The sequence below is a fragment of the Lissotriton helveticus genome, chromosome 7, assembly GCF_964261635.1.
Source record: "Lissotriton helveticus chromosome 7, aLisHel1.1, whole genome shotgun sequence".
Lineage (NCBI taxonomy): Eukaryota > Metazoa > Chordata > Amphibia > Caudata > Salamandridae > Lissotriton > Lissotriton helveticus.
The window spans coordinates 1,806,089,680-1,806,233,858 of record NC_136068.1 but is presented as its reverse complement, the minus strand read 5'-3'; the positions used below and the strand labels follow the sequence as shown (position 1 = coordinate 1,806,233,858).

Below are 144,179 nucleotides of genomic sequence, written 5' to 3'. Positions count from 1 at the left end.
CCTTTGGTTTTCGTCCTTGTAGCTATTGGTTTAGATTTCTGATTTATTTTCTCTTTGGATAGAGCTGAGAAACTGAATGGGATAGGCGTGTTTAAAGGCTCGCTCAAGGCAGGGATGGAAGGCGGGGCAGAAGCAGAAACAGAGGGCTCAATTACAGACACTGAGTCTAGAACAGGGGGTTCTGGTAGATGTAGTAGTGACTGGCTAACCTTTTTTTTATCTCTTTTAGGTTTTTAATTACACACTTAAGGTTACTTGCCTCCCCTAATGAAATTCCCTTGCCTCTCTCCAGGCTCGCTTTGCTCAAACCCTCTGAGAGCAAAAAGACACCCCCCACCGAAGGCTCCTTACTGTCGTTATTGCTGCTTGCCAAGCATCCAGCTCCTGTTTGCGCCTGGCTAATACTGTTGGGTTCAGACTGCTTCTGTAGCAGCTGAACCTCCGCACCTCCAGAGCCCGCGCAGCCAAACCTGCCTCTGAGCAGACCTCGCGCTGAGCGACCCCGGCGAAGCTCCACGGCTGCTCTGCTCCACGGACACTGAGGGGGCGGAGGGCTGCTGGAGGGCAGGGCGAGACACATCCGAGGTGGAGCCGGTCTGGTGAGGGAGAGTGAAGCCAGCAGTCTGTCCTCGCGCCGGTATTTCCAATCGGATGTAGTGAAGCCGGAGGGCAGGACGAAACACACCCGAGGCGGAGCCGGCCGAGCGAGGGGGAATCACGCCGGCAGTCCTGACCTCGCGCCGCCACTTCAACTTCAACTCCGGCGGCCTCAATTCACCTCGCTGATTCAGGTAGGGGGGGCGAACAGAAAAGCGGACCCGCCGCGAGTAGCCGGTCTCAGATTAGGTGTCAGTTTAGGGGCTGGAAGGAGCGGTCCTCCGTGCTACGGGAGCTCAGGCATCCAGCGCGCGCACCGCACTAGCCTGCGGCCGCCATGTTCTCCAGCAAAACAGTAAATGATGTTTTGAAGAAAAAAGGAAGGGTGCTTATTGGCAAACGAATACTGTGCTAAGCCATTCAACATTAGACCACATCAAATTGAATCTTTGTAAGTTCTTACCCGAGAAACACAAGGAATACCAAATGTTATAGGCGGTAGAGTCCATTATATATGGTACCAGATATTACAGCAATGCCGAAGCTGTAATATGTGGCATCCCCATAGTACAATTATATGGAAAACAGAGGGAAGGATGACATTTGGCAGGAGAAAACTTTGTTCACCCAGACAACAGAATGTCATGTCCAATTGAATTCTGGTAAGGTCTATCCCGAGAAACATAGGGGATACCAAATATTATATAGCCCTTATGAGACATTATATTTGGTATCCTCCAAAGGAACCAGATGTGAAAGCTTGCACAATGAAATCAAAAATGTGAAAAGATGTAGCAGTCTGCTAGCAAATAAAGAGCAACTTAAGTTAATATGTGGCTAACAGGTAATGGTTGAAAAGTTGGGGATTCTAGATATTACAGCACTGCAGAAGATGTAATATGCGGTATCCCCACGGTAAAATATTATGGAAAACACAGGGAATGGTGCTATTTGGCAGGAAAATACTTTGTCCACAGAATGCCATGTCAAATGCAATCCTGGTAAGCTCTACCCCAAGAAATATAAGGGATACCAAATATTATAGCCCAAACAAGGCATTATATTTGGTATTCCCGAAAGGAACCAGATGTGAAAGCTTGTGGAATCAAATGAAAAATGCAAAGAATTAGCGTAATCTACTATCATATAAAAGGTAGCTTGAATTGGTCAGTGGCTAAAAGCTAACCTGTTGAAAAGTAGGGAATATCAGAAATTACAGCAATGCAGGAGCAGTAATATGTGATATCCACAGAGTAAAAGATGTTGGAAAACACAGTAAAGGGTGCTATTTGGCAGCAATATACTGTGTTCTTCTAGCCCAAAATATGCCATGTCAAATTGAGTCCTGGTAAGCTCTAACCCGAGAAACAGAGGGAACACCAAATATTACAGCCCTTGTAAAGCATTATATTTAATATCCCCAGAAGAACCCTGATGTGAAAGCTTACGGTATGAAAAGACAAATTATGAAAAGGTACTTCAGTCTGCTATCAAATAAAAGGCAACTTGAGTTGAAAAGTAGGGGAAATAAATTTTACAGAAATGCATGAGCTGTAATATGTGGTATCACTTCCGGAAAAGATATTGGAAAACTCAAGCAAAGATTCTATCTGGTAGAAAAAGTAATGTGTTCGTGGAGCCTACATAAGGCTATGTCAAATTGTATCCTGGCAAGTTCAATCTTCATAAAAATAGGGGCTACCAAATATTTTAGGCTGTACAGGCCATTATATTTGGTATAATCCAATAGAACCAGATGTGAAAGCTGTGAAATTATATCAAGACTGTAGGCATCTAACAAATAAAAGGTCACTGGTCAGTGTCTAAAAAGAAACCTTTGAAAAGTGGGGACAAAGATATACTAATGCATGAGCAATTTTGTTTGCTACCCCCATACAAAACGATATTGGAGAACACAAAGATTGGTACGCATTGTTAGAAAAAAATATTGTGTTCACTTAACCAATATGGAACTGTCTAGTTACTTACCCATTTCAAATGTTTTCTAAATGTGAAATACAAAATGCTATAGAGCAAAGGGAGAGTGTGCTGTAACCAGTAGCACCCAAGATTGGCTGCTAGTCACTAACCAGACTAAGTATAGGGAGTATCCACCACCTAAAACCAAATAACATATTAAGGCTAAGGATATTTTATAGCTTTCATTTTTTTTTTAAATTTGCAATATTTCCCCTTGAAATTGGCCTGCCCTTCCCTTTGCACCTGAAGCAACACACTTATAAACTCTGACTGTAACTTTTATGTGTTAAACTGAAGCTTGCACTGCAGGTATTTGAACGTCTGGATTCTCTTTGGGTTGTTGACCATAACACTATTCATTGCCACAAAGCACTTTTAGTGTTCCCAAGCCAGTCAGTCTTCTCTTTTAAACTACAAAAGCACTTTGTATGCTGAAATTTTTCAGCCATACTGTCAATCTTAAAAGAGAAACTAAAAGGCCCAGAATGTCTATGTAGATTAAAAAGAGAAAATTGACATCTCTCATAATAAAGAGAGACTTGACACTGGGGCTGCACCTGAAACAAAGATCATTTGGTTATGTTTACTATTCCGAAACAGTGTTTACACATTAATAGGTATTTGTGTAAAATGCCCTATATTCATTTGTAACAATTACGCTTCCTTTTAATAATCATTGTAGAAAATGACCATATTTTGTGTGGCGTCCCTCCAGATTTTCCCTATATCTGCTTTGCTGGCTTTACAACTCTGTGGAATTTACCCCTTCTAGTAGAGTGCCTGTGTCCCCTCTTAGATATGGTTAATTTGGCTTATTCCTCATTGGCTGTCCCTACTATATGATGTAGAAAGTGAACACAGGATCCAGAAATGTAATGGCATTAGAGGACTGCAGTGCCTATGGTGCCATCAACTACAGCGGCAGGGCAAATATGGCTTCAGGCCTACCCTGTGTATTCCTGACTGCTTCACTGTAAAAATCTACTGTGCATTCATTCAACAAAACGTTTTTTGTTAGGTAAAATCATTTTGTTTAAATATCAAAAAGTCACTCCTGTGTAGGCCGTATAGCCCACAAGGCAGTGTGCATGGTCTAGGAAAGTAGAACAGTAGAAATATACCTCCTAAATACAGTTTCTTTCTGCTTGCATTCTTCATCTGTTGTTGGGGAGAACTATTCTTTCTTATTCTTGCAGCGCAGCACGCCATGCTTTATCACTGTGCAACAAATGTAAAGCCCAGCTCGTATGTACAGACGCCCACCCCTGCATTTCTCTCATTCCCAGCCCACAACCCCCCATTTCTCTCAACAGTCAGTGGTGAGAATAAAATAGTGGAGGCTCACCTGGATGCTTTGAACTTAAGTGCATGAAGTCTGCCCTCTGTGTGAAAGTTCCTCTGCTAAGAGCTGTCTCGCTTCTTTCGCTAGTACTTGTTTTGTGTTGCTGCCGCTGCATTAGATTTGCAACCCCTCAACCATGATTACGCAGTTTGCGATCCCTTAATAAAGATGCTGCATCCTAACCTGATTATCTTCAGCTTTGATAGTATCTTAACTAATATGGCGCCCTAGGGGGACAATGTTCGGGTGCTGCTCTGGTCAAAATAAGCCAGTTTTTGCCTTCCTTCTGTCTCCCGTGCTTGCTGAGCTGCTGAAGGCCCCTGAAGGCAGCAAAGAGCCCATGGGGTCCACGCTGCTGCAGCAGCAGCAGGTGAAACTGGACCTGGTGAAGCTGGAGCAGGCAACGTGCATGGCCTTGGAGCTGCATTTGTTCAGGTAGGGCAGGGGTGGTGGGCTGTCCGGGCAGGTACAGTATCACAAGTTTGGTAGGAGTGTTTTTTAATACAATACATGCTGAACACCTGAAACTGTTATCTGCATCTTTGCAAGGCATACAAAATGTTTCTGGAGCGTGCTTTGGGTATAGTTATACTTCTGATTTAAGAGGCTAGACTATTGTTTTTTCAGAGCGCAGTGCAGCCTTATTTCTTCTTCGTAGTGCTTCAGTGAATGTATGGGTCAGGCTTTTGATGAGAGAATAAGGACTTTCACCTAGCCCATCAACAATAGCAGTACATTAAACATTCTGGGACTGTACTACAGATGAGTGCGCCAGCGGTCGCTGTGCGCCAGAGTATGTCTGTGCATTTGCGTCTGTGCGCTAATACAATATGCGCACAGACGCAAACACTTATAAACACAGAGTTCAAAGTCTTCAACAACATCATGGTGCATTATACACGGATCCTCTGTTTTTTTGTTTTTTTAAACACACTTCATTGCCATTTATTATCAGTCTGGTTATCCACATATCCTGATACAAAAATATTATGGCCATAGTTGTTGGCAATATATCCCCCACCCCATCCTGCATTCCACTGCAGTTTGTAATGGATGTGTCCTTGTCTACTCTCATTTTCTGTGGGAATAATGTTGCGGTGGCCCTGTGGTCCCCCCCACACCCAACCAATCAAACACAGTGAACTAGATGCCCCGCACTGCTGTCTCCCCATTGTATCCCTAGAGCTCTGAAGGTTACCTCTCTCGTGTCTGACCGTCTGTGGAAGCCCTTCGCGGGTGCCCCCTGTTCTGTATGTACCCTCCCCTGTGATGGAAATTTATATATCCCTCAATGTCTGGGATCCCCCTGTGCCCTCTCATCCTACCTTGGTCACTAGGGATGCTCCTATTGTGGTGGTCTCTCAGGGGTAGAAGCGTCAGACTCCCGTCCGTCTCACTGCATGTCGCCAATCATCGTCTCCCAAGCCCTGGCTCTCTCCTCCTTGCCTATCCCTTGCCTCGCATTTCTCAAGAGGACCCTGCTCTCGCATCATGCCCACGTTACTAGCTCCCGTTTCCAACCTTGCACACTGGGGCCTCTCGGGTCATTCCAGTTACCAGTGATTTCCCCCTGCACCAGGACAAAGGCGAGGCCTTGGAACCCGTCTGTGGTCCTAGTTTTGGCTGTGTGTGAAAACAAACTCAACAGTACATGTGTAGGTGTGCATGGGATTACCCTCTCCGTGATCCTAGCCGTATCCTGTGTCACTTCCTGCCAATAATGTGTTAAAGAAGTACAGCTCCACATCATGTGGATGTAGGTCGCTCCCACTGTAGTACATCTCGGGCATCGGGTGTCCTCCCTTGCAAAATATCTGTTAATACGTTCTGGGGTTAGATATTTATTTAGTTATTTATGAGACTTATAAAGCGCGCAAAGACCCGTGAGTGTCTCGGTGCTGAGGACAGCAGCATCTACCAGAGCGGAGGGGATTATTGATTAAACAGCCAGGTTTTTGTCATTTTCCTGAATGCTAGTAAAGACTGTCATGATCTGATATTTAACGGAAGGAAGTTCCAGAGTTTTGCAGTGGCGACGATGAAGCGTTTGTCGCCCCATGAGGCAGTTTTGGTACGTGGCACCCTAAGCAGAAATGCATTAGAGGAGTGAAGGGCCCTATTAGGAATATAAGTAGCTAGCTTCTCAATTAAAAACTGAGGTCCAATGTTACGTATAGCCTTGTACGCAATGCACAAGGCCTTGAACTTTATGCGATTTTTCACAGGGAGCCAATGATACTTCTGAATGACTTGGGAGATGGGCTTATATTTGTGGGTTCCTGAGAGCATTCTGGCCGCTGCGTTCTGGACAGATTGTAGTTTGTGAATGACCTTGTTTTGAGCATTCACAAGTAGCCCATTACAGTAATTGATGGTGGACATAACAAGTGTACTGACCAAAGTTTAACCCTCGGTAAAGGGTGAAAATTGTAGAATCTTTTTGATCATTCACAGTTTATGGAATGAGGCTGAGACCACCGAATTAGCATGAGGAGCAAATGTCAGCCTGTCATCAAATATGACGCCTAGATTCCTGACCTTGGTGACTGGAAGAGGAGGGGATCCTGTGAGGACGGCCACCAGGCAGAGGACCAGATGGGGAACAACTTGCCGAAAGTCATAACCTCTGTTTTATCAGAGTTCAACTTAAGGCAATTGCTGGACATCCAACTGCTAATGGCCAGCATGCCCTGTTGAAAGTTGGCTGCTACCTTACCTTACCACCATCATTGTATATAGACAGCACCAGTTGCGCATCATCAGCATACGATGTTAGGCCCATCCCGTGTGCCTTGATGACTCTGACTAAGTCAGACACATGTATGTTGAAAAATGTCAGGCTTAGGGATGATCCTTGAGGCACCCCACACGGGAGGGACAATTGGGCAGAGTAAAAAGTGCCAAGGTTTACCGACTGGGTGCAGTTGATGAGGAAAGAAGTCAGTCGGGCTCTTGCATTATGTTGGATACCCATTTTGGTGACACGGTCGATCAGGATGGTGTGATAGACCGTGTCAAATGCTGCTGAGAGGTCCAGTAGCATGAGAACGGCCGCACCTCCCTCATCAAGAGTGATTCTGATATCTTCAGACGCTTTGATAAGTGCAGTCTCGGTTCCGTGGTCCCTACGGAAACCGAATTGAGTGTCGTCTAGCAGATGATGATCTTCAATGTACTTAGAGAGTTGAGTATTCATCACCTTTTCAAAGATTTTGGCTGGGAAAGGCAGGCTGGCTATTGGCCTGTAATTCTTAGTGTCAGATGGATCTAGGTTAGTTTTTTTTAGCAACAGATTTATAATGATTTTCTTCTAGGTTGCGGGGTATATACCTGAAATAAACATAGCATTACAGATGCTAGATAGAACAGGTGCAACCTGTTCAATGTCTGGTAAAAGTACAGCTGGAGGACAAGGGTCGGTGAAGGAGCCCGATTTAACGGAGATAAGCATGGTGGAATGTATAAAAGCTAATCAGGTCATAGCGGGCATTTCTGGAGACTTTGGCTGCATGTTCGAGTAATTTCTCCCAATCCTTATCCAGTGGACTGGCGATGCACGACTCCCAATTGTCTTCGCCCACTGATTCTCGCTGCTCCACCTCACGTATGTATTTTGTGACTCTCCCCATACCTGGAACAGTGTGGAGCAGGCCGATCAGTAAAGGCACCAGCGGGTACCCACTTCGGGTTTATATAGTCCTCTCCTGCGGCAAGGGCAGTCGAGTCCAAGCACGTGGCGTGTGGAGCCCAAATGCGATGCACGGGGGCAGCGCAGAAGCGATGCCGCAAGGAGTTCCCGTAAAGGGAACAATCTAACCCGGCACCTGTTCCCCACTCTCCACACAAGTGGCATTCGATCAATGTGGCCGGAGGTCATGTGGCTGCTCAGTATGTCGGTACGGGCAAAGCCCCCAACCCCGGTCCCTGTCTCTCTTGGGCCTACTCCCCTCACTCAGCCCGCATCGGTGTGGGTGTTAGCTCGTCACCTGCTGCAGTCGTAGAGCACCTCCACCAGAAGTTCAAAGTCACAGTGTCCTGGCCCTCCTCGCCACTCCAATATCCTCTAGACCTCCCGCTGCCACCTCTCCTCACAGCTCCATGCGCAGCAGCCCCCTGCTCTCCATCTGTCAAGTCGCTTGAATGGTGGGGGTTGTGATCTCAGCTGAGGCGGTCCGACCCACCTCTCAGTCCCAGGCTTAGGAGGTGTGCTCCCTCCACTAGCGACACTGCCGGCTCCCAGATATGCAGCCAGTTCCACCAGCTCCACTGAGTATCCCGGGCACCTAGACCCTGGTAGGTGGGCCCCCGCTCTCAGTCAGCTGCCCCGCAGTACTCCACACACGGACCCTCAATGGCTCAGGGCACCTCTGCCTCCCCTCCTTGCTTCTTCACTGTCCGGAGCCCCCAGCACGTGCATTAGTCCCAGCGGCCCCCGCTCCAAACTGGCGCCGGTTATCCGTTCGGTACCTGGCTTCGCAACGGAGGTCACCCCCAGGTCCTCGGTGTCATTTTCTCTGACCGCTTCTCCCTCTCCACCTAAGCCCAGCTCCCGCCTCTTCATTCTGGAGACCGCGAAGTCCTGCTCATCCAGCGCTCCACCAGCTCAGATCGCCCCTCGAATCTCCATTGTGCGGGAGACGGTCACCCATTGCTCCCTCAGAGTTGTAGCTCGAAGAGCGAGCGCCAACTGGGCTATCCCGCGTCACCTCCTTTCAGCTCATTTCACAGTGAAGGTGAGCTGTTGCGCCCCGATTTTCGATTCCTGCCTGCTCCCCCGATCTTCCCTTGTCCGGGGATAACTTTGTTAGGTGAAGGGCCCCTCTATATCGGGCAGGAAGGGCTGTGATGGGGGATCACTCGCAGGAGCTCCGGTTCAGGCTCCCCGCTCCATCGGCGTCCAGCCACACCCCCCACAGACTGATCCTCTGTAAGGCCGTTGGGAGCATAATCTGGCGCACAGTGACAATTAGTGCTGGCGCAGTCATCTGTAATGCGGCCCCGGAATATGATATCTTTTGTTTGGTCTTACAATCGAGTAAGCAACAGAGATACTGGGAAGCTGCTGCTGTGAAGGCTCACTCGGAAATGTTGCAGTCCTCAGAACAAAAAGACTGTAATGCTGCCCCTGCTGTGCCAGTCATGCCATCCCTTCTTTGGCCTCACACGGGTACAAGTTGCAAGGCTCCGGAAACATGTAGCATGCCTTTTGTGTGTATGACATGCACCTGAGAGTTTACATATAGGCCTATATTTAGCAGTCTCAATGCCACAGAGTGGCATAATTGTGTTCATCAACAGGGCATTGTCAATGTGTCCTTGCAACTTGCAGAACACCACATGCAAGTTCTATCAATGGGACCAGTCATCAGACTTTTACTTCATCAGTCATAATTAGTAACTGTCTCTTGTAAGGTTTGATGGAACACAGCATTTAAGATTTGAATGGGTTAAACCAGCGTCCAAATGTAATACTGTGTTGGAAGACTGCAGATTAAGCAGGCATCCAAGAAGCTGACAATGAAGCATAGTTTCGGCGTCACGGCACCAAACCACCACCAACTTCTGAATTGTAAATGGGATTTTATGTTTAATGAGATCTTGGCCACAATGTAGCCTGATATATCATACAGTCTTGACCAAAGGTCCAATAATGTACAAAACTTTCCTTTTTATAAATATTTTCTATATGTATCCATCTTTTTCTTTCCATACCAACCATCTTTAACTTTCCTACCCATGCATCACCTACCATCTTTTCATTCAACTGATCACCCAGACATCCATGCATGTACTCATACAGCTGTCCATCCATCCAAGCATTTATACAAATAGCCATCATTCCACCAACCCATCTATCCTAACTGCACCTCTGCTTCGTAAATGCTCACATTACCTGGATGGTAGCTACATAATTCCACTACAAACCACATACACTGACTTTACTCTATAACACATACATATTTACATTTACAATGCCAATAGCTCTAACTCTCTTTTTCCAAGTGATCACTCCACTGCAAACCAAAACAAGCATTTGCAATGCCATAGGTCTCGCATTTGCGAGAGTTTAAGCTATCGGCATTGTAAATGAAAATGCCTTTTCTTTAACTGTTTTGTAATTAACACATAAATAAAAAATATTGTAATTTACAATGCTAATAGCTCAAACTCTTGTAAATACGAGACCTATTCCCTTGCAAAGAATCAGCCGCCATTGTCCCGTGCTGCTTGGAAAGTGAAAGCACCCATTGCGCGCTGAATGTTGCAGGAAAGCCTGTTCTGTCTGCGGTAGGAGAAACTCATTTGAAAACCAGCATTAGATTGTGCTGTGCAGCATGAGGCATAAGCGCGCACCAGGTTCCATGCATGAAAAAAAGCCATGTGGGAAACCAGCATTAAGGTGTGCACAAGGACCTGTGCCTTAAAACAGCATTATGGAAAACCAACATTAGAGTGTGCTGTGCCGCATGAGACACGAGCGTGCACCAGGGTCCATGTATGAAAACTTTCATTAGTGTGTGCTTTGTAGCGTGAGGCATGAGAGTGCACAAGGATCCATGTGCGAAAACCAGCCATGTGGGAAACTAGCATTAGAGTGTGCTGTGCAGCGTGAGGCATGAGCGTGCACCAGGATCTGTGCACGAAAACCAGCTGTGTGGGAAACCAGCATTAGAGTGTGCTATGCAGCGTGAGGCATGAGCATGCGCCAGTCTCCGTATGCAAAACCCAGCCATGTGGGAAACTATTATTAGAGTTTGCTGTGCAGCACTAGACATGAGCGTTCACCAGGACCCTTGCATTAAAACTGGCCGTGTGAAAAACCAGCATTAGTGTGTGCTGTGCAACGTGAGATACGAGCGTGCACCAGGATCCGTGCGCGAAAGCCAGCCATGTGAGAAACCTGCATTAGAATGTGCTGTGATGCGCGAGACACAAGCATGCACCAGGATCCGTGTATGAAAGCCAGCATCAAAATATGTGCAGTGCTACATGAGACACGAGCATGCACCATAATAAGTGCATGCAAAAATACCCCTGTGGAAAACCAGCATTAGTGTGTACTGTGCAGCATGAGACATGAGCGTGCACCAGAATCTGTGCATAAAAACCAGACATGTGGAAAAGTAGCATTAGAGTGTGCTGTGCAGCATGCAACACAAGCGCGCACATGGATTTGTGTAGGAAAACCTGCCGTGCTATGTGGAAAACCAGCATTAGAATGTGCTGTGCAGTGAGTGACATGCGCGTGAACCAGAATTCCTGTACAAAAACCTGCCACGTAGGTAGCTGGCACCAGAATTGATGCTGTGAGCCCCCAGCATGCACCAGGATCCATGTACAAACAAAGACAGTAGGGGAACTAGTCCCAGAATATGTGCTGTGTAGCCTGAGACACGAGCGTACGCCAGTATCTGGGTTAGAAAACCAGCAAGGTGAGAAACGAACATCAGAATGTGTGCCACCAGTGTGCACCAGGAACCATGTATGACAAGCATTTGCAATGCAGTAGGTGTCGCATTTGCCAGAGTTTAAGCTGATGGCATTGTAAATGAAAATAACTTTTATCTATCTGTTTTGCTAATTAACACATAAATAAAAGGCATCGTCATTTACAATGCCAATAGTTCAAACTCTTGTAAATGCAAGACCTATTCAAAGAAGCGGTCCCCATTATCCCTGGCTGCTCGGAAAGTGAAAACATGCATGGCGCACTGAATGTAGCAGGAAAGCGTGTTGTGCCTGACGTAGGGGAAACTCATTAAAGAAAATAGAGCTTCAAGACTAAAAAAGACGTAGCGTGTAACAACTGAAGTAAAAGGGCCAGTCCTCATGGGAGTTTACAAATGAAGACACGGCGGTGCTAAGGAGGGACTTACAAGCCTAATAACGAATCAGAAGCCACCATTTACGAAGGACAATGACACAAGCCAATACGAAGGACAATGACAAAAGCTAATGGCAAATACGAGAGGAGAGTGGGCGCGGCTTCTATTCCATGCTCCAATACATCATGCCACAGAGTAGCGCATGCGCTGCTGCTCATGCTCAACCTAAAAAATAAGTAAAAAACATTGCCATTTACAATGCCATTAGCTCTAACTTTCACAAAAGTAGGAGACCGATTGTGTTGCCAATGCTTGTTTAATTAGCATGGACACAAAAAGATAGAGCAGCTGGTAAAATGCCAACTATGTTGTATGAGTCAAACTAAACATGCACTGTTATTTAACTTATTGTGCACGTTATGTTTGTCATTAACACCTTCTGACATATTCATTATATGAAAATCAAAACACTTTTTTCAGAGCGCTTTACACAGCACAAGTTACGTTTTTTTTTTTACATTAGGACACACACTTTCATTTTTAGGCACGGGGAGATCAAGGGATTTGCCCAAAATCACAGGAGGTTTTGGCGTCTTAACCGAGACTCGAACCCTGATCCCCAGGTCCGAGGTCGAGCGCCCTAGCCGTTAGGCTAAACCGTTTTCTTTTCCATATTTTAATACTTTGCTTTTTTCATTGCCTTTTTTTTACCTTTACCCTTTAATCTTTCGCTGGTTTTAATATTATTTTCCCCTTATTTGAACCTCTGCCAGTTTTTATTCTCTTCCTCTCATGTTATTTCGTTACAATTCGATGTGCTTCAGCAATAGTTTCTTTGCGTTCACATTTATTAACTTAATTGCCATTTCCATTACGGTTCATTCTATTTATTTCTGTCTGTCTCTCTTCGTGTAAAAGTTTCTGATTATTTATTGCCAGAGCCGAGTTTGGCTTCCTGTTGAATCGTGTATCCCTGCACTCAGCCCGAGCAGTGATCAACTGCTTCTGTCTGAACATGCCCGGGCTGAGTTTCATTTCCGAAAAGTGCCGAAGAGCAGGGGATACAGGCTATCGTGGGGATACCACATATTACACAACACCGGCATGCTTCTGTTCACACTTGTGTCTCACTGTATTTTTAAACAGCTTGCTTTTGTTCGAGTGCTTGTTTTTTTTTAATGCAGATTTATATAGTGCAGGTCACCGGGAGATTAAGTGATTTGCACAGAAACACAAGATGTGGACGCGACCCGAGGCTCGAACCTTGGTTTCCAGCACCACAGGCGGCAGCTCTAGCCATCAGACCACATTCTCTCACTTAGCCTAACAGGAGTGAAAAAGAAGATAGCCAAAAGAAACATAAAAGAAAGCATCACTGAATCATTTATTTGTTCCCCAGGGCGCCCTCATCACGGTTGTTACTGGCTGTCGAGAACCACAAGTGTGTGAGTGAACCAGCCTCCCATTGGCTGCTTCCTCTACTGTTAGTATAAACTCCCCCACCCTACAACCTCTCCAGGGGCCATCTGTGTCTTCTGTCTAGCCGATTACATGCCATGGCCTTAGAATACACCGCACACACACTGGGGTGGACCATTCCTTGCACACATGCTCATATGTTAGGCGTGTTTCCAGTGATTTGTCTGCCCGCCTCACCACCACTCTGAAATCGCTGTTTTTTTTCTCTTCCCAGCGCCACACAGAGGGCTGGGGGACAGTGTGGGTGATTGGTTACACTGCGCTACCCCTCCTCTGGTGTTGGTCTGCCCAGTGAAGCAGACTGATGCCCCCTCACTACAGGTCAGGCAAGTCTCTAGGCGTCTGTTGTGTTGCCTCCGTCCCATGGCAGGACTTTCAGAGTTGGCGTTGAGTTGCTGTCTGAACCCTGCCCCTCCTGCATGCGCCTTGCAGAGGGACGGGCCCAGGGTGCCGGCAGCATAGAAGTGTGGGACCAGGAGGGCAGGTAATGTAATGTAATGTAAAAACTATTTATAAAGCGCGCGGACACCAAACGGTTTCATGGTGCTAAAAAAACGGATGTGCAAAAGTGGGAGACGGAGTGCAGGTGTTAATCGTAGGCTTGGCGGAACAAGTGAGTTTTTAACATTTTCCTGAAAGATGAAGTTGAAGTTTAAAATATTTATAGAGCGCTCTGTGGACACGCGGCTTCCTGGCGCTGGGAGATTAAAAACAGTTACCATAAGACCGAGAACCAGGAGGTGATTAAGACGGGAAGGCTTGGGAGAATAGGTGTGTTTTAAGTGCCTTGCGAAAGTGCAAGTAGACAGGAATGGATCTGATGGTCAAAGGAAGACTGTTCCAGAATCGGGGAGCAAGGATGGAAAATCTAGTGCCGCCTACTCTGGACTTACGAAAGCGGGGGATAGTTAAGAGTGCCTGGTTGGAGGAGCGGAGGTTGCGAGAGGGAAGGTAGTGGGTGATCATGGAATTGATGAAGATAGGAGCTGTGCGAGCACGGGCCATGAAGATAATGCAACCCATCTTGAAAAGGGTCCTCTGCAGGATGGGGAGCCAGTGAAGGGATCTAAGTAGGGGAGTGACATGGTGGAATTTAGGAAGCCTGTGAATAAGGCGGGCGGCCTGATTCTGGATGGACTGGAGACGCCGCAGCTCGTAGGCGGGAATTCCCATGTAGAGGCAGTTTCCGTAGTCCACCCGTGAGAGAATCATGGCCAAAACAATAATTTTCAGGGCATCAGGGGAGAAAAAACGGGAAATCTTTCTGATAATCCTAAGGGACAGAAAGCAAGATGAGACGACAGAGCTGACCTGGGGACGAAGGGAGAGGTCCTGACTGATTTTAATTCCCAGGGTTCTAACTGAAGCAGAGGGAACCAGGGGAGGGCCAAAGATGGAAGGCCAAAAGGCAGAGGTCCAGGGGCTAGAAGCGCCACCAGTCAGGACCAACTCCGTCTTGTCCGGATTGAGCTTTAGATGATTTTGATTCATCCAGTCAGCAATGAAATTGAGTGTGGTGTGGAGTTTAAGGATGGAGTCAGAGTCATGAGAAAGATCAAAAACTAACTGAAGGTCGTCGGCGTAATTGTATACGGAGACCCCCATGTTTAACAGAGAAACAATAAGTTGGTAAATATAGAGGTTAAAAAGAAGAGGGGAAAGGGAGGAACCTTGGGGTACTCCACAGGGCACCGGGCGAGGGGGGGCAGAGAGTAACAGGAGATAGACCTGAGTTCATGTGGAAGAGAATTCCATAGTTTGGGTGCCAGAAATGAAAACCTGAGGCCACCATGTTTTTTCCGTTTAAAGGAGGGAACGGAAAGAAGGTTGTGGTGTAAGGAACGGAGGTTAAGAGATGGAACGTAACGGTGAATCCTAGATGCGATAAAAGCAGGACCATGGCCAGTTAATGACTTAAAGGTGGTGCAGCCGAGTTTAAAAATACAGCGTTTTGCCACCGGAAGCCAATGGAGCCTCTTCAGCAAAGGGGAGACGTGTTGGTGTTTAGGTTGATGAAAAATAAGTCTCGCCGCTTGATTCTGAACCAGTTGTAGTTGGCGAAGCTGGTAGGCTGGAATGCCAACGCAAAGAACGTTGGCGTAGTCAAGGTGGGAGGTTACCAATGACTAATATGAGGGCCTCAGTGGTCAGGAACCTGCAAATTTTTCGGATTCTCCGAAGGTGGAAGAAACATGATGAGGTGACCGCATTAATCTGAGGTTTTAAAGAAAGATCCTTGCTGATGATAACCCCTAGACTGTTCACAGAGTCAGCAGGGGAGGGAGCGGAGCCCCAGGAGGGTGGCCAGAAGTTGGAGTTCCATGGATTAAGAGACCCTCCAGTTAAAACAAGCTCCGTTTTGTCGGGGTTAAGTTTCAATTGGCTTTGACGCATCCATTCACCAATAAAAGTCATAGTAGACTGAAAGTCGGCGATGGATTTGAGGGAAGAATCAAGATTAAAAACCATTTGAATATCATCAGCGTAAATGAGGATAGTGGCTGAGCTATTACATAGGGATTGAATTAAGGGTTGCATATACAAGTTAAATAAGAGTGGCGATAAGGCAGACCCTTGTGGGACCCCACATGTTAATTTCCTAGGAGTGGCTGAGAAGGTGGATAGATGAACAGCCTGGTAGCGGTGAAGTTAGAAGGATCTGATCCACTCCAGAGCCACGCCCCGGATGCCGGCGCTGTTGACACGGTCGATCAAAAGATCGTGAACGACCATGTCAAAAGCAGCCGACAGATCCAGAAGCACAAGCGCCTGGGTGATATTATTATCGGCTCCCCTCCTGAGCTCGTCCATCACAGCCACAATAACAGCCTCAGTGGAATGCGCCGGCCTGAAACCCGCCTGCTGGGGGTCTAAGAATTGGGAAGACTCAATAAATGAACTAAGACAGTTGGTCACATGAGCCTCTAAAATTTTACTAGGGAACGGGAGCAGGGAGATAGGGCGGAAATTGCTCAACACCAGGGGATCGGCATTGGTTTTTTTTTAGAAAGGGTACCACTGCGGCGCATTTGAAGGTATCAGGGGCAATACCTGTAATCAAGGAGTTGTTAAGAAATAAAAGTGGGGGATCGGGACAAGCCCGGAAAGCTTCTTTTAAAATCTGGGGAGGACAGCAATCATTTGGGGAGCCTGAGCTTACTCTGTTCAAGAGGGTCAAAAACTCTGCCTTAGAGATCAGAGGAATATGATCTAACAACAATGGATTCTTACAGATGGTTATGGGGACCGAGGATGGAATAGAAGGAAGGATATTGTTTTTAATAGTGATCATTTTATCAATGAAAAAAGCGTTCAATGAGTCGCACAAAGTCTGTGAGGGGACCGGTTTGGACAGCACCCGGTCTGGTTGAGTGAGCTCATTAACGATAGAGAAGACATCTTTGAATTTGGACGAAGAATTAATGATTTTTTGAGAGAAATATGTAGTTTTAGTTTGTAAGATAGAATTTTTATAATGTTTTAACAGGGTAATATAGGTAGGTTTCTCCTCGGGGGTATATTGACGCCGCCAGCGGCGTTCAGCCTGCCGAAGGGCCAGTTTTTCCTTCTTCAATTCATCCGAAAACCATCGCTGAGCATCATGAGGGCGCTTGGTTTTAATACTTTTCAAGGGAGCGACTTTATCGCTGACTGATTCCAACCAGCTAGCTATACTTGACGCTTGGTCGGAGATGGAAGCCAGTTCTTTAGGAGCAGAGGAGACCAGGAGACTATGAAATTCGTTCTGGTCAGCCCGCTTCCAGTTTCAGACTAAAAGGTTATTAACAGGGATTGGAGGAACATAAGGGTTCTGAGTAATGATGAAGAAAATAAAGGAATGATCAGACCAGGGACAAGGGGAAATGATGGGGGGGTGATTGCAATGTTAGCAGTCCAAACTTGATCCAGGATGTGCCCCTTGATGTGGGTAGCTTTATTAATATATTAGGAAAAATTCAAGCCAGTCAAAAGATCCGAGAATTCAACCGACAGGTTACTTTCACGTGGATCTAGAGGCCAATAGTTGAAATCCCCAATGACGATGATTCTGGCATGATTGATATTGAGTTGAGAGATCAATTCTCCAAAAAGCTGAGGGAATAGAGGCATATGATCAGGGGGTCGATAGAAAAGGGCACAAATAAAGGAAAACTTAGGGGAGGTGAATTTCAAAATAAGACTGACGACACGAGGGAGGCTGACCCTTTCTAAGATGGTAAATTTATGCTTTTGATGGATGATAGCTGCAACTCCGCCGCCTGTTTTACCCTGGGTTCGATTGGATTGAAGTATATAATACCCAGTAGGTATTGCGGCTAAGATATCGGATGCAGAGTCATCCGTTAACCAAGTTTCTGACAAAAGAAGAATGTGAATAGTATTGGCGTCAAGTAATTGGAAGATCTCCAGTTGATGTTTCACCATCGAGCGTGTGTTTAGATAGGTGATGGTCAATGGGGCAAAGACTGGGGATGTCGGTCTAGAGGGGCAATGGGGGATCTCAGGGAGCATAACAGATGGTAGTCGCGTGTGTTGGCCAGGGCAAGTAGGTCTTGAGACATAGATACCGGAGTTAAGTGCTGCCCGTCTAGCCTCAAAGTTCATAGATCCCTCATGATGCAAGTTCTGGGGATCAGACGAGGTATAGGTAGTATAATGGGCATTATAACTGGCCCCTGGTCCCGGCCTGGCGTCGACGGGCGCAGACGGGCTTGCCTTTGGTGCGCCGCCGGCACGCCCGCTGCGCACGTCCGCTGCGCATCCTTCTAAGCTCCATGTTAAATAGCCCGCGAGGGGGAAAGGGAGGAGAGCAAACCCCCGGAAGTGAAAGAGGAGGCCGGAAGTGGTGTTGCTCGTGAAGCGACCCTCTGCTCAATCGGCACTTTGCCGCGGTGGACCGGGGTCTGGAGCAAACAGGAAACAGTTACAGGTACGTTTTTAAAAACAGAATTAACACACAAGTTTTAAAATGTCACTGGTTCCTTTTTAATATAAAAATGATAACAAGGGCGCAATGCGCATCTAGCGGCCACAATCGCCGTGTCCGTTTGCAGAGCTCCTACCGGAGCTTCTAAATATAGCCTAGGCTCTAAGTAATGTAGAGCGCTAACCCCCGGAAGTGAGGGAGGAGGCCGGAAGTGGTGTTGCTCGTGAAGCGTCCCTCCACTCAATCAGCACTTTGCCGCGGTGGACCGGGGTCTGGAGCAAACAGGAAACAGTTACAGGTAAGTTTTTAAAAACAGAATTAACACACAAGTTTTAAAATGTCACTGGTTCCTTTTCAATACAAAAACGATAAGAAGAGCGCAATGCGCGTCTAGCGGCCACAAGGTGTTAAGTTCAAATGAATCCAAATAAAATATATTTTAAAAATTGTAGTTTAATTGAAGAGATCCAGGAACCAGGTAAAGAGCTACAGCAAATCTGGCCTACAATACAGAATGCTTAACATACCAAAACAATCCAAAGCTAATACGGTGTTCTGAAAGCATTTAAAGACATGGCATACAGAATATAAAAAGAATGTGACACATCCCTCCCCTTAACAATTTAAACATAATCCTTCATTCTAGTGTGAGGGCTGATATTCCTGCAATCAGTTTTAATACTGGAAGCAATAGAGTCAGACTCCTTGGAGATGCTGGGTTCACAAAGAATGGAGCGATGAAGAGGGAAACGACATTTAGCAATTCTTCAAACATTCCCAATCCTTCCATCGTGTGTCCTTACACTATTGAAATTAACTTTAACAACTCAAATAGGAGGTCCAAACTTGGAGGATTCTTTGTCGTTGAATCGTGATTTACGTACTCATACCCAGTCACCAACCACGAATGAATGTTCCTTCACTTTCATTTTTGTTTCATAAAATTTTCATTGTTTCTTGATTTTGTTGAACCTTAAACACTACTTGCTTCAAATCACTGCTAACAAAATCTTTTGACATTTTATTTTTTATCCACCAAGGACACAGCTTAGAAGCTGGTTCTCTACCTATAAGGAGACGGAACGGGCTCAGGTTAGTCGTAGAGTGTGGAGTAATGCGATACGCCCACAATTTCTCCCTTAGGACGATTTTCCACTCCCTGCCTAATTTCCTGGCTGTCTCAAAACCATCTTTAAGCACACAGTTGAACCTTTCAACCTGATCATTTCCCTGGGGTTCATAAAGGGTTGTGGTATGATACTTAATGTTATGCAATTTTAAAAACTTTCATGAGACTTAAGTTGTACTCCATTGTCGGTCACAAGAACCTAGCAAAGATTTCCCTGAAAAACTAATTGATGGCTGAAGTGATGGCATGATGAATACACTTAACTTCTGGCCATTTAGAATGATAATCAACGATTACCAATGCAAAGCGAGAGTCTTGAGGCAATGAGTGAAATGCCTCAGAAACATCAAAAGCAACCTTCTGCCATGGGCATTCTGGCCAAGGTACGGGTTTAAGAGGAGCAGGAAAAGCTCTTAGCATCTTATCACTATTAGCACATTCAAAACATTCCCTTACAGTCCTATTTACAGTTTTGTCTAAACCCGGCCACCAAAAACTAGATCTTATTAATATCTTCATGGACAACATCCCAGGATGCTCCTCATGTGCCCCTCAAGTTTAAGAATGGCATCCTGCATTGACTCGGGAGGTACACACTTTCCATTTTTGAAAAGTAAAACATTTTCTACAGTAAGTTCGGAAGAAACATGCAAACATGATTGGAGTTCAACAGGAATACTTCCATTGTTAGGCCATCCTTTAAGAATGAAATCCTTAAGTACACCCCAAGTCTTGTCAGAAATTATATTCTGATTCCACTCCTCCTCAGAAATCATAGAGAATTCCTGGGAAATGAGATCAGACACAGAGGCAATCATTTCAATGTCACGAGAAACTTCAACTTCTCCCATCTGAGAATTGGGCAGCTGGGAAAGACAATCTGCAGTAGCAGTATGTCTTCCCGGAACATATTCTATAGAAAAATTATACTCCTTCAGCCTGGACCAAAGTCTACTAATTCTCACAGTGGCATTCCATCCACGCCCAGGAGATAAAATAGAAACAAGGGGTTTGTGATCAGTTCTGAGTTTAAATCTGTTTCCCCAGATAAAATTCCAAAAATGCTCACTGCCCCAAACTCATCCTAGTAGCTCTCTCTCAATCACAGAATATCTCCTTTCTGTTTTGTTGAGAGTGAGGGAGGCAAACGCTACACACCACTCATCCTTCCCAGCTTTTTGTGAAGGAACTCGCCCCTAATCCATCATGCTGGCATCTACTGTGAAAATACAAGTCTTACTGATACAAAACGGTTTTAAGGCGGGAACCCCAACAATTTCATTCCTAAACAGTTGAAAAGCACTTTCCTGTCTCTGTGTCCAGAAAAATTCCACTTTATGCCTAGTAAGCTCTATTAAAGGCTCCATTTTGGTAGTAAAGTCTTTGATAAACTTACTGTAATATTCACAAAGTCCTGCAAAGGACAACAGTTTCTCTTTGTTATCAGGAGCTGGGGCATTTACAATTGCTTCTACCAAAGCCTTCTTTGGAACCACACCATTGCCAGATAGTGTATGTCCCAAATACTCAAAACTCTCATGAAACATTTTGCACTTGTTTCAAAGTCAAACCATTTTGTTCTAAATGTTTACATCCTTCTTTTATGTGCTCAGCATGTTTTCAAGGGTTAGGAGAGAACACAAGGATATCATCTTGGAAACATCTCACAAATCCATCCAAGTCGGGCGTGGCCAGCAGCATGGCCGAGTAGGATGTGTGCCTGCACAGCTCCGCCGAGCTGAATTGATCAGACTCTCATTTTAGGTGGTCTAAGGTCCCGAAAACGACGTAATTATTACCCAGGGGGTCCAATATCCCCCTCCAACAGCAGAGGGTGACGAGTGAAGGCCACGGCAATCCCGTAATCCGCACCAGTGAAGATTGATCCGGAGGCCCAAGATTGTGCCGCTGGAAACCTGAGAGTGGAGGCGGAGCGGCTGGAACCACCGGAGACCAACGGGAACTGTGGGTGTGCTAAGGTGCGTTCCAGCATGATCGCTGACGTCCCGGAAATAAGCGGGGGCTCCTGTGACGTTCTGCATTGGCCTCGGGAGGCAGCGAGACAGAGGGCGGAGAAGCTGCCACCAGGAGTGGGACCCGCTGCCTAGATGGACAACGCTGATCTCCGAGGTGGTCTTGGTGGGAGCGGCACCCAGAGTGAGCTGTGGCAAGGGCGCTGGGCCACGGAGATCTGAGGAGTGGAGCGGCTGTCTTCCAGCCCGGTCTTGACATGAAGAGACTGCGGGGAGCCCTCAAGCGGTCCATCACGGGGAAGTCCCGAGGCCCCGGCGGACTGAAGGACTGGCCCCCACCCTTCCCCGTAAGGGGGCGCATGACAAGGGGTGCACGGTTGAAAGGAGGATCACAGATATTTAAAGGCGAGGGCACAGGGTGCTCAGCTCTGGCCTTGGGCGAGGACGGAGCCTTCAGGCGACCTGTGGCACAGCTGTGAGAGGAGACGGGGCAGCAAAACATAGCGAGGTACAGCGAAGTGGGCACTCATAATTCGGCCAAGTCAACCAATGACTTGATCCTCCTGGGTTGCATAGGCCGCAAGGGACTTGGCAGTTCAGAGTGGAGTTGGAGTGGCAAGCCTTATCCCTGACACCTGTGGACTTGTTCGATTGAGGGTCCGGAACTGCCTGCCTGTTCCCCCCCTGCAGAGGACGCAGAGGTGAGTACTCACTGGAGACAAGGGCGAGTGTTTTCCTGAGAAGTGGGATCTGAGAGATTGCCTGGAGAGAGACCTGGAGGTGGGGGGACGGAGCGTGGAGCCTGAATGTGCCAAGACAGAGTAGTCCTTGCGGGTGTGTGACACATCGCGACGCAGCATGGGCAGGGCGAAGGACAAAGACCCTAAACCTCCTAGGCAGGGAACACTAAACTGATATACCAAGTCGGAGCCCCCGGCGGATGAGGACTCTACGGCTACTCGTTTGGACACGGCCCTGCTGATAAATGCAATCCAGGCCTCCCACGAGGCCCTAGAGAATAAGATTGGAGCGATGGGCACTGAAGTAACGCTCCTACGGCAAGATCTTCGAAATCTGGCGGACAGAGTAGCGGAATCTGAAACGAGATTGGGGGAGGCGGAGGACACTATACAAAATTTGAGAAAAGGTATGGCGGAGCTTCAGTCGTCTCATAAGCAGTTGTTATGGAAGGTGGACGATGCAGAAAACAGGGCAAGACGCATCAACCTCCGATTTGTGGGTTTTAGGGAAGGAATCGAAGGTACAAACATGGCGGAGTTCCTGCACTCTTAGCTATTGCGCACCCTCCCAAAGGAGAAGTTTTCTACCTGTTTCATCACAGAAAGGACTCATCGAGCGCTGTTGGCTAAACCACCAGCGGGAGCGAAGCCTTGGCCAGTAATTGCCCGTTTTTTTAATTTTTCAGACGGAGACATGATTCTCAGGGAAGCTAGAAAACTTGGGGAGATCCGCCTGGACAATGCCAAAATAATGATTTTCCCTAAATACAGCCAGGAAGTGCAGAGGCAGAGATGCTCATACGATTCGATAAAAGCTAAATTGAGAGACCTCCAAATCCAATACATGCTACTGTTCCCGGCCAAGCTAAAAGTGATATATAAGGATAAGACACAGTTTTTTCAAAATCCGGAAGAGGCATGGCAGTGGCTGGAGGAGCGACCTTCTTTGACGTGACCCGTGAATGAGGCTCAAAAGACAAATGTTGCAGAGAGGCCCATGGGAGGCCCCAGAGGGGCGCCAAAACCCCAGAGGATGCGACAGAGACGTGGAGAGCAACTTCCAGGAGCGATCCCGTACCTGAACGGCGCAGACGTCGAAGTGATGGTTCCCTTTACTCTGGCAGGCCGACGGGGTCTCGGTTCCTTTACCTTGCAGAGAAATCGCGCTCAGATGTGGAGGGAGATCCTCAGTGTTCCTCATCCGAGGGGGAGGAGTCGGACAGGCAATCACTGCATCCTTTGGTAGTTGAAATAAACGAGATGGAACATGAGACTACACCAGAAACTGTGGCGACTCAGGGGGACCCCCTGAACTCTAACTCGTGAAGCTGGGACCGCAATGTCTGACCAAGTATTGGTAGTGCTCGCGTGGAGCACTCAAGTTGGACACCCCTCCTTGTTTGTTTTGTTCATTTGGTCTTTATCCCTTTTTAGGTTTTGCCTGGCGCCCCCGAATCTGGTCCGGCCGGGCCGTGCTTGCTGCTGTCCTGCCTTACTCTGTGTCCCTCCTCCCGCCGTCCCCCTCCCGCTCTCCGTGAGCCTGTCTTTCCCTGTCTGTAAAGTGTATATTGACAAACGAAATCGGACCCGGAAAGACGCTCCTCTGAATACCGCCGCAATCACGCCTCTTCTCGAGGAGATTCAAAAACGGCAGCGCATCTCAATGCCCATAGGCGGTCCCGGGATAAGAGAGCGGCCCCCCAGCACTGCTTGTGCCGCACTCCGGTAAGCGCCGCTCAGCCCTGCTGGTCACTGGTGTACGCGCCAGAAGTCTCCTCACCCCTGCCGCTCCCGACACCCTGACCGCTCTCACTCCTGCCGCGTCCGATGCCCCACGCAACCGGCAGTTCAAAAACTTGATGGGGGGCCTACGGACTCCTTGTTGCACACACGACCTTACCGCTTACTGTGTAGTCGCGCTCAGGGTTCCCACCGGCTCCATGCGAGTCTCTCTGCGCCCACACACCGAGCCGCAGCCTCCTCAGCCGGGACCAGCATCTGCCCTGAATTGCATGCGTTTCTTCGGCACCATAGGGGGAGCCCACCGGCCCGAACCGCTACTTTCCTCCACCTTGCGTGACTTGCGTCACGGCAGCAGCGCTCACCACCGCCCGCGGCTACAGTTTCGGTTTCGCCAGCCAGGGCCCCCGGACGCCTGTGTTCTCCGAGCGGCCGCAGACGGTGTCCAGAGCAGAACTCCTCACAAGTTGGACTCCCTATGCCAGCTCGAGTCGTCTCACCACATTTCTTGACGGTCAGCACCAGTTACTTGTAGGATTATGTATAATTGTGGGCACTGAGGTTGTGATGTTTTCTGTGCTGTCTCCCACAATTCTGCCCATCACTGTTGCAAAGTGATTTAAACTTGCTAAAAGGGCTGCTAGCCTCCTTAAATATGTGTTTTAGGCACAGGAAGGTGTGAGCGTGTCCGCTTTGTAACCAGTTTAGAAAATAATCGTTTCTTTCGTCACCAAAGCCGGGTCAAATGTTCCTGTGACGTGGTTTGTGCTTCCCTTGTCATGGGTTTTTTGTGTGTTGCTTTACATCCTCCCCTGGCCAGGTTGTTATTGATGTACTGCCGGAAAACATCTGGAGAGGACCGGGTTCCTTTCATACCTCATTAAACGGAAATGGACTCTGAGACCGGACTGGTTTTCAACCTATGGTTTTACTAGGGTGTGTTTTTCTGGTTGTCAACGTTGGCCTTCAGCACGGTTGACGTGGCCCTCCCCCCCCCCTCGCTGTCCTGTGCCCCGTTCCCGCCCTCCCCCCCCTCGCTGTCCTGTGCCCCGTTTCCGCCCCCTCCCGCTGTCCGTTCCGCCCCCCCTCCCCTTTCACTCTCCGTTGCTTGTTTGTTTTTGGTGCCCAGGGGGTTGCATTCAGACTTGTATCGCCCAAGCACGTGGTTGCCATACTATTTAGAGCAAGTTTAGGCTTACTATTTGACTGCAGTTAACAAGAAATCATCTGGAATGCACTCGGTTTACATTGCCACTGAAAACGCAAAGGTTTAAATGGTTTCTTCTGTATGGCTTTTATCTAATTGGGAGCAGGGCATGGTGCTATTAGGAGGATTAGCAAACTTTTGATTAAATGCACTATGCCTTGAATTTCTTATGTTGAAGTGGACTCTTTTGGCAGTAATCACATCGCCAGGAGAATAATTGAACACCGTGTGCTGTTCCCGCCCCCCCCCTCGCTGTCCTGTGCCCCGTTCCCGCCCTCCCCCCCTCGCTGTCCTGTGCCCCGTTCCCGCCCTCCCCCCTCGCTGTCCTGTGCCCCGTTCCCGCCCTCCCCCCCCCTCGCTGTCCTGTACCAGGAGGTGAGTGACCAATACTCCTCTGACTGGATCCAAAGCCCACTGTGTACATCATTTTATTTTTATTATGTCTCACCTCTGTCTGTTGCCAGACGTTTTGGTACTTTACAGTGGACTTAGCGCCCGCCCATTTCTACTTCGGTTCATTGTCACTCTCCTTTGCTTGCTTGGAATTCTTAGCTTCGGTAGGTTTTCCTCCCTCTACTTTATTTCTTTTTTTTTTTTCTTCTTTAGCGTTATGGACGCACTGCTGTCCATCCACGGCTCACTATTTCAGGTGGTACTTTTTTCTTTTAATTTAAGCACCACTTTATGAGAGTGCGTGTTTCCTCCAGCTGGCTCCCTTGTGTACTTCTCCCCCTCTGTGTTTCTCACTCATTCTGTTCCTGCCTTTCATCCTTTGTCATTTTGCTTGACCCAGCATCTCCTACCCATCCTTCGTTGTCAGTGTGCTCTCCCTACCCTCTCCTGCCCACCCTCCATTGTCCATGTGCTCTCCATACCCTCTCCTGCCTACCCTTTGTTGACGTGTGCTCTGCCCACCCTCTATTGCCCGTGTGCTTTCTTTACCCTCTCCTGCCCACCCTCCGATGTCCGTGTGCTCTCCCCACCCTCTCCTGCCCACCCTCTATTGCCCGTGTGCTTTCTTTACCCTCTCCTGCCCACCCTCCGATGTCCGTGTGCTCTCCCCACCCTCTCCTGCCCACCCTCTGTTGACGTGTGCTTTTTTTACCCTCTCCTGCCCACCCTCCGATGTCCGTGTGCTCTCCCCACTCTCTCCTGACCACCCTCTATTGCCCGTGTGCTTTCTTTACCCTCTCCTGCCCACCCTCCATTGTCCATGTGCTCTCCATACCCTCTCCTGCCCACCCTCTGTTGACCTGTGCTCTCCCTACCCTCTCCTGCCCACCCTCCATTTTCCGTGTGCTCTCCCCGCCCTCTCATGCCAACCCTCTGTTGCCCGTGTGCTTTCTTTACCCTCTCCTGCCCACCCTCCGTTGTCCATGTGCTCTCCCTACCCTCTCATGCCAACCCTCTGTTGCCAGTGTGCTTTCTTTACCCTCTCCTGCCCACCCTTCGTTGTCCATGTGCTCTCCTTACCCTCTCCTGCCCACCCTCTGTTGCCAGTGTGCTTTATTTACCCTCCCCTGCCCACCCCCCGTTGTCCTTGTGCTCTCCCTGCCCTCTTCTGCCCACCCTGTTGCCAGTGTGCTTTCTTTACCCTCTCCTGCCCACTCTTCATTTTCCATGTGCTCTCCTCACCCTCTCCTGCCCACCCTTCGTTGTCGATGTGCTCTCCTTACCCTCTCCTGCCCACCCTCTGTTGCCAGTGTGCTTTCTTTACCCTCCCCACCCTCCGTTGTCCTTGTGCTCTCCCTGCCCTCTTCTGCCCACCCTGTTGCCAGTGTGCTTTCTTTACCCTCTCCTGCCCACCCTTCGTTGTCCATGTGCTCTCCCCTCCATCTCCTGCCCACCCTCCGTTGTCCATGTGCTCTCCTTACCCTCTGTTGCCAGTGTGCTTTCTTTACCCTCCCCTGCCCACCCTCCGTTGTCCTTGTGCTCTCCCTGCCCTCTTCTGCCCACCCTGTTGCCAGTGTGCTTTCTTTACCCTCTCCTGCCCACCCTTCGTTGTCCATGTGCTCTCCCCTCCATCTCCTGCCCACCCTCCGTTGTCCACGTGCTCTCCCTACCCTCTTCTGCCCACCCTCTGTTGCCCGTGTGCTTTCTTTACCCTCTCCTGCCCACTCTCCCTCTCTCTCCTCCTCTAGCCCTCCTTCTCCTTTCCGCCCTCCCTCTCTTACCTGCCGCCCTCTCCTTTCTGCCTTTCTCACACTTTCCTACCTTCCCTCATGCCCTCACACTCCTTTATGCCCTCCCTCTCTCCTGCGTCTATTCGTTCCCTCCTGCCCTCCCTCTCTATCCTGCACTCGCTTCCTTTTGAGCTTTCTTACTCCTGGCCTCTTTCATCCCTTCCCTCTCTCTGCAAATAATTGCATTATAAATGCACTCCAGATTTCTGTGTAAAGTAAAACACATCAACGTTTTACACATAATTCAATGAAGATACAAAACACCATTTATCAAAAGCTCAAACTTTAACAAAGGGAGTGCAGAGTAGGGAGTGCATAGAGCAGGGGGAGTGCAGAGTGCATAGAGTGCAGAGTGCGTGCAGAGTGCGTGCAGAGTGCATAGAGGGTGCAAAGTGCATAGGCAGTGCAGAGTACATAGGGAATGCAGAGTCCAGAGAGAGTGCATAAAGAGTGCATACAAAGTGCATAGGGAATGTATACAAAGTGCAGAGTGCATAGGGAATGCAGAGTGCATAGGGAGTGCATACACAGTGCAGAGTGCATAAGGAGTGCAGAGTGCATAGAGAGTGCAGAGAGAGAGTGCATAAAAAGTGCAGAATGTATAAAGAGTGCAGAGAGAGTGCAGAGTGCATAAGGAGTGCAAAGTGCATAGAGAGTGCATAGGTAATGCAGAGTGCATAGGGAGTGCATAGACAGTGCAAAGTGCAGAGAGAGTACATAGGGAGTGCAGAGTGTATAGAGAGTGCAGAGTGCATAGGAAGTGCAGAGTGCATAAGGAATGCAGAGAGTGCATAGGGAGTGCAGAGTGCATAAGAAGTGCAGAGTGCATAAGAAGTGCAGAGTGCACAGTGCATAGACAGTGCACAGTGCATAGGTAATGCAGAATGCATACAGAGTGCATAGGGAGTGCAGAGTGCATAGGGAGTGCAGAGTGCATAGGGAGTGCATAGGGAGTGCAGAGTGCATAGACAGTGCAGAGTGCATAGGGAGTGCACTCTGCACTCTTTAGGCACTCTGCACTCTCTATGCAAAGTGCTGCATAGGGAGTGCAGAGTGCACAGGGAGTGCATAGGGAGTGCATGATAAGTGCAGAGTGCATAGGGAGTGCAGAGTGCATAGGAAGTGTGGAGTGCATACAAAGTGCACAGTGCATACAGAGTGCTGCATAAAAAGTGCAGAGTGCATAGGGAGTGCATAGGAAGTGGAGCGTGCAGGGTGCATATAGAGTACAGAGTGCATACAGAGTGCTGCATAGGGAGTGCAGAGTGCACAGGGAGTGCATATGAAATGCAGAGTGCATAAAGAGTACTAGGGAGTGCTAGAGAGTGCCAAGTGACTGCAAAAAAAGGTAATGGCAATGTAAATGACAATGCCATTTACTTATCTGTTTTCGAACCAAAAACATAAATACAAATTTTGGCATATACAATGCCAATAACTCTAACTTTTCCAAAGGCGAAACCATTGCATTGTAAATGCTTGTTATTATTGCATGCCCTTGCGCAAACCTTTACATGATGTAACTTTAAAATGTTAGAGCGGGCTTTTTATTCGGGGAGTTTGGGCCTCGGTGGGCGACAGACCTCCATCACCCAAACAGTTTAATCTCTACCATCTGGCTGGAGATTTGACAGCAGGGGAGAGGGAGGTTGGTAGGGGGAGATTTATGGAGGGACACAATTGTTTTCTGGGAGGGGGGGAGGGAATGGTTACGTGTTGGGAAGGGTGTACAGTTCAGTTTTAAAGGCATGTCAAAGTTGGGATCACTCCATACACCTGTACACTAACCATCCTACACCTGCCAACACACAAGTATTTCACAACTGATGTCTCCTACAATGGTGGGTAGCCCCCAGGTGGCTTTGCAAGTCACTGGCTTTGTCAAAATCCTTACATGGAACGTGAATGGCCTGGGCAACAAAATAAAGAGGGGACTTGTCCTATCCTATGTGAAGAGGGTAGGCCCAGATATTGGCTTGTTACAGGAGATCCACCTTCAGGGTAGGCGGTGAGGGTTCCTGGCAAGAGGACCGTAGAAAGTAACCTGGGGGCGCCAGAAGATCATGATAATCTCAATATATGCACCACCGAAACTTCAGGCTAGAACACTATCTGGTCTAGCTGATATCCTCCTGAACACACCAGATACATTACACGTGGTGGGCGGGGACTTTAATGATTTAATTTCCTCCCTGCTAGATAGGTCAAGGGATCGGCCTGAGGACTCAACAATGACCCCCTAGCTAGGACCATCACCACACTCAGACTAACAGATGCTTGGCGGTGGTTACACCCATACGCCAAAACATACTCATACTTTTCAGGGGCCCCCAAGGTGTATTCCAGGCGAGACTATGTCTTCCTTCCCCGGCATGCCCTTAGCATTGAGGCTGTGGCGGAGTATCAAGCACGAGGCATCTCGGATCACTCACCCCTTCTGGTGACACTAGGGGGGAGACACAGGGCAGAGGGCAGGGGTTGGCGTCTGTCGGAATGGGACATGCAGAACAAGGACTTGCGCGAGGACTCAGGGCAGATACGAAGGTATACTTCGCAGAAAATATAGGATCGGTACAATCAGATGTAGTTCTCTGGGAAGCTTTTAAAACTGTTCTGCGGGATAGGGCCCAAAATAGGATAGAATGGGAAAGAAGGAAAGTGCAAGACGAGCTGCACGATCTGGAAACGCATATCCTGGGACTAGAACGTAGGCATGTGGTAAATCGAGACCCACAGACACTTAGATATCTAGTGGACAAACAGCAACAGTACAAGGCCCTAGTGACAGATGAAGCCAAAACGCAGGCACAGGCGACCCTTCATAGGCTATATGATGTGGGGGATAAGTCTGGAAAGCTCCTGGCATGGTTGAGCCGTAGAGAGCAGGATGCCCACTGGGTGGAACAGGTGATTGACGAGCAGGGGCAAATTAGGCGGAACAATGCCCAAATAGTTCAGGCATTTGCCGCTTACTACGAGGATTTATACAAGGCTAGAAACCTGGGAGCACTAGCAGATGTATTGCCGTACATGGACAGCATTGAGACCCCCATTTTAACTGAAGAGGATCAGTTGAGTCTTGAAGAGGAGATAACGATCACTGAGATCAAAGAGGCACTAGCCAGACTCCGTTCCGGGAAATCCCCGAATCTGAACGGGTTTCCCGCTGAATTAAAAAAAAAAACGCAGATCTACTCAGTGGCCACCTGTTGGCCCTGTTCTTAGAAGCAGTTCAGGAAGGCATACTGCCACCAGACCTTTGTTTGGCCACAATTATTCCTATTTGTAAACAGGGTAAAAGTGGAGGTCAAACTCCTGGCGACAATGCTGGCTCTTCGACTGAGACGGGTAATTCCTGTCCTGGTCCATTTGGATCAGACGAGCTTCCTGCCGGACAGGGCGACTAGGTTAAATCTTTGCAGAACTCATAACTGGCTGATGGAGGTGAGAGACCGGCAGGATCCACACATGTTTCTGTCCTTGGATGCTGAAAAAGCGTTTGATGTAGTACATTGGCCCTTCCTTGAGGGAGTGTCACTCAAGTTCAGTTTTGGTCCCAAGTCTAGGAATTGGGTGAGACTCCTCTATACAGACCCGCGAGCTAGGGTAAAAGTCAATGGGATGCTATCAGAAGACTTCCCCATATGGAGAGGGACCCGGCAGGGCTGTCCCCTATCACCTTACTATAGAGAGAGTGGCATGTGAAATTCGCCAGGAGAAAGAGATAACAGGGTTTAAAATTGAGCAGACGGGTACGTTTTAGGAGAAAATATCACTCCATGCTGATGATGTCCTCTTGTATGTCACCCACCCAGTTACTACGATCCCAGTGTTGTTTACCCTGCTGGGCCGCTATGGCTCCTATTCAGGATACATGATAAATTGGCACTAGTCGATCTTATATAGCCCCAGACAGGGAGTGGTCTGGCCTCTCTTGCCCAGTGCTCTTCGGGTCACGGAAGAAGGGTTTACATATCTGGGGATATATGTAACCATGGATAGAAAACTCTCATACCAGAGAAACATTCAATGAGTGCTCACAAACTTTGTCAATGATGCTACTAGATGGAAGACGCCCCCTCATGATTTTATTTACAACAAGGGGTGGTGATGGACAGAGTCTCTGAATGAAGCAGAGTACTCTCACCCAGTCAAGAGATCAGGGCTAGATCCAACACCGTTTTTTAGCTCATTGCACCATCCCAGTTTCAGAACCTGGCTGTATGCAAATTAGTCTGTCCTTGGCCCAGTGCATCATGGGAACAGGGCAGACCAGACTACAAAAGCCAATTCTTACACTGGGAAGGAAACAAGCTTCCGGGGACCGGTTTCTGCCATTTTAGGCATCTTCGGCCCGGCTTGCTTGAATCCTGATGGTGCAATGAGCAAGGGACTCACATCTGAGTATACCCTTCCACGCTTAGGGTGGACAAACTTATTTACAACAAGGGGTGGTGATGGACAGAGTCTCTGAATGAAGCAGAGTACTCTCACCCAGTCAAGAGATCAGGGCTAGATCCAACACCGTTTTTTAGCTCATTGCACCATCCCAGTTTCAGAACCTGGCTGTATGCAAATTAGTCTGTCCCTGGCCCAGTGCATCATGGGAACAGGGCAGACCAGACTACAAAAGCCAATTCTTACACTGGGAAGGAAACAAGCTTCCGGGGACTGGTTTCTGCCATTTCAGGCGTCTTCGGCCCGGCTTGCTTGAATCCTGATGGTGCAATGAGCAAGGGACTCACATCTGAGTATACCCTTCCACGCTTAGGGTGGACAAAATTATTTACAACAAGGGGTGGTGATGGACAGAGTCTCTGAATGAAGCAGAGTACTCTCACATAGTCAAGAGATCAGGGCTAGATCCAACACCGTTTTTTAGCTCATTGCACCATCCCAGTTTCAGAACCTGGCTGTATGCAAATTAGTCTGTCCCTGGCCCAGTGCATCATGGGAACAGGGCAGACCAGACTACAAAAGCCAATTCTTACACTGGGAAGGAAACAAGCTTCCGGGGACCGGTTTCTGCCATTTCAGGCGTCTTCGGCCCGGCTTGCTTGAATCCTGATGGTGCAATGAGCAAGGGACTCACATCTGAGTATACCCTTCCACGCTTAGGGTGGACAAAATTATTTACAACAAGGGGTGGTGATGGACAGAGTCTCTGAATGAAGCAGAGTACTCTCACCCAGTCAAGAGATCAGGGCTAGATCCAACACCGTTTTTTAGCTCATTGCACCATCCCAGTTTCAGAACCTGGCTGTATGCAAATTAGTCTGTCCCTGGCCCAGTGCATCATGGGAACAGGGCAGACCAGACTACAAAAGCCAATTCTTACACTGGGAAGGAAACAAGCTTCCGGGGACCGGTTTCTGCCATTTCAGGCGTCTTCGGCCCGGCTTGCTTGAATCCTGATGGTGCAATGAGCAAGGGACTCACATCTGAGTATACCCTTCCACGCTTAGGGTGGACAAAATTATTTACAACAAGGGGTGGTGATGGACAGAGTCTCTGAATGAAGCAGAGTACTCTCACCCAGTCAAGAGATCAGGGCTAGATCCAACACCGTTTTTTAGCTCATTGCACCATCCCAGTTTCAGAACCTGGCTGTATGCAAATTAGTCTGTCCCTGGCCCAGTGCATCATGGGAACAGGGCAGACCAGACTACAAAAGCCAATTCTTACACTGGGAAGGAAACAAGCTTCCGGGGACCGGTTTCTGCCATTTGAGGCATCTTCGGCCCGGCTTGCTTGAATCCTGATGGTGCAATGAGCAAGGGACTCACATCTGAGTATACCCTTCCACGCTTAGGGTGGACAAAATTATTTACAACAAGGGGTGGTGATGGACAGAGTCTCTGAATGAAGCAGAGTACTCTCACCCAGTCAAGAGATCAGGGCTAGATCCAACACCGTTTTTTAGCTCATTGCACCATCCCAGTTTCAGAACCTGGCTGTATGCAAATTAGTCTGTCCCTGGCCCAGTGCATCATGGGAACAGGGCAGACCAGACTACAAAAGCCAATTCTTACACTGGGAAGGAAACAAGCTTCCGGGGACCGGTTTCTGCCATTACAGGCGTCTTCGGCCCGGCTTGCTTGAATCCTGATGGTGCAATGAGCAAGGGACTCACATCTGAGTATACCCTTCCACGCTTAGGGTGGACAAATTATTTACAACAAGGGGTGGTGACGGACAGAGTCTCTGAATGAAGCAGAGTACTCTCACCCAGTCAAGAGATCAGGGCTAGATCCAACACCGTTTTTTAGCTCATTGTTGTAAATACCCTCATGATTTTAGGCCGTGCCACAATCTTCAAAATAATAACGTTGCCGCGGTCTCTTTATGCCCTACGGAATGAATATTTCCCCCTCTCCCGACAGGTTTTTAAAGATATAAATGCCGAGCTCCGGTCACTGCTCTGGTTGGGAAGACTACCCAGGATAGCCCTAGATACATTGCAAAGGAATCCGTGCAATGGGGGGGATCGCCTTGCCAAATATCGAAGCATATTATTTGGCAGAACACTTATCACCAATAAATGATTGGCCTCACGCTCCGGCAGATCACCCCACGTACAAATTAGAGAGAGGGACAATGGCGCAGCGCACCCTTATGCATTATCTATATGGGGTAAGGGGAAAGAAAGACTATACCCAGCAACGCGTGTTACTATGGAGGTATGGGAGAGAGCGACCAGGACGATTGACTGGACACACAAACCAACAAAACAGACCCTGATATGGCACTGCTCGTGGCTAAAGGAACTGCATAAGCTGAGGGGGTTTAAAGGGTGGGATGACATTGGAATCTCCATATTAGGAGATTTGTTGAAAAGGGGAGACCTGAAGTCCGTTCAGATGTTGAGGTTGGAATACGGAATGCACCGCACTCACTATCTAAAATACGCGCAACTGCGCCGTGCATGGAGGGCAGAGAAGGCGCTCTGCTCCTCCCTTCCAGAGTATGCCTTGCTTGAGGGCCGCTTATTGCAGGAGCAAATCCCATGCAAAATAGTCTCCTTAACTTATAAAACTCTGATCGATAATATGCCTGACGGACTAGTGAAGCTTAAAGAAACATGGGAACAAAACCTGGGGGAGATGGACCCAGTGGATTGGGAGACAGCCCTAATGCATCCCAGGGAAGTCGCAATTAAGTCCCGTCTCCGGCTAATACAATATAAAATTCTGCATAGGGTATACTATGATAGACTATGGCTGCATCGGGTAGGACGAGCTAGTGACAGTAACTGTCTGAGATGTGGTCATGCGCAGGGGGACTTTTACCATACTATCTGGGAGTGTCATGTAAGTCAGAAATACTGGGCTAAGATACTGAGGGAATTGAGTGAGATACTGGAGACGGCTTTCCCAGTGGAACCCAAACTAATGCTGTTGGGAATAACAAACAATGTCGATCTGACTCGCCCACACTTGATTTTTGTAGCACTGGCTTTAGTGTTGGCTAAGAGGGACGTAGCCCGGGCATGGGGTGCTCCATTACCTCCTTGGATACAAGAATGGAGACGGGGCATGGGTATGTGTATGGCAGCGGAGAGGGTCACATATCAGGCTAGAGGATGCCCAAAGAAGTTCACTAGAGTATGGGGGAAGTGGAGATGTTATCATGGCTTAGACGGGGGACTGTGAAAAGAAGAGGAAAGGATACTGTTAGCCTTGTTGCATACGGGGATCCCTCTGATTGATTTTTGTACTACAGAGACGGGTGGAGCAACATTCTATAGATCTGCCGTGTTACTAGAGGGATTGTGGGTATGGCGGGATGAGGGAGGAGGGTGGAAAGGTGACGGGGTACGGGAGATGATTGCATGTGACATGCCTGTTATGTTAATGCACTTTAAAAAAGTAAATACAAATATTTTGTTTTAAAAAAACAAATCCATCCAAGTCTTTGAAAGTATAATACATGGCTCTCTGAATAACTGACGCCACAGAGGCTAACCCAAAAGGCATTCTCTTATACTGGAATAAACCTTGGGGCGTCAGTAAGGCAGTACAATTTTTTTAATCTTCTGTAGATCAATCTGATGATAAGCGGAGCACAAATCAAACGTAGAAAATATCTTAACTCTCTCAAGCATGGAAACTACCTCATTTATATTAGGCAAGGGATGGCAGTCCACCATCAAATTTGCACTAAATGCTCTCAAATCAAGATATAACCTCAAACTGTTATCTGGTTTTCTTGCAAGAACAATGGGAGAAACCCATTCAGAGGATTCTACTTCCTCTATTATATCCTCATCAAAGAGACTTTGCAAATGTTTTTTTGAAATCTTTTGTCACACATATGGGCACAGTTCTAAGTTTTTGTTTTACCGGACGTGCTCCATCTTTAAGTTTATTCTCAGGAGAGAAGTTGTTGAGTTTCTCTAGTTTATTCAAAAAAACTTTGGGAAAGAGTTTAATTATGGCGTCACTCTAATTATTATTATCCACACTTCCACTCACTTGATACACTAACAAAACAGGATCAAAACTCCTGGGATTAAGAATGATTCCTAGAGTCCATTGATCTCTCCATCCTAACACGTTCACTCCCTTGACAGCAACATACATATTAATATTGGCCGTGGGACCTTTAAACTCAATAATAGTTTCAACAAAACCATCCACCTCAATCATAGAACCATCAAAGGCCCTAGCAATATTATCAGATTTCTTCAAATCTTCAATAGAAAATGCTCCCTTAAAACGATCTAAAAAGAGTTCTCTAATGACAATCGTCCAGGGAGAACTGGTGTCCGCCATGAGCTCCAGCTCTACATTCTGTACATGTGCAAGACACTTTGGGGGTCTCAGACTACTGGCATCCTTATTTTCTCCATCATCTGCTATAGACAATATCATCCCCCCTACACAACCTTCGGTACTCCCTTCATCAGGCCCAGAATTGACATAAGAAACCTTACCCTTAGCACTCCCACAGTTTTTGCACTCTCTAACAAGGACAGAACATTTAGGAAAGAAAGCACCATGATTTGGGCTTCCACATCTAAAACAATGAAAACCCTTGTCAGGTCTTTTAAAGAACGTTTGACGCATTTGAACCGTTTGAGATAACTCAACACCAACCCGTGATGACTCTGTACCAGTACCAACACGTGGTGGCTCTACCTTGACAGCACATACTTCATCTCCTGTCCCTTTATTTTCTTTATGTAGAGACTTGACCCATTTTTCCGATTGTTCCATTGCCTTAGCGATATTGATGACATCACCTAGATTGGGATCCCCCATGATCCATACATGCTCCTGGATCTTCTTACTTTTAATGTGCACTATGATTTGATCACGGATCATTTCATCGATATAGGCCTAAAATTACAATGTACTGATAATCCACGTAACCCTGTAAAAAAGAACTCAAATGTTTCATTTTCATCCTGTGCTCTTGTATAAAACTTATATCTGTTTAGCGCGACTCTGAAAGTGGGTTTAAATCTAACTTCTATCCTGTGTAAAGCATCTTCAAAAACATTTCTGTCCCCACCCCCATCAGTTTGTGGGAGAGTCCTAAACATAAGCTGCCCTTCGGACCCTAAACAATGTAAACAAATATTTTTCTTCCTTTCAGCAGAAAGTCTTTCACCATCAATAGCTTTAAGATAACTTAGAAACTCCTCCTTCCATCTAGACCAAGGAATGGGAGGGTCCCCCTTCACTTGAAGAAATTTTGCAGGGGGATCAAACTGCATTGTGAGATACACAAGTGAAAGAACAAAATAAAGTAACAAAAGTAAGCGAGAACAGTGTTAAATGATATAAAATCCTTTACAATATAAGATTAGAAAGAAATCTTGAACTTGTTGTTGTGCACATCACCATGTGAAAATTCTAAAAAGTAGAGAATGAAAAGTAACAAAGGTGTGCACATCACCGTGTGCATAAAAATAGTCCAGGGGCTTGCAATCCAAGAATGTGCACCCCCCAAAAAATGTCAAAGTACCTAACAATCAAGACTCTAGATGCAGAGTGGTGTGGACATCACCGTGTACATGCACCAAAAATAAAATGCCAAAATGTGCAATTCCGCGTACTCAACGTGGTGAAAATCAAGCACTCAAATACAGAAAAGGTATGCACATCACTGTGTGTACAGCGTGCTGCAAGAACTAAATAAAAGAAATAAATACCATTCTTTAAAGTTGTCCTCCTTCCAAGAAATAAATATTGTTCTGTTGTCCTGCTTTCCTTCGTACTGCTTAATGTTGCTAGGAGACCAGAATCTCAATAGGACTAAAATGGCCTCCTTATGCAACGTGAACCTCCGTAATGCTAGCGTTCCCTCTCAAGCATAATGACGAAAAAGGTCAAGTTGGTAGACTGAAAAGGATTCCACAGGAAGAACGTAGGTTGCAAAATTCCAGGAAGTGTGACACAGATGCGAGGCAGAAGAAGAATGGCTTGGATAGTTGAACAAATACAGGTTGCAACGGTCATTCGACAACATCAATGAAAGTAAATACCTTTAACGCAGATTTTTTCACAATAGATTTCCGAAATTCGAATTGTTGAGATGGCTGAAACGCCGCTACTGTGAAGGCACTGAACAGTAGTTGTAAGGCAAATAAAAGTAAATGTATAAAGTGAAAACATTAAATTTTCTCCATCCGAAAAAGAAATTTACCAGTTCAATAAAAATGTAGAAAAATGGCAGGAAGTCTTCCTGGTGTCTTCAATCGTCACCAAAATGTTGAGTTCAAATGAATCCAAATAAAATATATTTTAAAAATTGTAGTTTAATTGAAGAGATCCAGGATAGCACAGCTTGTCAAGTAAAGAGCTACAGCAAATCTGACCTAGAATACAGAATGCTTATGATCCAGCGCCCCTAAAGAAAAACTGTCTCACCAACGCTACCCAACACCATAATACTCACCATTATTCATAAATCACTCACGAAGGCCCACATACCAACAAGACAATTTTTGGGCGACTGAATCATGTGACTTAATTAAACAGAACTATTCACAATCTATTTACATAAATATATACAACTGCAGTTTATCTTACTCACCATGGTTTTAATCATATACCATTTTTATTAAGTCACTTAGTTAAATGGATAAACAAATGGTAACTAGACTATGAATAAACAAGACCAGCTTGTCGTTTCAAGATCTAATTTTATTTTAACTTTATTATTCAAGAAAGAGCATTTTATTAAGATTCTTTATTTATTAGCAATAAAAGCAGCATTTTTAAGGGAAATAATTTATTAGACTGACATCTTCAAAGTAAATCAGTAAGCATGAATTAAAGCAAAATAATAGTTTCCATTCCCTCAAACTATTTCCCTGACTATTCTTGCTCCACCTGAAAAGGAAAAATCATATTAAGTCTGCTATCCTTACGTGAGTCAAAAGTCCAACAGCATGTCACGTCAATCAGGAATCGGAAAGCGAGAAGGCGCCCTCCTGCTCATGGGGCCAGGTTTTATACCTTTCTAACTAGCTAATCTTCTCTAAATTGTACACTTTTCTTTGCCATCCAGTGTTCCCATTGGCTGTCTTATGTCAGTTCATATTGTGTCATCACCGTTTTCCAAGCCTAGATCGGGCATTTCTTAAGCTCCATTGTCCTTTACTTTCGAGTCACTCAGCTTCCTCGAAAATGTTACATTACACTCGAGTTACAGTTCATGACTTCCTTGGCTTGGCTATCTTGCCGCTTCCTGTCCTTGAATCTTTCTCTCCAAGAGCACGTTTAGCACAATTTATTAAAACTGCATTCTCTGACAAAACTTGTGAACGTGGTAAAAGTTTCCACTTCTGAAACGTGCAAGGCTCTTCTCTGGACAAGTATCGAAACGCCATTTCTCAACATGCCTTTAGGCCTCACTCGGAAACTATTTTTTAAACAAACACAAGACATCAATTAATTAGAGAATTAAGACCCATTCTGTTACCCACCCCCTTTGCTAATTATTAACCCATTCATTTCTGTTACCTAGTTGTGCACACAAAGCTGCATTTTATATCTACCTTCTTCTTTTAGGCCGCAGGATCCTCCACGAGCTTTTGCACCAGAAAAGACATAAAGACAGAACATAAGCACACATAATAAGCACATGCAATTAGTTAGACAGACGCATTTAATACTGACAAAGACAATAGACAGGGTTAGTTTATTATTTTCTACACACTTGCAACATAGAGCACATTAGTTAGTCCCTCGTGTCTCTTGTGTAAATACATTTTTAAAACTAAGTTGATTAATAATTCACAACATACTTGTTAATACTTTTATTATTATTATGGAAGTTTAACTTTGCGAGTTTGAACAAAATATCATTCAGTACCTCGCTCCATCACTTAACATACCAAAACAATCCGAAGCTAACAGAGTGTTCTGAAAGCATTTAAAGACATAGCATACAGAATGTAAAGAGAATATAACAGCAGGTCAGTGCCGGTGGCTGAGAATGGGAAGTATTGCGGGGTGGGTCAACGGGGGTGAGGGTTGGTACCCATGTATAGGATCCATGCCTGAGTACTCCTCAGAACAGAGTGCCACCAGTCACTAAACCTCCCACACAGAACAGATCATGAGAGTGAAGAAAAAATAGCCTTGCGTCATTAGCCCAACAGAAGGGACCCGTATGAAACATAGCGCCATCTCAGAGAGGAGCCCCTCGTTGTTAGCTATAGTGAATAGCCTCGTCCCAGGAACCCTTACCCCATGGTTTCTGTACACAGTTATCATGCATGTTTCACTTGATAAGTGCTCACTTTGATGAGACGAGTTTCACCTGCCTTGCTCAAAACGCGTTACTATATCGAATGTCCCCTGCTTCACAGTAAATTGGCATCCATGCAATTACTATCTTCTAACCCCCATACTAACACCCCAGCAGAGTCCCCCGATTTGAGACCTCCACCAAATGTTAAGCCATCCTCGCCACCCCGAGAGCGCCCCACAACTCCGAGACCACCCCTCCACCGACAGAGGACCCTCAATTCCCCCCGAGATAACCTCCTTAATGCATATTCCGCCGTTAACTCTTACTTTTGGTAGAGAGTGCTGTAGAGAAGAGGTACTATACATTTCTTTACCTTCATACAGTATGTAGCATTCCCTGCCTTTAAAGCACCTTACTTTACCCCCACTGTTCTTTACTCCCTGTCCCTGCCTCCCGAATGGGCAACACTGAACAATGGCTACCCCTGCACTGATTAGCCACAACAAAGAGCCTCAACTAACAAACAGCTCCGTGGGTCACTGACCCCTAGGAAATGGCCTGTTGGGGAAGAATAGCTCAGACGAGCCCAACACCATGCCTCCTGTTAGACCTGGCACCATTGGCGTGGGTCTCCCTTCCATTTTTTTGCTCTTACCCGATGTGTTTTTTGCTGGTTATAGATGTTTGGGGCTGTGTGCCCCTGCTATTTAGAGCCACAGTGCAAGTGCTCCCTATGGTAAATTGTTGTATGGATTAGTGACTCCATCATTGGCTGGTTTGGTTTACTTGTTAGTTCCTAGTACAGTGTACTGAGTGTGCCCAGAGCTTGTGAATCAAATGCTGCTGCTGGGCTTGCAGCACTGGTTGTGCACTCACAGAAGCAGCCTGTAAAGTGTGTCTCAGCCTGTGTGCAGTCTGGTACTGCCATGTTGACTGGACAAGTGCACCTACTTGCCAGTCCCTAAACCTTCCCTTTTCTGCATATTAGTCACGCCTATGGTAGGCCCAAGGGCAGGGTGCATTGTAGGTAAAGGTTGGACATGCCCTGATGTGTGTGGCATGTCCTGGTAGTGAATTACAGCCATTTTTGTGTTTTCACTATTGCAAGGCCACCTGTTCCCCATGAGCCAGAATGGTCAGTTTGATTATAGCATATTATAATCCTAACTGACTGAGGGAACTAGGTAGAAATTTGAGTTTAGTGTGCCTGAACTCAAAATGATAAGATACATCTTTTAGTGAAGTTGGTTCTAGCATTCTGTGTTTGAAAATACCACTTTTAGAAAGTAGGTCTTTTCTTGCCTAACTGTCCAAGCCTGCCTCTGCTAGGTTGTGTATTCCTTGTCTGGAGTTTGATTGACAGGGGCTGGAGACAGGGTGAGTCAGCACAGGGATGAATAGACCCATCTGCATGTAGAGTGAGGGGAGGGGAGCACCTGGGACATGCCTTTCACAATGCTGGCTCCACCTTTCAGGGTGCATCTGATGTCCCTGGCCCACACTGTCGAAGGAAAGGAGTCTTGTCAACAAAGTGCTCCAAGACTGACAGAACTGGTTTGGGCTAGGTACAGACACTCTCTGCCTTCAGAGAACAAAGAGAATAGGTGTATAAAAGGGGGGACCCAGACCCCAGAAATTTAAACCACTTTTGGGAAACAAGAAGAAATTTGCTGAGGAGAGGAATCAGAGAGAAACTGAAGGAGGAGACTATCCCTAAGCTGAGTGCTGTTTGGGGGTTTGGCCTGCAGTGGTTGCCTGATTGCCAAAGAAAGGAGAAAGGAACTTTGTGCTATGTTCATCAACTTGTAAAGGATCTCCAAAGGCTTGATAGATAGAGCTTGCCTCCAGCTGAAGTCTTAGGGATAACCTGACCTAACCCGCAAAATCCCTCATTTCAGCCTGAGTCCCATGCACACGGGTATGCCAGTCCTTAATTCCAGATTTGCTACACGTCCTGGTTTACTGTATCAGGAACTTGCATAGAAATAATTCCGCTAGCGCACACCCATACTGACTTTCAGCAACATTACTGTTCAAGAACAGAGGGCCAGATGTATGACGTGCAAAATAGCTCCTTGCAAATTGCACGTTTTTTGCGATTCACAATTTGCAAGGTGCTATTTTGGATGTACAACTGTGTGTATCACTGAGAGGATAGGAGGTGATTCAGCCTCTATATGCTCTGTAGTAGAGTGTTAAAGGAGCAAGGTTTCAAACGTAAAGTGACTTGCTCATATTCAACCCTCTCGAAAATAATATTAATGTACTAACTAACATGTTTTGTCTTATTAATATTACATTACACGACATTTTAGTCATCTAGGGGAAGCTTGCCAATGTCCTTTTATTGACTATAATCTGCTTGCACTTAAATGGCTGCTGCTACGTGGGATTTTCTACTGCGCATGCGTCTGTCATGCCCACGTGATATGCTTGGTGGGAAAACTTCTGCTCAATAGAACTAAGATGGCAGTTATGTGTCCTAACATGCAAGAAGCTTGCATCGCTGCTTTGCTAAGATGTTTGTTTTCGCTTAATATTTAATGCAATAGTATAAAATAAAGTAATGGGAATAGAGTAGAAAGAAGTGGTATACAGTGTATTCATTTATTCTGTGACTCTAAAACTGTTTCTTTTCTATTTTTACATGCAACAAAATAATGCACCTAAATGCTTTGCTGAACTCCATCTTTGGAGAAACTGCGCCTGCGCGACAAGTCCTGAAGCCACAGAAGCTGTTTCCTTGAACCTAAGCCAAAACGGACATGGAAGGCGGAGAAGAGTGAGCTCCTCGCCTTGCTAGAGGAAACTCAATTGATTCAAATGTTAAATATGATTATCGATATATTTCACTACCGGGCGGAATAAAAGAACATGGGTAGATAAAGTTATGGGAGGGAACGACTTGAATACATGATTGACAAGTTGCCTCAAGAAAAATATGGTGTGATGGCTACTCCTCGTTCTTGTCCAATAAAATTGTGGGATTCACAAATTTGCAACATTTGGGGGTGGTACACTGACCTGAAAAATAGTATAACTAGGGTAGGTTTAGCTAGCTAGATTTTCCGACTTGTCTGAGTAGCTGACCTGTCACTGACCCAACGCACTCCATAGGTGATCGGGAGCATAGTTGCTTGCGGAGCACTCTGTCAGAAGATTTGATAAACCCAATCAGGGTTCTGGGGAGCAGATCGATGACCCAATCGGGGTTCGACTGTTAGATGCAGAGAGGGTTTATAATGCTGGCGTTTTGAACTTTAGCTGTGGTGCTGGTCTTAGCCTGTGGTGGTCCTGTCCTGATCAAATTTGGTCCGTAACCTGTCCTGATTCTGGCTTGCACCTGTTCTTTCCTGCTGGCACCTGTACTTTGAGATTCTTATTCTTTGACTCAACCTGTGACCAGGGTTGGTCCTCAAACCGTTCTAGGTAACTATAAAGTGTGGGTTTGTCATTGTACTGTTTTCCCTTTTTCTTACCCACCCTCTGTTTAAATGCTTAACAACATTTTTCTTTCTAAATCATATGCAATGTTTATTTTTTTAAATCTGCATTATTCTAAAATAGAATAAGAAGTTAATTTGAGTTTCATGTTTTATAACTTTTTCAAAGATTTACTTAGATAAAGATTTTAAACCTTTCCCGAGTTTGTGGTCATTTATGAAATATTAAATGTTATTATTTCTATCTATTCTCTCTTTAACTCCCTTGATCCTTTAGGACTATAGGTATCGGTGACTTGGATTGGTAAGATAAATGGTATAAAATCCAAATGGTAAAAAACCCCAATTGATTGTGTGTAGGTTTACATGTTTAATGTATACATACATATATGGGCCCAGGTGAGTATGTTGAGCGGGTGAGCCCGTGCTCTATCACTGTGCCACACTCAATTGTACTATAGCGCTGCTTTTTACATGTTTGAACTCTGCTATTTAAAACTGTTTTTAAAACTTGAAATTGTACATTATTCCAGCTGTGTTTTTATCCAATCGGTGTTTTGTAATCACACCTCACTAATGACCTGCGGTCCCCGTCTGTTAGAGCCGGCCACCTTGGTCTTGGTCAGCGGTCTAGTCTCTTTACTCAGGGCTATAAATTTCGCGCTGGTGCAAGCGCACAGCGGACACGCCACCGGCGCGCCAAAGACAAGCCCGTCTGCACCCGTCAGCACCCGCAGCGTGTCCAGCTCCGGAGACCCTACCCGTTATCGGTCCCAGGTCTATACAAGAAGTCAGCTATTAGCTCTGAGGGAAGGTGAATGTTCCTCTCCAAGCATATATGATATGAGGGGAGAAGTTGAAGATTTGAAGTCTGCTAGCTGCGAGTTTTTCTGTAATATGGCAGCGAAAAACTACCTCTCTAGTCATGAGAACACCAACAGAAGGGGGACACAATGGAGGTGCAAATGAGAGTCCTAGCAGGCTCCATGAGTACAGATTGCTCAAGTGCCGATTCTAGCTACCTGAGCTGTAAGGAAGGGTCGATGTGTGACCAGCCACTGCACTGTTCATCACTCAACATGCGCTCACTGAGCACACATGAGTACCAGCTATAATGTCTATTGCAGGCTTCTTCCCCGGATTTAATATTCCTAACCGAAACATGGACCAACCAGTCATCTGCCCCTGATTGGAATATTGCACTTCCATCTGGTTATTCAGTATCCAATCAGGTTAGGGTAGGGAACAGTGGTGGAGGTATAGCGATAATCTATCGTAACCAGCTAAAGGTGCATGTAGAGTCCATTACACAGCTTCCAGCCGAGGCAATGCGCTTCGTGCTGAAAGGTAACAACAGCTTCACCCTCCATGGCACACTCCTGTATCGGCCACCTGGCCCTAGAACTGCTTTCCCTTTAGCTCTACAGACTTTACTAGAATCCTGCCTAGATTCCAATCCGCTCTTTATTCCGGGGGATTGTAACTATCAGCTACAATTAAATAACAACTCTGATGTCAGCAGGTTATTGGATAATTTAGCAGGCAATGGCTTGTCCCAATTCGTGCTAGGACCCACCCACTTTGCGGGCCATAGACTGGACGGTATTTTCAAAAATAATTCTGAAGTCACGGTGGTTGAAACCTCCGCCTTTCCCTGGAGCAACCACAGGGCGATTTCTTTTGATATAAACATCATTAAAATAAATGTGTCCATCATAAATAAAGCTGCTAGTGTAAAAAATAGATCATGGAACAAAGTACAAGGGGCAGAACTTGAGCAGGCTTTAAGCATCTGCCCTCCCATGCGGGTCCGGGACAACAATGAGGCGGCTATCCAGTTTAATAACTGGATTACTACAGCGGTTGACCAGGTTGTACCCGAAAGAACTACTAAAATAAAAAGATCTCAGGTGGTGTCACCCCGGTATGGACCAGGGCTTAAAAGTCTAAAAGCTACCTGTAGCAGAATTGACCACATCTGGAGGGTGGACTATACTACAGAACATAAGGCTGCATATAACATATCACTAGAATCCTATAACGAGGGTATTATAAAAGCTAAACATACACATTACACTACTAGAATTGAGGCTGCTAAGAACTCTTCTAAAGTGCTGTTTAAAACTGTCCAAATGCTATCTCAGCCCCAACAGGTCAGTCAATATAAACCAGACCAAGCTTTTTGGAATAAAATGGAGAATTTCCTTCAGGACAAGGTGCAATTAATTTATGACGATCTCCACTGTAACATGCAGTCTACGGGAAATGACCGACTTAGGTCTGGAGGAAATAGTACTTCAGTGCCAATTAGCAAGCTTTAGTACCCTCACGTAAACTGAAGTTAATAAAATGTTACTCGCTACCAAATCTGAATCCCCAAAGGATCCATGTCCACCAATTGTCCTGCACGTGGCTTCTGGGTTGATTAGCACATATCTAACCCCTCACTTAAATCAAGTGCATGATTCCGGGATATACCCGTCAGTTTGGAAAACAGCCTGCATCAAAACAATTTTAAAAAACCTACTCTAGATCCCACAAAGGTGAAGAATTATCGACCAATCACCTGTCTGCCACTTACAGCTAAAATCCTCGAAAGAGCGATAACTCAAGTGCTCATGCAATATCTGTATATTAACAATCTGCTCGACTCTATCCAGCATGGCTTCCGGTCATGTCACTTGACCAAGACCACCCTGATCATGGCAATGGAGAAAATTTGCAGACAGGTGAATGGAGGGGGCAAAGCCATCCTCATCCTCCTCGACCTCTCGGCAGCATTTGACACCATGAATCACACGGTGTTAGTAAGGTGTCAGAGGGCGGTTGGAATTGTGGAGCTTGCTTTGTCCCTTCATTTCTGGTTTCTAGGCAACAGAGTATACATTGGGATAACATGCAATCTGAAGCTTTCTGCATTCTGTGTGGAGTGCCGCAGGGATCTGCACTGTCACCCACACTATTCAATATATACGTTGCTCCACTTGCCGCACTTATCCGAAAGCATGGACTTTCGTTGGTCTCTTATGCAGAGGACTCACAGATTGTCATCTCTGTATCCAAACAGTATGAGGACACGGCTGTCAACTTCCATGCCTGTCTGACTCAGATTATGAAATGGGTGAGTCGTAATTACCTCAAGATCAATACTGATAAGACCGAGGTTCTGGAGTTTGACAATGGGCCATCCGAATAGAATTTAACATGGTGGCCGGCAGAGGCAGGTTAATGTCCTGTCCCCTCTAACAAAGTTAACCTTGGGGTTATTTTTGATGACCAGCTCAACTTTACAAGCCAGACCAACAGTGTAACTTCCTCCTGCTTCTTCATACTGAAGCTTCTTAGGAAGATATTTCTCTTTATCCCCAGGATCTGAAGAAATCAGTGGTAGTCGCCCTTGTCCTCTTGCAACTAGATTATTGCAATGTGCTTTATATAGGCATTGGTAAAGCCCAGAGGTTAAAATTACAATCGATAAAAAACGCTGCGGCTCGGCTGTTGTTAAACATCCCTAGAGGGCATTCTACTTCTGCTGCTATTCACTCATTGCATTGCCTTACGATCCAGCAAAAGACGGAGTTTAAAGCCCTATGTCTGATCCATAAGACATTATTCGGTGAAGGGGCTGCCGATTTTCAGAATCTTTTCTCATGGTATACCCCCACCAGAAACCTTAGATCCACCGATGCTGGTTTTGTTTGTATCTCTAAGATTCGCAAAGCTAGATGGGGAGACAGAAGTCTCTCACATTGTGCTGCAAAATTGTGGAATCAGCTGCCTATTTCCATGAAACTAATGTCTAATATGCTTCTTTTTAGGAAGGCATTAAAAACACAGCTGTTTCCACCTTTTAAAGATCTGTCATAGCCACTACGACCCACTATCTCACTTCTCAGCGCCAAGACGCCTCAGCATTAGAGCGCTCTACAAAACTATATCCTATCCTATCCTATCACACTGTTTGCGATTCCCGATGGGGTTCCAAATTGAGAGGCTCATGAATATTGATGAGCCTCTCGCAATTTGCCAGACCATTGGGAATGGCAGGCCCTTCCTGGTATGGTGGCCTGCTGGGCTCAACAGGCCACCATGTCTGGGACTGCTTTTAAATAAAGCAGTTTTTTTTAAAAATGCAGCCGTTTTCCTTAAAGGAAAATGCAATGCATTTAAAAAATAAAAAATAAAACGTTTTCATTTCATTTCATTTTTTAAGGGCAGGTAGTGGTCCCTGTGACCACTGCCTGCCGTTAAAAATATTTTCCCTTGACATAAAATCAGAAACATAAATGTAAGACCGACAAAGATTAGGGGGTGAATGCAAATTGTGCTGTGAAAGGAAAGGGATGTACGACATTACAACGCTTGCTTTTACCACGCATGCTGTTACGACGCAGTTTTTACAACGCATGCTTTTACAAAGCATAGCGCTTTGGGGTGCTGGATAGTGAATAGTTTAATTTACTATTCCAACTCCAGTCCCCGTGGATAGTAGGGAAGGTGTTGGATAGTAAATTAAATCTATTCCCTATCCTAAGCGCCCCCCAGCGCAATGCGTTGTAATGACATGTGTTGTAATAGTTGTGTCTTAAAGGCACTGCGTGGTAAAAGTTGCGTTGTAAAGGATGTTTCCCAAAGGAAAAGGTTACTTACAAGGAAAATCATTTCCACAAGTTTGTGGAATAAACCTTCTACCTTTTGACACTCAAGCGGCAAATGCTATCATGGAACTTCAAGCATCTGGAGAGAAAAGGCCCATACAGATATATTATAAACAGAGCTTTCGACTATACAATTTCTCAGTGAAAGGCAATATTTCTCTCCATGTCTTCTCATACCTGGCATGTCACACAGCTTGGTTCTTAGTTTCCCTCCATGTTAAAGAACAGTAGATGTTCAGCACCCAGGCTAATGTGCTGCATAGCTAAATACATATAAGGTCCTAAAGGCAAGATCGATTGCATTGCAAATGCTTGTTTGGTCTGGCTCCCAAATTATCTCGGCCTATATATGGATAGGTATCCGCAATCATTTTTGGTTACTAATGCTCCTGGTCTAATACTGCAATGTGTGTGAGGGGCATCGCCAGTGCTGCTGCTTCCCCTTCAATATTACTTAATATGATTGAGTATACTGTAGCGAAATGGCCAATTAGTTTCATACCCAAATAAAGGGCAGGGACAGTCCCATATTTGTTTTGAATCTGTTTTAGCGCTTCAATCAAAACAGCAAGTGCTGGTGTACCATGATTTAAGGATTAAATTGCAGCGGATACTGTACCCCGAGTGGCACAGTTGACAATTGGGGAACTACCCAAGTGGCAATCACATAGTGAGAATTCTATATTTATCCTGAGGTTCCGTATCGGGAAACACTAATTGAAACTGATTAATTTTTTGGGCAATCCAGAACGGAAATTCCTCCTGTCTGGTGGGAATCTTGTCCATAATAGCATTGATAGTTACAGGACTAACCGCAGGCACAGCTGTGGCTGGAAAGCTTGAACAGCCTTCTAAGGGGCCGTCGTTATTGTGCGCATAACAAACTGTTTTAAACTTCTGAGTAGCCTAACAAGACCAGTAGAGAAAGTGTAATGTTCACCCACATTAAGCTGTGCTAAATTGGGATATGATGTGTAGGTTGCTAGGACGGGCCATATAGCCCCGTCACTGCTGAGGAAACCCAACCTGATGTTGCATAATTGATGTGGCAGGGCACCTTACAACCAATTTGCTGGAAAAGTGACCCATGAGTAAAATACTTCAGTTTTATAAGTTTTGTGAGCATCAACCATGAAAGTAACATCTCCACTTCCATTTTTAGCCCATATAATGTTATAACAACAGGTCTGCATTTAGCTGAAAGATTACAAACATTTGCCATTGTTATGAAGTGAATTCAGAGAGGGAATACCCATAGTGGGGTATCCTTTTCAAAGTTCAAGCTTGAACAACCTGCAGACAAAAATAGGGGCTCCCTATAATGCTGAGTAGGATTTGTCCCTAACACCACCAACATCTCCATTTAAAGGTGAATAGGGTACATTGGGCTTGCATAAGAATTACTCAGGAGATCTGTAAAATAAGTACTTTACCTAAGAACGTTGGTGGTGCCATGTTATATGGTTCCCACTAGAAAAGGTGGGACTGTGTATTAGGATATATGTCAACAACAATAGAGTAAGGATTATCATAGGTCACTCCTATATCCCTGATAAGTATACAACAACAACTAAAGAGTGACTCTAAGGTGCTGTAATCATATTACTACACCAAGCAACCAAGAAAAACTCAAACCATAAGTGTAGAGACGTTTGTCAAGGAGCCTAGAAAGTGCTACACACACGGCGAAAAATATACCTTATTGGTAAGAAGAACCCTCACTCACCCTAGTGGTGACATGCTTCATCATAGGGTTCCCACTGGAGGAACCGAATGTTCCTCCAGTGTGCTTCAACGCCTGATTTACAGCGGAGCTGGTTGTTGTGAATAGGGTTTTTCGTGTGTGTTCAGTGTGTAGTGAATAGTGAGGTTAAAAAACACTAGCTGTACCCAAAATAATTTTATTCACAGGTCAGGTAGTATCAATAAAAAGTGTGATGGATACCCTAGGGGCTATTTTATTGACCCCTTGTATCTCCAAAGGTGAAGGTCGACATGTTTCAGCTGTCTTTTCAATTTTATGCAGCTTTCTACAGGACCAGAAAGCGAATATCCCCGGTGGTCCACGCTCGCTAAGGCGTGTCCTGTCCGTGCGGATATATTGAGTGAAAAATATAACAAAATGTAAAAACAACAAATCACGGTGATACCCGTGTTGGCACTCCTAGAATTTCCAGGGGCCACAACCTGTGGAATGGTAAATCAGTGTTAAGAACATACAAAACAGTTATTTGCTTTATAACTACTTATTCTGTGACCATTTAGTTCTCATGCATCACAGGTACTCTCCATTATAGCACCTAGGTTCACCTTTAAGTGGTATGTTGTATGGCATCCACCCAATGAATTTATAGTCCAATCATTAAACCCCATGCCCCATATTGTGGACACGATAAGTCTTATTTGACATCGCTATTATCAATAATCATGCCTGCTCAGTGTTGCCAGAAAAATGCTCAATTAACGCCAATGCGGCCAAAGCACTTTTTTTTTTAAGTCAGCAGGGTGGTCAATTCCTGACCCTTTAGTGCAAAATGACCCACTTGTGGAGACAAACAACATGAACATAAAAACCCAAAGTTCCCTGAGCGGAGAATGATTGGGAGGCTGCAAAAGTTTTAAAAGTTTAAAAATGAAAACGGAAAGTGACTTGGCTCACTTACAACACTGGATAATAGTGCTAGTGGTGGGGGTTTTCTTCACGCTACTGTTTCACTGTAAAATAGTTTGAGAGATGGCATTAGCAGCGAGGTGACCAAGCAGACTGCACTCTCAATAGTCATAGTATCCACTATGTCTCACGCGCACCATTATCTCACTACTTACTTGAAAGTAACGGCTCCCCGCCCGCAACCTACTTCGTTCACTTCCGCCGCCCGAATGATGACTCTACCGGAGCAATGCGGAAGGCAAAGAGGGCTGAGGTCCGATCACGTGACTCACGTAGCTGACGTACTTCAACCCGTATGTTCATGGGTTCTTAAAGGAACATACTGAACTGCTCGCCCATCTTGTGAAGTGGTAATCGTAAAGTATGCCACTAATAAAAAAGAGACAGGGCACGGCTTCCTGTTTGTTAACATGTCAGCATGGTTTAGCATTACAACGAACAGTCTAAAATAAAATAAAAGCACTGGATCTCCTCACTATCTATAGTTGGGATCACGGCCTTTTTCTTAAAACGCTAAAAACTTTATTGAGCACCCTGAGTCGTATCACACGGGACAAAACTAGCTATTTCGGGACTGGTCTTAGTAACAATATTTAGTCTGTGACCACTTTGATCCGGCTCATTATTGACAAAATACAAGTAATGGAGAGTTATTTTGGTTTTGGTTTTGGTTAAGTGGTCATCATTCAGAGAGAGCTCCGTATAATTCTTAATTATTTCACAACTTTCACTTGTAATATCTGTGACATCTCTTAATGGTTGAGAAATTGGTTATTTACAAGGCAGATGTGAATTATAATTTGATTTGGGGCAACATTCATTGGTGATCTAAGACTCTATGATATCATAAGAGCCATTTACAAGAAGGAACAGTTACAGTCGGTTTTGTGTGAATAGCGTGCAATGTACTATCTCGGGGCGGGGGGCTCTATCAATATCTTGATCCTCAGATAACGACCCAGTTTTCACGAATAGTGAATATTATACTTTTCTGCTGTAATCATGTGTTTCAGTGGTACTGAAGAAACCAACATGACCTAGATTTCTATCATCGTCTCATAACAGTACCCCATGGAATGTCATCATTCAAGCCTGTCTGGCGGCTCGAAAGGCGATATATCCATCGTTGTTCCTTCTCGAACAACCTAGCCTCAGATCCCTGGGCTAGCTGCAACCATGATAGTCCATCTTAAATCCTCTGGGCTATGGTTCATCTGCAAAAAGTGGGATGTCAATTTTGTATTGCTTTTTTGACATCGGATATTGCTGCGATGCTCCCCAATTCGCAATTTCACACGTCTCGTTGTTAACCCTACTTATCTTAACCCGCAAGGGCAGGTAAGTAAGTAAACAACATTGCAAGAATTGCAATTGGTGTGATTCTGTTGCCGCCATTCCTTTCCTGGTTCCAAGTGTAATACCTTAGTGCTGGATGTTAGGTGACACACACTGCATCCTCCGCAGGGGAAATGCCCAGTGATAGATGGTAAACCCCATGCATTCCGTACTCCCTCGGTGGTCGTATTGTGTTGCTTTCTGGGGCGGGTATGGACTATGGCATCCTTTATGCTCCTTGCCTGTTTGAATGAAAACAGAGGTTTGTCCCAGTTGTGATTGATACTCTTAAGCACTATCCAGTGCTTATTAATGCATCGAGTTACTGCGTTCGACAAAGGATTATATGTTGTCACGCATGTAAGGGGAACCTCCGGAGAAGCCTCTTTCGGGTGATCCTCCAATAGAGCTTCCATGTGCTGGTTGCGTGCCCGCTTACAGCTTTTTTGAAGCAAATGGTTCGGGTACCCACGGCATTGTAATTTTCCAGTGAGATCCTGTGTCTGATGTTTAAAGTCCTTCAAGTCACTGCAATTGCGTCTAATCCGCAGTTACTGGCCAAAAGGCAGGTTTTTCCTCAGTGCCTGTAGATGAACACTCGAATAATGTAATAGATTGTTCTTTGATGTTGGTTTGTAATAAGTTCTAGTTCGCATTTTATTGCCAACTCGAGAGATGGTCACGTCCAGGAATACAATTTTGTCCTCATCATATTCATGAGTGAATTTTAAATGAGGATTCAAATTGTTGATCCATTCAAAGAACGATTTCAATGTACTTTCATCACCTTGCCAGATTATCAAAACGTCATCTATGTACCGTTGCCATAATAACACATTTGACGAATAGGGGTTGGACTGGGGTAGTATATGTTCACATTCAAAATGATATACATATAATCCTGCCACACTGGGCGCGAAAGTGCTTCCCATGGACGTCCCTGTTGCTTGTAGGAAGAGCTTGCCTTCATATTCGAAGAAATTTTGTTTTAACGCCAGGGTTGCACATTCCACCACAAAAGATCGAGAGGTACTGTACTCCCATATTGACTGTTGTAGCATATCCACAACTACTCCAATTGTGGCATCCTGCGGTATACAGGTGTACAGACTCTCGATGTCAAGAGTCACCATGAAACAAGTCATCTGGTATTCTTACTGTTTGTAACAAGGCCCATAGGCTCTTGGTATCCTTTATATAAGTACTGGTTGAGTCAATAATCGGTCTCAAAAAGAAGTCGCAGTACTTGGAAAGAGGTTCGAGTATTGAACCAATACCCGATACAATTGGGCGTCCGGGAGGGGGTGAGATACCCTTGTGAGTTTTTGGGAGGGTATAGAAATAAGGAACTTTACCCTCCGTGGTAGTGAGGAAATCCGCCTCTTGTTTGCTAATATTACCCTCACACTCAGCTGTGGTCACTAGTTCCAGTATTTCAATCTTCAGGCTGTTCGATGGGTCCTCCTGTAGGGGGATGTAATTGCCCTAGTTATTTAGGAGGCGGCGGCATTCCTTGTCATAATCTTCCACATTCTGAATGACAACGCCTCCCCCCTTATCAACGCTTTTGATTACGATCTTGTTGTTCTTTTGTAAAGACTGAATTGCTTGAAACTCTCATCCGGTGAGATTCTGAAAGGGAGCAGGCTCTGTTAGTGACTCAACCTCATTGATAACAGCTTTTTCAAATGTTAGTATTTCCGGTGGTACCATATGAGGTTGAGGAGTAAAGTTAGATTTTAATCTAAACGAGGTATCGCTTTGAGCATCTTGTGGAGACTCTTGCGTTTGTTGTTGTTCAAAGAAGCTCTTCAGTCTTATCTTACGTAAAAATTCTGTTAGTTCGCAATGCAGCTTGAACCAATCCAGTCTGGGGGTTGGCACGAAACCAAGCCCTTTTTCCAACACATTCATCTCTGTTGGAGAAAGAGTGACAGAAGATAGATTTGTCACTAAAGTCTCTGGTTGCTGGTGCCCGCTCTCTGGTCTAATGTTTTGCTGCGGGTATTGTCGCCCACTGCTTCAGATTGACCCCAATGTACCTGGTTGGCGCCCTTCCTTCTGCCTCTTCCCCCCCGGCCATAGCCCGGAGGATTTAAGGTGGACTATCATCGAGCAGCTAGCCCAGGGATCTGAGGCTAGGATGTTCGAGAAAGAACAACGATGGATATATCGCCTTTCGAGCCACCAGACAGGCTTGAATGATGACATTCCATGGGGTACTGTTATGAGACGATGATAGAAATCTAGGTCATGTTGGTTTCTTCAGTACCACTGAAACACATGATTACAGCAGTAAAGTATAATATTCACTATTCGTGAAAACTGGGTCGTTATCTGAGGATCAAGATATTGATAGAACCCCCCCCAGATAGTACATTGCACGCTATTCACACAAAACCGACTGTAACTGTTCCTTCTTGTAAATGGCTCTTATGATATTATAGAGTCTTAGATCACCAATGAACGTTGCCCCTAATCAAATTACTATTCACATCTTCCTTGTAAATACCCAATTTCTCAACCATTAAGAGAAGTCACAGATATTACAAGTGAAAGTTGTGAAATAATTAAGAATTATATGGAGCTCTCTCTGAATGATGACCACTTAACCAAAACCAAAACCAAAACAACTCTCCATTACTTGTATTTTGTCAATAATGAGCCGGATCAAAGTGGTCACAGACTAAATGTTGTTACTAAGACCAGTCCCGAAATAGCTAGCTTTGTCCCGTGTGAAACGACATAGGGTGCTCAATAAAGTTTTTAGCGTTTTAAGAAAAAGGCCGTGATCCCAACTATAGATAGTGAGGAGATCCAGTGCTTTTATTTTATTTTAGACTGTTCGTTGTAATGCTAAACCATGCTGACATGTTAACAAACAGGAAGCTGTGTCCTGTCTCTTTTTTATTAGTGGCATACTTTACGATTACCACTTCACAAGATGGGCGAGCAGTTCAGTATGTTCCTTTAAGAACGCATGAACATACGGGTTGAAGTACGTCAGCTATGTGAGTCACGTGATCGGACCTCAGCCTTCTTTGCCTTCCGCATTGCTCCCGTAGAGTCATCATTCGGGCGGCGGAAGCGAACGAAGTAGGTTGCGGGCGGGGAGCAGTTACTTTCAAGTAAGTAGTGAGATAATGGTGCGCGTGAGACAAAGTGGATACTATGGCTATTGAGAGTGCAGTCTGCTTGGTCACCGCGCTGCTTACGCCATCTCTCAAACTATTTTACAGTGAAACAGTAGCGTGAAGAAAACCCCCACCGCTAGCCCATGACGATAGCACTATTATCCAGTGTTGTAAGGAAGCCAAGTCACTTTCCGTTTTCATTTTTAAACTTTTAAAACTTTTGCAGCCTCCCAATCATTCTCCGCTCGGGGAAGTTTGGGTTTTTATGTTTATGTTGTTTGTCTCCACAAGTGGGCCATTTTGCACTAAAGGGTCAGGAATTGACCACCCTGCTGACGCTAAAAAAAAAGTGCTATGGCCTCATTGGCGTTAATTGAGCATTTTGCTGGCAACACAGTGCGGGCCTAATTATTGATAATAGCGATGTCAAATAAGACATATCGTGTCCACAATATGGGGCATGGGGGTCTAATAATCAATCAATCAATCAAGCATTTATATAGCGCACTACTCACCCAGAGGGTCTCAAGGCATTCGGGGAGGGGGAGCTGCTACTGCTCGAACAGCCAGGTCTTGAGCTGCTTCCTGAAGGCGAGGTGGTCCTGGGTCAGGCGGAGGTGGGTCGGGAGGGAGTTCCATGTCTTGGCGGCGAGGTAGGAGAAGGACTGTCCCCCTGTGGTGGATCTTCGGATGCGGGGGACGGTGGCGAGGGCGTGGCCGGTCGATCGAAGCTGGCGTTTGGGAGCGTAGAAGATGAGGCGTCTGTTGAGGTATCCTGGTCCTTGGTTGTGTAGGGCCTTGTGAGCGTGGGTGAGGAGACGGAAGGTGATTCTCTTGTTGACCGGGAGCCAGTGCAGGTCTCTCAGGTGTTCGGAGATGTGGCTGCGACGGGGGATGTCCAGGATGAGTCGTGCTGAGGCGTTCTGGATCCGTTGGAGTCTTTTCTGGAGTTTGGCGGTGGTTCCTGCGTAGAGGGAGTTGCCGTAGTCCAGACGGCTGGTGACGAGGGCCTGGGTGACCGTTTTCCTGGTCTCGGTGGGGATCCACCAGAAGATCTTACATAGCATGCGCAGGATGTTGAAGCACGACGAGGAGACGGTGTTGACTTGTCTGGTCATGGAGAGGGAGGAGTCCAGGATGAAGCCTAGGTTGCGTGCGTGGTCTGTTGGTTTGGGTGCGCTGCCTAGGGCGGGGGGCCACCAGGAGTCGTCCCAGGCGGAGGGTGAGGATCCCAGGATGAGGACTTCCGTCTTGTCTTCGTGAAGGTTGGCTCTGGCGGTGGCGGGGTCGTTGGTGAGGGAGAGGATCAGCTGGGTGTCGTCGGCGTAGGAGATGATGTTGAGGTTGTGCTGGCGTGCGATGTCTGCGAGGGGGCTCATGTAGACGTTGAAGAGGGTTGGACTGAGCGAGGAGCCTTGAGGAACGCCGCAGATGACTTCGGTAGCTTCAGATCTGAACGGGGGGAGGCGAACTCTCTGTGTCCTTCCGGCGAGGAAGGAGATGATCCACTCCAGTGCCTTCTCCTGGATTCCGACGTTGCTGAGTCGCTGCACTAGTGTACGGTGGCAGACAGTGTTGAAGGCCGCAGAGAGGTCTAGGAGGATGAGGGCTGCTGTTTCTCCGTTGTCAAGCAGTGCTCGGATGTCATCAGTGGCTGCGATCAGGGCAGTCTCGGTGCTGTGGTTGGCTCGGAAGCCAGACTGCGAGGGGTCGAGGGATCCGTTCGTCTCGAGGAAGGCGGCCAGCTGCTTGTTGACGGTCTTCTCGATGACTTTTGCAGGGAACGGGAGCAGCGAGATGGGGCGGTAGTTCTTGAGGTCGGTGGGGTCGGCTGATGGCTTCTTTAGTAGAGCGCTGATTTCGGCGTACTTCCAGCTCTCCGGGAAGGTAGCGGTGTCAAGGAGGTGTTGATGATGTCCCGCAGGTGGGGTGCAATGACAGCTTTGGCCTTGTTGAAGACGTGGTGAGGGCAGGGGTCAGTCGGAGATCCGGAGTGGATGGAGTTCATCGTGCGGACGGTGTCTTCGGTGCTGATCGGGGTCCAGGCGCGGAGGGTGGTGGTGGGGGGCGGTGGTTCGGTCGTGGCGTGCGTCGGTTGAGTGCTGAAGCTGTTGTGTATGTCCGCGATCTTGTTGTGGAAGTAGGAGGAGAGGGAGTTGCAGAGGTCTTGCGAAGGGGTGATGTCGTTGTTTCCGGCGTTGGGGTTGGAGAGCTCTTTAACGATGTTGAAGAGTTCCTTGCTGTTGTGTGCGTTCTTGTCCAGTCGTTCCTTGAATGCAGTTTTCTTGGTTGCGTGGATGAGTTGGTGGTGTTTTCGGGTGGCGAGCTTGAGGTCAGTCATGTTGTCCGGTGTTGACTTGTCTGGTCATGGAGAGGGAGGAGTCCAGGATGAAGCCTAGGTTGCGTGCGTGGTCTGTTGGTTTGGGTGCGCTGCCTAGGGTGGGGGGCCACCCGGAGTCGTCCCAGGCGGAGGGTGAGGATCCCAGGATGAGGACTTCCGTCTTGTCTGAGTTCAGTTTCAGGTGACTGTTCTTCATCCATTCGGCTACCTCTTTCATCCCTTCGTGAAGGTTGGCTCTGGCGGTGGCGGGGTCGTTGGTGAGGGAGAGGATCAGCTGGGTGTCGTCGGCGTAGGAGATGATGTTGAGGTTGTGCTGGTGTGCGATGTCTGCGAGGGGGCTCATGTAGACGTTGAAGAGGGTTGGACTGAGCGAGGAGCCTTGAGGAACGCCGCAGATGACTTCGGTAGCTTCAGATCTGAACGGGGGAGGCGAACTCTCTGTGTCCTTCCGGCGAGGAAGGAGATGATCCACTCCAGTGCCTTCTCCTGGATTCCGACGTTGCTGAGTCGCTGCACTAGTGTACGGTGGCAGACAGTGTTGAAGGCCGCAGAGAGGTCTAGGAGGATGAGGGCTGCTGTTTCTCCGTTGTCAAGCAGTGCTCGGATGTCATCAGTGGCTGCGATCAGGGCAGTCTCGGTGCTGTGGTTGGCTCGGAAGCCAGACTGCGAGGGGTCGAGGGATCCGTTCGTCTCGAGGAAGGCGGCCAGCTGCTTGTTGACGGTCTTCTCGATGACTTTTGCAGGGAACGGGAGCAGCGAGATGGGGCGGTAGTTCTTGAGGTCGGTGGGGTCGGCTGATGGCTTCTTTAGTAGAGCGCTGATTTCGGCGTACTTCCAGCTCTCCGGGAAGGTAGCGGTGTCAAGGAGGTGTTGATGATGTCCCGCAGGTGGGGTGCGATGACAGCTTTGGCCTTGTTGAAGACGTGGTGAGGGCAGGGGTCAGTCGGAGATCCGGAGTGGATGGAGTTCATCGTGCGGACGGTGTCTTCGGTGCTGATCGGGGTCCAGGCGCGGAGGGTGGTGGTGGGGGGCGGTGGTTCGGTCGTGGCGTGCGTCGGTTGAGTGCTGAAGCTGTTGTGTATGTCCGCGATCTTGTTGTGGAAGTAGGAGGAGAGGGAGTTGCAGAGGTCTTGCGAAGGGGTGATGTCGTTGTTTCCGGCGTTGGGGTTGGAGAGCTCTTTAACGATGTTGAAGAGTTCCTTGCTGTTGTGTGCGTTCTTGTCCAGTCGTTCCTTGAATGCAGTTTTCTTGGTTGCGTGGATGAGTTGGTGGTGTTTTCGGGTGGCGAGCTTGAGGTCAGTCATGTTGTCCGGTGTTGCGTCTCTGCGCCAGGTTCTCTCGAGGGCTCGGCAGTTCTTCTTGGAGCTCTTGAGTTCGTCGGTGAACCATGGGGGGAACATCACTTACAACGAATTTTTTACAACGCACTACCATTACATCGCAACCATTACAACGCAAACCATTACAACGCAATGCGCTGGGGGGCGCTCTAGGATAGGGAATGTATTTAATATACTATCCAACACCTTCCCTGCTATCCACGGGGACTGGAGTTGGAATAGTAAATTAAATAATTCACTATCCAGCGCCTAAAAGCATTATGCGTTGTAATGGTATGCGATGTAAAAACCGCGTTGTAAAGGCATGCGATGTAAAAGCATGCGTTGTAGTGACACCAATCCAACCATGGGGCTTTCTTGCTGCCGGGTCTGCTAGGCGGGGTCCTCAGGGGGGCGAGGTCGTCAGCGCAGTCGCTGATCCACTTTGTGAGGTTGGTGGCCGCTTGGCTGGGGTTCATTGCGCTGGTGGGTGGGTTCTTGCTCAGGGAAGTCGCGAGCTGGTCGGCTGTGATCTTGTTCCAGCTTCTGCGTGCAACTTGTTGTTGGTGGTGGTGGGTCGTGGTCCTGCTGAAGCTGAAGTGGACGCAGCTGTGGTCCGTCCAGTGGAGTCTGGTGGCGTGGCTAAAGGCGATGTCCTTGCTGGATGAGAGGACGGGGTCGAGTGTGTGTCCGGCGTAGTGGGTGGGGGTGGTTACCAGCTGCTTGAGTCCGAGGTTAGCGAGGCTGTCCAGCAGGGTGGTGGTGTTGCGGTCGTTGTTGTTCTCCAGGTGGAAGTTGAGGTCCCCTAGGAGGATGTAGTCAGCGGAGGGGAGGGCGTGCGGGCTGATGAAGTCGGCGATGTCTTCGCTGAATTGTGTGCGTGGTCCTGGGGGTCTGTAGATGAGGGTGCCTCTGAGGGTGGTCTTGGGGTTGATGTGGACCTGGAAGTGAAGGTGTTCGGTGGTTGTCAGGGTGTCGTCGGTGTTGGTCGTGATGCGGATGGTGTTCCTGTGGATGATGGCGATGCCTCCTCTGGTCTGGTTGATGCGGTCCCTTCGGATGATCTTGTAGCCGTTTGGGATGGCGATGGCGATGTCGGGTGCTGAGGAGGCGTTCATTCAGGTTTCCGTGAGGAAGGCGACGTCTGGTGAAGTAGTGTCGAGCAGGTTCCAGAGCTCGACGGCGTGTCTGTGGACGGAGCGGGTGTTGAGCAGGATGCACTTCAGGTGGCTGCTGCTGTTGCTCGTCTTGGTCTTGGTGGGTGCGGGTGTAGTGCAGGTCCGGATGCAGGTGAACTCGCAGGGGCGGCAGCTGAAGGGTCCGTGGGTGCGTCTCGGGGTGGCTCGGTAGCATCCCGGGAATCGGCCGGTGTTGAGTGCGCTGAGGGTGGCTTGGACTATAAATTCATTGGATGGATGCCATACATCATACCACTTAAAGGTGAACCTAGGTGCTATAATGGAGAGTGCCTGTGATGCATGAGAACTAACTGGCCACAGAATAAGTAGTTATAAAGCAAATAACTGTTTTGTATGTTCTTAACACTGTGATTTACCATTCCACAGGTTGTGGCCCCTGGAAATTCTAGGAGTGCCAACACGGGTATCACCGTGAGTTGTTGTTTTTAAATTTTGTTATATTTTTCACACAACATATCCGCACGGACAGGACACGCCTTAGCGAGCGTGGACCACCGGGGATATTCACTTTCTGGTCCTGAAGAAAGCTGCATAAAATTGAAAAGACAGCTGAAACATGTCGACATTTACCGTTGGAGATACAAGGGGTCAATAAAATAGCCCCTAAGGTATCCAGCACACATTTTTATTGATACTACCTGACGTGTGAATAAAATTATTTTGGGTACAGCTAGTGTTTTTTAACCTCACTATTCACTACACACTGAACACACATGAAAAACCCTATTCACAACAACCAGCTCCGCTGTAAATCAGGCGTTGAAGCACACTGGAGGAACATTCGGTTCCTCCAGTGGGAACCCTATGATGAAGCATGTCACCACTAGGGTGAGTGAGGGTTCTTCTTACCAATAAGGTATATTTTTCGCCGTGTGTGTAGCACTTTCTAGGCTCCTTGACAAACGTCTCTTCACTTATGGTTTGAGTTTTTCTTGGTTGCTTGGTGTAGTAATATGATTACAGCACCTTAGAGTCACTCTTTAGTGGTTGTTCTATACTGTGTATTATGATGACAGAACTTTAGAATGCAGGGACTGAGTACATATACACCACCAGAGAATATTGGCCCAATTCCTAGCTCACAGTGCCTCACCCGAACCATTAACCTTCTTGGGGTGGCAGGTGATTTTGGCAACCTCAAATATGACACTCTGATCTCCAAGGGAAACGTGCAAACAGATCTTACACCCTTCCTTATTTACTTACGCATGATCATGGTGAACAGAAGAAAGATACAAATAAAGTTTTCAATACATTTAATTGACAACTTTTTAATCCTACATGGAAAGAATGAGATGCAATTTTTAAGAAGATAAAACAAAGCAAAGCAACCAGTCTGATTTCTTTATACATTTCCATCTATCACTACCCCTACTCGGTGAGCATACTGGGTGCACCTTCTGCCCGACCTCTTAGGTTAGCCTGAGCCCCCGTACCCGGATAACTGGACCAGGGAATTGGCCTGGCGTGGAATTGACAATCTCATTTCGCAGGATGGAGGATCTGCATCGACAAAGCTGCATGTCAAACACAGCATTCATTCCAAGACAGTCGTGATCGGAGAGATCCTCTCTGACCACTGAAGGCCAGCATGTCACTTATATAATAAAAGCCACTGGGTTAGGCGTACAGCTCTGTTGCAATAATGTGTCTAGATGTTAGAAGCTGTCTCTGAACAGGCAATGCAAGCACTAGGCTATCTTGTTCTGTGTTCCTAACCTTGAACAGAGTGTACATATTATTTCGAAGGAAAGGCTTTTTAAAAAAAAGCAGCAGGTACAGTGTCTTCTAATAATAATATTGTGCAAGCATAAACTTATAAAATTACATTTGCTGAAAATTACGTCAGCCTAAAACATAAAATGTAAAACTAAAATGAAGAAGCAAAGTGGGCCCAAGAAGGCCTCACAACATTAGCTCTCTTTGGGAGATAAATAAGTATCCCAATTAATGTATGCAAGCATGCACGAGTTTGTGCATGTCATGTGTTTTTACGAACATCGCTCTCTGCTCACCTGTGGTCACGCCAGCACGCCAGTACTCTGTCGCAGTCCCTGGGTTGCCTACGCTGTGAGTCTCGCCGCCATCAACATCCAGGAGCGGCTAGAGACTACAGCTCCCAGTGGGCTTAGCGCGGACTTCCTGCCACCGCTGTTCCCGCGCCCGGAGGCGCTACAAAGCGGAGCCTCGCCCTCGGTGGAGCGGGGGTTACGAACATCGCTCTCTGCTCACCTGTGGTCACGCCAGCACGCCAGTACTCTGTCGCAGTCCCTGGGTTGCCTACGCTGTGAGTCTCGCCGCCATCAACATCCAGGAGCGGCTAGAGACTACAGCTCCCAGTGGGCTTAGCGCGGACTTCCTGCCACCGCTGTTCCCGCGCCCGGAGGCGCTACAAAGCGGAGCCTCGCCCTCGGTGGAGCGGGGGTTACGAACATCGCTCTCTGCTCACCTGTGGTCACGCCAGCACGCCAGTACTCTGTCGCAGTCCCTGGGTTGCCTACGCTGTGAGTCTCGCCGCCATCAACATCCAGGAGCGGCTAGAGACTACAGCCCGGGCAGAGGGCGGGCCGTCTGTGGCCGTCAGGGGCTGACAGAGGCTGGGCTGGGCCCCGTCCCTTTCCTCTTACCAACCACAACGACTCACGCTTGGTGCCTGCTGCTCTCCTGTTGCCCAAACCATGTCTACACGCTCTGGTAAGCCTCTCAGGGGTGAGGTCGAAAGGGGATCTAATGCCGCGAGCCCCGTGATAGGGTCAATGGACCGCTTCATTACCAGGGTGGCGGCGGTGATTGAAAAGGAGATCGCCATCTCTGAGCGGCGTCTATCTGAAGTATATCTCCCCGCAAGTCGCTCACTATTGGGGGTAGACGCCCAGTCGCTCACACCAGCCATTACACGGGTTCAAGTAGGTATCACCCCGAGTATGGACAGTGCTCCCTTGGAACCCCTCCATCTGACTGGTATTGAGCAAAATATTGACAGGTTGGAATCTCAGGCCGCTCTTCCTCTTATAGACACTCTGGAAGATGACGGCCGTAGTAATTGCTCCGCATCACTACCACCAATTCTGTTAAGTGATGTCACTGGAGACCCAGAGTCCCCTAACTCCCCTGTACGTACCACAGTTGTATCAGATGGAAAGCTAGTTGGGGCATCTCCTATTATCGTGACTTGTGATACTAGGCAGGAGTTTCCCCTCGTAGGTAAAAAATTGCGCAAACGTAAGAAGGGTAAGCTAGTGAGACAGGCCGCCCTCTACCAAAGAGTAAGGAAGTCTCCTGTGCCAAATCCAAGTATTACAAGGGGTGCCCCTATGCAGAACGAAACTGATACAGAAGGGGATGTACTGACTTCTCCAAAGGGCCCTCATACAACTAAGGTCCCAAAGCGAGCTGACTTGGTAGTGGTCGAAAATATTCTGGAAAAGGTATATACCCTCTTGAAACCATTAATAACTCAAGTGAAGAGTCTAGGGGAGAGGATTGATAAATTAGAGCAGTCAACTCTGGATGGGTTACATTCACTCAAGACAACAATTAAACTAGCAACTAGAGTGACTGTAAATAAGGATGCGGGTGTAAAAGGGAATGATTTATTAGCGCAGAAAGGCCCTGAGCCCCAAATAACCCAAAATAAAGCTGCTCTTAACAATCTAGTAATTCCAGCTCCGAAATCTCCTCCGATTTTGAATTCAGGGCCAAGCGATAAGGGACTTCCAACAAATAAAGAGTCAGAGAAAAATAAGCCAAAATCTCATTCTCAAAAACAGCAACAGACAACTGAGGGCAAAAAGGCGGACCAACAAAAATTAGAAGGTAGCAGTAAACCCAGCGGCCCAACGGCTAGGAAAGCCCCCAGGCCTGCAACACAATGTTCTGCCCCAACAATCTTCTCACAGGCCCCCAGTATCCGCCCACGACGGATCCCCCCAATTAATCTCCCACCAGACTGCCAACCATTTGCTGCAGTCATGGTTAATGTGCCTCCTCTAAAGGATGGCCAGTTGGAAAACCATCAATCACTTAAGAACAAGTGTATACACTGGCTGAAGGCAAATAAACCAATCCCCCCGGGTATGGACGGTATTATTTTAAGTGTCCGTAGAGTGGGATGGGTGGGGCAAGGGAAAAAAATGCTGGAAGGGGACTGTGTAATTATAAATTTCCAAGACTATAGAATGGTGCCATCCATTTGTACTCCTATTAAAAATATGGGGGCCCCGGGGGTGAAACTGGTAGACCTCACGTATTTTTACCCTAGGCATCTTGTGAGCCCAATTGGAGGAAGTGAAAGTTCTCTCAATTCGGGCCAAAACTGGGCCGGGGTTGTAGGAGGCGACAGGGAGAAACATATGTGGGCAAATGGCCCCTGCTGACTGGAATCAGTGAGGAGAGCAGAACGAGAAGAAGTACCATCCACCCAAATAAACCTTGTAAGTGTAATAGGAGAGTCTACAACAACTCCACAAGATCCCTGCTCTCCTCGGTTACATAGGGGGAGCCCCATGGATAGGGGTCTTCAAGCGTCCAGCGACTATTCAGCTGTGACGGACCTAGTCTTTAAGGTTTTCAGCTGGAACATCGCAGGGATTGCTGGAACACTGGCCCTCCCAGATTTTACTGCGTGGGTCGACAAGCACTCCTTGTGCCTCTTTCAGGAAACTTGGAGCTTGATACCGGTCCATAGGGTGGGCTTTTCCTCATACTCCTCTCCTGCGCGGGCCTCGGAATCTGGGAGAGGACGCCCAGCCGGCGGCCTTCTTATTTGGGTCGCGGCATCTTTAAACTGTAGAGTGGTGGACTATCCCACAGGTTCCCCGGACATACAAAATATTACCCTTATAGACCAAAGGGGAAGAATTGTTCTAAACATCTTTAATGTGTATGCTCGGGGTACAAAGGGTGGGAGAAAGTCTCCAGTGATAGCTCTTCTTGAGACTCTGCTAAATAACACCCCCCATAAGACCCGCACCCTGGTTGTTGGTGATATGAACTGCACGTTCGAGCCTTTGGGCTCGGATGTTTCCCTCGACCAGGATGAGGAGGATGCCAGGTGGGGGATCCCGGCTCTGGACATCGCACCTATTAAAAAGTGGACAGAAGTGGCGCTCCAAATATACTCCCTTACTCTTGAATTTAATCTAAGGGCAGCGAATGGGAGGACTTCCTTGGATAGGGGGGGTGCGCATACTTACAACAGACCAGGGCACACCTCTAGGCTGGATTATGTCCTAATAGATGTGTGCTTATGGCCTTATGTGAAGGACATGCAGGTGGTCCCTTCGACAGAGAGCGATCATAACCCTCTCTCCCTTGAAATGGAACACTGGTGGCAACCCCAATGGAAGCCCAACTTTAAAGAGGCGCTCGTACCACTAGATGAATCTGAAGTCTCCCCATGTGGTAGAAGAATTAAATGGGTGAAACTGGTCCTATCCGAGGCGAAGGTTGGGGAAATTCAATCCCATTTAAACCGCGCGGTAACATCTTTGGAATCTTCGCTAGAAGGGGTTGGTAAAGTGAGTGGGTTGTTTCTCTCTCTGATTGAAGACCTAACCAATGTCTTTACCCTGTCCTCTAAAAAGCCGGGCACGACAGGAACTAAAAAAAAAGTTTGTGAGGGGTGGTATACCCAAGCCTGCAGGACCCATAAGACAAAGCTAGTTGAGGCAGTTAAATCTAAATCCCAAAGTGTGATCCATGAGGCTAGGAAGGCTTATAAAAAGATCCTTAATTCGGCTAGAAGGGAGTGGGAAGAAAAATACTGGGAGGACCTACTCCAGGCTAGCAAAATCAGGGATTCCGGGGTGTTTTGGAATCTCATAAGGAAACGGACCAAATCCGATGCAGCCATGAGACCCTGCAGCATTCCGCCTCAAAGTTGGGCAAAACACTTTGGGTCTCTATACCTCCCACCAGACGGGGAACTGTCTGTGGGGATGGACTTCACGCTAGTTATCGAGCCTCATGCCTATGACCTTTTCACTCCCTTAGAGATTGAGGGGGTTATAGGCTGGGTGGCACCACGCAAGGCACCGGGCCCGGATGGCCTTCCGGGTGATCTGATGAGGGCTTACCCAAGGGAATGGGGAAGGATCATAGCTGCTCTCCTAAATGACATTATGAGGGGAGGAGTAGTACCAGAATCCTGGAAAGGGGCGGTGGTAGTCCCCATCTATAAAAAAGGGTGCAGGGAAACCCCGGGAAACTATCGCCCAATAAGTCTGATAGACTCCACCCAAAAGATAGCTGGCAAAGCTATCTTAGGTAGGATCCTCCATTGGGTGGAGGAGAACAAAATCCTATCAGACTTTCAGGCAGGTTTCAGGGCTGGTATGGGGACTATAGAGCAGGTGTTTAGGTTGTCCCTCTTGGGGTGGAAGGTGGTGGAACTGGGCAAGGGCAGTCTTTACTTAGCCTTTATAGACTTGAAGACTGCCTTTGATCTAGTTCCCCGGGAAGAGCTCTGGAGGGTCCTTTTTGAGATGGGGCTACCACCTTACATCGTGTCCCTTCTTATAAGCCTTCATGCCCACACTTTTGCACAGGTCCGTTGGGGTAATAACGGAGAACTCACGGAAAAAATACCAGTGTCTAGGGGCGTAAGACAGGGCTGCGTCCTGGCGCCCACCCTATTCTCGTTATATCTGAATGGGGTGGTAAAACACCTTCAACAAGAACCAGCTGACGCCCCCTGTCTTGGAGGTGTCCGCATCCCAACCCTGCTCTTTGCGGACGACACGCTCCTGATTTCTAAGACCCCACAAGGACTACAGAAACTTCTAACACGATTCCAGGAGTTCTGTGTTGCAAAAGGGCTTACAATAAATGTGGACAAAACCAAATACCTAGTTGTTAACCCACCTAAAAAATTGGGCCGCCCACCTACACTTAACTCTATTCCCCTGGAGAAAGTAGCCGAATTTGACTACCTTGGCATTCGGATTACGGACAGGATGACATGGGCAAACCACATTGAAAAAATGGTCCTTAACCACAGGAGAGTAGGAGGAGCTCTCATGAGGGAATACAGGGCCTCAACTAGGAGATCACTTACCCCAGTACTTGACATCTACAAGGCTAAAGTAGCGACATCAGCCTTGTATGGGGCAGAACTGTGGGGTCATTGCCGCCTGGATGCCCTAGTTACTGCTGAGAGCAAGCGATTAAAATCCTTCATTGCTCTCCCCCTGAGCACACCATCAGTACCTGTGAGGATGGACACGGGATGTAAAAACATTAAAGACCAGGCCCAGCTTCGCCCGCTCCTGTTGTGGACACGGATTTGGAGGTGCGAAGAATTAAAATCCTATGCTGATGCACTGAGAGACATAATGAGCCAGGGGGGTTGGGCCAAAATAAAATGGTTAAGGGACACCAAAAAGTTGTTGGAGAATATAGGACTAGGGGATTGTTGGCCATCCCGCTCAGCCCCTCCAAAAGAAGTTGTCAAGGCGCTTTTTTGGAAATGGATTGCTGAGCGCCTAATCTCCAGCCCAAATCACTGCAGGTCCACTGCCACCTTTTTACAAATTAAAGACATTGTGGCCTTTGAACCTTATTTGGACTTGATTACTCTCCCCTTTGATCGTGCCCTTTATTTTAAATTTAGAGTTGGTTCCCTCCCGTTGGGTGCCCTGGTGTCGAAATGGTCAACAGCGGATCGCACTTCTCCCAACTGTGCATGTTGCCCGACTAAGATTGAGTCTATTGTGCACGTTTTATTTGAGTGCCCGGATTACGCAAGGCCTAGGAGCTCTTGGCTGAAACCACTCTGCCGTAACATGGGCACACGCAGTTATTTAGTAGCCTTGCGTATCCTAAGCACGGACACTTCCCCCCCAATAGTCTGTGGAATAGCTAAATTTTTAAAGCAGTTTTGGCATATTCGATGTAAGAGACTGTCAGTAGCTGTTTAATTCTTGTTTTAGCTAATTTATTAACGGATTTTATATCCTTTTATCACTCTTAAACATTCTAATATTTTCTACTGACTTCTTATGGCATAAACTTTTTTGTATACTGTATTGATTGTATTATGTATGTGCTTATAAGATATCTCTGAGTATCGAATAAAAGCTTATGACTGACTGAAAATATCACTTCTCTAATTGCAAATCACTATTAGACTCTGAACAATATTGTTTAGATATGGTTCTGGTCCTGATGAAGGCCTATTGACCCATAGAGGCTAATTATTCCTACATAACTTGCAGACCAAGGATGCTAGGGTTATAGATAACTCAAAGCCTTGACTTTGGTGTAGGCTAGTACCATTGTTTTTAACCTTATCAGGGTAACCTACAATAAAACAAGCCATGCGGTATATACCCAAGGAGATTTTAAAATAGACTAATCCCTAAAGTATGAAAGAGCTCCCTGAAACATGGTTGAGCCGACTCAGATGTACCACAACTCTGGGTGAGAGTCACAATGATGAACCATGCCAGGGGTGAGGGACCTTTTACAAATCAAAAATGGTACTTCCTTCTTTGAGCTGGGTTTTTGAACAGGAAGAGGTAATTTCCTGGCATTTCTAAAATAAAGAGGGGATCACTTCTTCATTGCATTGCAATGGAACTGCTCCTCCTTAATCCCTTATGTCTAGTGAGGTCGTATTGTTCCCTTTACAGTGATGCCTCTTCCACAGAGATCGGTGTAGTCTGCCGTAAATTATTTTTATGTGACATCTGTGTGCTGTGGGCACTTTTTGTCAACGCAAACAAGAAATTAAGAATCTAAAGATGCTAAGGAAGTACTTCCCTTGCATCCAGAATTTCTTTCTTCATAAGAAATTGCTTTTGGTGCTTGCAGCAGAAGCATTTACTGATTTAATTCCTTGGACAAGTTGTTTCGACTTTCGAAGTGTGGAAGTAATGCAATGGAGGTCAATGGGTCATCCACAACTTAAAAGGAGTTAAAAAAGATGGGCGAGGTAATGAAGGAGGTCCTCTGGCTTGTCAGGGCCTTATTATTTTTTTATTTGTTCTGAGTCTATGCTGCCTTTTCCATAAGCACATCCTCGCCCCGACATTTGGAAAGGATGGGTGAGACCTGTCAGAAACTTTGAAAATCATACAAATGGCTGCTTAAAATTCCTCCAAAATTGTGAGCACTTACTATAGTGCTGGACCTGTGAGCATATCTGTGGCCCGCTTGCCAGTGCAACAAGGGCCAGAGATTGCTATCTACTGGCTGCAAGAGTAATCAAACAAAGAATTTGATCAGAAAGATCCCAAAGATGGCAGACAGAAGGATGCCCGGCTGAAGTCGCATGCTGCTGTCCGTGCAGGCCACATCAATGGTTACGGTTGTCCCTTGAGATGATGCTGAGTTGCTTCCCATATCACAGAAACTTGGAGTCGCACAGCCACGTACAGCAATATTGGTAGTCTGAGAGGCTGCGGAGAGAGAAAATAGTTAGAAAATTGAGAAGGAGGTGTTAGGAATGGGGTCTCTATTTGGCAGAGGTATGCACCCTGTCCACGTATGGACCACCACTCTAGTCAGGGTAAGTTAGATGCACACCCTAACTTAACCTGTGCACACCCCCTGGTAGCTTGGCACAGAGCTGTCAGACTTACCTTGAGAGTCAATGTGTAAAGTATTTGTGCACATTTTAATTACACTAATTAAATGAATTACCACAAAACGCCTCTGCACCTGTTTAGAGGAATAGAGAATATTTATCTGATAAAAATAAGATCAAAACAACAAACATCCAGTCAGTAGAAGCTGAGATATGAAGTGTTAGACCTGACATCATTAGCGTGAGTCTCCCTACCATTTTTTTACATATTGCCTCCTCTGTTTTGATATGTTTTTGCTGGATTTATGCTTTGGGCGCTGTGCCACTGCTAATCAGTGCCACAGTGCAAGTGCTCCCTATGTTAAATTGATATACGGATTGGTTATTCCATGATTGGGTTATTTGATTTACCTGTCAGCCCCTAGTACAATGCACCATGTGTGCCCAGGGCTTGTAAATCAAATGCTGCTGGTGGGCTTGCAGCTCTGGTTGTGCACACACAGAAGCAGCTTGTAAAGTGTGTCTCATGCCTGCCATTGCAAGGCCTGTGTGCAGTCTAGCACTGCCATGTCGACTTGACCAAGTGCATCCACTTGTCAGTCCCTAAACCTTCCCTTTGCTTCATATTAGACACCCCTATGGTAGGCCCAAGGGCAGGGTGCATTGTAAGTACAAGGTAGGACATGCTCTGGTGTGTGTAGCATGTTCTAATAGTGAATTACAGCCATTTTCATTTTTCACTATTGAGGGCTACCTGTTCTCATAGGCCAGAATGAGCAGTTCGAATATTACATGCTTATAATCCTAACTGACTCAGGGAACATGGTAGAAATTCGAATTTAGTATGCCTGAACTGAATAATAAAATACATCTTTTAGTAAAGTTTATTTTAATATTCTGTGTTTGCAAATACCACTTTTAGAAAGCAGGTATTTGCTTGCCTAACCATATAAGCCTGGCTCTGCTGGGTTGCGTATTCCTTGTCTGGGTTTGTGTGTGACAGGGCTGGAGAATTCCAGGAGACAGGCTGGGACAGCCCAGTGGTGAATAGAGAGATTTACATGCAGATGGGAGGGAGGAGTGCACCTGGGACATGAATAGGGCTGGGCCTTCCTTCTACAAGCTGGCTCCACCCCCTGTGGCTTGTCTGATGTCTCTGCCCTGCACTGTGAAAGGAGAAGAGGAATCATGTCAACAGAGTGCTCCAGAGCTGTATCTTCCCTCTCCTGTGGGTCGTCTGATGTCTCTGCCCTGCACAGTGAAAGGAAGAAGAGAGTCCTGTAAACAAAGTGCTCAGGAACTGGTTTGGACTAGGTAGAGGCCTCTCTGCCTTCAGAGAACAAAGGATCTTGGGGTATAACAATTGGGACCCTGATTCCAAGAAATTAGATCACTTCTGGAACAAGAAACCTTTCTGCCAAGGAGAAGAACCAAGGAAGCTGCAGGAGTTTGGACTGCCCCTCTGCCAGTGTGCTGTTTGCTGGGTTGGCCTGCAGTGGTTGCTTCATTGCCAAGGGAAAGGAGAAGGAACTTTGTAAGGGATTTCATCTACAGAATATTCTCCAAGGGCTTGAGCTGTGCTTGCCTCCTGCTGAAGTCTCAGGGCCAAAAGACTTCGCCCCTAGCTCCCTCCTGAATTTCCTTGCTGAGAATTTTGACTCCAATCACTTGCGTCCCGCTGGGAGCTGGAAGCGCGACGCATCGAGAAGAAGCGTGTCGCCGCCACAGCTGAAACCGTCGCAATGCCGGAGAAGTGAGCCTTCATTGCATCATCCTAGAAGCGTGTGTTCATCGAAGCTGCCTGCTGTCGCATCACCGGAGAAGCGTAACAACATCGAGAGAGTCGCCATCACATCACCGAAGAAGCGTAACAACATCGAGAGAGTCGCCATCGCATCACCGGAGAAGCGTGTCACAGGGCCTGTCGCGGCTCCAAAGTACAGAGTCGTCCCAAGGCTGCCAGGGCGTCATCGCATTGTCATCGCATCGCCGCATCAAGGGCGCCATCTTCTCGCAGCGCAACTGGATTGTCGCATCGCATCAAGGCGCCATCTTGCGCACCGCAACGGGTCCGCAAGCCGAAAATCTATGCATCACCTTCGCTCCGGTAAGGCTCACGACGAGTCCCCTACTCTGCGCAAACATTGAGGAAGGACGCAACCATTCCCCCAGGTCACGAAACCAACGCATCTCCCCTTTTGCGTGGCTTTTGTTTACTTTTGCGTTATGCAATCAGGTACTTTGTTGAGAACTTTATCGCATTTATCAACAACTTTAATTAAGACACTTTCATCATCTTTTAAGTAATCTTAATTGTAGTATTGTGGATTTTTCATCGTTTGTGGTCTTGTGTTTAAATCTATATAAAGAATACTTATTTTTATACAACCTGTGTGGTGTCCATCCTTAGTGTTATCACTGTATTACTGTGTATATTCACAAATGCTTAACACACTGCCTCTGAGATAAGCCTGTCTCTCGTGCAAAGCTACCAAGGGATGAGCAGGGGTTATTAAGGAGTGAAATCCCCTTATCCTGACTTAGAAGTAAGGGTCCCTATTTGGACAAAGGTGATACCCATTGCCAACTAGAGACCCCCAGATCTAACAAGAAGTTTTAAAAATTAAATAAAAAAACAGTGATCAGGAGCCAATAGTGCTAAAAGGTCACTTGAGGTGGTGAAGGACCGGTACTAATCCAAAGTTCAGGCTGATAGCAATAGAGGGCAGGTAAGCTACAGGACCCAGACAGGTCCTGCTGAAGAAATACCTTGGATCGAGCAAGTGTTGACATCGGGAACTCCATATTGAGGATCCTGCATCATTGCTAAGCTCTGTTAAACTGCAGGAGCTGCGTCATTGCGAGTTATTTAGGTGGGTTGAGCCGCGCATCCCATCGTCGTTGAGCGGCTTTGGTGGTAGAATCACTGTCGTCATCGAGCCTCGTTGGCGGTGAAAATGCTGTTTGCGAGCAGTCGCTACATCGGCATCGAAGGCCAATGCATCAGTGCCAGTCAGCACAAAGTAACTGTTACGCTGATGTTGAGGTTCAAAATAGCTGCAAACCCCACTTCTGGGGCCCAGGACTGGAGGTTGATCCTCAGGCAAAGGTAGGATTCACATATGGTAGAATCCAGCAGCACCAGGAGAGATGCAGAAGTCTTCTGTGTCTCAGAAAATTCAGAAAACAGGAGGCAAGCCAGCAAGTCCTTGGAGAACCTAGGTGCAAGGATGTAGAGAACAGGTGCATTCCTTCTCACTCCCTGGCAAGAAGCAGCAGGCAGCAGGCTAACACAGCAAAGCCAGCTAGCACAATGGTCTTCCCCCCTGTAGCACAGCAATCAGCAGTCGGCAGGCCAAAACATCAATGCAGCTAGCACAGTGGCAGTCCCTCCTACTTCTTCCTGGCGGAATGTCCTTGGTTCCAGTAGAATTCTCATTTGGTGGTGTCAAGGGTCCAGTACCTATATCCAAATGTGCCTTTGATGTGGGGGAGACATTAGAGAGGCCTTTGAAGATCACAAGATCCCTGTCTTTCCTGCCCTGGTTCCAGACTCACAACTGGAGGTATGCGGCTCTTTGTTTGGGGACAGGCACATTCCTATTCAGCAGCGTGTCAGCTCCTACCTTCGAATTTTTCCTAAGGAAGCCCATCAGCCTGGTGATGGGCGATCAGGGTGCAAATGTGACACCCCTTTTCCCCTTGTGTGGCTGTCTAAAGGGAATGCACAAAGCCCAGCTGTCACCCAACTCAGGCGTATATTCAGAGACAGGCTGAGGCTAAGCAGCGTTAAAATAAGAAAATGCCAACTTTCTAAAAGTTGCATTTTTCAGACTTGCAATTTAAAATCCAACTTCACCATAGGTTGTGATTTTAAATTGTGAGTCCAGAGACACTAAACTCCAAATCTCCATCTTTTCCCAATTGGAAATTACACTTAAAATGTGTTTAAGGCAATCTCAATGTTAACCTATGGGATATATAGGCCTTGCAGTAGTGCAAACCAAATTGAACAGTTTTTCACTACCAGCAGATGTAAAACTCAAGTGTACATGCCCTACCTTTTAAACAAACTGCACCCGGCCCATAGAGCTGTCTGGGGCCTACCTTAGTGGTGATTTATATGTAATAAAAGGGAAGGTTTGGGTCTGGCAAGTACGTTAACTTGCCAGGTCGAAATGGCAGTTTAAAACTGCGCACAGAGGCTCTGTAGTAGCCAGCCTGAACCATGTTTAAAGAGCTGCTGAGTGGGTAGCACAATCACTGCTGCCGGCTCACTAGTAGCATTTAATCTACAGTCCCTGGGCACATATAGTCAACTCTACTAGGGACTTATGAGAAATGTAAATATGCCAATTGTGGATAATCCAATGTTATCATGATTTGAATTACAGAGCATATGCACTTTAGCACTGGTTAGCAGTGGTAAAGTGCCCAGAGTCCTAAAGCCAACTAAAACTAATTCAGCAAAAAGGGGAGGAGGAAGGTAAAACATTTGGGGGGACCTTTCAGTAAGAGCCATTTCCAGCAGGTGAGATTTGAAGGAGGGACCAGCACATGAAGAAAAGCAAGAACACATAAACAAACCAGACAAGGTAGATAATGTATGAAGACTCTTCTCTGCAGGTTTACCTTCTAGAGTCCTCTACATAAAGAATAGCAGTTCACAAGAGAACAGCATTATGAGGGCCAAGGTAATTGAAGCCGTAATTCCAACCTTTGGAGTTACTGTTGTCACCAGTACCGGATCCTCAGAGGGAGGACAAACAAGCCATTCATTTATGGACCCTGATGGTCCACACTGACATGGACATAATGGAGGATGTTGGTTCACTGCATCTCCTTCCCCTGAATATATCTCATTCTGTAACAATGTTTCTCCCTGAGATTTCAGCTACTTTAACTCCCATTACCACAAGAAGACCCTCACAGTGAGGTTTAAACATGAAATTCTACCACCTCTCATGAGTTATGACTTTTAGGAATACACAAATGTTACCAGAAAGAGGGCCAAGTCTCACAAAAGCTGAAGGGTTGCAGAGGTACTGGAAATAGTTTGTGAAGTCTATTTTTACAGATCAGATATGCACATGTCATTTTGCTCAATTGTCAATATCTTTCTTCCTCGGGGAAAATATTTTTTAACATGGAGAAACTCTTTTCCTTTCACCCTGACCAGCTATAGGGCTGTTCTTTTGCTTTCCATTCTGGAAAGGAATTTACCCCTGCATTTCTCAGGAGTAAATTTACGCCCTTTTTCATGATGTCAAGAGGTTATAGATGAGATTGTGGAAGAGCAAAAGAATATACATTTGTGGGTGTGCACAAACTGATAACCCCACATGGCATATCAACACTAAAATGCCAAATAACATCTCCTAGGAGTGGGTTTAATAACATGACAATCTTTGTGTGAGTAAATCATGTTAGTAGAGCAAAACAATTTTTGTAGCTTCGAAAAGTCATTTTGCAGACACAATAGCTCTGTGACTTGTGAATGAACTATTTTCCAAATGTGGACACTCCGTCACTAACTGTCTTTTGGGAACAATTGAAGGGCCTGCACAATGCCAATCCCACTGAAAAGGATCAATGAGAGGTAGGTTTTTATCTATAAGAAGACAGTAAGCTCTTGAGCTACGTAATTCGCCACTAGAAGCCAATTTTAACATGGGAGCACTGTGTCATGGTGGTAGCATTCAGACCGACACATTAACTTTGTCCAAAAGTAATTCACTTTTCTGCAGCTGAGGCAAATAGTCTATGGCTAGAAATCTGCCATGCCTCCATATCATGGCAGAATGGTCAGACAGCAGAACGGTGTCCAAAGTAGGAGTTAATTTCCTGATGTCCTATAACTGATGTCTCTCACATGCCTGGGTGATTTCTCCCAGTGAGTGGGGGCATTCAAATCGATTGTTTGTCTGAACCCACCAGTGATTTACTGGATGGTCCATCATGGGAATGGTGGTCCTGCAAATTCCATTCCAGACAGTAGAAGTTCTGTGTAGTAGGTCTCCACAGTGACACAGGTGTCTACCATCAGCAGCACCGCCTTTCCCACACTTTAAATGTGGCAGGGGACTACAGAGGTGGGTGGATGAGGCACCTCTCAACTTTAGGGGATTAAAATGAAAAAGAACAGAAGATGGATGGAAGGCTGAACAATGAAAACATTCACCACCCATCACAGATCTGAGTTTAATCCATCATTTATTTTCCGATCCACACCATCCCAGTTTAGATCCAGCCACATCCAAATTAGTCTTGACCCTGCTGCCCATGTGAACAGTCCAGCTCGAACTGTCAGACTAAGTCCTCCCTGGACCAGAAACAAGCATCCCAGGACCAGTTTTAGATTATCACCCCTCATCAGCTAGGCTAGCTTGAATCGAGTGGCACTGTTGTAAATGAATCTAGGACTCTAGTGTAATTTTTCCCGATTCGTGCCCTTACATAGGTATAGATTGTTCGATCCTTATATAGAAATCATTACCATATTTAGACTGAGCCTATGCAGCCCAAATACGGCATGGCTACTTCCACTAAATTCCAAGAATCAACAACGATTTCTTAGAGAAACCCGCCTTCAGCAGCTAGCGACTTCCCCTTGCCTGAATACTAATTTATCTAGGAAATCATGGACTTTTCAAAGAACTGAGTCTTTGGTGACGTTATTAAGTCCAATCACACGTCAAACACGGCACCTCCAAAGTATAAATATGCCTAGATTAGCCCAGACAAACAAACAGTGGTTGGAGCAGATTGACTTACTACTTGCCCGACGCCCTGCAGCCGCAAGTGCCGAAGGAAGACGACCCTCCAGCTGACGCACTGAGAGACGCTGTCTTTCTCCTGCCGAGAAATCCAGCTCCAGTGTTTCCAGGCTTCCCTTGCGGGTTGCTGGGAAATCGAGTCCTGAGATAGAGATACAAGACCTCCTTCATTCTAAACCAAGGTAAGGAGCTGATTAGATCTTGGACAGACTCTTGGCAGAGAAATACTAAACTTAAGCTACTCCTCACTTACTTCTTCCCTTGTACTAGACTTAAGTTAGGTACACCGGGGTAGGCGTATTTTAGAAGCACCAGTTGAGTACTTTTAGTCATTATTTTATCACTGTATGTATTTGATATGTTTTAGGGAATTTATGGCTTAGAAACCACATCATGCTTTTACAGTATTACTTTATAATACTTTTCGTATTATATGCCTTGTACTTTATAACCAGTATTACGATTGTAGCAGTACATTTCTTACGCTTGAGAAAGAAGACTGTTCAATAAATACTTTTTATTGAAAACGCCCGTCTCTCTATTTTTTCAGCACCTCCGGTGAAACGAAGCATGCACGATTGACTGAGACTCTAGAGATTGATTTCTTATTCTTGGGAAACAAAGTTGTCATGTTTATGCGGTTGTCGTAAACTAATCCCTTCTTGTTAATTCGAGAAAGTTTCTAGTGACCTCTGAGCTAGCTGGCACTCACAATTAGGTCTAATATATATGATAGAGACCTAGTCGAGCTCAGTCCTACGTCTAAACTACAGGATATATTATTCCAATGCTCAGAGCCTTTTAGGAATATAGGAACTACACTACAGCACAGTGAGCACGGGACCCACATATGGGCATACCTGTTCCACTTAGGGTGGCAAAGGCCAAACAAACAAATGATGGATAGAATCCTGAACAATGGAAACACTCACCCTTGCTTGCAGATCAAAGTTCAATCCATCATTTTTTTGCTCACCACACCACGCCAGTTTGGACCAAGTCATATGCAAATCAGCCTTGACCCTGCTTCCCATGGGAACAGTCCAGCCCAAACTGCAAGGCCAGCTTTCCCTGTACAGAAAACAAGAAACTTGGGACCGGGTTTCGGGGTATCACTCCACATCAGCCAGGCTGGCTTCAATCCAGTGGGCTAGTGATCACAGGACCCACATCTGGGCATACCTGTCCCACTTCAGGCAACAAAAGCAAAAACAATAGATGATGGATGGAATGCAGAACAATGCAAAAATGTTCCCCCAGTTGTAGATCTGGGTTTAATCCAATGTTTTTTGCTCACCATGACACACCAGTTTGGACCCAGCCATATGCAAATCAGTCGACCCTGCTTCCCATGGAACAGTCCATACCGAACTGCCAGGCCAGGTCCTTCCTGGACTGGAAACAAGAATTATGGGGCCGGTTTCGGGGTTTCACCCCTCATCAGCCAAGCTGGCTTGAATACAGAGGCACAGTGAACATAGGACCCACGTCTGTGCATACCCATAGCCACTTAGGGTTAAAAAAGCAAAAAGAATTAATGATGGACGGAATATTGAACAATGTCCCACACAAATGACAATCTAAATATCACAATGGGATACAATGCAAATTCTGTGCCTTATGCTTCATGAAGGGTGGATGCAACCATACCATGAGCTTGGTAAATCTATTGGATTGCAGGTGCTATGAGCAGTGCCACAGCACTGACGTTAAAGCAGAAAATTACAACCAACTTAAAGTAGGAGGCACTATACATTGTAGTTGTATGTGAATGTGGGGAGAAATGATCAGCAAACAACCATGTACACCGGAGAAGGACACTTCCTGGTCTACCCTAATGCTCCCTCAGGCCAACCAATAGGAACTTCTTAGGCAACCTCAGCATCAGGACCATCAAAAGTCCTAAAGCTGCTGACAGGTCTGCATTACTAACACATTGGGACACATTTAAAAGCCCCTAGTGCCACTGGAGCATCACTTTGTTTGAAGCTCAGGTGGTGCTCGATGCAAGCCCATATTTACAAGGGTGGACTAAGCCACTTTCCGTGGCTTAACTAGTCTTGCAAATATGATCTCTGCATAGCAGTTTTTTTAAGCAAAGGGGCGTGCAATTGGCGTTGCTTTGGGCATGCCCAGCAACTCCCATGGCTTTTTGACACTGCTCCAAATTTACACGGCTCTGTATGCGATAGACAGAGCCAAAAACTAACACCTTTCAAAAGGAGATGTTAATGTGGTGCAATGAGGAGAAATACATCGGTGCAAGCGGGCCTGCGTTATTAATTTGGAACATCCCTGTGTTTTCAATATGATGCAGCTTGGCGCAGCAAAATTGCTTGCAGCACCCCAATGCAACAGTTTTATGTGAATAAGCCCCATTGTTTTGTGTGAACATAACATCAGAATGGGGCATGATCTTACACACTCATTACCCTGCCACATCCTGAAACAGATGAAGAATGCCCTGGTATGCCCAGTTGTTTGTACCATCACATTTCCCGCATATTCCGATTTCCCCACTTATGGCCAGGTAGAAGATATTGACACCACCAAAAATAAACATATTCTATCAAAAGCATATCTGACTTATGATGCAGATTTGACCTTCATCATGTATGTGTAGAATACCCAGGAGAAATACATGCCTATAATTTGCTTAAATATCTGTCTACAGGCACCATGAATTACCCGACCATCAACAAAGAACCGAGTACCAGTAGAACAGCACCAGTATCCACAGCAAGAGAATGGCAGTAGATCACCTGAGCATTCACACCGCAAGCAACAACCCATCTGCACCAGCTACACGTTTATTTTCTTGTCAAGTAAAAGCATTATTTGCAGAGATCAATAAAATGAGTACTATCGACCTCGACAGTAATAAAACTCTGTAAATTAAATACAACCCCTGGCATGCATATTATACATGTCATTACAGTATACGTGCATGAAACTAACGTCCCATATTGAGGTAGTGCAGAACCAATCCAGAATCATCTTCAGAAAACCGTTTAGAAAAATTAAAAACAGCATAAAAAAATCCTTGCACATTTTTAAGATACACGTTGTGGTACTCAAGCATGCCACTTTGCATGTTAGGATAAAAACATTGGGGCATATTCACAAATAAATGGCGTGCCGCTGCAGCAGATTATGCAGTGCCGCGCTGCATCATTTAAAAAACACAGGATTGTGTCACATTCACAAGAATATGATACACCCCTGTGTTTTCGCTTGCGCTGGAGCTAAAAATAGATGCCTAGCACGAACACAGACACACTTGCGCCAGAGTGCAAGAGTGCTAGCATTGCAGGAAATTATTGTTTATGTGCAGAAAGGGACACCTTCCTGCACATAAATAATCTTTAAAGGTGATTTGCTATTTCTATGTGTGTTGCACAATGCAGCACATTTTGAAAGATCAAAAATGAGGAGAAATAAAAGTATTTCTCCTTGTTGCGCCAAGCTAATGCATGCTTTTGCATGTTGTTAGTTTTTGTTGCTGCCTCAGATTTACACATCTGTTTAAATCTGGGGCAGCATCAAAAAGCAATGGGTGTTGCGGTGGAATGTCCACAGCAACACCCATTACATGTCCCTCTCACGCAGATACCTGCTCCAAGATACCCATCGCCGCGCTCCGTCATTTCAGAAACGCAGGGATGCACCATTTTTACAATAATACGGTACACCCCTGTATTTCTCCCTATGCTGGTGCTAAATTAAGCTGCTAAGCACTTACGCAGGCACCGTTGCATCATGGTACAAGGGTGCCTGCGTTGAGGGAATGATTGTTTATGTGCAGTAAGGTGTCTCTTCCTATACATAATCAATTCAGAACAGCGATTTCTCACTTCTATGTGAGCTGCTTTGTGCAGCATACATAGAAGTTGCAATTCTTAATTTTTTTATGATTGTTTATGTGCATTTCTCCTCATTTTGCCATGTTGAGACCACGTTTTCCCTGGTATTGATTTTGGTGCTGCCTCCTATTTAGGCCACCCTTGTAAATAGGGCGCAGGATCAAAATCAATGGGTGTTGCGGCGAAACGCCCACCGTAATACCCATTACCTACCGCTTTCACGCTAAGTATAGTGTGAAAGGGTGCCTTATTACAAGGAGGCATTATGCCACGTTAAGTGGCGTAATGCCACCTTGTAAATAAGGCGAAGCTCCTATCGCCCAAAAAAAAAATTACCTCCAAAATTAAAATTAGCACTTGATTAAATGTCATGTGAGAGAACAAAAAGGCTCACCAGAGGTTGTTGTGACAGAATAACGAATGCACTTTGTCTCCACTCCAGTACACGTCATGGTTTCCGAAGTATAGCAGGAAGCGGAAGATGCATCTAAGCAGGACCGGCAGATGACACCGTTCTTGGTACCAACGGGTGATGGCACTGAAACAAATTGAAATACTGGATTTGTAAAATGCATAGACTTTGGATATTGTACCACTGAAAAGGCGATGAAGAAACGAACTGGAGGACCACCTCTTTCAAAGATGGCTGACTTTAACAACGTAGGGAAGTGTTGATGTTGATGTTACAAGGGATACATGGAGCTTTGACAGGCCTGTTTAAGTGCTGGGAAATCAAGGTTCAAATAATGGTATTAAGATGATGAAATGCAGAGATGAGATGGTCAAGTTAGTCTGCTTAAAAAAAAAAATTGGTATGTTATGTCGACATCATGCTGAGTAGATCAGATCCCGACTAAGGGCCTAATTATCGGTGACTCGTTAAATTCTGCCCCTCGCATAAACCGCTGTTTACAAAAGGAATGGAATTATGGGTTTGGCTTCATTTAACGCATCCAATTATAGGATGCGTTAAAAAACCCAACATTCGTTACATTTCTGCAGGTTAAACTTGTCTAAATTTAACAGGAGAAAACATACTGTATTTTCTGTATCATGTGGATTTTGGTGCATTATACACCAAAGTCTGCATGCTATTTCCCATGAACTCATAATAGGTGTTATTTATCACACCCAATAAGTAACGTACCCATAGTGTTGTTTTTTACCTGGCCCAAAGGCCCTGATTACGAGCTAAGGCATTATTTATCACCAATGATAAAGGACGATACCACAGGTACGTTATTTATTGGGTGCAATAAATAACGCCTATTATGAGTTTATGGGGAATAACAATTGGATTTTGGTATTTAACGCACCAAAATCCACGTGATACTGTAAATACGGTATGTGTTCCCCTGTTAAACTTCTGCGGGTTTGACCTGTTATTTAACGCATTCGAATAGAATGTGTTAAATATTTTCACACTCGTAATTGCGACCCATGAGTAAAAAGTTCATACACAGGTCTGAAAATTACGAGGAAATTGTAATTAGGCTCCTAGAGATGTGGAAAGAAAAGCTTACTGTAGTGAAGAAATGTGAAACAAGACAAGATACCTAAGTCTGGATCAGGACTGGAGCATCACCACTGCTGCGTGGATTGGCACCGCCTCATTGCCTCGGCTGCACCCTACATCCTCGATGACGAAGCAACCAGGATCAGGTACCTTTGTTCAGTGGGCCTCACTGGGACCCTGTATCCGGCCCATGATCCATCGCAGTCGGCCTGAACGTTTGACTTTGTCCCGATCCGGCATGACCAGATATCCCATATAAGCGCTGAATGCTTCCATGCTATATTTGACAGTTTATTCTTTAAAACTTCATAACGCAAGTTCTACTTATTGGATGTTTGTCGTTTTGGTCTTGTTGAATCTTTTTGTTTGGTATTTTCACTGTTTTACTATTTGAAGTGTAGCAGGGTTTCTGTTCTCCCACAGAACTGTGCACAGAGGATTGGAACCTCAGCGAATTAGGGTGACCCAAAACTCACCTTAGTACCCAACAAACCCCTTACCGAGCTAGCTACAGTGTCTCATTGGTCATAACAAACTCCCAATGTTTAGACAAACCAGAACATGAGCTTACAATACCTCAGGTTACGTGGAACACATGAGCACTCTTTCGTTATGCAATCATTTCAAACCAGAACGTGGAGTCAAGAAGAACACGTGAACATTTGAAATATTTATTTACTAATGTCGTCTTCTCAGGCGCAGTATCTTAGATAATACAAGGAAACATATTATCAAAAGCAAAGTTATCAGCATAGTTACTAGTCCATAAAAAGCAAATGGTGACAGCATGTTAACATGCTGTAATGAATAAGAGTTAACAACACTTATTTCTCACCCTCCCTAACACACATATTATATTAATAGCTAAGAAGGTCTCTTTGGGTTGAATTAGGGCGAGCCCATACATCAGCATACACCAGCTCTCTCTGCATGCGAACAGCATCAAGTGTGTTTTGTGTGCCTCAAGCAAAGTAATATAAAACCCGCCTTAAAGCCAAAGTTGGCAGAAGCTGCACTTATGTTATGTATATAAAGGCGCGAAGATCAGACCTCACAACAATTCTGTATCGTGTTGTTCCTGAAGCTTCAGCACTCTATGTGCAGACATAGTTTATTAAGCAAAGCTGATATCAGAGTAATAACATATTATTCTCAAGTAAACCACAACGAACTACTAGGTTGAAAGCTAAATCAACAATTAAGTGTCGTGTGCAGAAGCAGCAAAGGAAAAATGGCGTTTAAACATTTAATGAGCCTATGCTAACTTAACACATTATAAAGATATATTGTAGCTATATGACCCTGTCTTTTCCCAATGATAAACGGCTAAAGATTCAAGACCCTGCACCGATGATTTGGTCAGATTCTTTTATGATTCCACTACCCTTGACACCCCTCGCCTCCTTAAATTGTAAACCAGATTCCTAGAAAGACCGCCCTTGTTCCAAACTGCCAATTGAATCATGGAAACAAGCACTCATCGACTCAAGACCTACTCTAGGCCTAGACCCCATCTTAGCAAATGATGAAATCTCACCTTGGATTACTTGCACTCTTGATCAAGTCATCCCACAAAAAACATTAACCAGAAGAGCAAAAGATAAATCGGCTCCCTGGTATACCCCCAAGCTGCGGAAACTCAAACAAGAATGTAAAAAAGCTGTAAGGTTTTGGAGAAAAGATTAAGGGAAGTTAAGCAAACAAACATACAGAAAACACAACCGAAACTACCATGCGGAAATAAAAAAATGCTGAAGCTTCACACTGAGGAAAAAAATCAATTGTGCCTCAAACTCCTCAAGTGAAATGTTTTGCACAGCTAAAACACTATTAGATCCCTCCTCCACTGGCTCTCCCTCTAAACCTCCCCATTGCAGTGTAATGATTTTTTCAGAATATAATCCACAAAATATACAGCGATAATCAAACCATCCATGAACACCAGCACCATGAGCTATAAGAAAGCTACGCTGGTCACAAACCAGCCTATTCTCAGTGCTTTCCCCCCTCTGAAGTTGAACACTTTGACAGATATATTTTGTAAGGGCAAATCCAGCTCTCGAAAAAGATCCAGCCCCTGCTCGGATTTTAAGTAAAGTTGCTGACCAGATGTTTCTTACCTTGCTGGAAATGTCCAACCTATCCTTGGCTTGACCTGGCAGCTTGGAAACAGCCCATGGTCAAGGCATTATTGAAGAAACCTAATTTGGACCCCTTTGGTTTAGGGAATTTCTGACCTTTGTCCCTGCTTACCGAGATAAGTAAAACTCTAGAAAAACATGTCAATTTCACTCTCTCAGAATTTTTAGAAAAATATGATATTTTGTACCACACACAGACCAGATTTCTACCCTACCATTGCACAGAGACTGCTCTTCTCGTGGTGGTAGAAGAAGCCAAAAGAAAAATGCTAGATCAGAGAGCCTAGATCAGCAATAATACTCCTAGATTTCAGCTATTTGATAAGGTGAACCAAGATATTCTTGCTGAAAACGGTATCTCTTTCTTCACTGAAGTTCTTTCTGAAAGGCAGGTCCATCCAGGTTTTTGACGGAGGTTGTGCATCAGATATTTTCCGCTTAGAAGGCAGTGTACCTCAGGGCTCATCTCTGAGCCCTACTCTATTTAATGTTTATATGAGGCCACTTGCAGATATCGTCCATCCCTTTTGGATATCGATAGTATCTTACACTCAATCGGTCTTTTCTCTCACTCAAAACCAGAATTTCACTTGCTCTGCACTGGGCCCCTGCCTAGAGAAAGAGGCAGGCTGGATAAACAGCTCCTGTCTTAGACTAAACGGTTAGCGCCAAGAAACCTTCTGGTGAACGTGCGCTCAAGAAATACATTTTAACATAACATAACATACCAGGACAAATAGAGTACATGATGATGGGCAATAACTTGACCTCCTCATGTAATATGAGCTGGCCAAGCTGTCTAGACCCCCCTCCCTCCCCTATAAACGCCATGAAGAACTTAGGAATGTGGCTGGACAAATCCCTGAACGTCAACACCCTGAGAACGCTCTGAAAAATGCTCCCTCTCTTTCCTCCCACTTCAAAGAGGTGGATAGTCCAGTCTATTATTCTTTCCTGCCTATACTGCGCCAATTCCCTTTACTTGGGAGCCCCAAAGGCTACAATACGAAAACTACAAGTGATACAGAACTCCGCCGCCCAGACCTTGTACGATCTACTTAGACTTCCGTCTGCCTGACTAGCTCTTGCTTCCCTCCATTGGCTTCCTGTGGCTGAGAGGATTAGGTTTAAATCACTATGCATCACCCTTAGGGCACTCCTTGAAAAAGGCCCTCTAATCTCCCACACTTTGAAATCGCCATAACTCTCCAGGAGAACCTTACGCTCCTTCATGGCCCACCAAGCCATCGTCCCTAGGGTCAGAAAGGTAAAATGTGGAAGGCGCTCCTTTGCCTGCAAGGTGCCTAAACTATGGAACAGCCTTCTGTATTATCTGAGATCAGCTAAAAAGGAACTTCCATTTCAAAAAGTATTAAAGACTTGGCTTTTCCAGAACAGATCCCGGTAATCCTCATTTATCCAGTCTGTGCCGCACTATTAGTGCTGGGATGCCTAAGGGTGCTATGTGCTCTATAAGTGCTGTATAGAATAGAAAAGAATAGATCCAAAAACAAGAGATTTTATTGCACATCCCACCGTTACAGATTAAAGGATAATATTGTTTGATGTCTATCCAACTGTATTGAAGGCATCTTCTAGACAAACGCAATATGTGTCTCAATGAATAGGTCTAAATGTCGTCAGTATTTAGGAAAGATGTTTTTATTAATTGTACAACAATATGACATAGCTATTTTTATCATATATCACCACTTTAAGATTTTCTTTCATTGTATGTGTGTTATGAATTTACATTATTATATGGTAAATAGGATTAAACATCAAAATAGTTAAAGAAAATCCAAATGTGATCTCAACTTGGATGGAATTCATTTTTTTATTGAAAGTTTTTTTATTTAAATATTATTATTTTTTTGCATAGGTTTGAATTGATTTGTTAAGCTACATTCCACTATATTTTACAGTTTGTTTTTGGAAGGTAAAATGCATCAACATTCTGGGGGAAATTCTAAATACAAAGTACAATCCACTGGCTCATTTTATCCATGGGAAAGAGGAGATTCGGTCAAATAACTTCGATATTTAGGGTTTTCTCAAGAATCAGTCACATCATTTACATTTTAAATAGGAATGCATGGGAGACACCTGAAAGACGTCTTTTGAAGCCAGACTGGACTGCCCAAATGCTAATGAGAGTCTGGCAGGTGGCCTTGTAGTCCGGTATTTATACGTAATTCAGCTTATTTAAAACCTCGTGGTAGACCCTGTTAGCATTTTAAATCTATTTTCTTTTAATTCAGGCATATTTTCCACACTTTTTCTCCCTTGCATGACTTATCCTCTTGCTTATGGGAATGCTCCAGGAAACCTACAGTGACAGCATTTAGTAACATTCTGTACATGTGTTCCACACGCTTCATTTATGCCATGGTAGTACACATAAATGTAGCCAATTACATGTTAGTTGGATCAACTATACTAATATACACTTATTTACATTTATTCCTATAGCGAGAAGGTTAACCTCGAGTTTATTACCACAGGACGCAAAACTGACATGAGAAAACACCACTTACTGCCTCCGAGATTGCATGTAACAAGTACTTTACAGAGGGAAACAACATTTCTGTATAGTCAAAAATCCTCATGAGTGTGGTTTTAACTTAATGCAAAAATTTAACAACTTGTGTCCTGGAATTGTTTGAGTATCTTTTGTCAAAACAAATGCATATAAAAAATTGCTATAAAATAAAGGATCTATGCAGAGCATGATATATATTTTTATTACCATTGTTGAGAACGGGAGACACTTCACTTTTAATGAGTCATTGCCTCTCTCTATACTAAACAATGGTCATTGATAGAATGTTACACTCTTTGCATCTGCATTTATGTTATATATGGGATAGTTATACATACACTGGGGTGCTGCAGGGGTGCAGTTATCCGTGGTGCAGCACGTTGAGCTGCTTCTTACTGTCATGTATGGATTGCTCAAACTAGAGGTCTTATCGCATGCACTGGATGGCCCACAGGATCGTGTAAACGCGCTGATTTGTGCACCGCCTATAATAAAGAGAAATAAAATGTCAATGCGTATTTTTTGCTGCCATAACAAAACCAGTACAAAGGGAGAGTAAAGGAAATGTTTATTTTGTAAATCATGTCAAAAAACATAGATGAGCACTGGATCCAGGAAGCATGGGTGAGTTTATTTGCCTCGCACCTTGAGCATCATTCCAACGAAGAGAGCCCTCTCCCATTTACCTCTAACGTGATGGAGTAGAGTTTTAGGTAGTGCTTCCATTTAGGTTTCAATTCATACTTCTAACTATACACAAACGAGTGAACAAACGGCTGAGGCTGAGGCTGCGAAACGCGTCTTGACGTTGCCAGCAAAATAAATCAACTTTAAAGCACCAAAACTGGGTCTGGGTCCAACTTTGCGGCCGGTGGCGGAGGGAGGAAAGCGAGCGCTTGCTGCATCTGGCGATATTTCATATATATATATATGCCACTGAAGAACCCTCCCAGCAGACCCAGAAGCAAGAAGGCCGCCTGGTTCACCGACGAACTCAAGGACTCCAAGAAGAACTGCCGCACCCTCGAGAAAGCCTGGCTCCGGAACCAGACCACAGACAACATGACCGCCCTCAAACACGCCACCCGCAAGCACCACCAGCTCATCCGCACCACCAAGAAGAAATCACTGAAGGATCGACTGGACAACAACGCCCACGACAGCAAGGAACTCTTCAGTATCGTCAAGGAGTTCTCCAATCCTAGCACCGGCAACAACGACATCACCCCCTCACAAGTTCTCTGCGACTCCCTCGCCTCGTTCTTCCACTGCAAGATTGCTGACATCCACAACAGCTTCGGCACACCATCCTCGCACCCAACCGCCGAACCAACGCACCCCACCACGACCCTCCGCACCTGGACCGCAGTGACCACCGAAGACACAGCCTGCACGATGAACACCATCCACTCCGGATCCCCGACTGACCCCTGCCCCCACCACGTCTTCAACAAGGCCGACTCCACCATCGCACCCCAACTCCGAGACGTCATCAACACCTCCTTCGACACCGTCACCTTCCCGTAGAGTTGGAAGCATGACGAGCTCAGCGCCCTACTGAAGAAACCAACAGCGGACCCCACCGACCTCAAAAACTTCCGCCCCATCTCGCTCCTCCCCTTCCCTGCCAAAGTCATCGAGAAGATCGCCAACAGACAGCTTGCCACCTTCCTCGAGACGAATGGATCCCTTGACCCCTCGCAGTCCGGTTTCAGAGCCAACCACAGCACCGAGACCGCCCTCATCGCAGCCACCGACGACATCCGCGCCCTTCTCGACAACGGGGAAACAGCAGCCCTCATCCTCCTGGACCTCTCCGCAGCGTTCGACACTGTCTGCCACCGCACCCTAGTCCAACGCCTCAGCAACACCGGCATCCAAGAGAAGGCATTGAAGTGGATCATCTCGTTCCTCGCGGGAAGAACACAGAGAGTCCGCCTTCCCCCGTTTCGTTCCGAGGCCACCGGAGTCATCTGTGGCGTCCCGCAAGGATCTTCACTCAGCCCCACCCTCTTCAACGTCTACATGAGACCTCTTGCAGCCATCGCACGCCAACACAACCTCAACATCATCTCATACGCCGACGACACCCAGCTGATCCTCTCCCTCACCAGAGACCCCGACACCACCAGAACCAGCCTCCACGAAGGGATGAAGGACGTCGCCGAGTGGATGAAGAACAGCCGCTTGAAACTGAACTCAGACAAGACTTAAGTCCTCATCCTCGGACCATCACCCTCCGCCTGGGACAACTCCTGGTGGCCCCCAGCCCTGGGCGCCGCCCCCAAGCCAACAGACCACGCACGCAACCTGGGCTTCATCCTGGACTCCTCCCTCTCGATGACCAGACAAGTCTACGCCGTCTCCTCTTCATGCTTTCACACCCTCCGCATGCTCCGCAAGATCTTCCGATGGATCCCGATCGAAACCAGGAAGACGGTCACCCAGGCCCTCGTCACCAGCCGGCTAGACTACGGAAACGCCCTCTATGCCGGAATCACAGCCAAGCTACAGAAAAGACTGCAGCGTATCCAGAACGCCTCCGCCCGCCTGACTCATCCTGGACATCCCTCGATGCAGCCACATCTCCGGCCACCTGAGGAACCTGAACTGGCTCCCCGTCAATAAGAGGATCACGTTCAGGCTCCTCACCCACGCACACAAATCTCTCCACAACCTGGGCCACAAGTACCTCAACGACCGCCTGACCTTCCTCACGCCCACCCGCCAGCTACGGTCCGCCAGCCTCGCCCTCGCCACAGTACCACGCATCCGGAGAGCCACCGCCGGAGGCAGATCCTTCTCCTACCTGGCGGCCAAGACATGGAACTCCCTCCCCATCCACCTTCGGCTGACCCAGGACCACCTCGCCTTCAGGAGACAACTCAAGACCTGGCTGTTCGAGCAGTAGCGGCCCCCCCCTCCCCCAAGCGCCTTGAGACCCTTCCGGGTGAGTAGCGCACTATACAAGTGTTTTGATTGATTGATTGATATATATATATATATATATATATTCACTGAAAAAACCATAGGTTATAGACCATATATAGTTAGGAATTAGCATTTAGAAAACCTTATTTTACTCACACAAAACCATTGAAATTCCATATATAGTTAGTTGCACTAACTATATATCGCGCACCCGCAATCCACTGCTGATGATGTCACATATTACATCATTCATGACATGGTCAGTGACATCACTGATGACATCACTGATGACATCATCTAGTGTCTGTGTGTTTTTGTAAAGTTTAAATACGTTTTACATATTGAAGAATGACTGGATGGATGGAAGACTGAGTGTGTGTGTGGCTGGCTGGGAGGTGTGTGACGCTGTGCATATCAATGTGTACTTGTATCAGTGATTGTATAAGAGAGTAAGTATGTGTTAGTATATGTGTGAAAAGTATGGTGTTCTGTGTTTAACTATAGATGAGGAAATCGAAGTGTGATTGATTCTTCACAGGACTGACTAGGTGTATGAGTGCATATGATAGTGTTCTAATAATAACTGACTGTATGTATGAGTAATTGTATGGGTGAATGAGTGAATGTGTGTGTAGACATACGAATCAGTGAGTGCGTATGTAGTAACTGGTATTGGTGTGTCATGATGTCATCAGTGATGTCATTTGAGATGTCATCAGTGATGTCATTTCAGATGTCATTAGTGATGTCATCAGTGATGTCACTGAAGTATGGTGTTCTGTGTTTAACTGTATAGATGAAGAAATGGAAGTGTGATTGATTCTTTACAGGACTGACTTGGTGTGTGAGTAACTCCATGGATGAGTGGCAGTGTGTGACTGTCTGCATAGGTGTATGAGTGCATATGATAGTGTTGTAATAATGAGTGACTGTATGTATGAGTGATTGTATGGGTGAATGAGTGAATGTGTGTGTAGACGTAGGAATCAGTGAGTGCGTATGTAGTAACTGGTATTGGTGTGTCATGATGTCATCAGTGATGTCATTTGAGATGTCATCAGTGATGTCATCAGTGATGTCATTTGAGATGTCATCCGTGATATCATCAGTGATGTCATCAGTGATGTCACTGACCATGTCATGAATGATGTAATATGTGACATCATCAGCAGTGGATTGCGGGTGCGCGATATATAGTTAGTGCAACTAACTATATATGGAATTTCAATGGTTTTGTGTGAGTAAAATAAGGTTTTCTAAATGCTAATTCCTAACTATATATGGTCTATAACCTATGGTTTTTTCAGTGAATTTTCAAGGTTTTGTAAATGCTAATTCCTAACTATATATGGTCTATAACCTATGGTTTTTTCAGTGAATTTCATTGGTTTTTTAACAGCTAATATCTGTAGCTGTAAAATGTATTCTTCTTTAAATCCAAAAATATATTTTATATGTTTATTAATAATTTTTTTTTAAAATATTTTTTTTCTTCGTTCCCGCTTCGCGAATCGGGAAGCTTCCCGTTAGCTGACCTTGATGCCGCGAAATAGACCGCGAGCCGGTAAACGTTTCTTTACCGCAACTGCCGCGTTAGAAAACAACATCGTGACGCCTCCCGTCCGCATGACGTTTCGCGTTGTCGCGTGATACGTCATATGACGTGCTACGTTAGCGAACTGGTACGCTTACCGAGTCGCAAAGCACAGGTTTCTGGAAGCAAACCTGGAGGCCCTGCAAAGCGCTTAACGTAAACACATCAGGTCATGTGACTTGGTAATAACACTTTTCATTGGTTCATTTCGCTTTTGGTTTCCTAATGATGTAAGACTAGGTCATATAATCTAAAATGAACACTTTTCATTGGTTGAGAACTATTGTTTTTCCCAAATGATGAAAACCCCTCCTTCTTTCCTCACTCTGACTTTCATCTTTGTGAGAGAAAGACCCTTTGTTACCAGTGAGCAATGGCTTCTTTAGTAGCTTCAGCTGGTGCTTCCCCACCACCTCCACCACATCCAAGGAAGAGTGGACCACCTGCTCAAGTTATAATTCAGCAAGAAGAGGAAGAAGAAGAACAGGACGACGAGCACGAAGAGAGGCACTTTTTGCCTGAGGAGCCCAGGACGTCTCACCGGAAAGAAAACTTCATTTGGCAATTTTTTAAAATTCCCAAAGGTCAGAAAAAAGTAAATGCAAGATACGTAACTTGCCTTATATGTCAAGATAGACTGTCCAGAGGGACCGACAAAAAAGACAGTTTCGGAAACTACACAATGCATCGCCATATGACTAGGTGGCATCCTAACAACTACAGTGCTGCACAGTTTCGTAACGACCTAGATAATCTCCCTATTATGGCCAGAAGATCTGTTGTACCGGAAGTAACGGGACCAGAGGGCAGGGAGATGGTGCCAAATATTCAAACGAGATTTCATGAAGTAAAACACGTCTGCGTACATTGCAATGGATTCATTTGCTACGGAGAAAGAAGCATCACTCTGATCAACAGAGCTATTGACTATCATATGCAAGTTTGTACGAAACGCCCCAAATAATAAATACTTTTTTTTTGTTTTGTTGCTCCTGTTGAGCCCTTTACAATGAATCGTTTTCATTGCCCCCTGCAAGAAAAACCCCAAAAAATATAAAACTGTTCAGAAAAATTCAAAAAAAGTAAAAAAATGTTCAGAAAAATAATAAAAAAAATATAAAACAACAAAAACAATTAAAAAAAAGTTCTTTTCAGAACTACCTCCCCGTTATTAAAAAATTGGTACAATATTTGGAACTGTGCCAACCTCTATTTCTCGTAGTTCGCTTCCCAGTTCGCTCGCCGGTACGCGAACCGGAAGTGAACCAAAAATAAAAAAATAAAAAAAAACAGTAAGTATAAGGGAAGGAAACAGACACTTATGTTAAAAGAAAGACAGCTATAGGGGAGTAAACTAGAGATACTATTACCCGTAATCCACTGCTGATGATGTCACATATTACATCATTCATGACATGCTCAGTGACATCATCAGCAGAGGATTGCGGGTTTTTTGGCAACGTGCCTTATCCACGGTTTAATAACGCTGCCTTTTGCTTTATATAAGTTTTCAAATTGTATGAAATATATACCAATAGGTCGTTATGAACCTTTAGGTAGTGCTTTTCTTCATGAGGTCTGGTCGCTTCCATACACATACAGATGTTTCAAAGATGATCAAGAAGTTTATCTGAATGGAGAGGAATGCACTGAGACGCCAGATCATTCACTAATGTGTAGGCACATACAGTTACACGGTTCATGCAACAAACACCGACCAAATATGGCTTGCGTGTTGCAAGGCACGCCAGTTCCTGCTATCATCCCCACGTTCAAGTTGTTGGAAAATGGTAGTTTTTTGATGCTCAATAATGAAGATTGTTCTGGGTTAATTAAAAGTATTCCTTTTATCGTAACAGTAAGTGAACGGGTTATTTGCTGCAGAAATGTTCTATTTCCTCCCACACATGAACATAGGGAGTTTTCAATCTGGCCACAAATACCAACCTTGGGAGCACATTTCAACGGCATGGCAAGAATAAGAGCTCTTTTGTCTCAGAGAGAGGTGGCCTTGAGTTCGGCCCGTGAAACTTTCGTGCTTCACATAGCGAACACCCGTACAGAGGTGCAGACCCTTTTAAATACTGATTCGCCTTTGCATTTCAGCGACATGGTTCGGACTATCTTTGACGCGTCCTCCACAAAGGCCCTGGCGCACTTTTTTAAAGTTGTTACCAGTGGTCTCGTGACTTCATTTGAGAAAATCTTTGGAGTCATCCCTGCTTCCTTTCATTCTATTTTTTCCACTCTGCTTCGTGGATTCCCATTTTTACTTGCATTACCAGCGGACGCTCTTGTGCTTTTTTACATTTTTAAATATGGATGTCCCTCCTGTGCAAGCTCCCGCCCTGCAGCTGCTGACACTGTTCCGCAATCGCATGCTAGAATATTATGGCACAATGCCGTTGGCGATATTAAGCACGGCATATGGATTATCTTTTCGATTCTCCTACTTCACCTGTGTCCAGCCTGTATTTCACTGCCTGACCTGTGATTTCGATTGGGCCATTGATTTGTGTCTCTGCGGACCGGTTTCTCCTGACGTCGACTTTAATCAGCTGATGACTCCTATCATTACTCACGAGTTGGTTTGTCCTGGCGAAAGGATTATGGCTGTGGCATTGATGCATGGACTAATTGGTCCCTGGAATTTACTGGCGGCAACACAGTCTTTCTTGGAACAGAGCTTTCTTGAAAACCCACCGAGCTGTCCTCTGATGGTGATAGAGGATCCGGTGCTGGGAGAGCACGTATGTTCTTTTCCGCTTTTAAATTGGATGGCTGAACTCTTTTCGGATGAAGACGGTGACTTCCTATTGGAGGCTGTTGCAGCTTATTTTGCATACACAGTTATGTCATAGACCTTTTTCATGTTTGATATGCTGAGTACTAGCATTTCATTGACAATTCATTGACTTATTTGTCAAGTTTTTATTATTTAGCTTGCCTATTGGCTTAAGACTCGATAAAGTACTTGGCATTAAATTTTCCTAGTTTTTAATGTTTTACCTTGCGGACCGTCCACATATAAAGTTGCAATCTGCTCTCATGAGATGGCACTTCTATTATCTTATTCAGTTCGTTTCCGGATCATGGAGAGGTGTCATCTAGGTCCTGGATATCTTTACACCGTGTTAAGTTAGCATGGGCTCATTACCGGTTTAAACGCCATTTTTCCTTTTTTGCAACTTCTGCACACGACACTTAGTTGTTGCTTTAGCTTTCAACCTAGTAGTTCATCGTGGTTTACATGAGAATAATATGTTATTGCTCTACTATCTGCTTTGCTTGTTAAACTATATCTGTACAGCGAGTGCTGAAGTTTCAAGAACAACACGATACAGAATTGTTATGAGGTCTGATCTCCACGACTTCATACTCATAACATAAGTGCAGCTTCTGCCAATTCTGGGCATGAGGCGGGTTTTATATTGCTTTGCCGAACACACATACACAACAGTTGATGCGGTTCACATGAAGAGAGAGCTGGTGTATGCTGATGTGATTCCTTCAAATCTAAGACACTAAAGTATGGGCACGCCCTAAACCAACACAAACAGACCTTCTTAGCAAATAATATAATATGTGTATTAGGGAGGGTGAGATATAAGCAGCCGCGGGCCGTGGAGGGAGTTATGGTGGGGCAGGGAGGCGGGGAGGGGGAGGGGCAGGGTGGAGCCCTCTCCACCCTGCCCCTCCCCCTCCCCGCCTCCCTGCCCCACCGTAACTCCCTCCACGGCCCGTGGCTGCTTATAAGTGTTGCTAACTCTTATTCATTTACAGCATGTTAACATACTGTCACCATTCGCTTTTTATGTACTAGTAACTATGCTGGTAATTTTGCTACTGATAATATATGTACTTGTATTATCTAAGATACTACGCCTGAGAAGACAGCATTAGTAAATAAACATTTCAAATACACATGTGTTCTTCTTAACTCCATGTTCTGGTTTCTAAGAAATATATAACGACCGACTGTTCATGAGTTCCACGTATCCTGAGGTACTATAAGTTCATATTCTGGATTGTCTAAACATTGAGAGTTTGTTATATCCAATGTGACACTGTACCTAGCTTGCTAAGGGGTTTTTGATTACTAAGGTGAGTTTTGGGACACCCTAATTCGCCGAGGTTCCAATCCTCTGTCCACAGTTCTGTGTGAGAACAGAAACCCTGCGACAGGGGCACCCCCGACCCTTGCTGGAGCTTCATCACACTTGCGATACAACTCCAGCAATGCGCCACCTTTACGGCACAGATACATCACGCATCTGTGCTGTTTTTGCCCCATGATGCGCCGCATTGTAAATGCAGCACACCATAGGTGACGGAACAGCGGCACAGAATGACTAACACATCCCTGGTGATGCGCCAGTCATCATAAATCTATCCCTATGCTTCTTATCTTGTTAGAGATGAACCGCCATATGTATCATCAAAGTTTTTTGCATTTCCTAAATAGCGAACTTTAAGGAATAAATAGCGATTCTTTACCATTCCTAGTTTGCGATGAGCTATTTGCTAATTACAAATTACCCATTCATTTCCTTCATTTCCATAGGGCGGTTGGACTCACTTTTAGCTCGAACGGCTGAATGGATTTCCACGAAACTTGGCAAAATTGTAGGGACTGGTAGCCCGATGTGCCTTTGCTATGTCTCAAGATATATGCTCCAGTGGTTTTTACGAAAATTAACTTTGAAAAATATATATTGGGCTACATTGGCCTATATATATGTTGGAGCCCAAATGTAGCCCAATGTAGCCCAATGAAGCCCAATGAAGCCCAATGTAGCCCAATGTAGCCCAAAGATGGCCGCCAGAGACAAAAAAAACAAATGTAGCCCAAATATCAGCCAGATGTAGCCCAACTATAGCCCAGTGACAGAATGACCAATCAGCTTCGCAAACCTCCGTTACGCGAAGCGGAGCGCTGTTACAGATATATATTTTTTTTTGAACGTTAATTTCTCAAAATCCACTGGAGCACATATATTGAGACCTAGCAAAGGCACATCGGGCTACCAGTCCCTAATATTTTACCAAGTTTCGTGCAAATCCATTCAGCCGTTCGATTATTATTATTATTTTTTTTTTTTTGCCCCGCGGGGCCCTTTTAAAACCTCCATATCAAACCTAGGGGGTCAGCGAGGATCTACTATGCCCCCTTATGGTCATTTGCCCCTTCGCTTTGGCCTCCTCTTGTCTCTCGATCCTACCGAGAGACAAGATGGCGGCCGCTACGGACTGTTTGGAATGTTTACAGACGCCGGAGAACCAATCAGCTTCGCTTCACAAAGCTCCGTTGCGCGAAAAGTACGCGTACTGGAGCGCTGCCCGGTCCGCTGTTACAGATATATATCTTTTTTTAAACGTTAATTTCTCAAAATCCACTGTAGCACATATATTGAGACCTACAAAAGGCACATCGGGCTACCAGTCCCTACAATTTTGCCAAGTTTCGTACAAATCCATTCAGCCGTTCGGGCTAAAAGTGAGGCCAACCGCCCTATGGAAAACTCAATGTTAAAAACACGTTTTGGGACCCCCCTTTTTTCTCGACCCCCCCTGGACGAACCCCCCCCCAATTTTCAGGGGCTGCTCAGAAACAAAATGTGCCATTTTCCTGAAAATTTCAGCCAATTCCGTCCACAAACGCCAAACTTATTAGACATAGAATTTTCAAAAATCCCATAGAGAAAAAATCCTAACTATATATACCTACTGGCGACCGCCAGTAGGTAATATATATATATATATATATATATATATATATATATATATATATATATATATATATATATATATATATATATATATATATATATATATATATATATATATATATTCTCCCCAACACCTTCCCAGAAAAGGAAAGTAAATAGCCGCACACCGCGATGGAGCCTGCATCAATTTATTAAAGGACAGCCCCGTCCTCCTGACATGTTTCGCTCGTTCTCCGTGAGCTTTTTCAAAGGGTTCACGCCGCTGCCATTCAATCAGGTATGGCCAGGAACTACATCACTTCTTTTAGTTTGGTAATTGTTCAATGGGCGTTTCTCTCCCTCGCTTTGTGTTGTGGTCAATGTAGTTTCTTAATTTCTTATTGTTTTTTCACCCTCCACTGGGTTTGTCGCTCATACCTTACATCATGCAAAGTCCATCGTGTCCTTGATAATTCATTTTCAAAATTATCTGGGAACCAATACCAGAGACGGTCTCCGGCGGCACCCGCCTGACCTGTTGCTCCCGCATTCCAAAACAATGGTTCCCTTTCGGTCAGGCTACGGCGCTCTTGTGGCGGTGCGTCGCATACGGCTGAACCACGCCGTTCAACATTCTCCCCAACACCTTCCCAGAAAAGGAAAGTAAATAGCCGCACACCGCGATGGAGCCTGCATCAATTTATTAAAGGACAGCCCCGTCCTCCTGACATGTTTCGCTCGTTCTCCGTGAGCTTTTTCAAAGGGTTCACGCCGCTGCCATTCAATCAGGTATGGCCAGGAACTACATCACTTCTTTTAGTTTGTTAATTGTTCAATGGGCGTTTCTCTCCCTCGCTTTGTGTTGTGGTCAATGTAGTTTCTTAATTTCTTATTGTTTTTTCACCCTCCACTGGGTTTGTATATATTTTTCCAATCCTGACTTAGGCTTCAAAAGAACAGGCACCGACTCCGTGGGTCAAATCAAAGGTTTTATTCACCAATACATACGATCAGACGCGTTTCGGCGGACAAGTCCGCCTTGTTCACTTCATCTATATATATATATATATATATATATATATATATATATATATATATATATATGTGGATAGAACAAAAACTGGAATTAAACCAAATTGGGCTGGAAGCTAGATCATGGTCTGTAGATTGTACTTTTTGTGATTTGATATAAATCTGTGCGGATATTTTTAAGAAATTAAGGGTCAAAGATATTTTCTTGCATGGACAGTAGGGTCCGCGAGAGACTCAAGAGACTCTTGCGGAAGGGCCAATTAAAAAATCGAGTGTTCTTATTGGCCCAGCAAGCTTTGTTTCACTTGGGTCAATTCACTCCCATGGGAGTCTCACTCCTGCAGGAGCGTGCACTCTGTTTAGGTGGAAGCAACTTCAGAAGAATGTTGCTGGCAGCCAGGGACCTAATGCTGCGTTCTGAAGTTTGAAAAAAAGAGCTATTTTTTCAGGTTCATAAAAAAACCTGACAAATCAAAAGGGTGGGCTGGAACTGCTTTGGTAAATTAAGGGGAATGGTGTATGCACCCCTCTCAGAGTCATTGTGGGCCCTGATGAGCCCTGCCCTGGTGCTGCATTTCATAAGGGGAGGGTGCACGCAGCCTGCCTCCCCAAAACCTTACAGACCCCGGGAAGCCCATCCTCAGGGTCAAAATATGCACAAAAGGGTAAGCAGCCACATGGCCTCTTTCCCTGAGCCTTGAAACACACTGGGAAGCCCACCCTTAGGGCTGGAATGTGCTAAAATGGGCAGGGCATATCAAGACCATACTCCCGAGCCATTAAAGTTTTCGGGGAGCCCACCCCTGGGGCTGAAACTTGCAAAACATGGGCGGGTTTGTACAACCTCCCTTCCCGAGCCGTCAAAAGACCATGGGGACCCAATCCCACAGGGCCGCTACTTTTAACACAAAGGGAGGGGGCCACATGGCCCCTCCTCCCTGAGCCTTCCATGGCCCTGGTGACCCCATCTCCCGGGGCTGCCTCACTTGCTGTGTCTCAAAGAGCCCACCCTGTGACACAGCAGTTTTCCTGTCTGCATCAGTGCAGCCAGAGAAATGTGTACTTGCTCCCGTCTGGCAGGAGCATTTTCAAAACCTCCACCAAACGGGAGCCAATTTAAGGTCTTCTGTCAGCAGGCGGAAACTTTAAAAATGCTCTGGTGCTCCATCCACACTGATGATGATAGCTGATCCCTGTGGGTGGGAACAATGAGGCCCCCACAGCATGCAGGAAACCGTACAGGCCATGGAGGCCAATATTGTGGGTAGTGGGCATCCCAGGTAGGCACCCAACTTTAATTATTGAGGGTCCTGGGGGACTGCACAGGCCCCCTACCATTTAAGTTAAGTAGCAGCCCCAGGAAATGGGGTTCCCATGGCCTTTTTAGGACTTCAGGAGTGAGGCCGCACCACTCTCTCCCCTTACTATATAGTTTGCGTCTGGAGGATGGGATCCGCAATGTATGAAAAGGACTTGGGGAAGGCGGGCCACATGTCCCCTCTCCCCTTTAACTTGTTTAGTGACCCTGGATGATGGAGTCCCGAGGGCTTTGTAAAGGCTCAGAGAGGGGGGCAGTGCAGTCCCCCTTTCCTTAAATAAACATAAGGCTATTATGGATGGGCCCCTAGAACTATTGAGGCTTGGGAGGGGGGACATGTGGCCCTAAGCCCTTTAAAATGCATAAGGCCCTGGAAGATGGTGTTCCCAGTGTCTAATAAATCTCCCTCCCCATTATTATTATTCTTGGCCGAGGGGAATAAGGTCCCATGGGCCTAGAGGCCAACCCTATGCTGTGCATGGCAAAGGCAGTACATGCTATGGTGTTGGCAGCCTGGTGGTGGTTTGGCCACAGGGCCTGGTGGCAGACAAAGCCCTGTGATCAAAGCCCACTGTGCACAAAGGCTGTGCACGACATGCGGTTGGCTGCCTTTGAGTGGCTCTGCAGAGAGTTGGCTTCAAACAATGTCCTGTGGCCAACCCAATACCAAGTGCAATGAAAGGCCTTGTGCACCGTGAGGTTGACTGCTTGCATGGGGGTAGGCTGCCTCTGGATGGGCTGGCCAAAGGGCCTGGCCGCTGTTGGCAATCCCCTTTTGTGCACAACTGAAAGCCTGGCGCAGTGTTTTGTTGGATGCTTCTCAGGGGTTTGCCATGGGGCCTGGCCACAGGGGGGTTGGCTTTAACTATGATAATAAAATTGTATATTAGGTTAAATAAAAAGCTTGACATTCATTGAAAAAAAATGAAAATTAAAGTAACGTCATAGTTAAGTGTGATACAAAGATCTGTTCTTCTTTAAAAAAGAATGATAAACATTCACTGAAAAAAACAAATGTTAAAATATTTTATAGGTAGGTGAATTTGTCAGTGACAACATTAAAGTTTTGAACTAAAAAATAGTTGTACACTTATTGAACACTGTCTATAATGAGGGTTTCCCACATATGTGTGGTTGAATGCTAATGTGAACTAGGCTACCTGTGAAGTGTATGGCATAATGTCACATAACACATTCTTTTTAACTTAAAGTAGATGTATCAGTGATGGCATTAATGATGCTTTGTATTTTTTTGTGGTATTTTGTACTTACATTCAGGCCTCTAATGCCATAATAGTTTAAAGAGTAATGTGTAACAAAGAAGCTTGGATGATGTAACCAGTGATATCATCAGTGACGTCATCAATGATGTCATTTTGAGGTCATACATTTTGTCATAGAACGTATCATAAGTGATGTAATATATGAGTTCATAAGCAGACCATGGTGGGGGTGCAACTTATAGTTAGCTAACTGACATGTTCACCTAACTTTAAACTTGCTTTAACCTTTGTTTTTTTCAGAGAATATATATATATTTTTTTCACTGACAAAAAACACAGGTTTCTGGGACATTATAGTTAGAAATTAAATGCTATTCTTGAGAAGGAGTGCTAAATTAAGATTCAATGTGTTCAATGAATGATTGTGTTTGTTAAAGATCCAGTCCACATGTAAACTTTCTTTTCCAGTTCCGTATTTTATTTACAAGCGTATGATTTCAAAATTCATCCAATAACATTGACAATTCATCGTCGAAGTTGAAGTTGAAGTTGAAAGTTCTTGATAGAGCGCACTGTGACCAAGCGGCTTCCTGGCGCTAAAGTTTAGACTGAGAAGCACAGAGATCGGCTAGGATGAAATCAGCAGGAGTAAGCTTGGGAGAACAGGAAAGTCTTGAGCACCTTGCGAAATTGTGAGTAGACTGGAATGGATCTGATGAACAGCGGAAGACTGTTCCAGAAGCGAGGGGCTAGTACGGAGAATCTAGTGCCTCCAGTTTTGGACCTGCGAAAGCGAGGGATATTAAGAAGAGCCTGATTAGAGGAGCGGAGGGTACGGCTGGGGGTATAGGGACTGATGAGGGAGTTAATGAAGACCGGGGCAGTACGGGCACGGGCCATGAAGGCCAGACATCCCATCTTGAAAAGGGATCTCTGGCAAATGGGGAGCCAGTGAAGGGCTTTCAAAAAAGGAGTGATGTGGTGGAACTTGGGAAGGTGGTGAATGAGGCGGGCGGCCTGATTCTGGATAGCCTGAAGACGACGAAGTTCGTAGGCCGGAATGCCCACGTAGAGGCTATTCCCGTAATCAAGACGGGAGAAAATCATTGCCAGAATAATAAGTTTAAGGGCATCAGGAGAAAAAAAACGGGAGACTTTCCGAATGATCCAGAGGGATAGAAAACAGGAGGGGACAACTGAACTAATCTGGGCATGCATGGAGAGGTCCTGACTAACTTTAATTCCCAAGGTCTTTACTGAGGCCGCCGGTACTGGAGGGGTGGCAAAGATGGAAGGCCAAAAGAGGGCAGACCAAGGGGTGGGGATAGCGCCTGTCAGGACCAGCTCCGTCTTGTCCGGATTAAGTTTGAGGTGATTATGATTCATCCACTCGGAAATGAAAGCAAGAGTAGAGTGAAATTTTGGCAGGGAGTCAGAAGGGGAGGAAAGATCAAATACAAGCAGGAGGTCATCCGCATAATTATACACGGAGACCCCCATATCTAAAAGGGAGAGAATAAGGGGAGGATATAAAGATTAAAAAGAAGGGGGGACAGGGAAGAGCCTTGGGGGACCCCACAAGGAACCAGGCGGGTAGAGGCGAAAAAGCCGGAAAGATGGACCGCCTGAGTTCGCCCTTTGAGAAAAGAGGCGAGCCAGGAGAGGGCAGTGCCCCGAACGCCCGCTGCGCTGACACGGCCGAGAAGGATGGAATGATCGACCGTGTCAAACGCAGCGGACAAATCAAGGAGCACCAAGGCCTGGGGTAAGTTGGAATCAGCCTTACTTTTTAGCTCGTCTAGGACGGACAGGACCACTGACTCAGTCGAGTGGACCGGGCGGAATCCCGCTTGGTGGGAGGCCAGAAGATGGTTGTCCTCAATAAAAGTGGAGAGGCTAGTTGTAATATGACTCTCCAAGATCTTCCCTAGATAAGGAAGAAGGGAAATGGGTCTAAAATTAGACGGAAGGGAAGGATCTATGCCAGGATTTTTTTAAATGGGAAGAACTATGGCCGATTTGAAAGATTTCGTCCTCAGCCTATGCGTTTCGTCCAATTCTAGGACGATATCAGGGCTCTAAATATACTTTCATCCCAATTGTTTCTAAAAAGACAATCAGCAGTATTTTCTTCACTTCATTAGTTGAAACATTATTCTGTATTCATCCAGATTCAGCTATTCTCCACCCGTCCTTCGCCGCCTGCCTGATAAATCCCGCTGTCACCTTGGGGGATAAAGTCTACTTTAGTCCTGAAGTCCTCAGGACACAAGGGAACCTCATCACCCCACCAGCAGTGTGCCAAGAGGTGCATTTGCAGAGTGGTGTAAGAGTTGCCAGCTTTGATTTTTTTTTTTTGGTAGGCGGGCTTTCTGGCTCCCCCTTCCCTTGATCCCTTTGGAACCCCATCCCCGAGGCCTCACCCATTTTTTAAAAAATGAGTAAAAAAAGATGCCTCCCCCCCCCCCAATTTTGGAGCTGGGGATGCCATCCCGCGGGGTATCGCCATTTTTGTAATCATTTCAAGGGAGGAGGGCACAGGCAATTGAATCTTTTAATATTTTATTTTTTATTTTTTTGAGGATGCTGGCCCTTCTCCCCAGGCCGATTTTGACCCCGGGTACCCCATCCCTGGGGCTTGGTCAATTCATTGAGGGTTGTGGGGGAAGCCTCAAGGCCCCCGCAGTCCTTGCCGGCTCCCCGCCTCCTGCGGGTGCCGGCATTGTTTTGGGCAGTGGGAGTTACAAACATGAAGCTCCCTCTGCCCAAAAGCAATTCTGCTCCGCTTCATGGAGGCAAGAGCATTTTTAATGAGGGTCCTCTTTTATTTCTACATTAAACAGTTACTTCCTTTTTTCGTGTAAGGTGCATTGTGGTTAGTGTGGTTTATACATAAAAAGGTGATTAGTGAGTCGTGAAGTGCTTGTCTCTGTGACATATTCAAAACAGTAAATCATTTTTTGCTGTTATGGAGGCAATATTTTGCAGTTGTGTCCATTTAAAAGATTCTGTAACACTTTTAATTTCGATTTTCAATTTTCAGTTTTTAATTTCATTTTCATAAACTACACTAACCACAATGCACCTTACATGAAAAACTGGAAGTAACTGTTTAATGTAGAAATAAAACAGGACCCTTTTTCTGTATGTCACTATCCCGTTTACAAGGTCAAAGCCATTGACTGAAACGCGTAGGGCATGGCAAAAGGAAAATAAACTTGCCAAATTCTTCCTGAAAACGAGTGAGTGCATCTTTATTGCGCTGTGAGGCGTCTTATTGGAACATATATATATATATATTCGTTGAGCGAGAGGATCGAGTGGATATATATATATATATATATATATATATATATATATATATATATATATATACATATATACACACAGACACACACATATGTATGTATATTATCCATTGGCGACACTGGGTAGGTATAGTTAGGATAAGGTTTCCATAGGAAAGATATGTTTTTGTTCTGATAATTTGCCGCCATTTGTCAAATCTTCATAAAACGTTTCCAGTAAAAGTTTCATCCACCCTTGCTCCTTCTTGATAGTTTTGGGGTGTTTCATCAAGCCGGGGTCAAGAAAAATTCATTTTTACCATTCAATTTACCATAGGACAATTTGACACAGCTACGGTCAAAATGTTGCAGCTACCTCGCGAAGTCCGCCATTTTTTTAGGTTGTACCGCGGATCCTCAATGAATACGCAGTACTGCTTAAAAAAAGTACAGCTTTTAGCTCTTTCTCCTTTTAATGACCTTCCTCAAAAGATTCAGACCTACTATGAGAAGGTTATGTTCCTAAAGAGTCTCTCCGTCTGCTTGTCTTTGGCAACTTGAGCCTGGGTAGCGCAGCGACACCCTGTCACTGGGGCAGCCATGCGCTGTATAAATTCTTTTAACATAACATAACATATTCTTTATTATCATTGTACAAAAAGAACTTCTGTTACTGGGCCTGTGCACATGGGGCCTCTTAAGAGAGGATGATTAGCTCTCCTCAAGTCCCATGACCAGTTCTTTAGCTTTCCCTGCACCATCTCATGGTCTAGTGTGATGCCACTCTTAGGAGTGCTTTCTTTTTCCCTGCCGGTCTTTCCCAAGCTGCCAAAATCCACATGAATCCAGGGTCTGGTGAAAAGGGTGCACGCCTTACTTGCCACCATTAGCCTATGGGATGTAGGATGAAGCCTTACTTCAATAGCCTCTGCACCATATGGCAAACCAGACTCCAGATGGAATATGAACCGGAGGATTGGGCTGAATTCTTGGAGGCTCCTGATTGCGGGGCCCGAGAGGCACAATTGAGGTTTTGCCTTTTTTAAATCACTGCATTACTGGCACTGGACTCCCGTGAAGTTTCGAGTAGTGGGCCTGTTACCTGACGTAAATTGTTGGTGCTGCACCCGTGACTATAGTGACCTGCTGCACGTCCTCTGTGACTGCCCCTTGATACATCCTTTCTGTGAGGCGAGGGGCATTACCGTGAGTGAGATTCTTCCAGTCATGACTCCTCTGTCTCACCCCCTGATCCATCTACATGACCTCGCAGGCTCTGCGAACCTCTTCCATCTACAGAGCTGTCTCTTGCATACGTCACTCGCCATGACTAAGATGTGCATTCTATTCCCCAACCCCTCCTTCCCATGAAGAATGGTTCTCGTTGATGTGCCAGAAGGCCTCCTATGAGGTCATCTACAATTTCCAGGCCAGGATATGCGCCTTTCTTCACACCTCAGCACCCTTCCTCCAGGACACCACCCAATAGTGCTTAACTACATGTACACTCATCCCTAACGGGTTGGATGGTAAATTGTACCACACTGACATCGCTTGACACCTGGTCATGGCCCGTCGAGATGCATGCCTATTTTACTTGCTCTTTCTTTCCCTCTTGTTTCCGATTTCTCCAATTCTCTCTTCCTTCTTATTTCAGTCCATTCCACTTATCCCATTGATTCTTTTGTATGCAATTGTGGATCCACAAGCCCTCCTTAACGTTGCTCTTGCTTGCCCTTCAAGGGTCCCTGTCCCGTGGGAACTCAGCATGTCATATTGCCAGTATTTTGTTTCATTTTGTGTTATATTATTTAGTGCTGTCCTATCGTCTCACACAAATGGCATCTCATGCTTCCTTTCCCCTCCCCTTTTTATATTTTTTATTCTGATTTCTCAATAAAGAATGCGAAACACAAACAACCCCCCTCCAGCTCTCAGTACTGTTGTCTCTCCTTGCTTTGCTTCCTTTCTGACTTCATTCAATATGACGATTCACCCAATCACCCCTCCCTATTATTCATGGTTGAACAGTTCTAAGATGATGGAGGCTTCTATCACATGAAGGGCCTAAGACCTTTTGTCTGCCCATGACGCACATTTAAGCTTCAGTTCCTCTCGGCTTTTAGTTGTTAATGTGGCATAGTGTAAGGTGGATTTGTGGAGCGCTGCTTGTCACCTGTAAGGGTGAAGAAGGAGGGCGGTGGCAGTGTCCCCCCGACTCGTTTGTATGGCCGGACAGGTTCCCAGTGTTATTATTTTTAGCGCTTTGTTTTAAAAACCATTTCTTTGGCATTTTAACTCTTGGGGTGGAGGAGCCTGGAAACTGCTCACTGAGACGCTGGGAAGGATTAGGGGGGTTACTGTAATTACTCACCCTAGCGCGGAGGCCTGAGCTCGGTGCTGTGTCCTTCCCGCCCTGGTCCGACGTGGTAGCTAGTACTGTAGCGTGGAGGGTGGGGTAGGGATAGCCAGGCACATCCGCCTACTGTGGTTAGTGCTCTAGTCGCAGGCGAGATCCGGTATAAAGGTCGCTTGGGCTGGCGGTAGCGCTGTGAAGAAGGAGGGCGGTGGCAGTGTCCTCCCGACTCATTTGTACGGCCGCACAGGTTCCCAGTGTTATTATTTTTAGCGCTTTGTTTTAAAAACCATTTCTTTGGCATTTTAACTCTTGGGGTGGAGGAGCCTGGAAACTGCTCACTGAGACGCTGGGAAGGATTAGGGGGGTTACTGTAATTACTCACCCTAGCGCGGAGGCCTGAGCTCGGTGCTGTGTCCTTCCCGCCCTGGTCCGACGTGGTAGCTAGTACTGTTGCGTGGAGGGTGGCGTAGGGATAGCCAGGCACATCCGCCTACTGTGGTTAGCGCTCTAGTCGCAGGCGAGATCCGGTATAAAGCTCACATGTCCCAGCGTCCGCGCAGCAAACGTGAAGGCAAGCCCATCTGCGCCCGTCAGCGGCTGTCCGGGCTCTACGTACTAGAGTGGAGGACAACTGTAAACACGGTACGAACCCAGTGAAGTTCGAGAAGAACAACATGAGATGCAGGCATTGTCCCTTTACTGTTAATCCCCCTTTGAAGATCAGGGACCTTGTCAGGCCCAGAGAGACAGATGAAGTATTCCCCCATGGTTTGGTGTGGAGTTGAGGTAGGCAAAGACAACATGTAAGCGCCTTGAGAGACGCTGGAGAATAGGCTATCTTTTAATACACAAGACTGAATGTAAAGCCAGCCTCTAGGGATATCACCCCCTAATTAGGAAAACACGGTCATCCTACTACACAGAGAGGATAGAGAAGGCGGACAGCTCAGTCAAGGAGCTGTTCTCGGTCTACAAAGAAATATTTTCTTTATCTAGCATAGAGGCACCTGCGGCAGAATCAGTGGAATCCTGCAACCAGGTGGCAGAGTTCTTTGCTAATAAGGTGGAGAGGATCTATTCCACCTTCCCTGTGGAAGCCTGGGATGGGCATGGGATAGATGGGACACCCAGTAGCATAACTGGGACAGACTGTCTGGTGGCCTTCAGGGTCCCTGCTTGGGATACGCTGAGCAAGATAGCGACTAGTATCAAATCTAGCTCGCCTAAAGACTCTGCGCCAGCTAATGTTTTAAGAGGTAGTATTGAAACTTTAGAGCCATATATCAGACACCTGCTAGAACTCTCTTTTAGGTCAGCTAGGGTGCCGAAAACATGGAAGGAGGCAGTGGTGCTCCCTTTGGGAAAAAAACCGAACATCAGTATGGAGCAGTTAAACAACCTGCGCCCTATCTCGCTTTTACCCTACTTTGCCAAGATTTCGGAGAAGTTTGTCAATCAACACTGACAGCCCATATTGACACTCATAAGTTACTCCATCCCATGCAATCTGGCTTCCGCGTACTCCACTCGACGGAGTCAGCTCTGCTCTTCTCCACGGAGACCCTACGCAGACACGTGGGTGAGGGTCAAACGGCGGCACTAATTTTACTTGACTTAAGTGCCGCATTTGACACTGTAGTGCATCACACGCTGCTGCAGTGTCTAAAAATGGGAGGAGTGGCTGGGAAGGCGTTGGAATGGCTGGAATCCTTTCTTTATGATCGTAGTTTCCAAGTAGCATAGGGACCATGTAGGTCAAAAGCTATAAGCCTGAAGCAAGGGGTCCCTCAAGGGTCCAGCCTCAGCCCGACTTTTTTTAATCTTTATGTGGCGCCAGTGGCAGAGATTACCGATGAATATGGGGTGGAAGTTGTGTCATATGCGGATGACACTCAGCTGGTTGTGACTTTGACACAACCAGCTGAGAGTGCAGCCAGTAATTTCACCTCTTGTTTACAAGAACTGGCTGTCTGGATGGCCACCAACTGTCTCAGATTAAACGGTGATAAAACCGAGGTGCTGGTGGTTGGGAAGGCGCTGTCAGTATGGACTTCAGCGTGGTGGTCTAAGACGCTTGGCCCTCTACCCTCACCCAGTGAACAAGTTAGGAATCTGGGGGTATGGCTTGACTCTAAAATCTCGCTCAAGTACCAAACTAGACGAGTTGCAGGCACCTGTTTTGGCATCTTGTGGGGCCTCAGGAAGACTCTGGATTTATTACCTACAATAGCTAGGAAATCCTTAGTCCTTGCCTTGGTTAATTCGAGGCTGGGCTATGGTAATGCCCTCTATCTGGGAGCAAATGCGAGGTGCATCCAGAAGCTTCAACGCATACAGAATGCGGCAGCTTGTCTGGTGCTGATGCTGCCAAAGAGAGCTCCTTGCAAGAAGCTCTGGAGACGCTACACTGGCTGCCAGTTAAAGATCGAGTGCAGTTCAAAGCCCTATGTGTGAGTCATCGGATCATATGGGGGGAAAGGGCCCCGTTATCTCCAGAACCTGCTAACCCTATACAATCTGACCCAGCAACTGAGATCTAGCAGGTGGGGCAGGTTAAGGTCCCTAAGATCAGAAGAGCGAGAATGGGAGGACAACAATCGAATAGATTACCTCTGACGCTCCGATTGGAAACCTCAGTGCTGGCTTTTCGTAAAGAGCTGAAAACCTACTTATTCCCTATGGGGTAGGGCGGAGAGGTTTTGTTCTGGGGAATGGGATATATGATGGCAAGGGAGGCTGTGTTAGGCTGGTACTATAGCGCGGGGACACATGGTCAGTGTAACATGCGCTTTATAAGCTCACTTTACTTACTTACAGTTGTTAGCTGTATTTATGTGAAATACTAAGTGCAGAGATGACTTACAGCTACAACATCCCTAGCAGAATCCATGGGTTGGGCAGAAAACAGTGATCACAAGCACAGACAAATGCACTTATCTGCTGGCTGCTGCAGGGCCACTCAACATCCTTCCACCTTATTTTAAAGGGCCCTGCCCAGCAGCTTGGATTTCTTTTATGTAGCGACAGGTTGCTAGTGGTGGCGGCTGCTGAAATAAACTAGTAAGGCAACGCAGGGGGAGGGGGCGGGTGAATAATAATAATAAAATACAATTACCTCATGTTGCCGCTCCTGCCACAAGCATGCTCGATAAAGAGGTATGAGGAAGTCCATGGGCTACTCACCCCAATCGATAGCTGCCAAGGTGTCAGAATACTATGAGTGACATTTTCATATTTTCAGTGTAATTATTAGTGGCATTTCAACGAATATGAGTGACACTTTCACACGAGCAAAATCAAGCAATGAAGACAAGGGAAACATAAATATCAGACGTTACACCCATTTGAGCGACAAGAAAGTCTAACCCACGGGTATTTGCGCGCGCTATAAATTGCTGAAAATAATAAATAATATATTAAAACCGCGGCAAAGCACCAGAAATAAAAGGGCAGTAACCCGACACAGACTGCATGACTGCAAGTCTCAGTAACAGTGGGCAGGCACTGCAGCTGATCAGAACTGCCAAGCCTTTTGTGTGTCAAATGAACAGGATGCTTCAATGAGGTTGAGACTCTATGCAAACGCATGTCAATGCATTTCAGCGCGGTGATGTGGATTACCACACTGAAATACGTTAGTTTACCGCGAGATGTGTGGTACTTGGCAGGACTGCCAATCCAGATGCTGCTCTCAGTATGAGAGCAGCACCAGGATTTGCCTGAGCATCATAGTTAGGCTCTCAGTAAGTGACTGGTAACCTTTGCCTTTTCTCTACCCGGCTGTACAATGCAGCTGGCTTGGATGGCCTAGAAGTGCTAATGCTTTGCTACCAGCCATGCTATGTTTGTTAAATAAAGAAAAAAGTCCTAATACCCAAGGTGTTTGAACTATTTCAGGTCACCTCAAACCGCAGGGAAGATCTAGAAGTGCTAGTTGTATCATTTTTAAGTATGTGCTTTATTATTTATTATTATTGAAGAGTAGACAGATACCGCAATCTTGTGGTAAACTCTTCTAAATAATTACCGGTGCTTATAAATAAGTGTTGGTGCCAAGCACTGGAAAACACTGGCACAAATTAAGCACTGGCTAGGAGTTTACTGAAAGCAGAAAGGCAGCTGTTGGCATTCAGCGGTGGGATGGACTGATTCATCTGCCCAATCAGTTTACAGAGACACATCATGCAGAGACTGTTTCTCTCTTGCTTCTGATGGCCCCCAAAAGCTACAGGGTGAGCTCAGAATTAAATAAGCTTGCTGCATGCAAAGCACACAGCAAGGGTAAACCCGTGTACCATTGTGGAGGAGCCGCCGCTGCAGGTTGCTCTTTATGGCTGGCGTACGATCGAGTCATGGTCACTGCTCCAGATCGTTGCCTTGCTGACAACAGTGCTTAATTAGTAAAACAAAAAAAGAATAAGCGTCAATGCCCCAGGTATTTCTCAGGTGTCCACTGTCACTGGCACCACCCAGAGCTCCTGCCAGTGCTCCTGAATGCATTAATAATCATCAGAGGCATGCAAGCTTGACATTTCGAACAATTTAAGGTCACCTCAAACCAGCAGGATGTTATGTTATGTTATAAGATATGTAAAGCGCATGGCTGCCCCAGCAATGGGGCATCCCAGCGCTAAAACCAAGACATAACCTTGCAGGGTGGACAGAAAACAGGAGGGAGGGACTAGAGCGGGAAGAGCCAGGTTTTTATGGCCATTCTAAAAGCCAGATGATTCTTAATACTCCTGATAGTCGCAGGTAGGGAGTTCCGGAGTGCTGCCTTATCCCTGAAAAGCGTCCCTCAGGTCTTACTCTTTTAACTCTGGGGACATATGCTATGGTGCAGATCCGCTGAGCGCAGAATGAGGCGCGGTGTATACAGCAAGAGAAGATCAGATGGAATAGGAGGTGTTTGGTGGCTAAACATTTTGTGGCCAAAGCATAGGGTCCTGAAATGACTTCTCTTGTCCACTGGCAGCCACTGTAATTTGGGGATGCTTCAATACTGAACAAGAAGTAGGTAGCGCAAAGAGATTGCAGAGGGTTCAAAATGCAGCAGTGCGCAAACGCTGTATCCCAGATTTGTTGGTGCCTAGATAAAAGGAGTTGCAATAGTCTAATCTGAACAAGATCATTGATTGGATAATAATCTGGGGTGTTTGTGGGTCGAAAAACCCTAAGAAGTAGAAGTCCAAAACAGACCCCTGCCACTGCTTTTGTTTGGGCTTCAAAGGACAAGACACTGTCCACCCATATGCCCAGATTTTTTGACAACCTCCTTGTACGAAGGCGCGGACCCCGGCGCGCCTGACCAGCATTGGTCAAACCATAAATGGGTATCTTTACCTAACAAGAAGATTTTGGATTTGCTGGAATTTGATTAGGTTATGGTTGCAGTTGTAGGAGAAGGAGAGAACCAGAATAAGATACTAATGACAGTCCTCTGTTTTTTCCCACCACCGCAAGGCATTGTAGATAGATATTAAAAAGCGTGGGGCTCAGCATCAATCCCTGGGGATCTCCATGATTGACAGAGTATTCCCCAGAGCAGCAAGCGGGTGCAGTAACCTGAAATGATATGCCATCCAGAAATGATTTGATCCAGCAAGTACAGTGCCTCCAATAACCAAAAATTTATCAGAAGATACCTTTATTAGGGGGGATGTAACACCCCAATCCCCCACCCCCCACCCCACAACCTTAACATAGCCCCTGCATCCTGGGGGTTGGAGAGTCGAGACAGCAGCAGCTGCACCTGAATCAAAACCAGCCTCCATGCCTCCCGGCCTCCGGGGGAAGTGCCCAGTGCCTGACATGGCTAATCCGGAAGTCGCTTTATTTATTCTTTTCGAAAATTGACAGAAACATTTCTGAAAGAAGTAAATGGTGTCACAGGTGCAAAGAAACGGCTGTAGTAAATAAATTGGATGCCATGAGATGGCGCTTTCTCCACAAACATGACACAGAGCCATGTTTTTCTCCCCGGTGTCATGATCCTAACCAGAGTATTAGGGTCAGGTTGTTTCCTCTTGCGCCTCTGAGCACTCAGACAAGCCCCCTGTCGAAACTCCCTCGGGCACTCACACAAGACACTTATTCCCCAGTTCACCAATGGACCATCCAGCCCCACAGACAGACTGACATCAAGCCCCAGGCTTCACATGTAGGGCCACCCACCGGTGACACAAGAGACTAGTTGGGGACATATTATCAAGAACTGCGCCGCTTTAGCGGCAGGAAACTGCTGTTAAAGCGGCGATAATGGGCTTGAAAATATGCCCTTGAGAATTCCCATAGAAGCCAGCTTTGATGTCCTTCACAGCAGAACCCGGGCTTCGATGGGCATTCTCAAGGGCATATTATGAAGCCCTTTATCGCCATTTTAATTATGTTATCGTCGTTCTTGATAATATGGCCCTTAGGGGCATGTTATCAAGGGCCATATCGCCGCTTTAGCGGAACTTTTTCCCGCTAAAGCGGTGATATTTTTATCGCCCTATTAGGCGATAGCTACAGGTTTGGGGCCCGCTTTGCATGTCAGCGATATTTATCGCTAATGACATGCAAAGTGGGTGTACCCAAACTGTTAGCGACTGAAAACAGTCACTAACACAGCTATCGCCTATTAGCAAGGCAGGCAAGCATTACAAAAAATCACGCTAAGCTCGATTATTGCTAGAAACCAACGCCTGTTAAAAAGTTGACTTACCTGTATAGTCAATGGGGGGTGGATTGTCACATTAAGCCCCCATTGGCGTTAATGCGAGAATATCGCTGGATTTCCAGTGATATTCTCGCATTTCGCCGCTATCGCCAGATATTTTATCGCATTGGAGATAAATTTGTTAATAGCACATTATCCCTGCGAGTATATCAGGCGATAGCAAGCGATAAAAAAATGTGCGCATTTAGCGATAAGTATGGCTAGTTGTTGCTAATAGGCCCCTAGTTTTTTAAATGTAAACTTAAATGTAAACTTACCAGCGCTGGTTTCGGTGACTAGAGAAATGCAGGCGTTAGCTTCAGAAGTGCAGGTCTGCAAAGCCCCCGTGCAGGTCGAAGCAGTCACGCTAGAACAGTGTTGGCACGAGAGGGCATTTCCTGGAGGGAACAAAGAGAGAAAACATTTCGGTGCCTGGATATGATGGTGGTTGGTGGATCTTTCTGTGTTTTTCAGATATTTGAAAAGGACCACGTGTAGCAAAGATTGCTGAAATGTCAGCAACTCTGGTCTCCTAGATAAGTCTTTTCATATATATATATTTTTTTATTGTTAGAAAGAGTAGAACAGCTCCACTCGGCACCTGGGTGAGCTCAGAAAATGCATTTGGAACCCGCAGTGGTCCAGGGGGTCTTTGTGAATTATTTCTGATTTTATTAGTAACCTCACAGGACACGGTTAATGCTAACAAGGTAACAACCAGGCAGTAATGTTAAAGGTAGTTAAAGACATACGGCCAGATTCATCAAAGTAAAATTGTCTCGCAAAGGGCCAGATTCTGAGAATCCGGCCCTTTGCGAGCGCTATTTTTGCATTTGGGATTCATCATCCCAAATGCAAAAATCGCAATTACAGAACTCGCTAAGTTGCGAAGAATTGCATTTAAGGAATCTCAATTAGAGGTTCCTTAAATGCTATTCATGAACCTTTTACATATTGCGAATTCGTAATATAGGGCACTATTTACCGCTAAGTGTAACTTAGTGGAAAATAGCGAAAACTTCGAAAAATGCACTTTAGTGCGTTTTTCTGAGTTGTATGTTACACACACACATGTCCTTTGGACATGTGTGTGCGCAACACCTGTGTACATTTGCATTTCAGGGGTGCTACAGGGTGTCCTTTGGACACCCTGGCACCCTTGAAATCGCTTCCTTATTTGCGATTAGCTAATTGCTAATCGCAAATAAGGAATGACTCCCCATTCATTCCTATGGGCCTTGAGGCCCATAGGAATGAATGGGAAAGCCATTCCTTATTTGCGATTAGCAATTAGCTAATCGCAAATAAGGAATGACTCCCCATTCATTCCTATAGGCCTTGAGGCCCATAGGAATGAATGGGAAAGCCATTCCTTATTTGCGATTAGCAATTAGCTAATCGCAAATAAGGAAGCAGTAGAAATCGCAAAATTAATTGCGATTTCTACATGCATCCCGTTTTGCGAGTCTTTAATAGCGACTCCTTAATAATCGCTATTAAGGAGTCGCAAATCGGGAGATTGATGAATCTGGGGGATAGTTACGTTTACAGAACTTGCTACACCTTAGACAGGACAAAGGAAGGCATTCAAGGCTATTGCTCCATGGATTAGTACATTTTGTGTAATTACAAAGCAAACATTGTGGTACTGAATTGTATTTCTACAGCACACCCGTAGCACCATGGTACCGCAGTATCAAGGCCTAAAAACGAAAATTTCACTTTAGTAATAGAAACTCTACATCAAGTGGAGCAATATTGTTGTAAAGGATACATAGGCCACAACATTTATGTCAGACTATATCAAGTCAAGTCAAAGGCTTTATTTCGATAAAAAAATTATCATAAAAGCAGCACATAAATCACAAGACAACAATTTAAAAAAACCAGAAAAACATATGAGGAACATTTATACAAATTTACAAAGCAGTTCATTAAGGAAACAGTTTTTTTTAAAAGAGAATTAAACAGTCAATTTAAGCCTTTTTGTTCGAATGGACCAAGCCCATGATAAGAATTTGGCTAAGACACAAGCATAAGTGACACGGCTATCAGACATTAATATCCTAATTGCAGTCACATGACTCTTGGTACCCAGCTGCCGGCATAGATTTTTTAGCCAAACCCTCCTTGGTATTGCATACTCTCTGCACTCAAACATAAAATGTGCCAATGACTCTGATTTGAGTAGACACGCTGGGCAAAGCTCTACGGTTTGTGCACGGGATTTCCAACTTGAAGTAAAAGAATAAAGGGGAAGGGTTCCTGCTCTAAATTTAAAATATAGAGCCCTATCAAAGGGTTTGTCAATAGTGTCAAGGTACACTTCCCGTTTAGGATGATCTTTAAACTTCAAGAAATCCTCCGTGAGTCTGCCCATAGTGGTACTAGTGTTTCTTTGTGTAGAGATCCAGTCCCAATAAAGTTTCTTAAGGGTTAACTTCGGGGGTGAAGTTCTGTTTACCCACGCTTCTTTTAGGCCCAGATTAATAAGCAGCGAATTCATGTCTCTCAACCATTTGATTTTGTGCCACCCAGGTAGTGACATAATTTCTGCAAGGCCTTGGGCATATTTACCGAGTTCCTCCACACGCCACAGACGCGCCCATAGCAAAAGTGGACGAAATTTTGCAAGGTCATCAATTGGGCGACAGCCTAAGTCCAACATTAGCGGGACCGTGGGAGTGCCCTGCGGTAAAGACATAATCGCTCTACAAAATTTCATCTCAGATTTTGCTAGAGCATCGGAAATGGATGACCCCCAGAGTTCAGCCCCATAAAGAGCAGAGCTGACACCCCTGGCCGAATAAATCTCCAAGACTGTAGCTATTGGTCTTATTGTACAGGAGCGTTGTTCTTTCAAAAGAGCTCCTGTTATTCTCTTATGGGTTAGGAGCATTTTGTCCAAATGTGGTGTCCATTCCATTTTATGTGATAGGCGTATCCCAAGATAATCAAAAACCTCTACCCTCTCCAGGGGTTCAGCATTCAAAGTAGGAGGGCGGACTGGTCTTTTGGGAGGATTCAGTACAAGATATTTTGTTTTACTAGTGTTGATTACCAGGCCTCGGCTAGCGCAGAAAGATTGAAAGTTATTTAGGAGTCTTTGGAGGCCTATTGGGGTTTTAGATATCAAAAGCGTATCATCCGCGAAGAGGAGGGTTGGTATACGTTCACCAGCCAGGGATGGTTCATCTGAGGGGTGTTTCCGAAGATGCTCAACCACCCCATTGATGTAAAGAGAAAAAAGGGTGGGAGCTAACACACATCCCTGGCGGACTCCTCTCTCAACCGGGATACTATTAGTTTTTTCCCCCCCTGGACCCCACCTAATCTGAGCGAAACTGTTTTCGTGCAGCCTAACAAGTAATACAAGCAAGTAGTGCGGCAACCCCATGTCGGCCAATACGCTCCATAAGGTCTCCCTAGGTACAAGGTCAAAGGCAGTCTTTAAATCGATAAACGCGAGATAAAGACTGCCCTTGCCAATGACCACAGTTTTCCAGTAGACCATCATGAGTCTAAAAGCTTGCTCGATTGTCCCAGTTCCCACTCTGAAGCCCGCCTGGTAGTCAGTAAGGATTTTGTTTTCTTCTACCCAATTTAGGATTCTTACCAGTAGAACCTTGCCGACTACTTTTTGGCTGACGTCTAACAGGCTAATGGGCCTATAATTTGACAGATCTTCTCTGGGACCCTTCTTGTAAATAGGGACCACCTCCGCCCCTTTCCACGAGGAGGGGACAGGGGCGCCCCTACAGATAGCGACAAGTAGGGAATGGATCAGTTTTCCCCACTTTGAAGTATCTAATCTTAAAAGGTCACCAGGGATGCCGTCCGGACCGGCCGCTTTTTGGGGAATAATAGAGCCTATTGCATATTCGACCTCCTTAACAGTAAAGTCGAAGTCGCTAGGCTGGATGTTCCAAATTCGAGGGGGGAATGATAGAGCCACAATCCCCCCCTGAAAATCACTCAACAGCGGTTGGTCGGCTTGGCGGGTGTAAAGCTTTGAAAAATGTTTGACCCACGCCTGGCTTGGGATGTTACAGGTTATCAGATCACTATCAGGCCTGTTACGTGCTCTAATAGTATCCCAGAAACCTTTTGAATCTTTCTTAGAGCTAGCTTCTTTAAGGATAGACCAATAGGCCTCTTCCCACTCCTTTTTTGCTAGCCCCAGTATTCTCTTATGTTCTTTCCTGGCTACCTGTATTTGGGGTTGGGATTTGCCCTTAACGGCCTCAATTAGCCGAGACTTGGCTTTCCTACATGCTGTTGTATACCAGTCATGCGTTCCTTTAATTTTATGCTGTGGCATATTCTTCCCTGCATTTCCCTTTACCCAAAAAACGTCCCCTATAGTTTTGACAGCAGCTTCAAAAATGGGTGTTGCCCTATCCACTGCCGTAACTAAATCAATAGAATCAAATTCCGTTTGGGATGCCACAAGTACCACCTCTATGCTAGAAAGTTTGACAGGGTTACTGACAACTTTATTCCACTTTAAACGCCTTCCACAGGAGGAAACAGTGACCTTATGCAAGCGTTTGGGAGGTGCTGGCGATGTGTCGTTGGACCAGGGATTTGTGACAGTTAGGGAAAGCGAATTATGGTTGCTCTCAACAGTCGATATGACTGTCATATCTACGACCCTGCTCCATAGCCCCCGGTCCAACAGGATATAGTCAATCCTCGAGGTATGACCGACCCTGTTGAACGTCGGGGCCCCCATCCGGTCAGAAGGTGTACGGCCATTAGTGGCTCTTAGCCCAAACTCTAGAGTCAGTGCATTTAGCTGCACTGCACTGCGGGTCCAGCGCTTAATCGGAGGGATGGAAAGTGAAGGGATACCCCATCTACTGTCTTCTTCACCCAGGTCAGGGATACCATCCAGGGGAAGTGGCTCGTAGGTGCAGTTGAAGTCACCTGCTACTAGGGTATAATCAGCTTCTTTACAATCCCTAAGTTGCGCCTCAAGATCAGTTATTACAGATGAGGTGCACCCATTTTTTGTACCTCTAGCATAAACATTATAAAAAGCTAGAGTCGGACCTCTACAGGGATTGCATAATAAAATACCTAAGAGGTCTGAATTATTTATCTGCTTAGATATTATTCGGCAATTCAGGGAGATGCTTACCCAAATAATAAGACCCCCCGAGGGACGCCCCTTCCCATGCATGGGCTTCACTGCTGGGACAAAAAAAGTAACAAACCCAACCCGGTGGAGTGGTTCTGTACTCCAGGTCTCTTGAAACATACAGATCTTATGTGCTTCAACCAGATCACTCCACTCAGGTAAACCCAGCTTCCTATGAATGCCCGCAAGGTTCCAACTAAGGATTTTTATTTTGTCCTTAGTGGTTTCTCCTCTAATAACGTCAGTATCTCCAAGGCAAGGAGGTTCTATACATTCCCTCTCTAGAACATAAGATGGTGACTTAGTCAGGCTAGCAGCTGCCGCCGTTGGAGAATTGGGGCATAATGGGTAAAGCATGCCTGGAGAGCCCTCCTCCTCACCCCTATTAGTGGCAGAATGAGTAGGGGAAGCTTCATCAGAATTAAGTCAGTCTACCTCTTCCAATGTACTGAATCTATTCCAATGGGCAAACTGAGATACAAAGGGGTCAAAAAGAGGAGGTAGCCCTTGCCATGGTTGCTGCCACTGGTGAATAGTATGTTGTGGAGCATGTGTGTACCCTCTGTTTATTGGGAAGCCAAATCGGGGGGGATATTGTCTTGGGGGCATGGGTAGAAAATAGGACAAGGGAAATGGGTGAATTTGAGTAGCCGGCCCACTACTAGGTGTATTGCATATGTAATTCACTACCCCTGTATCCCTAAAATTGATAGTTATAACATCTCCGGCTATAGTCTTAGTGTTTCTACCCACCCAATCACCTCTTCTAACTGCTTGAATTTCTCCACACATATTATTGGGTAATGGTTTATGCAGGTGGAGCCACTGGGCACATTTATTTCTTAATTCAGCAAGGGTTTCTCTTCTACCCTCCTTCAGTGGTGGCACACCCGTCAGTACAACCACAAAGGGTGAGACTTCCGGCGGTAAATTAATTGACTTAAAGCGAGCCGGCCTTGTTTTTGGGTCTTGAGTCTTGTTTGGGGAAGTAGTTGCTGTCAAGTTAGTGGCTGAACTTTTAGAACCCTTTGCAGATTGACTGGGCACTTTTATAGGACCAGAAGGTGTTTGAGGCTTTGTGGTGAGATCTACACCAGTAGAAATAGGTAAGGGCGCAGCAGCTTTTTCCCCCCTTTGAGACAACTGTTGCGCTGCTGCTACTGATTTATCAGATACAGATTTAGCCTTTGCGGTAAGATCTTTCGGTAGGTTACTATTGATGTTATTAACCAGGGGCGCATCTTTTGTTTTCCCTTGTATCTGTGTAGACACATTTCCGCTTGCCTTATTAGTCCATTTAGTATTGATTAGAGATGTTAGTCTATCAATTTTGGACATTAAGGGCTTAATTTGAGCCGTTATTGTGGCTTCAAGATCCAGTTTTAGGTCTGCTACCATATTTTCAACCCAACAGGGTATACCAGATGCTGAATTTGGGGCTGGTGACACAAGATTATGATTCCTGGTGTTAGTTTTAGGGTTTTTTTTGGTCATTGATAAATTCCTTGGTTTTGGCAATACAGGAATGCCTCCTTCCCCTGAGCCTCGAGGACGATTATCTGTGATAGACTCTGGCCTTTCGAGTGTTTGGCAAGCTTCCAGGTCTGGAGTGGCATCTAGATCAACAAATGATGAATCAGACTCTAATTGGGACACGGATATGTCTACTGAATTTGGTACTGTAAGAGTGTCAGCGACGGACTGTGGTAAGGGGAGGGAACTATTAATTAAGGTTTGCTGGGCAGGTGAGCATGCAGTAGATAATGGGCCCAAGCACGAGCGTTTGGCGTTCAAAAGATCCAAAGATACTCTTCGTTCTAGTAAGGAGATACTATGATCAATAGTATCGTTAACCCGGGAAATGAATTGGTCTATAGGCCCAGTAATTTGGGCTACGGCCATCACTGATTTCGTTTTACTTCTGGTTCTTCCAGGCATTTCAGACATATATGTAGACTTAATACTGTGGATATATGGACTGCAAAATGAACCAAGAGTGATGGCCCGGTCCGGACACTACCGGGCACTAACGGGCAACAACGGGCCCGCCCTTGGCCCGGGCTTCGCCCCGGACTGCGCCCCGCGCGCGTCCCGCGGTGCGCGTCGCCGGGCTTGCTGATATGCTCCTGGGTAGAGAGGGGGCGGGCACTGGGAGGGGGCGCGGCTCACCCGGGAAGAGGACACAGCTGAGGATGTTGTAGGCTGGTCCTCGCAGTCCTGGGGCCGCGCCTCTCACCTCCTCTGCGGCCTCGCGGCTGTAGACTCCTCTCACCGGCAAAGAAAACAATCAGCAACAGGTAACTGCTACTCCAGTAGCACGAACAGGGTTGTGGCAGGAAGACTCCTCTGAGCGAGCGGCACCCCGCTATATTGTTTGCTATAGATATTCTGCAACAAAACCTTCCTTGGTACTTTGTTTTACTCAAACCCATTAGTTTCGCATAGTTTTGAGCTTTAAAAAGGCTAACTATTCTCAATGTTAGTAATATGCTGAGCATGGACATTTTTAAACTAAAGCATAAGTTCGTGATGTTATATATACCTTTGTGATAACTTTCTAAATCCTAGGCCAAGCTGAGAACAGAAGAAGAAGACTGCTGTCCCCACCCTAGGAGGCTGCAAAATGCCATACGACCCCCAAACACCATTGTCCCACAACCGGCATCAACACCGCTGCCCCGCCCATGGCATCCTACCCTAAACTCCCAAAACATCACAACCCCACAACTTGAGCCCTGCCACACCCTGCAGACACAGGACCCCAATTCTAAGGTAGTGGGACTGGTCTGTGTGTAGAGGCAAGTTTTACTTACGTTGACATGTTCAGATGACAGCGCTGTGTACTGGTTTTGTCACTTCTAAGCACTGTAAATAGGGTTTTTTACCCACCTCGGAAATGAGGAAGGCTGATGTGATCTAACCTGGATATGAAATTACAAACTTAGGGGCTAATTAGGCACCAGTGCTTGGGAGCGAGTAGGAGTGTGCCAGATCTCTGTAGATATGGTGCTGGCTGCTTTTTTCTTCTCACGCAATGCAGCATTTATGGCTGCTGCTCTGCGTTGTGTGAGAATTGAGTAAATAGGACTCTGTGTACTGACTAACACCCGCACTGGCACACCCTCGCCATTGTGCTAAGGTGTCTGCATGACAGGCAGGATTGTTTTTGTTCAGGAAGGAACACCCGAGGGTGGAGGCATCAATTTTGAGTACATAGAGGGGGCGTGGCTTGGCACGCAATGGCGACAGAAGCAACAGGGTAGAGCTCCGATCCGAGCTCCCCTTGCTGGGCCGATTCTCCATCCTTATCGTCCTGATCTGGCCACAACTGCAGACGGAGCGAGAGAAAACCCTCCTTCACCCTTCAGCCAACTCTTGACGCCGATCGCTGGCTCGGGACCGCTCCGGCACTGCCTGGCGGATTCCTGCCGCGTTGGGTGCCACTAGCCCGGCGAGAGTGATCACGCGAGGATGTGGTCTCCACCTGGACGCTAGGCCCAATGACGCGGCCTAAGCAGTAACCTGCTGAGACACCCTGAGACCGACGCTTGGACCCGGACGGCTTTGCCTACACCTCTGAAGCCTTGAGCCGAAACGGTCCCACAGCACACAGAGACCAGCGATACCCACCTCCGCCTGGGACCCGTGTGGAGACGGGGGAGTGGGAACGTTCCGAGCGCCTGGCGAAGGGTGCGGATGGACGCGACGCAACACACCTGCTGGAGCGGCACTATCCAGCCGGCCGAGTTGGGACCTGACGCCGATGGGCAGACACGAGAGTGCTCGAGAACCCTGAGGTGAGGAACACCCTGCACTGCGCCATCTACGGGAGCCCACAGCAAAAGGAACACACACGATCGCCCCCGCGCCACGACTGAGGCCTAATAGCCCTGAGGGACAGGCGACGCCACGGGCGACTGGGGATCCCCCTGGGGGACTGGGCCTAGTGACGGACCCTCACAGCGCGTGGAACCGGAAACCCCTCAAGACCGGTTACTGGGAGGGGACGCGCACCCTTGGCATGTTGAGACCTGACCACTACCGGGACACGCCACTGCCCTGGCGCGTTGGAACTCCGCCACCGGCTACTTGTGGGGGCCCCCCTGGATTGGCAGTCTCGCAGACCCCATTATTGCGGACAACAGCTGGAAGGTGCGGGAGGAGACGGAGGAGAGAGAGTGACACCCTGCGAAGCGGGGACTGCATACCCCATGCTAGGTGCTTGCTCTGGTGCAACAACGGAGATAGGGGGGCCTAGCGGATCGCACCATGCACCGCACTGCCGCGAAGAGGCACTGAAGCACCAGCTACATGCCCTGATTGATTGACTTACCTAGTAGCCCCTGATCGATCGGCTGCTTCCACTTGTCACTGCACCCACTGAGGATTGATGAGGGGGAAAGTTGGCGACGCCCACACTGGAAATACTGCCCGCCCTGGTTGCCTCCCGGAGTTGTCGAGCCCTGGTACCCCAACTGCCTGAACAGCACGACAGAGTGCTCCCCGCCGGGGCAGACCACCCTTTCGGACACAGCAGATGCTGTCACTCCCCACTTTGCTCATGTCTGGGGGTGTGAAGACACGCACTGGCACTTGAAGTGCATCAATGAAAGGGAAGTTGGACAAATCACCGCCACAAATGGACGCCGACCACGTGACGGCGAAACTGGACAATGTGCTAGCTGTCATGGAACGCCTGGAAGAGTCACTCCAACAGACTCGTACCTCTCTGGAGACTAAAATTGACAGTGTGGCGATTGATCTCAATCACCTCAGGGCCGACCACAAAAAATTGGCAGACCGCACCAAATCGCTGGAGGGTACGGTAACAGATCTAGAGCCCCGGGTGAGCCAGTCGGATAAGCACATACAAGACCTCCTGAACAGTCGAGTTTTTGGAAGACCGTGCTGAGGACGCAGAAGGGCGGGCACGAAGAAATAATATCAGACTCTTGGGTGTGCTGGAGAAGAGGGAAGGGATGGACTCCACACAACGTGTGGAAGACTGCCTGAGAGCCATACTACCAAAGGACACGCTGTTGCCATATTTCGTGGTGGAACGCGCACATCGCGTACCCACAAGGCCAATTCCCTCGGGCTCCAACCCCAGACCGCTGCTCCTTCGCGTCCTTAACTATAGAGACCGTGACACAATTCTACGCGAAACCAGGAAACTCGGAGAGGTCCAGATCGATAACGCCAAAATAATGTTTTTCCCCGACTATACGTTCAGGTGCAACGTCAGAGACACTCCTTCCTTGCTGTGAAGCGGAGGCTTCGACAGGCGAGTCTCAAGTACTCACTCCTCTTCCCCGACAAATTGAGAGTGGTGGCACAGGACAAGACACACTTTTTCACTAGCCCTGAGGAGGTTGAAGCTTGGCTAGATAGCGGTGTGAAAGAGGCGCCCCGGCGGGCACAATGGACCACCACAATGTCGCGCTCACGTGGTTCGCGATGACGCTACAGGTGCAAATCGCCCACACCCCACTACACGCAGGAGGCAACGACCCATTCCCCGCCTGCGGACCTAGTTTTACTGGAGCAGCAGGATGCACTCCGCAGGGTCACGGAACGCAGCGGCTCTCCAGCATTGTCCTCTACCCAGAATGCCAGCCCGCGTGCGTTTCCAAGTGACGATGAAGCCATCTACGGAATACCAGACTCCCAGCTATCTACAGACCCACCCGATGTTACGCCACAGACAGCGGATCTACTCAACTGAAGAGAGTAACAGAATCCTCCTAAATGACACATGGTCAGCACTGTCTTGTCTGCATCTTCCACACTTGACTCGATGCGAGTGGGGCCTGGCAACGACGGGTGCCAGACTCCCTTTTCCCTGGGGAGCAGCAGTGATGAGACGCAGTGAGTAATACTCCCGGACATTGAACACTGTTGATGTATCACACTAATGTCACTCTCCCCCTCTCCACATCAGCTGAACTCGGGCCACCAATGGCCCGGATCTACCAGAGACATGTGCCCCTACACGGTCTTTCCCTTGGAGACTTGCATTGGACAGACACATTCCTGTAGAACTAAGATGTGATACACTCAGTGAAACCTGCTGGCTGCGGCCTTTTATCTACGGCCCGGGGTGGGAAAACACCCCTTTTGTAGATAATACTACTGAATCGCAATTTTTGTGCCTAACGCTTAACACCCCCTAGAATTGTATGGTTTATTGCCTCTTTTGAGAGTTTGGACGGCGGCATGTTAAGCAACCGATCTTTTGGTATTTTTTACTGTTTTGGCCTTTCCTGGTCTGTTGTGTTTTTATATTCCCACCCCTTTTGCATCTATGAAGACTATCTGCTAATACAACTACACCTATGTTCAGATGTGAGGCGAGAGGAGGTGCGGGAGGCTCGGGGGAGGCTACATGTGGCAAGTCGGGGTGGATGGGAGGAATAGGAATCACCTAGACGGAAGACATGGTTGAGATAAAAATGTGTACCTTGAACGTCAGGGGCATGCACACACCGTCCCGCAGATATCAAATATACTCCTATTTAAAACGCCACCGGATACATATTGCACTCTTACAAGAGAAGCATTTGAACAAAACAGAAGTGCGTACATTACACTGCAGGTGTCGTGGGCAGTTATACACCACAGAATGCTCCTCATACGCCTGCGGGGTGCTACTGTGAGTTAGGCCTGGGACCCCATTGGCAGTGTCACACACACATATCGACCCTGATGGTAGATTTGTGGTAGTCCGGGGCAGACTGGATGGGCAACCAGTGGTTCAGGTCTCCTTGTACTCTCCGAACACTGACCAGGGAGATTTCTTCGCACGACTCTCGATGACACTGGCGCCATGGCATGTGTCCCATGGATCTTGGGGGGAGATTATAACTGTATCTTAGACGCAATACTAGACCGCTCCTCCCCACCTCAAGCCGGCATGCCAGCGCACGGGGCCATGAGAGCATTGGCAAGCTGGGCCACACAATGGGACTTACATTATGCTTGGCGCGCACACAATCCCACTACTAAGATATATTCATACTACTCGGGAGAGCATGATCTACATGTGCGACTGGATAGATACATGGTGTCTGCTGAACTACTGCCCCATATCATTGACACACGATACATGGGCCGCACCCACTCTGACCACAACCCGCAGATACTGGACATAGCATGGGAGCAACCATATCCACCCATCTCCACCTGGAGGCTGCAGCCAGCCCTATTGCAGGATGCAGCTTTCTGAGACTCCCTCTTCATGCAAACAACGCAATATTTTGAGGACAACACAGGCACGGCATCCTCCCCCCAGATCGAATGGAATGCTTTTAAGGTTGTGATCAGGGGACACTGCTTGGGCACACAGGGGCGCATGCAGAAACAACTAGAGGGTGACTTGACACAGGTGGGGACCGATCTGCTCCAACGGGAGCAGGACGCAATAAGTGGCGCTGACCACCCTCTACGGGCGGCGCGCGCAGAACACGCTCGGCTGTTGGAACGACTTTGTAACCTTAATTACGCATCACATTCAGCGCGCACACACCACCTCAGCGACAAACCTGGCAAGCTGCTAGCTTGGCTAATTAAATAGGAAGATCGCGCGGCGCGGGTGTCAGCGATAAGCACAGATGGGGTGGGATGGTTTATACGCAGAATAAAATACACAAAGCTTTCACAGGACACTACAAAACACTATATAAGTCCCGCCTACGAGTCCCCCAAACTGATATTGTGGAATACCTCTCGGTTTTACAAATGCCACGATTGACTGCTGCGCAGCAGGGAGATCTCGGAGCACCGCTCACATCTGAGGAGCTCCGCACAGCCATCTTTAACCTGTCCAATGGCAAATCCCCTGGCCCGGACGGTCTACCTGCCGAATTTTACAAGGCCTGCTCAGATATCCTTATTCCCGAGTTGCTGAAAATATATGCAGTGGCCGTGGAAGACTCCTCCCTCCCTTTAATGAGGCCAACCTAATTTCCATCCTCAAACTCGGCAGAGATGGTACACACATGGGCTCCTACCGCCTATTGGCCCTCTTAAACACGAATTACAAAATACTCACCTCTACCCTAGACCAACGGCTGGCCACTTTGGTTCCAACACTGGTGCACCAAGACCAAAACGACTTTGTTCCCACACGCAACACCTCATACAATATTCGCAGGCTGTTCCGTGTACAAGAATATGCTACTCGTCAATGGCCATGATCGGGGTGCCTAGTACTGGACCTCGAGAAGGCATTTGACTCAGTGGAGTGGCCATACCTGGCTGCAGTGATGGAAAAGTATGACCTGGGAGATGGTTATACAGACATGGTTAACTTGTTGTATCGAAGACCCACCGTCCGTGTGCGCACGGGCAGGCTCCTCTCGGATGCCGTCCAAGTGTGAAGGGGCACCAGGCAAGGTTGCCCCCTGTCCCCTCTGCTGTTTTCCATGGCTATAGAACCTCTGTCCACGATACTGCGGGCACAGGGGGAGGAATAGGGAATTCCGATGGCGATGGTATACATGCAGTCTCACTCTATGCAGATGACCTGCTTCTATACGTCAGGGATTTGACCTGCACCCCAAGATCTCCAACATATATATTTCAGACCTTTAGAGGACATGTCAGGCTTAAGAGTCAACTGGACCAAATCGGGCACCTATCCATTTAGCCCGGAGACGCCTAAGTGTGATGTCCGAATCGGTGGCGAAAGACTCAATTGTTTTCCCACTACGTTCCGGTATTTAGGAATACACATTTACAGGAATCCATCGGACATACTGGACGGGAACCTGATGAGAGCGGTCTCCTCATTGTGCGCGCAGATGGCCTTCTGGAAAACCCTGCCTCTGAATGTGCCAAGCCGCGTGGCGCTGACGAAAATGATAGTACTACCATGACTATTGTATTATTACGCCAATATCCCGAGCTACGTCCCTACCAGAGTGTTTTGTGACCAGGAAGCCTTAATCCGCGGCCTTATTTGGAATACAGGTAGACCCCGTGTGTCAGGGACTGTCCGGGACTATGTGGGGAACACAGTCAGGGACTTGGACAAGGACTGGGAACTGGGTAGAAGACGTACACAGAAAGGAGGAGTACAGTGCTGCCCAGGATCATACAGGGAGTCAGAGGAGAAAAAGGGATCCAAAGGGGAAGCCTGTACAAGTGAACAAGAGGGGTAAGAAAGGAAGGGCACTCACAAGGCAATTTAGCATTCAGACTAACTACACCCAGGACGTACGTGCAAGACATATACATAATACAACATTAACAATAAAGAGTCCTTAGGGGCGACACCGCCGGTGTGTGAGTAGTGTGCGACCCCACCCCCATTTGTAACTTTAAAGCTCCCGTGAGCAGTGCGCTGACGAGCCTGGGATCCCGCACCTACGCGCCTGAGTGGTACTATACCTGGCAGATATTGGCAGCCATCGGCAACCCCAGTACTCGGCCTATCCCTGCTGACGAGGGGTGAAACCCCGACACACGTGTCCAGGGATGGCGAAGATAGCAGAAGATCGAAAGATGATGCATCGCGAACACTCTACTACATTGACCAGAGTCCTTAGGGGCGACACCGCCGGTGTGTGAGTAGTGTGCGACCCCACCCCCATTTGTAACTTTAAAGCTCCCGTGAGCAGTGGGCTGACGAGCCTGGGATCCCGCACCTACGCGCCTGAGTGGTACTATACCTGGCAGATATTGGCAGCCATCGGCAACCCCAGTACACGGCCTATCCCTGCTGACGAGGGGTGATACCCGAAACACGTGTCCAGGGATGGCGAAGACAGCGAAGATAGCAGAAGATCGAAAGATGATGCATCGCGAACACTCTACTACATTGACCAGAGTCCTTAGGGGCGACACCGCCGGTGTGGGAGTAGTGTGCGACCCCACCCCCATTTTTAACAATAAAGGGGGGTGTGGGGTAAAGCACTCAGGAGCTGAAGCTCAGTAAGTTTCTTACCCGCAATTCCTGTTACAGATACTGACTGCAAATACCCACATGTAGGATATGCATGCAAAGGCAGGGTCTGTGGAGCTTATACCTATAGTGATGTTGTAAATGTAACTCAAAGACAAAACTCACATTGAACAAGAAACACCACCTAGGTAGTCAGCTGAGCCCACGGTACCTGGCGATCAAACAGGAACGCGCAAGGCAGTAACAGCAAAGGGGTAGAACTAAACACAAGCACAATAGACAAGGAGCTAGCAAGGAGGCGTGCTTAACAGGAAAGGAAGGAAATGACAGGGCACACTTGGCAGAAAGCAGGTAACAAACATACAAGGTAACAGAAGTAAGACAGCAGAATAGAAAGGCAGCAAACTAGAACTGGAACCAAGGAAATGGGAAGCAAGGCAGGGACTGGAAACGGATATACAGAAGGAGAGGCTACATGGGTATACTAGAATAGTGCAGGTTAAGGAATCAAGAAAACAAAGTAGCATAGAAGGCAGTGCTGGGGCAGGAAAAAGAAGTGAGCTAAGGCTCAGGAGTCAAGGCAGCACTGCAGACAGTGCTGGTTCAGGAACAGGGAACTACCAAAGCTTCAGGAGTCAAGGTAGCACTGCAGGCAGTGCTAGTTCAGGAACAGGGAATAGCTATAGCTCAGGAACTCAGGAAACAAGGTAGCACTGCAAGCAGTGCTAATTCAGGAGAAGGGAAACTGCTGCAGTTCAGGAACAAGGAATACTAAGGCTATGGGGTCAGGGTAGCACTGCAGGCAGTGCTAATTCAGGAACAGGGTAAACAGCAGCAGGTCAGGAACAAGGCATAATTAAAGCTCAGGAAACACTGCAAACAAGAATAGCAAAAGCTCAGGGAAATCTGGAACCAAGGATTGGTCTCACCGGTACACAGCTACAATGACCAACCTTTGCCTGAAGGGAGCTGGGGCTTAAAAGAGCTCAAAGTAATCCCATTCAGCTGGTGTGAGCAGGCTACCAGCAGCCAGCCACAGGTGAGCTGAATTCCTCCACCCATCCTCGGCCTGCAGGGGTGGAGCAAAGCAGTGAGCAGGGAATTCTGGGTAATGGAGTTTCAGGCATGAGTAGGCTGGCTTTAAGTCCAAGCAGGCTGGCTTTCACAAAACCCGGCATGGATTGGGAATGGATGTCAATTCCCAATAAGTGCCCAAATGCCTGGAAGTCAGGATATGCATACAGGTGAGTGTCTGGAGGCATATTAGAACACTGGAACGCCCCACAATTCGGCCCCCTGGTGGTGGGCACGAGAGCACAGGGAGCGAATCGTGACACCGAGTGGCGCTGGCAAAGCTGTATATGACCACTGAACCTGGGGACCTTACACCACTTACTTGACCCACACACAAATTTGCACATTGTTCCATCCCCTGGCTAAGACCCCCCCACCCTTCACAACTGCACCTAGCGGTGGCGCGCAGGTGTTTCCTACGCTGCTTAAAGCTAACCCGAGTGGTGAGGCTGTACTCTCCGGCGCTCCCCTTGCTGGGCACTCCCAGAGAGGATGGAGTGGTAACGGAAGCCATGCTGGAGAGATGGGCACAGGCGGGAGTGGAGACACTAGGAGACCTCTATTCAGACGGAACCTTGCTAACTTTTGCTGAACTCGCTGCGGGCACAAGCCTGCCGGCTTGGCAGTTTCTGCTGCATGCGTCTCTAGTAGGTACGCTAGCGGATACCTGAGGTGACATGTCTGAGGAGCCGCCAATGCACCACTTCATGCAATACCTACATGTCATGGGTAATGGCACTCACATGGTGCATTGGTTAGCACAAGCTCTCTTGGTACATATGCAGCACTCCACCCTACAACTAAGAGACAAATGGGCGGTGGATAGAGTGAGGGCCTGGACGGACAAAGAATGGGCAATGGTGTTGAATAGTCCAGTCAATGTTCCACGTAACTCCCGCTTCAAGATCATACAATTTTGCATCTTACACCACGCATATCTGTCGCCTGATAAGATCAATAGGTATTTCTCGGTCGCCGACGCTGCATGTCAGAGATGCTCGTACTGGGACGCGATCACAACACTGCTGACACAATGCACTGAAGAGAATATACCGCGCACATGAGAAGCCTGTATCCTGGGGCTCTATAAAAGTACTAAACTGAATGAAGTACCGGCTAGGTTTTGGGACCTGGCACTTGTTACGGCCGAACGTCTGCTCACCAAATGCTGGAGGAACTGCGAGCCACTGCAAATTCGACATTGGTATGCTTCTTTTACCATTTGGGCGAGGGAAGAAGGCACGATATTGCGCCGAGAGGAGACGGCGGGACTGAGGAAATTCCCCATTGCACAACTCTGGGATGATATCCTGAAGTCCTTCCAGCAAGCAAGCCTGGAACAAGGAATCACTTGAGATATGGCCCTCTTTCGGAACTGACCATAGACATGGGATACGGCAGTAACCCCACGCACCCACCACCTCCCTCCCCACCTATAACTGGACGCATGACACGACAAGCAAATCTACAACGCAGCAATGACACGAGGGCATAACGCAAAATGTATCAAACACCCCGCACCCCCTGATACTAGCGCTTTCCTGAACACTAGGCACAGCTGCACTGTCTCTCCCCTCCCCCCCAGGCGGGAACCCCCCGCCCCACACGTTGGACATGGCCAGCATCTTCGCCGTGACCTAATGGAACTCCCCCTGCGATTACACATCGGCACTCCTCACGCCTCATTAGCACTCTCACCTCACTCTAATTATTTCAGACCCTATTTCTTTTCGCATTCTCCCCCCTCTTATGTGTACACCTGAAGAAGTCTTTCTTCGCTCTTCTCCTTCTTTTCTTCCCTGATTTATCCCACCTCCCTGTTCATACAATGGTTACGTTAAAAAACCAGGGTACTTTCCCCACTGGTAAGATTCTTCTAAATTTGCATATAGGATATTGGTAATTGCACTTCATTTGGCGCTCAGTACCTCCCCTCATGCTAACATGATACACGATACGTCGCGCATTGACTGCAGGGTATGGGGAGGGAACACGTTGTCCTAGGGAGAACATGCAGCCCCACATTACAGCTCACCATTATGCCCTCCCCAGAACTGTCGCCAGTACCGGACGACACCACATATACAGGGACAGAAGACACACCAAATGTGACCACAACAGTCTATCTACAAGACCACCACTGTACACGAACGGTCTCACTTTTTTTTGTGTGCATATCGCTGTTGAATAATGTATTCGCTATAATGGTGTAAAAAAAAAAAAAGAAACAAACTACAAATGCTGTATAATTGTTTTTTTACTCTTTCACTGTTTATTGTGGTCGTATGAACTGAACATAACTGCAAATGATTAAGAAATGCTAATAAAATATATTCAAACAAAAAATCAATTTTAAGTACATAGAGCAGCGATCTGAGTAAAGAAAGGCAATATGTTTTTTCAGCCTGGAGGGCAAGGCAGATGAAAGGTGTAGAGAAACAGCTCCACTCACCTGCAAACTGAAGTCCAACCATGAGAGCAGGGAGGATACAGGCAAAGAGAAGAAAAGGGAACTTCAGACATAACTGAAAAGAGGATACAGTCTGCAGAGAGGGAGAGGGGACGTCACCTTCATCCAGGAGCGCAGAGGCAATAGAGCCAGAGATAGGGAAAGGGAACTTAAGCCACAAGGGCAGAGAGAACACAGGCAGCAGAGAGAGAGAGAGGGCACTTCAATTACAGGGAGGAGAGCAGAGACAATACAGGCGGTGAGAGAGACAGTAAGGGCACCGCACCTTCTGCCGGCAGAGCAGAGAGAATACAGGCTAGAGAGAGGTAAAAGGCACCTCACCTTCAGCAAAGAGAGCAGAGAGGAGACAGGCTGCAGAGGGAAAAAAGGCACTTCAATTTCTTGGAGAGCAGAGAGAATACAGGTTATATGTATATATGTGTGTGTATATACATATATATATATCTATATATATATATATCTATATATATATATAGATATATATATATATATAGAGAGAGAGAGAGAGAGAGATATATGTATACATATACATATATAGATAGATTGGGCGAGAGAGAGAGAGACTCATCTTCAGACTGTAGAGCAGAGGGGGTTCACGGCATAGAATAAGCCTCACCTTTGGCCAGCAGGATCGAGAGGATATAGGATAGACAGAGAGGAAGAGGGCACCCCACCTTCACACAGGAGAGAGGATACAAGCTGGAGAGAGGGAGAGGGCACGAGATGCAGGTTATAGAGAGAAAGACAAGTTCTCCAGGAAGAGAAGAGGGGGTCCACATAAAAGAGCGAAGAAACCTCACCTTCAGCCTGTAGAGCAGAGAGGATACAAGTTAGAGAGAGAGAGAGTTCTCTTCAGCCTGTAGCGCAGAGAGGATACAGGGTAAAGAGAGAGATGGAGAGACACTCATGTTCAGCCTTTAAAGAGAGAGGATACAGGTTAGAGAGAGAGATAGGGAGTTATCTTCAGCCTGTAGAGAAGAGAGGATGCAGGGTATAGAGGCGGAGAGACACTCACCTTCAGCCAGCAGCGCAGACAGGATACAGGTGACAGCTAGAATGACCCTCATGTTACCGGAGAGCAGGTGGAGCTGAGTGTCTCTGGGCTCTCGTCTTCTGGTGCTTAGAGTGTGGCAAGGTCCATGGGGTGAGAGTATATAGCGTGAGATGTATCAGGGTGGGGCTTGTGTCCAGTGTTCTGTTTCTAGCAGGCTAACTGTAGCTTTCACTTCCTTGTATTTCGTGGTTGTGAAATAACATGTTTCGCTATGGATGTAACTAGATTTGTCAGTGTCTTTTCTTCATCAGAGCAGCTTGTAGTAGCCAGTTGCAAGCCTATTTTGTAACACCTGCAATCAGAAAGTGTTTGGAAATCACCGGCCCTCCAGATGAGAGGCAAAAAAGTTTAAGGGGTCCTAAAAGGCCATCAAGTGGAGCAGTGTTGTTCATATGCCAGGTGTTCAGGGATAGATAAAAAGCTGGTGTTTGCCTTGTTGAGATTTGTGGTGGTGTCTGTTTCAGACGCAAATACAGTCACATGACTTAGAATTGCCATTAAATTCCTTCGAGCTTTATAATGTTTCACTGACTTAGTCCAGATCACAGTAGTGTCAGACAGGGCTGGATTTAAGGCTGAATTTCCCACCGCCTGATCCCACATCACATTACTTCCATCTTGTCCCCGCATTAGCATTTGGAGGACAGTCATCAAAGACCCTGGACGCTACCACCGGCAGGTTTATTTTACATCTTAAGTGCAGGGAAAACACCTTTATTTCGGAATACCCCTAGTTCTTTCTGCAGTCCTACAGGTAGGTCCTCATCTGGAAAATGGTGCAACAATCCACAACATAGATGATCAGGTCAATGTAGCGTCCTCCCCTGGGCACATGCAAGTGATCACACCACACATGGAGCCTGGTATTGCACGTCTTTATTCCTCAGCGTGTAACTGTGAACTGAACTTTCTACGTCATGAATTCTATCCCCCACATTTAAGCACTAACGTTACTGTTCTAAGGAGTGCGTCAGAAACAAAAGGGATCCTGTCATCACTAGTTCACAAGATACTACATCTTCCCCTTGGTTAAGTAAAAAGTACAAAAAAATACATATATACATTACAACTCTTCAATAAGTCATTTTGGTGCTCAAATCAATTGCTCAGATGTGGTCATGTGAGGTTGAGGTGATACCAGAGAAGTGTCCAAGACTGGAATTGGTGACACAGACCTTGGTACAGTCATTGGGCTCTCCGGATTTCCAGGTGGACCAGTCTCACTCCTGACATCTGGGGTTGGTGAATGGTGAGGCAGGTGCTTGAAATGCAAAGAATATAGTGTAATGGACTTTCCAGGACAGTGAGCCATCACCATGTGTCCTTTATTAGTCACAACTCTCAGCAGGTCTGCATTTAAAGGAGCATTAGCGGTCTTCTCTTTTGATTGTAAGATAAATCAGTGGTGCAGAGTTTTTCAATGTCAATAGGTCTCGCAGTGGTCCATTGTCATAATTTGGTTCCCATGGTTCTCATTAAGGTTGCAGGACTTTCACCCATGGTAGAATGGGAAATTGACCTGTAGGCACTAAGCGGATATTGAAGAGCTGATTTGAGTTCAAGCTTTTCCAGCGCAGCGGACTGAGTGTCCTTGACGGTGCTCATAAATCTCTTGACAATAACATTCACCTGTGGCCAGAGGGATGTGTTTTTCTGATGCTTGTTGTTTATTTGAGTGAGAAAATCTTAGACTTCTCGACTAGTGAAAGACGGGTCATTGTCAGATTTAAAAATCGAAAGAACATCCCATGTTACACAGATACTTTCTAATCTGTCAATGGCTCTGTCATGAGTAGTTGATGACAGATCAAGGGGAAAAGAGGAACATTCATCAACAACTGCTAGTAGATGACGTCCATTATAAAAGGGTCCAAAGGAATCAATTGGAGTCTTCTCCCATGCATGCTTTGGAAGATCAGATATGTTTATCGGATGCAGACTTCTTTTGGATGACAAGCTGTGGCACAAATGGCATGCCCTTAACTCTTGATTTGCAAAAACACACAGTGCCCACACCACAATTACTCATTCAATATTCAAGAAGGGTAAGAAACCAGTTTATTGTATCCACCCTTAGACAGCATTACTCAGTGTCTATCATTTTATGCCTTTTTTCAAATTTTCAAAAAATCATAACAGAATAAAGGACTACGTATTGGAATATTTACAAGACTAAATACACTTTGTACATACATCAAAAAACAAACATTATTTACACACTAAAAAACGTTTCTGCATCAAACATTACAATAACGATTTATGGCTGAAATTCCTAAAGCCTGCACCCACATCACATTACTGCCACTTGGTCCCCACACTATCCTTGGGGGACATTCATCACAGACCCTGGATGCTGCCACCAGCAGGTTTACAGTACAGGTGCAGGAAACCCACCTTTATTTCAGAACATCCCTAGTTCTTTCTGCAGTCCTACGGGTAGATCCTCATTGGAGAGATTTTTAGGGAGAGGATGTAGCCTAACGGCTATGACGGTCAACCTCAAATCTGGGGAACTGGTTTCGAGTCTTGGCAACAACGCTCAACATCCTGTGATTCTGGGCAAATCACTTAAACTCCCTGTGCCTAACAAAAATTAATGTGTCTGTAACGAAACTGGTGTTCATGTAAAGCACTCTGATACCCAACATCTTCGGGTCAAGTTCACGCTATTTAAAACTTCAGGGAAAAAAAGGCACCCTTTCCTACTTAGCATGACAGTGGAGGGCAATGGGTGTTGCAGTGGACATTTGCCGCAACACCCATTAATTTTGACGCTGCCCCATATTTACAAGGGTGGCATATATATTGGGTTATGCCAAAATTAAGACCGAAAACAACCTGGTCTTAACATGGAGAAACAAGGAGTAATGTGTTATTCCTCCTCGTTTTTGTTGCTTCTATGCGTGCTGCATTGTGCAGGACACATGGAAACAGCATATAGCAATGAATGATTTTTTATGTGTAGGAAGGTAACCCTTCCTGCACATAAACAATCATTTTAAAAATTACGAGTTGCAATTTCTGTGTGCTGCACAAAGCAGCACACATAGAAGTAACAAATTGCCATTATGGATTGTTTATGTACAGGAAGGGACATCTTCCTACACATAAACAATCATTCCCATAACACAGGCACCCTTGCACTAGGGTGCTAGGGTGCCTGCATTGGTGCTAGGCAGCTGTAATTAGCACCAGCGCAGGAGTAAACACAGGGTTGCACCTGGTGTTGTAAATACTGTGCAGCCCTGTGTTTCCAAAGCGGCAGAGCGTGGCGTTAAGCCAAGGAGGCTTAATGACAGTCTCTGCCGTCACTTTCCTTGAAAATATACCCCAATGTGTGGGGATTACGATGTCTTGTGTGCTGGGCAAGGCTGGGACCCAAACCCACTGGGCATGCATCAACAACAACCTCAGTCTGCAATTTTGAATCAAAGTATGCAATTTCAGTGGCATTCTGAATAGGAATGATTGATTTTCTTGAAGCTGTGTTCACATTGACATGACCATCAAAATGGAAAATTTTGTTTCGTTAAGTCTCTAAATGGGGCACTTATAATGGCAAGTTTACATATATTTCTTCAACAGTAAATGGCCCTACCAAGGAAGGATCTCAGCACAGTTACATCTTTGTGGGGGAGCAGTGGATGACAAGGCTGGATCCGGAGTTAATCCCCCTTCAGAAAAAATATGACCAAAGAACTTAAGTTTGTTTTTACGAAACTCACACTTTTCCGCATTTACAGTGAGACCTGCATCGACAAGTGGACAACATGCTCGTGTAAGAGCTTTATCATATTCCTTTTGTGCAGCCCCATAAACTAGTATGTAATCATTGTAATTGAAAGAATATGTGACTGGCTCTACTATATGACAGATGACATCCCGAAAGAGTTCTGCAGCTGGTGACACTCCGAAACATAACATTTTATATCTAATTAAACCAAAATGAGTGGAAAATGTCGTAATGTACTTGCAACTTTTTTCAGTTCAGGTTGGTGATCCCTTTCATTCAAGTCAAGGTTAGAAAAGACTGGATCCATTCTGCTGCATATTCATTTCAGCAATGTGTGGACCTACTCTTTCATCATATTTTTCGCTTGGCGCATATCAACACATATGTGCATGGTTCCTCCCCTATCCTTTTTTTCAGCACTATCACTATAGGTGATACCCATGGCGTCGGACCAGTGGATCGCTCAATGATGTTGTCTTTTAACAGTGTCTCAAGTTTTTTCTCAACAGCCTCTTGCAAATAAAATGCAATTCGACTATGTCATTGAGCAATAGTCACGATGTTCTCATAATGGCTGCTTGCCTATGAGCTCTTTCTTCCACTCTGGTAGCCATGAGTACTTGCTCCAAGCTAAGTGTCTCTTTCAGCATTTGTCATCTGAAGGAATCAGAGAGACAACCATCCATTACTCTGAGATGCACGGCCTCTTCATAGTTAAACTGGTAGAACATAATATGCTTAATGAGCTAATCATGTATTTCTATGAATCAATCCATCTTTTCACCAGCTAACTGCATTTCCTGACTGAAAAGGTACCTTTCATAGTCGACATTTAGCATTGAATTAAACTTGGTGTTTAACGCCTCTTTGACTTGATGGTACCTCTTCAAAACCCTGTGGTATTTTTTTTTATCACTGCTTTTGCTCATTTACCTGCTTAATTCTTCAAATATTTGATGATCTTTGTGTCATTTGCTTCTTCCAAGACATCAGTTGAGTACTGCTTTAACATGCACCCTGTGCCTCAGTAATACAAATAGCAACACAAACCCTTATTAAAAGCCTATACACCTCTCCCTTTCTCCAGTATTCATAAAACCTGTCAAAAAACCTAGCGCTGCCCCATGGTTCTACCTATGCATACCCCTGTTGTTCAACCTACGTCTTCCTCACACTTTGAGATGCCAATGAATTTTGGTCAACTGAGGTTATCCTACCTTAACCCCTACCGCGCTACCGCGTTTTCCCGCTGTGCGCTAACATTTTAAAAATGGCTTGTTTATGACAAAGCCAGCTCGTCATCCGCGTATCGCAGGTAACGCCCATGACGAGCTGGCTTTGTCATTAGCGCTGAAGGGGTTAAATCGGAAGTCAGGCAGCATCCCTGGACAATAGTTCAGAAATAGTGCTGCAGGGGTGGCCACACTGTCATAACCGGCTGTGCCACTTTGTTCAGGGTGCCCCAATATGTCAGACTCTGCAGCATCTGTTATCTCATCCTCGGCCCACTCCACAGCACTAAAGTCTGTTAGGGTGGATTCACCAAGAACAGTCCAGCCAAGTACTGTGCCCATGTGTTCAGCTCCGGTTTACTCGCCTGTCCTGTGGTGGAGTAACTAGGGAGTCAAATAGGAACTGGAAGGCAGTAGGGGTATTAGGCTGCGCACGGTGATGCTACTATGTATGAATGAACAATAATATTTGCTTTGTCTATGATAGTGCTCCAAGGAATTTGAGCAACGACCGCCCCTCGTTATTGACAGAGTGCAGACGGATCACTGACATAATTTTGACAAGCAAAATATAGAATGGATGTAATATCGACGCCAGAATATCTAAGTTTAAAATATTGTCTCCCTATCTACAAACAGGTTAGAACAAAGATATTGAAGACAAAATATTGTTGGTTAAAATATAGTTTGTAAAAAATATCGAATTTGTAAAATATGTTAAGTAAAACATTCTTAAAATTATTAAAACAATGTTAAAACTAATAAATAATATATGTAATCTCAAAGAACAAAATTACATCACTGTTGGATAGCAGGGGTAAAATGTACTATTCCCACTACAGCGAGGGGTACAGTAGGGAGAGCGTTGGATGGGGGGAGGGTAAAAATTACTATTCCCACTCAAGAGAGTGCAACAGTAGGGAAAGCATTGAATAGCGGGAGGGTAAAAATTACTATTCCCACTCACTCCAGAGAGTGCAAAAGTAGGGAAAGCATTGGTTAGCGTAGGGGTAAAAGTTACTATTTGCACTCCAGTGAGTGCAACAGGAGAGAAAGTGTTGGATAGCGTAGGGGTAAAAATTACTAATCCCACTCCTGAGAGTGCAACAGGAGAGAAAGCGTTGGATAGCAGTAGGGTAAAAATTACTATTCCCACTACAGTGAGTGTGACAGTAGGGAAAGTAATGATTTAATATTTAAATTAAAAAACATGAATTATTAATACCAATAAAAAAGTAATTAAAATGAATTACCAATTGCAAAATATTTAATAATTAATTAATTATAAATACCCCAAAAATATTTAATTTAATTAATTAACAACCAATTTATTGTCAATACCAAAAATGTAATTAGTAATAAAAAATACCAATTAATAATTAATTAACAATAAATTAATTATCAATAAACGAACATAATTTCAATAATTACTTAATTACAATTAAATTGCTTTACACCCTATTCCCCTATAAAACCACAACCTGCTCCGAATAATAAATTAATACAATTAACATAATTATCAATTAATCAATTAATTAAAAAAATTACCAATAATAAAAAGTAATTACCAATTAATAATTAATTAACAATAAATTCATTATCAATACCAATAAATAAAAATAAATGTTTACTTAACTACATTAAATTACTTCCCACCCTATTCCCCTATAAACCCACGACCCGCTACAGAACTAAAACGCAAAATTAAATGAAAAATAATTAATAATTCCTAAAAATTAATATTTAATTTACTATCATTAAATTACTTCTCACCCACCCCCCACACCCATAATACATCCACCAATCTTGCTCCCACCCTCACCAGGCCCCAGATTTGACGAGATCATACCCTCGTTACGAGAAGTCAAAAAAGAACTTCAAGCTTTATCGGAGGTTCTTCTGAGCAAACCCCGGAACACTAGTTTTGCACAACAGACTAAATCAAAGTTTTACTTGAGTCACTCAGTAGTCACTCCGAAATTTTCGACCCCCAGATGGAATTCAGTTCCTTTTCAAAATAAATCGACTGGCCCAATCAGTAGAACTAATCCGCCATTGGAGAAAGATTTACTCGCTCTACTCCATTCAGGGGACCTGTTGGAGGAAGGGTGTACTGGTATTTTCAGAAGCTCTTTGGCGATGAGATAAGACTCTCTCGCCGAATTAGTGGCATTTTTTATTCTAGCATCGTAGTATGAGGCTTTAGTGAGTTTAAGGGTGGATTTATAGGTTCTCACCGACCTACGGTAGGCGTCCTTACTGGAGTGGAGCCAGTCCTTTCTCCACAGTCGCTCTGCTTTTTTGCATTCTTTGCGGAGAGTTCTGAGTTCCGGGCTGAACCAGGGGGCTGATCCTGCCTTTCCGTTTTTATCCTCACGAGTTTTTATGGGGAGGATAGATTTAAGGGAGGTGGAGATCCACTCCCTGAAATTTCTGTCCGCTGTGACAAGGTCCTCTGAGGGAATAGGGGTCGCAGAGTTCAAGGCTCTGGCCCAGTCCTCTGTGGAGAGTCTGGACCATGCCCTGTCCCGGATGTAGGTGGCGGGCTTGTGGGGCTTCCTGAATACTCCTGGTAAAAAGAGAGGGACCAGAAAATGGTCCGTCCAAGGGAGGGGAAGAGACACTTTGGCTTGGAGGGAGTGGACATTGGTAAAGACTGGGTCTAGCTGGTGACTCTTGATATGGGTGGCTCCAGAGTTGGTCAGTTGGAGACCGTAGGCCGCCAGGTCTAGAATCAAATCGACGGCCCCTATATCTAGGGGGTCGTCAAAATGGATATTAAGGTCTCCTAGTATAGTAAAGTTGGAAGTAGAATGGGCCAGTGAAGATATTGATTCTAGAAGGGCGCTAGAAAAGGGGCCAAAATGGCCGGGGGGGCGATATACTAGGAGGCCTGACAGCGAACTTGTAGGTGCCAGCTGGATGGTAAAATGGCAGCTTTCTGAGTCCGAGATGTGGGCATCATTAATTCTGCAGGAGAAGTGATCCCGGTGGAGGATAGCTAGTCCGCCTCCTCTGCCAGAGGGACGTGGTTGGGACTGGATGAGGAAGCCTGGGGGTAGGGCTAAGACCACGTCCGAATCCGAGTGAGCAGTGAGCCACGTTTCCCTAAGGAACAGAGTGTCGAGGTCGTGGTCAACAAGTAGGTGATTGATGAGCAGAGCATGCATGGGGAGCGATCTGCAATTCAGTGCGGCTAGTTTAAGGCCAGGGAGTGAGGTGGGTGGATCGGTAAGTTGTAGCTGGACTGGGTGACAGAGTGCACAGCTAGTGAAAGGTCCGTCTACGTCATGAACATAATTGCACATAGTGTTGTTGGTGGGTCTGAGACTTAGGAGGGCCCGGCAAGAGTAGCTTACCCTGTTGGAAGCTGGCCCCGGCATAGGTTCTGGCCCTGAGCCCGTTCGAGCGCGGACGAGCGCAGACGGGCTTGCCTTAGGCGCTCCCGCTGCGCTCGTCCGCTGCGCTTCCTGGCCAGGCACATTATGATGGCGTTTGCTGAAGAGGGAGGTCGGAGGGCGTGGCCCAAGGGGCGTGGCCAAGAAGGGCGTGGCCTAAGTGGGCGTGGTCACCGTCCACGCGGTGCTGAGATCGTTGGGGGCGTCGGAGGGGGTCGAGGCAGCGTGGTAGCGCTGGGGTCTGCTGCCCGTGCCAAGTGCCGCTCGATAGTGCCCAGGTGAGAGTGATTTTAAAAGCACACACAAAATCAATCAGACGCGAGTTTTCAATTTTTAAAATAGAGCACAACAGTCCCGGCTTTCCCCCTCAGGACACACAAGAACTAGCTGCCAGTCGCTTGCAATCAGCGTTTATATCTGGCGCTTGAAGGGGGCGTGGCCTAAGTTGGCGTGGTCACCGTCCACGCGGTGCTGAGATCGTTGGGGGCGTCGGAGGGGGTCGAGACAGCGTGGTAGCGCTGGGGTCTGCTGCCCGTGCCAAGTGCCGCTCGATAGTGCCCAGGTGAGAGTGATTTTAAAAGCACACACAAAATCAATCAGAACGCGAGTTTTCAATTTTAAAATAGAGCACAACAGTCCCGGCTTTCCGCCCCAGGACACACAAGAACTAGCTGCCAGTCGCTTGCAATCAGCGTTTATATCTGGCGCTTGAAGGGGGCATGGCCTAAGTGGGCGTGGTCACTGTCCACGTGGTGCTGAGATCGTTGGGGGCGTCGGAGGGGGTCGAGGCAGCGTGGTAGCGCTGGAGTCTGCTGCCCGTGCCAAGTGCCGCTCGATAGTGCCCAGGTGAGAGTGATTTTAAAAGCACACACAAAATCAATCAGACGCGAGTTTTCAATTTTTAAAATAGAGCACAACAGTCCCGGCTTTCCGCCTCAGGACACACAAGAACTAGCTGCCAGTCGCTTGCAATCAGCGTTTATATCTGGCGCTTGAAGAGGGCGTGGCCTAAGTGGGCGTGGTCACCGTCCACGCGGTGCTGAGATCGTTGGGGGCGTCGGAGGGGGTCGAGGCAGCGTGGTAGCACTGGGGTCTGCTGCCCGTGCCAAGTGCCGCTCGATAGTGCCCAGGTGAGAGTGATTTTAAAAGCACACACAAAATCAATCAGACGCGAGTTTTCAATTTTTAAAATAGAGCACAACAGTCCCGGCTTTCCGCCTCAGGACACACAAGAACTAGCTGCCAGTCGCTTGCAATCAGCGTTTATATCTGGCGCTTGAAGGGGGCGTGGCCTAAGTGGGCGTGGTCACCGTCCACGCGGTAATGAGATCGTTGGGGGCGTCGGAGGGGGTCGAGGCAGCGTGGTAGCGCTGGGGTCTGCTGCCCGTGCCAAGTGCCGCTCGATAGTGCCCAGGGGTGACATACTAGTACCCCGAACTATGACATCATCAGACTGGATAGAATTGATAAGACAGGGGGTGGTATCGCTTGCATACACCGGAATAATATCTCAGTAAACAAAGCCCTACACCCTGTATTCCCTTCTTGTGAATATATATGCCTTGACAACAATAGCAGTGGCACATCAATATGCTGTCTACACACCCTTTATCAACACATAGTTTCTATGGGAATCAAACTACCCAGGACATCAAATTACCCAAATATGTCTTGGAGACCTCAATCTCCACTCCAATGACCCCAATGAGGCAGTGGTCAATAGTCTCAAAAACTTCCTCGTTGACCTCGACCTCTCCCAAATTTGAAACAGCTCTACACATGATAAAGGATCAATCCTTGATTTAGTAATCTCTAAAGTTGATTCCATCCAGCTAGATAGGATCCATCTATGTGATTGATTAGATCATCACATCAACACCTTCTTTATAAATGAAACAGTGAAATGCAACTCGGTTCAACCCACAAGACATCAAGTATGGAAGAGGGATTTGAAAAACATTCCCAGCTACAACTTACTTCTCCCCCCTGAAGGAATATCTGATGTCCGTGATCTCACCAACCACTAATTCAATTCCTCGAACATGATACTAAATGAGGTAGCCCCCCTTCAATGAGGAGAGTCTCCACAAAAGATTCTAAGCCTTGGTACGATGGCAGATTAAACAAGGAGAAACGAACCCTAAGAATAACTGAACGCAGAAGTAGATCAGCTCCATCCGCCAATGATCTCAAGATTCTAATAAAGAAGAGAAATGCATACTACAGATAGATCAAGTGCCCTGAAGCAGACTTCTTCACTCACCAATTAGACTAGGCAAAAAGATGTCCCAGAAAACTTCTCGAGTTAATCAAAACTCAATCTAAGGATGCACCTCACCACCCCCAAGATAAATGTGTCCCATGACCCAATTGTGAAGAATTTGCTCCCTTCTTCACAAGACAGGCAGCATAAAGAAGTACCTTCTCAACGATCTAATCACACACACTGTCGCACATATGAACCCCTCACCTTCCCTTACAAATTCATCACAGCGAAACTCATCAAAGTTCGACTTAAAAAATAATGCATCTTGGTCTTCTTTCAATACCTACAATGAAGAATTTATTCTCAAAATGCTTACTGCTCTGAACCCGCCCAATCACTTCACTGACCCACTCCCTGAAAAATTCATAAAAGACTTCACCCCGCTGCTTCTGCCTCTATGGACCAAGATCATAAATAACTTTACCCAAGGTTGCATCCCTGACACCCTCAAAGCCGGGCAGGTATCCTTCATTCTAAAGAATGACCCTGCGGACTTAAACAACTACCGCCCTATATCCAACATCCCTACCTTGGCCAAACTCTTAGAAAAATGTGTACACCTCCAGTTGGTAAGACATATTGAACATTTCAACCTACTCAACAAATACCAATCAGGTTTCCGTGCAGGTCATAGCACTGAATCAGCCATGACCCATATAATTGATGATGCTCGACAAATCCTAGATCAGAGCGGAGCCTGCTTACTCACCTTTGCTGACCTTTCCTCGGCCTTTGATACCGTCAAACACGATAACCTGATAGACCTTTTGGAACACAGAATGGGATTATCTGGATCAGTTCTAAATTGGTTCACTTCTTTCCTCCAAAACAGATCGCAGCGATTTAAGGTCAACCACTCATTGTCCAAACCCGTCCGGGTCACCTTAAGAGTCCCACAAAGATCTTCCCTTTCTCTGAAACTGATCAATTTATTCATGGGATCACTCACTGAAATTCTCAACTCGTCTAATGTGTAATATCACATGTACGCTGATGACACACAATTATACCTTAAGATCCATACCCTAGAAGACATCAAAGTGCTCAACACAATTCTCTGAAAAACTCAAACCTGGCTGGCAGAAAACCATTTAAAACTGAATGCCCTCAAAACCGAATTCCTCCTAATCACTCCTCTCACCCAAGTACCCATAATGCAAGCCCGGATTAAACACCTTACTGCACTCAACTGCCAACCTCTCATCGTCGACTCAGCGAAAACGCTGGGAATTACACTGGACAGAAATCTCAATATGCAAAAACACATCAACAACGCAACAATAGGAGAAAACTTTCAGATATATACTCTGAGAAAACTGAAACCTTTCCTGATGGAAAAAGACTTCAAACTGGCAGTACAAGCTCTAGTCATCCCAAGACTTGACGACAGGAGTGTCTCTCTCTGCGGCTTGCCCAGAGCTGCAATGGCCCCTTTAGGAGCCTCAATCAACGCCG

The 144,179-nt window shown here is 46.2% G+C and overlaps 1 protein-coding gene and 1 long non-coding RNA gene across 2 annotated transcripts; both read right to left on the bottom strand.

Annotated features, from left to right (window-relative positions):
• Positions 1–18,592: 18,592 nt before the first annotated feature.
• Positions 18,593–33,986, bottom strand: LOC144770789 (uncharacterized). The gene is made up of 3 exons (XR_013599031.1): positions 33,410–33,986; positions 28,716–31,202; positions 18,593–23,321 (listed from the first exon to the last, which is right to left on the bottom strand). It is a non-coding gene; the product is annotated as an uncharacterized LOC144770789 (long non-coding RNA).
• Positions 33,987–61,170: 27,184 nt separating this feature from the next.
• LOC144770788 (phospholipase A2 inhibitor and Ly6/PLAUR domain-containing protein-like) lies at positions 61,171–132,211 on the bottom strand. Its single transcript, XM_078655541.1, has 6 exons — positions 132,057–132,211; positions 112,729–112,848; positions 86,637–86,783; positions 80,494–80,637; positions 68,035–69,332; positions 61,171–61,938 (listed from the first exon to the last, which is right to left on the bottom strand). The coding sequence occupies exons 1-5, from the start codon at positions 132,106–132,108 to the stop codon at positions 69,139–69,141; spliced, it is 657 nt and encodes a 218-aa protein (XP_078511667.1). The 5' UTR covers positions 132,109–132,211; the 3' UTR covers positions 61,171–61,938; positions 68,035–69,138.
• Between the last annotated feature and the right edge of the window lie 11,968 nt (positions 132,212–144,179).

Coding starts and splice junctions, on each gene's coding strand:
- LOC144770788 (XM_078655541.1), bottom strand. CDS start 132,108: ATGAGGGTCATTCTAGCTGTCACCTGTATCCTGTCTGCGCTGCTGGCT. Junction 86,784..112,728: donor AGTCACCGAAACCAGCGCTG/GTAAGTTTACAT, acceptor TCTTTATTATAG/GCGGTGCACAAATCAGCGCG. Junction 69,333..80,493: donor TTCTGTCACAACAACCTCTG/GTGAGCCTTTTT, acceptor CTCTCTCCGCAG/CCTCTCAGACTACCAATATT.